Raw genomic sequence first — 117,076 nt, 5'->3', positions numbered from 1 at the left:
CAGAGTAAGAGAGTCTAACAGCATGAAACAGCAATGCCGCTCCAACGGTCACGACTTTCAATGCAGTCTAAACTTTGTGTCTTTATTTTAATATAAACCCCTACTGGGAGCAGCGACAGAAGAGGAGCCTTAGGTCCAATCCTGATTTCACGGAAACCAGCACCAGAGCTGAATCTTTTTAGATGGCAGCAGCTGCCTCGTCTCATTACCGATCTATTCACTTTTATCACTGTGGCACTGGGAACCTCGGTCACAGCTGGGGACTCCGCTGTGCTCCGTGCTGTACAAACACAGAACAAAGGCAATACCCTGCCTTCAGAGAGCTGATAGCTAAATCTGAAATGAAGGCTGGAGGGACAGAAAAGGAGGAGGAATCCCAAGAGAAGAGGCAGCACTATCAGTCAGCATGACTGATACAACCCAACTCGGCCAGCTTTTCTGTAGACACTATTAAAAAGGAGGGCGAGGAAGGACAAGGAAAATAATCAGGTCACACTGCAGATATTTAGAAGAAATCCAGCTCCTGTGCGAGAGGCAACGTGGGACCGAGCACAAAGGAGCTGGTTTGAAAGCTATCAGGCAGGACGGCTGGGACGCAGGGCAGAGCTGCCAGCCCAGCAGCACCCGGGAGCCGGAGGAGCCTGGCAGCACCGCAGGGAGCTGCGCAGTCCCAGCCGCAGCCCTGCAGCACAGTAGGAAGGTCGCAGCCTGAGGAAGCCCTGCAGCCCCTTCCCACCACCCAGAACATGCTGGGCAGGCACGCTGTCTCCCTCAGGAAGAGGTCCCCAGGGCCTGGGGCTAGTGTGTACAGAAACTGTGTTGATGTAGCTTTCCTGCCACAGTCATAGAGTTGTACTCATGACAAAACAATCTGTCTTTCTGGCTTTGTTTTGTTAATCTAAGCTACTTGCTTTGTGAATAATGTGTCATAGATCTGAGGTACCCTGCGGGGCCAGATCAATGCTGTGTCCCATATCTAAGAGGTATCTGGGGCATTTTCTCACCATGCCCTGCAGAATTACCCACCACAACCTTTGACTAGGAGTCAAACAAACTGCAAGGACACCTCCTCTTTTCATTAACCCTAATACCTTGCTTGTCTAATCAAAAATTCATTACTGAACATATGTCCGTCCATGGACTCTCGCTAACTGCTCTTCAGCTTCATTCATACCCCAGGAGAAAGTTTCTTCCACTTTGGTCTGTTTGGTCCTTAGCTGGATGGACTGCAAGGTCCACACGCGTCTGCTGTATCATCAAGGTGTGCATGGGTACCTTCTACTTGCTAACAATAACAGCAGTCCCTTGCTATCCTCATTTTGAAATTGCTTTAACTTCTTTACCTCCCCATTTTGAGTGTACTGCAAGGAAGAGGCAGAGCCCAGTCCTACTTCTTGTGGTTCTGTGACTCTACCTCCTTGGCCTCTAGCACTCAAATTGCTGCACGCACCATCTGACTGTCACTCTTACACTTGATGATAAGAGTACAGTAAGAGCACTAGGGCATCCTTCAGAGGAAGGGAAAAATGCACTTCAAAGACTAGCATACACCATGTAGATGCTTCTCAGTACAGTAGCTCCAAGCCAGCATCCAGACCAAAGCAGAATTACCATCTACAAAGAGAAGCTCCACAACAACCAGGTTTACTTCTGACACAAAACCAGCACAGCAAAATTAACAAGCAATTGCAACTAGTCTGGGAACTGAGAGCACCCCAGCAATGAAGGGAAGGTGTTTTCCTCCAGCCATCCCACAGTACAATTATTACCCAAAACTGGTAGCACCAACTCACGCCCAGAACACATTTGGGAATCCCATCCCACCATCAGCTTCAAGTGCTCGAGCACAATTTGGGTACAAGTGGTGTAGCACTCACAGGTTTGCTTGACTGCTGCTGTTTGTTTCTGGACCAAGGTGGTACCAAGACCTGGGTCAGGACCTACGTCCAGCTCCCAACTGTGCTGCTGGGTGAGATTTTGTGGTTGTAGCCTGGCAAACACTGAGAACAAAGGTACTCAGGAAGTCAGAGCTCTTGTGCCTTATGCTTTTGTCATTCCACAGTGCTCCCTCACTCTGGAGGTGCAATGCCAAGCTGCTTGCTCGCATCTGTACTGTGTATTGTGGTGGTGTTTGCAAAGGAGGAGAGCACATCGCATCCCTTCTCATCAGCAACCCTCTGCAGACACCACCGAGTATGTCAGAGGCCACATCCCATGTTCCAGATGTGTAAACTCTCACAAGCTGGAAGTGCACTGGGGCACACCTGGATGCATGCCAGCATTTAAATCAGCTGGTGACATCTGGCCAGGGCTGCTGAGGAACACAGATAAACAGGCAGAGCGGCACAGAGATGGAGATGCACAAAGCAGCCCGATTAACTCACCAAACTGAACAGAATGGGCTTTTGAAGGGTATTTGGGCAAGTCAGGATGTCAAAAACAGGAATATCATACACAGGCACCAGAATTCCTATGACAACAACCTACACTGTCACTGTACGCAACCCTCACACACTGATCAGAAACCACTTCTCCTCCCATCCCGCCTGACAGGTCATCTCTGTCTGGATTCACCCGGTTTCTCTGCAGAGCCCAGGGAGCACCGATCTATTTATGCACTGCTCAGGAGGATGCAGAGTGGCACGTGTGTGATAGAGCTCCAAGCACCCCCGAGAGCTTGTGAAGGATGTTCCCTAAAAGGCTTGGCGCTCTCCAAGGCCTGGCCAGCCGTAGCGCGCTTGTCTCCTGATGTACAGCAGCTCGTGAGCAGGGTTGTAGGAAAGCCCATCTGGAGCTCCCAAACCATAAAGCTGTGTTCCAACACTGAGTCTGAACTCCAGCAAAACAAAAAGGGAAACTAATGCTGGCTCCCCCGAGAACTTCTTGCCTCTGAAAATCAGAGCTGCCACATTACCGCTCAAGAAGAAAGGATGTTTTGGCCAGACTCCAAATTATTAGAGCTTTATAGGCCAAAAGCAAACACATTAAAAGTTCCTGTAAGCCAGCTGGCAGGCAATTATTTAAGCAGCTTATCACATTCCTCCCTATCTACGGTTTCTGGAAAAAAAAAACCAACCCCAAACCCACAACAAAAAACAAACAACAAAAACCCCCAAGGAAAGTCTAGATAGCTTAATTGCAATTACCTAGCAGAGAGGTGAGAAAGGCCAAGAGCCAGGCCGCTGCACCTCAGAGAAGAGGGCTGAGTGCTCGTCAGACACAACGGGAAGTGTAATGCATTGCCAGGGTGAGAGGCCAGGAACACCCCGGACCTGTGAAGCTCTGAAACAAAGGGTTAACCCAATTTATCACAGCACAGGGCCACAGTTCCTCCCATTTCTATCCCTGAACTGTCTCCAAGACCCCTGTGACTTTGGACTCCAGAAGCCCCCAGCATCAGTCCCCAGGACCACGGCACAGGGGTGGCAAGAGCACAAAAAGAGAGCAAAAGCAGCACAGCAGTGCCAAGCCCATCGGAGCAAGGCCAAAGAAAGGGCCTCTGCCCCCCGTGCTTGCCTCCAGCTAGGGAGCAAGCGAAAACGAGATCCCACAGAAAGAGCTAACTCTGAGGCTTGGAAAATACAAGGGCTTGGCTGTGACCAGGAGCCAAACCCTGCTCTCAGAGGGATGCTATTTCCAAAAGGGACTTCAGTGCAGCCATTAGATACCAGCCAACATTTCCATGCTGCCCTGTCTCCTTCCCATCTGTTCATGCCACTTATTAAACCAACACACACTAAAGACCGTTGACCTTTAGGATGAGGAATTTGATTTCCCAGCACAGTGTCCAGCACTCAGCGCTTCAGTTTCAGACTAAACCTAGTGCCCAGTCGCCTTTAAAGGAGCGTTAACGAAGCCCAGTGACATTTTCATATGCATGTAAATGCACAGACAGCAACAAGGCAATGACTAGGCTGGCAAGGAGACCCAGACGCTGCTTTGGGCTATGTGGGCAAGCAGTGCTCCCCCTTCATGCAAACAGACAATAAACTGAAGCCTAGCAGAACAAGGATCCTGTTGTCCAAGCCCAGCCCAAGCCCTGGGTGAGAACAGGACAGGGTGTTACGTGCAAACATACAAAAATACTGCAAATGCAACACAGCCTTGAGTTTGGGTCTGGATAGGTGCCTGGTGGGGCTTGGACTGAGAGGGGGTGTGGGAGGGTAAGCACAAGCCTAGGTCTCAAGGATTTCAGTGAGAGCTTCAGAGAAGGGGAATGTTTGAATAAGCTTGTCCCCAGCTCCAGGCTATCTTCAGAGAAAAGTATCCATGTGTTCAGACTTGGCTTTAACCCTGGAATCAACCATTTTTTCTGCATGACGCTCGTCACTGACTTTTTGCCATTAACTCATGTTTACAGTGAACATTTTCCCACTTGCAGTAAGACATAGATGGCAATTGTGCCTCCTTGCACAGCCTGTTTACGATGTGAGCACTTGATGTCCAGTTGTACAGCAACGCTCTATCAAGCCATTTTAGCAAGACTTCCAGGCCTTTTTCCAGCACATCCTGTCCTCCAGCCCCCTGGCTTTTTACCTTCCGCTCATCCCATCCCTGCCATATCAAACGGCCGACATGAACGCTGAGTGGCTGCCAAAGTGTTTATGCGCTGCTCGAGTCAAACATTAAGTGCATTAATTAGACAGATGTTTCTCTTTTGAAATAGAGCACTCGAGCACACTGCAATCGTCATTCTCAGTTATGAAGAGCCAGGCAGAGGTTGGAGAGGCCATAAACAGAAGAGAGACCCCCACAAATCATCCTTTGTCGCGTTCAGTAACATTTGGTAAGGAGTTTTAAGACAACCAGCTTTCATTTCCAGTCGGCGTGCTTGAAGACCACACGCACAGCACGCGGGCTTTACTAGCCAACGTGCACTCATCTCCAGAGGAGAGGGAATCGGTGCAAAAGCACTCATGTAGCCTACGTTAAAATAACCCAGAGTAAAGCAAGCTTTGTTGTCTTTGTGGTAACAGACCTGCTAAGCAAGCAGTCGACGGGATAGCACTACCGGTGAGCGACAGGAAGTGGTGCAGTAAAGCTTTGGGCTTGCCTGTTGTGGGGTGGGATTACATCCTAAGGACAACTGGCAGCAAGTAAATTCAGCCACTCGGACTGACCCAGGTCCCATTAAAAACGCTTTTATCCAAAAGAGCTTTTAAATTATCAGCTACACAGAGCATATTCATGCCATTACCAGGCTCAGCATTCGAGGTGCTCCCTTTTCAAACACATCACGCTGAGTCCCATCTCTTCACCCCTCCTACCAGAGCAGCGCTCTGCCCCAGCAGGTCTCCCAGGTAAACCCAGCAAGCGCCAGCCAGCAGAGGCAGGGCTGCGAGGTAGGGCTGCGAGGCAGGCTGGGGACGAGCCGTCAGCCCTCACCTGTGTTTATTTTGCGAGCCCTGAAGAATTACCGCTCCAAGGATGCGCAGCGGCGGCTCCGCGGGGGCTGAGGGTGGGGGACAAGAGGAGGAGGTATCACAGCTCTGCAGCGGCGACCCAAACCCGCCGCTGCAGCGAGGTGCTGGCTCGGGCTCCGCCGCTGCCCCGGCCACGCACACCACACACGCCAACGAGCGGTGACGGGAGGCGCACGGGCTGCGCGCATTTGAAAAGCGAGCCCGGCGCACGTCAGGCTTCGGACAAAGCCAAGGCGGCCGGGCTGGCCGCAGAGCGAGCCTGCATAGTGCCATCACCCTACCGAAGCCTGCAACTGCCAAGCGCTCGCTGCTGGCGCTCTGCGGCGGAGCCGGTCGGGGCGCCGCCAGAGCTGCGGTGGAGGGGGGGGGGGGGGGAACCAGGCTGCGGTAAAGGGAGAGCCGAGACACGGCGCCTCCCCGGGTATAGCCCCCCTGCCCGCGGCGAGGGGGTTTAGAGCCGGAGCTCTCCCCTGGCAGGAGGAGCGGGCGGTATTTCCCCTGCAATGCAGGTCACGGACGCTGCAGGCAGCGCTCCCCAGCCGCTCAGCCCGAGCCCACGGCGGGGGCTGGGAGGAGGGAACGGGCCGCAGCAAACCAGCCTAGAGGTGCCCGCAGGACACCACCTCCGCGCCGCCCGTCCCGCGAAGCGAACGGAACTGCCCGGCGGCGCGGCCGGGCTCCGGGGGCCGCCTGGCGCGGCGGGCAAGGCTCCGGGGACCCCGTCCGGGCGAGGTGGTGGAGCGGCTGCCCCACCGCAGCAAGGGCGGCGGGCGCCCGGCTCGCAGCGGAAGCACCGCAGTGGGCGGACCGCGGCCGAGGCAGGGACGTTGCGGACGGGTGCGGGGTACCCGCAGCGGGGGAAGGGGTCGGGGCAGCCCAGAGGGCGGCCCGTAGCGCGGCGAGGGGCCGGGGCGGCCGCCCCAGGGAGGGGTGTGTGTGCGGGGGGGGGGGGGGGGGGGGAGGGTGCCAGCCCCCGGGGAGCCCCGCTCCTACCTGCCACCGCGCCGCCCGCCGGGCGCCGGTGCTCCCGCCGCCATCTCATACCTGCCGCTCCGCCTCCCCATTGGCCCGCCGCACCACCCCTCCTCGGCCCCGCCCCGCCCGGGACGCGCGCCGCCATTGGCTGCGGCCGGCAGAGCCCCGCCGCTGTTGGTCGATTCGAACGGGCGGCTGCCGATCCGCGCGCACGACAGGGTGACGGGGGGGGGGGGCAGGGAAACGGCTGTGCCGCGCGCGGCACGCTGGGGGCTGTAGGCCGGCGAGAGGGGCCGTGGGGCAGCGCTCTGGGCGGCACAGCCCAGCCCAGCCGGCCTCAGACCCCGGCGTGAGCCGCCCGGCTGGGGCGGCCCCAGCGCTGGCAGGCGAAGGGAGCGAGGCGGCGCGCCTGCCGCTTGCAGCCGCCGCGGCTCCGGGGAGGGGAGAGCAGGGCTGAGGCCCTGGGGCACAGCTGTCCCCCTCTCCCCCCGCCCCGAGCCTTGGCGCTCCGTGGGCAAACGCCAGGCGCGGCCACCGTGTTTGAAAGAAGCCGTGAAACTGTGGCGAGGGGCTGCCCGCTGGAGCCCGGAGCAGCGCGGCTGGCCCGCCGGCCTCAGTCCTGCCTCGGCGGGAACGGGCTCGAACGTTGTCGCCGTCGAGGAGACGCTGTGTCAACAGAGGCACTGGAGAAGCAGCAGCTCTCGTTCTTCCTTCCCTCTGTGTGGCAGCGCCAGCCCTGCTCGCTGGCCGCCCCGGGGCCTGCACGGAGCTGGCAGGGAGCAAACATGGCAAGACAGCTTTTCGGAACACTGAGTGCCGATCAGAGAGCTGAGGGGACGAGGAATCGGTCCTGAAACCCGGAGAGGGACCGTTTGCAGGGCATGGAGGGATAGGACAAGGGGGAATGGCCTTAAACTGAAGGAGGGGAGATTTAGATTAGGTATTAAGAATAAATTCTCCTCAATGAGGGCGGTGAGGCCCTGGCACAGGCTGCCCAGAATGCTGGGGCTGCCCCCTCCCTGGCAGTGTTCAAGGCCAGGCTGGATGGGGCTTTGGGCAACCCGGTGTTGGTTGGGTGTCCCTGCCCATGGCAGGGGGGTGGGACTGGGTGATCTTTAAGGTCCCATCCCACCCAGACCAGCCTGTGACTCTGTGATAATTGATCTGGCATTTTGATCTTGACCAGCTTTCAGCTGGAGTGTGCCCTTAGCATTTCTACCTCAGCACAATTATCGTGGTGCGTGCCAAATCCTGACTGACCTGGGGACCCCTAAAGGCACTGCAACGTGCCCAGAGGAGGTGCTGGCCCAGCTGGATGCTGCATGGGCACAGCCCCACATCTGTCCTGCTCAGCAGCATGCCAGTGAACACAATCCAGGCAGATACCTCTACGATAAGGAAATTACCTATTTCTTCTCCTTCTGACTTTGAGTTTTAAGGCTTAATGTGGCCAGGGCTGGGGACACCATGTTGGACCTGTCACCATGGCCTCAGCTGTGCCTTGTACACCTGCAGCCTGCAACTCAAAGACCTCACCTTTGCAGCCTCTATATGCGAGGTTAAGAGCCCTTTGTGACACATTCCTGCACAAGCAGGGCTGAACATGGGTACGCTGCTGGTGCCCGCTGTAGCTTGTGGGAAGGAGTTGTATGGTTTAATGGCATGCTGGGTGAAGAAATAGCCTTCAGCTACCTCACAGCTTGAGCAGCAAAAGCCAGGCATTGCTCCAGGTCCCTGTCTTGCGCTTCTCTGCAGGTAACTGAAAAATATTTGTGGCTGGTATCTGCAGGAGGCAGCACCCCACATCCCCCCTCACCCTGCTCCGTGGCATAGAGCTGTGCTCAGGTTCCTGCAGGCCCCCGGGACAGCTCTGCTCCCTGCCAGGGACAGCTGCTGGTGGGGAGCAGGCTTGACTCGCAGCCAGCCTCCCTGGGTAGGATGACATCTCCTCTCCAAGGGTTTCTGTTGCATTACATGATTAATTAGCTGATTAACAAGATGTTGTGGCAGAAGAATCTGTTCTCTGGACACCGGCTCAGGCGAACACCATCCTCTGTGCTAATGAAACTCCTCTGTTCCACACAGGCACGCACTAATTTAAGCAACAACATGCAAATGAAGAACAATACAGTGAGTAATCTGCAGCTTTTAAATGAATTAGCTACAGCTTTCTCCAGGCCCTGTCTCCAAGGACAGAAGAGAAAACAGGAAAACAGCTCTGGTGGGCCTGGAGCCATGTTACAGGTGCTGGGGGGCTCAGAAGGTGACTGCTGCAGGTCTCTCCATCCTGCTCTCAGGGGAGAGGGAGGGCATCAGGCCAACGCTGCAGGCAAGCAGAGGAAGATGTGTGCAGCTCCTGCTGACTGAATGTGCTCAGAAGGTGCCGCTGGAGATGCCTGTCCTGTAAACCAAGCTGTGGGCTCTCTTCTGGCAGGACTAGAGCAGCAGCACTTCAACATGGTCCCAGACACTCAAGGGTCCGAGTGAGAACCCTGGCTGGGGAAGTGGGAAGGGACCAGTGCTCCTGACAGGGCAGGACCAGTACCTGTACACGAGCTCCTCCCTCTCCCAGCAAGCTTTTAAAAGGATCTTGGGAAAAAAAAACCACTAAACACTGAGAGCCACAAAACTGGATTTGCAGCCTCTATAAAGAAGCCTACAGTTAAGAGGCTGAACAAGCACAATCCCTTTAGCTTCTTAGAAGACTGAGAAGCGTTGCAGTTCTAGCATGTAACATCCCACTGTGGGAAATAACAAAGGACTAAAGGTGTTTTCACACAGAAGAGGAAGGGAAACCAGCTACATCCACGTTCTGTGAACATCCATGCCCTCAGCTCCACTTGCTTCAGCATCCTTTGGGCTCAGTGCAGGAATAACTGGGCAAAACCAGATGGTGGGATTATTAGTGCTGTTCAGATCTAGCTGTCAGGAGGAGGTCAGAGCAAAGGAAAGGGCTTTTCTCAGTCCTCACAGGTAAGGGAAAGGGCAAAGCACAGAATGTGCAGCAAACTGCTCTGCCCCACCACCAGGTATGGCTGGACAGAGAAAGGCAAGAAGTATGACTGCAACCAGAGGCAGCCAAGGTCACACACTCCCCGCCATGGCACAGATCCCCAGGCTGAGACCACATTCATCCAGGAGATGCTGCCAAGAGGGAATCTGTGTAAGGAAACTGGTTGTAGCAAAGGACTTTTCACTGTTGCTGGTGTCTTTCTTTGGCCAACTCCACACCTGGGCTCTACTGTATGTCCGCCAGGAGGGCACGAGGACAGGCAGCTGTGTACCACAGCATTGCTCCTGGCAGCCCCCAGGCAAGCCCCAAGTTGGGGAGAGGGCTCCAGCCCCAGGGTGATGCAGGTGTGAGCCCAGTGAGGTGCAGGGCAGGAGGCAGAGGAGAGGGGATGCAGTGCACCCAATGCAAGAGAAGAAGAGGAGGAATTTGGGCTAGGTAGGAACAGTGGGGTTTTATCAATATAGAGAAATAATTACAGGTTACACACACACACAGACCTGCACCTGGCAGCCCAGCACCTTCCTCCAGGCACAGGAGGACAGGGCTTGGGCCATCAGTCCGTAACGCGATGGGGGGGCTTCCCAGGGAGTCTCAAACAGATGCAGGCCACCTCCTGCACTCACGAAGTCCCTGGCCCCCAATGTCCAGAAGCCAAGGGGTGGTGTCCATTTTTGGGCAGGTGCAGGCAGAGCCCCCCGAGGCTCCTCACGGGCGCTGGGATTTCAGCCGGTTCCTGCGTCCAGCCTGGGCCCCGCGCTGGGCACCTTTCATCAGCCCCTTGAACTGGCCCTGCATTTTTGCCCGCTTCCTGGTGGGAAGAGGAGGAGCAGGAGGCTGGATTAGTGCAGGCACTGGGCATGCCTAATGCACAGGGATGCTCCAGGATGCAAGGAGCAGCACACAGGCTGGCAGGGAGCTCCCAGAGCCATTAAAACCCCTTAACAACAAAACCCAGGATCAACCCTGGGTTTTGGCCCTGTTCCCAACCCTATGCCCTTCCCAGCTACCCTCACCTTCTGTTGAGTCCAGCTCTGTTCAGGGGGATGTAGGCGTAGGGGTCAAGCTGTCCCTTCTTCTTCACGTCACCTTTACCTTTCTGTGGGAGACAGCGACATGGGAGAAGATGCAGCACAGGGGATATCCATGTGTTCTTTTCTGGTCCATCCCTGCCACCCAGCCTTCCCAAAAGCTGAGCACAAGGCCCTCAGAGCTGATTTCCCACCCACATGATGCTGCAGATGCTCTGAGCAGTGAGCAGCAATCGGCCATGGCAAGGGCAAGACAGGGCCTCCAAGATGGGCTGGAAACACTGACAGCTACTGAGTGTTTGGCAACTCCTCCTGGAGCAGAGATCCTCTCCAACCTTGGTGCTGCTGGACCAGACCTCCAGCAAACAACGGTGCTTCCTGGCCCAGAAAAGCCGCAGAGGCACCCCAAAGCCTGTGACCCTCTAGGTTCCTCACCTTGGATCTGTACTCTGCACCAAAGGATGGCTCCTTGTCCAGCTGCCGGTGTATCCCAGAGCCTCCAGCTGGAAAACAGGGAATGTGTGTTCAAAGGTGGTCCCAGGGCTCCCCCTTCCCAGCTACAAGCTGGGGAGCTGCTCCTGGTTTTGCTTCCAGCTCTTAAGTAAGAGGATAGCAAAGAAAGGTGACCAGTTCCCATGAGCAAAGGGAGCTCCAGCTGAGAGCAAGGTGGTTTCTGGCCCCCTGGGGAGATCCAGACCAGGCACAGGGAGGACTCACCTCTGTACTGAGAGTAGGTCCCGGGCTCAGGTTCCTCATTGTCTGGCTCCTCTCTGAATCGACGCTTCTGGCTTTTCTTCTGCAGAAGAAAGCAGCAGAGACCCTGCAGCTGGTTTGTCCTTACAGTTCTGCCCTCCCACGGACCCCTGACCTCCTGATTGCTCCCATGAGGGCCCAGAGACCTTCTGGACTGCCTGCATACATTCCCTGTCCCCAGCCAGCCTCCCACACCCTCTCCAAGCAACTGACACTTGCCCAGTGTCCCCACTGTCCTCTGGGGCAGAGCTACAGGACTCTGCTATGCCCCCCCACCGCGTCTCCTTGGGACCTCACGCCCCATACTCATACTCACACTGCGGAGACCCACATCTTGCAGCACATCTGCCATCTCCTCGTCCGCTCCTACAGCACAGCACAAGAGGGTCAGCACAGGACATGGTGCAGGGAAGCCCCTGTACTGTGCCAGTCCCCAGAAAGGGCTGTGGCAGCAGGGTGTCCCTGCTGCACCAGCACAGGAGCTGGGCCCCCTCCCCCCGGTGTCAGCGGCACAGAAGAGCTGCTGGGTATGACACGAGGCCACGCCAACCCCTGCCACTTCCACACACACCCCTTCCCAAGCTCCCACATACAACATGGTGGGAAGAAAACCATCTGGAGTAGCAGAGAAAGTCTAGTGTGGCCCCCACCAGCCAAGGCAGTACCTTTAGCTTCATCATTGTCGACCTCGTCCTCCTCTTCGCGGATGATCAGGCGCCCATCCTCAGACACCTGGAAGTCATGGCTCACTCCTCTGGACCGCTTGGGGCCTGGCTCGGTGGCTGCTCACAGAGAGATGGGTCAGGGCCTGGGAAGGACCCGCTCCCAGGGGCAGTGGTACCCCCAGGGCCCCGTCCATCCCACCCCAGCCACATCCCAAGCTCCACTCCTCACCCAGCACTCGCTGGGACACATTGGGGTCCAGGAAGTTGAGGGGCTCATCCTCTTCCCCTTCCTTCAGCCAGGCCTGGCCCTTCTGCCGTGCTTGCTTCCTCCACCCCTTGCTCCGCTGCTGTTTCTCCTCTTCCTCCTCTTCATCCTCTGAATCAGCCAGGATTTCCTCCATGCTGGACAACAGGCAGAGAGGACGATAGAGATGGAACAAGCCCAGGGGTGCAGACTCCAGCTGCCCCACAGATGTCCCCAGCTGAGCAGATCCGATGGGGCTGCTCTCTCTTCACCCTGGCCTGTCCTCACCTGTCTCCCCTGGGCTGTGCCAGCGGTGCCTCCTCTTCATCCGCATCTGCAGCCGCCTGCTTCAGGGAGCGTCGCTTGCGGCTCCGGGCTTCTGCCTTGCGGATGTTCACCAGCACCTTGTGGTACTCCTCTGGGAGGAGCCCCTTCACCAGCTCGAAGCTGAGGAGCACACAGAGAGTGGTCAGTGCCCACCTCCTCCCACACCACTTTCCAGCGAGCTCCTTCGCTGCTCTGGCCCGACCCAGGAGCCCCCAGCTCACCCAAACTTGCGGATGAACTTGATGAAGAGGTTTCGCAGCTTCATACGGAAGTGGCGTCTCATGTCATCTGACAGGTTCCCCACTGCCTCCAGCTGCCAGGATAGAGACCTTGAGACCAAAGCACCCATGCCCTGGGCACCCAGCCTCACACCCTTTCCCTGCACAGGCACCTCACTCTCCCTGCTGCCCATCTTCTCCACACCCACCTCAGGCAGGGCCTTTGGGGAGGTTTCCCTGCTTGTCAGGGCTAGATCGTGGGGCTTCTCTGGCAGGTCCATGCCAACATTTAGGAGAGGGACCTCTTTCCCTGCCTTCCCAGCCACCAAGATCAAGGTTGTGCCCTTGGTTCCCGGGCAGAAGCAGAGGATGGCTAAAGATGCCCCAGCTCTGCCCCACCACCCTCTGCAGGGCACCCCATGCAGGATCTCACCATCGTCTGGACGTGCTTGGCCAGCAGCTTGGTGTCCACCAGCAGCAGTGTGACTTTGAGGAAACCCAGAGCTGCCTTCACCACATCCCGGGTGCGGGAGGCCAGCAGCAGGCAGATGTTCTGCAGAAGCTGCTCCACCACGCTCAGCTCCAGGTGATCTGCAACCGCACCAGGGTTCAACCACTGCCAGCCTCCTCCCAGCACTCACCTTTGCTGGAGGGGTGCTGCTTCATCCCCCTGTGCTGACCCTGTTCCCTACAACTCCCGCTCCTGCTCACCTTTGAACTCGAAGAACAGGCGGGTCAGCGCCAGCACTGTGCAGCTGATCATGGTAACCGAGCCCGTGAGCCCCGCGTAGATCAGGAGCAGGAACCTCTCCATGGCCTCTGGAACAGGGGGTAACTCAGGCCCATTTCAGCAGAGTGCTGGGCACAGGATCCATTTCCCCCCAGAGCAGCCATGGGGCTGAGCAAGCAGAGCAAGAGCTCACCTTGGTGGGTGGGTCCAAAACGTATGAAGGCATGTCCCATCTCCACCAGCAGCACGAAAGCGTTCTTGCGGGCCCCCACCGATACCTCCTTGGTGCACAGGATGACCTGGAGGCACACAAGCATCTCTCAGTGCTGCTGCCACCTCTGCAGCCAGAACCATCCACATTCCCCCAGGGACCCTGCTCACCTCTGGGACCAGGGCGGCGACGAAGGGCTCGTGCTCTGCAGAGAGCTGCTTCACGATGTGCAACAGGCACTTCAGCCGGGGCTGGGGAAGGAAACAGCCCAGCACTGGTACACCCAGGGACACACACCTGGCTGTCCCCACCACCCACCCCATGCCCTCCCCCCAAGCAGCAGCTGAGCTCTGCCACCACAGCCCTTGCTCTCACTCTCTTGGCCGGAGATGCTGCGCTCTTGAGGGAGTCCAGCAGCACTTTCTGCAGATCCCTCAGGTGGGAGCGGATGAAGGCCTGGCAGGGGGGATGGGGAGCAGCACACACTTCCTCCAGCACACGGTACGCCTTCTTCTGCATGCTGCGCTCCTTGCTCTGCAGGGACACCAAACATGCCACCACTGTCAGGGCACTCCCTTGCCAGGGTGTCTGAAGGGACACCTGCAGCTCCCCATGCCACTCAGCAGAGATCCAACCTTATAGCAGCTGCTCAGGCCCCCAGAGCATGGGTCCAAGCTGGCATCAAGCAGACGGTGCCCCACCACAACCCCTGTGCCTGTTGGGAAGCCTACTCACCTGGAGGGAAGGCTGGATGGTGTGGTACAGGGAGTCCAGGGACTGTGTGTCAGCATAAGGCGCCATTGCCACCACCAGGTCTAGTATGGAGAGTCTAAAACAGAGAGAGACAAGCAGGTGGATGACTGCAGGGTCACTAACATCCCCCAGCCAAGCTGGGGCTCTGGAGCTGTGAGTCTCATCGGACGCAGGGGAGCAGCACACCCCTCAGGGCACAGTACCAGTGCCCTAGCACTGTGCACTGGGAGGAAGCCTCCTTAAGGTGTTACCTGGTAAACTCAGAGCTCTCAGGGCTGGTCAGCTTCTCGCTGGCTTTCTGCAGGAACCCACACACCATCTGGGGAGCATGGAACATAATGGGGTCAGAACTGACCAAAAGGAGTTTGCAACCCACCCGGTCCTGCCAACAGGACTTTGTGGAGACCAGAAGCACCAGTGGGTCCAAAAAGAGCTCAATAAATTCCCAAAGGGCTTGTGCACAACGTGCCAGATGTGGCTGCACAACTGGGAAATCTCAGAGGGCCATCTGGGAAGACGTCCCCCCAACAGGGGCAGGGAAGGGCTGCCCTCTGTCCAGCTTCTCTCTTCTTGTCCTCTGCAGTCAGCCACCCACCACAGCCCCATCGAACTGTGTCTGGCTGGGAGATGCTGGCCTAAGCCAGACACAGCCTGCCGCACTGCCCCAGGCCCTCCTCACCTGGGGGTCTGTGATGGTCAGGTAAGCGCGGACAGTGTCCAGCACAGAGCGCCGCTGAGCGCCGCTGCCGCTCCCGTCCTCCTGGGGCTGGCTGTACACGTTGAACAGGATGGGCAGGAAATTTTTGGCAAAGCGACCCACTTCTGCCCGCTCTGCGTCTAGGGAGATGACAGAGAGGGGTACAGATCAGCATCTCCCCCTCTCCAGGGGGCCACTGTAGGGGACACAGGCCCAGCAGGAGAAGCTGTCCTCCCCACCTGTCTCACAGCCCTTGTGGATGAGGGTGCGCAAGGCCTGGCACACGGTGGGCCGCAGGTCCGGGCGCTCGCTGATGGCCATGCCCAGGGTGCGAGCCAGTCCCTTGAAGGCTCCCAGCACGTCTGTGGGGTGGGTGCAGAAGCCAGGGAGCAGGGTCCAGACCTGGAAGGCAAAGGGAGAGGTGGGAGGCCAGTTCCCTTCACCTGGGACACCACCATCCATCCTGGCCTCACAGGTACACCGTGGCAGGGCTCCACCGTGGCGCTCTGTTACCTGCCACTGCAGCGTGTCGTAGATCTTGGCCTCCACGCTCTTCCCAGCCTGGGTAAACTCCAGGGCTGCAGAGGAGAAGGAGATGAGCAGAGCTGCAGAAGTGGCAGAGATCCACTCCACCCCAGGGAAGGGAGGTCTTACAGAGCACCCTGGGGCTTTGGGAAGCACAGGACCGCACCGTGCCATGCTCCTCACCTCTGCTTTTCAGGGTGGCTGCCAAGGGCAAGAAGGAGCTGGTGAAGAAGCCGAGCCGTGCGCCCTGCACGTTGTCTCGCAGCACCGGCAGGAGCCAGCTGCGGGGGAAGTCCAGGGTCTCCCTGGGGAGGGAAGACAAGGGTCAGGGAGAGCAGGAGCTGCTGGCATCAGCCCCTGGGCACAAGGCACCTCCACTTAGCCCCAAATCTGGGCACAGGGAAGCTCAGCAGAGCAAAACACCTCCAGTATCACATGGAGAACAAAGAAACAGCTGCAAAATGCGCACAACCACAGACAAACTGACAGCTGGCTGTCTCCCAGTATGACAGCTGAGAGAAAGCACTCCACTACTGGTTTCTGGAGAGGTTTGAGATGGTGCATGTGAGAAAGTGGCAAGAGGGAAACACTGCTGGGAGCGGGTGCAGGGCCCTCTCCCTCATGGCTGTACTCACTCCTTGCCATCGATCTCCAGGGGCACAGCATCCAGCAGCACCTCAGGGCCCATTGTGCTCACAGCAGCCCCCACCGCCTGGTCCACTTCAGTGGTGTAGGGGAAGTGTGGGGAGAGACGCAGGTCACACAGGGACTGGAGACACTGCAGGGACAAGGCAGAACGGTCACAGAGGAGCCAGAGGCAAGCACAGCACGTGTCACTTGCTGCCCCTGCTCAGGGATGCCAGCTGCCCTGTGTGTCCCCCCGTGCTGTACCCCAGAGCTGCACACACCCTGCCCGTGCACGGGCAGGACACCAGGCACCAGCCAGCCCCACTCTGCAGCCAGAGAGAGCAACACAGACCTGGCAGCGGTGCAGCCACCCCACCTGACACCTCTCTGCCCTCCCAGCCTGGCTCACCTTCCTCATGATGGGGTGGCACTGCTTTCCACATGTCTTGAAGAAGACCTCCAGCACCCGCAGCACCTCGTCCCACGCCGCATGGAAACGGTATGTCAAGCCTTCCTCCACTGACCTGGGGAGGAGAAAGGAGATGGTTATGTGGGCAGGGTCTGACCCAGCACTGAGCAGGGACTGGGCAGAGGCCACTCAGTGCTAGGCCAGGCGTATGGGGACAGCCTCTCCTCACTTGAACATCTTGCAGAGGTAGGCAGCTGGGGCTGGGGCAGATGCAGAGATGGTGCCCAGGTCACCCACGTGGGGAGCGATGCACTCGTTCAGGAGGGTCTGCAAAGGCAGAGAGGAAAAATGGGGTGGCAGCAGACTGCAGATCCTCGAACACAGTAAGGACAGAAGGGGAAACCACACACCCCTGGCAAGCCTCAAACCCCCAGGAAGAGGCCCCCAGAACAACAAGGTGCACATGTGTAGTACCTCCAGGGTCTGCGCTGCTGCTGACACCACCTGGGAGTGTGGTGAGAGGAAGCAGTTCATGGCAGCCGAGAAGAGCCGGGGCAGATGAGCCCAGCACAGGTCCTTCTGCAGCCTGGAGAAGAGAGAAGGGGTGGGTGAGAGACCAAGTGGCTGCCTCTCCCCCTGCCCAGCCGTGGTCCCTGCCCGCACCTGCCCAGGTTGACGTGTGCCCGCTCCATGGTGGACAGCCAGGTCAGCAGTGGCTGCAGGTCACTCGTGTTGGGCACGTAGTCATAGAGGGCCTGGGGAAGCAGAGAGCGAGTGGGTGCCACAGCACTGCCAGCACCATCCCTCCCCATGCTGGCACAACACACTCACGGTGATGATTTGGGCATTGAGCTCGGCGGGCAGGCAGGCCACGCTGGTCTGGGCACTGAAGAGGCTGTGGAAGGCTTGCATGGCACACGCCGTCACCAGCTGCGAAGGAAATGGCATCAGGAGGGGGAGCTCCACGGCAGGAGATACCCCTTTACCCCCTCTGCCCTCCCTACCCCAAACAACGCTTTGCCTGGGGAAGCCCAGTGCTGCTGCAACTGCATCTTTTTCAGCCTCCCGCTCCCACAGCAGTTGGGCCAGCAACACGAGCTGCCTCGGGCTCTTCCACATTTCCATCCTGCATTCCCAGGCTGCCAACCAGCAGCTGAGGGGCAAAGGGGCTGCCCTCACTACCCTGGCACGGGGACACTCACCACGTGGCTGAGAGTCATGACTCGGAGCAAGGTCTCACAGCAGGTCTTCACCACGGCCGCGGGGAAGCAGGGCAGCAGGTCCCGCAGCAGGGCGAGGACGTGCAGGGTGGTGGTTGCCTCCTTGGTGCCTGTGGGAGCAGAGACACGCCTGAGCTCAAGGCACCCCATGGCAAAGCCCCCATGACAGAGCTGAGGCTGACCCATGGAGTTGGGGTGAACACTCCCCTGACTATTAGGAAGGGCAAAGTGACAGACAGATGTTTGAAGACTCCCCAAAACACCTTAGGTGCCCCAGAGGCATTTTATGCCCTTCCCAGAAATCCAGAGTGCTGCACCCTCCCCTCTTCCCTTCAAGTTGTTATCCTCCCATGGCCACAGGGCCCCCCACCCTCAGCTGCAGACCCCTTGCTCCTGCACTCCACACCTCCAGCCTTTTCGATCTCCTGCACGCAGAACTTGGCAGTGGAAGGTGCCGCAGGGTGGTGCTCAGGGGCCGTGTCTCCAAACATGAACTCACTGCCCCTCAGGACGGAGCACACGCCATGCTGCGCTGCTTTCCGCACCTGGGGGAAGGACAGCCCAGGTAGTAGAAGCCACAGAGCCTGAGGGCACAGCCAGCCCTAGGAATGAGCCCCAAAGGCAATGTCATCCCTCTTGAGGGGCACTCGGGAGCTCACCTTGGGCTTGGTGTGAACGCAGAAGCTCAGCAAGCCATGATAGACCTGGAGGGTGACAGGGTAGCTCCAGGCTGCCAAGTCCTGCTTCCGCAGCAGCGTGGCCAGGCAGGAGAGGACCTACACCAGGGGAGGAGCAGGGGCATCAGCATCACCCTACACCTCCCTGTATTGCAACAGCCTCCGGCTGAGCACCCAACACCACCCTACAAGAGCAGCAGCCCCCACCCCAGCCCTCAGCAGAGCTGGCACGGCTGGCTGCCTCTTGGCTACTCACCCATCGCAGGGCAGAGGTGGAGCTGCTGCAGGCCTGTGAGGACACGATACCCATGAAGGCTTTTGAAGCATCTGAGAACTTTTTTATGAGCACAGGGCTCGGGACCCTGTGAGGAGAAAGGGGTGCACCAGCAGTGTGAGGAACAGTGACCGTTTCATAGGGAACTGCATCCCCAGCCCACCCCAGAGTTGGATCAATTCCTCAGCCCAGCAACTGGGACAGCACTGGCCCCTCCTCCACGATGGGGGCCAGGTAGCTCTCCCTGCTCTTTTGTGAGCTGCTTACCGCTTTAGGACAAGGTTGAGCAAATAGGCGACTGCAGCCAGCGACTCTGGGGACTCCACTGCCTCCAGCGTGGTCATCTGGGAACAGAGGAGGGGTAAGCAAGGGGAAGTGGGGGTTCACACCACCCCAACCCTTGGGAGGGGAGCAGAGAAACCAGCAACAGCCCAACAGCATCTCTGCAGAAGGATGCCTAGGGGCCTTGTCTATGAGCACAGCATGTTCCACCACCACCCCCACCCAACAGACGACCCACGCTGCCAACAGCAGCTCCCCTCACACCTCATCACCACTCACCAGCACGGCAAAGTACTCTGTCTCGCTCTCCTTGCCCCCCTGCGAGCGGATCACCTCTGTCACGGCTGCCAGCACGGCACAGATCTACAAAGGGCAAGCGGAGCAGGTCAGTGCTTCAGTCTCACGTCCAGGGGTCCAACCCACCAGACACCCCCTTGGCCCTGCTCCCCCCAGTACCTCTTTGTGAGCGGCAGAGTTGGACTGCCAGAAGCGCTGCACCTTGCTGAAGGTGACGTTGGTGCAGTCGCTCAGCCCGCTCAGGAAGGTGCCCGAGGACTTCTCCGTGGCGGCCTCCCCAGCATCCTCCCCTTCCACAGGGAGCTGGGCACCGTCACTCCGCCGCGCCGACCGCAGGGACCCCGACTGCAGCTCATTGTGCAGCTTCACCGCATCCACCGTCAAGTTGCTTTTCTCTGCCAGGGTGAACAGTGAGGTTACGTTGCCAATCACCCCAAAAACCCCTACACCACTCCCTGCTTCCCCTCCCAGCCAGACCAGCTCGGCTGGAGCTCATTTCCAGTACGCATGACATAGGTGCCACTCCCTCCTGATGGGAGAAAGCACAGTGGTAACAGGCTTTGCATCCCCATAAATCAGACACCAGCGAATGCTGCAAGAAGCGCTGCTTCATCAGCAGGAGGAAGATCTCCTCGGCCAGCAGCAGCCAGGGCTGCGACATGGTGACGCTCTGGGGTTTGTCTTCTCCGTTACGCAGCCTTCTGACCAGAAGCCCCGGCTGTGCTCCCCTGGGTGCCAGGCACCACAGCAGCACCCTCAGGCCCCGCCGGGGGCTTTCGGGAAGCCGAATCACTCCCGCCACGAGCCGCCCGGAGCTCACACGGCCGGGCCCTGTCCTGGCGGCCGCGGGGTCCCCGCGCCGGGCCCGGCGGGGTGACGGGTCCCGTTTCGTTCCCACGGGGCCGGTGACACAGCGCAGGTGGGGAGGACGCGGCCGTTACGCCGCGAGCTCGGTTCTCTTCCCCGGCTTGCCGCCGCCTCCCGCGGCTGCACATCGGGGCTCGGGGGGGCCCCCCGCCCCGCCCTGCCCTGCCCCGCCCCAGCTCCCCCCTGCCCGCGCCGCGCCCCCGCCTCCCCACCCGCCTCCCTGCCCTCACCCGCGGGCCTGCTGCAGAAGCGGCTGCGGGCGGCCAGGCGGTGCTGGCGGGTCTCCGGGTTGCAGTCGCTGCTGTGGCCCTTCCGCCACCGCTTCAGCTTGGCGGCGGCGCCGGAACGGAGCCGCCCGCTCCGCGCCATGCTGGAACCGGCTCCACGTGCCGCCGCGCCGCCCCACGCCCCTTCCCCTTCCGCTTCCGGCGCCAGCCGCCATCTTGAGTGAGGGCATCGTTGCCCTCAGGGCTGGCCGCCACCCGGCGAGGAGTGCGGGGGGGGGGGGAGGGTGTCGGGACAGCTGAGCGGGGTCGCACCCGGCGGCGGGGCTAGAGTGGGGGACCCGAGGGGCACAGGGCCAGCCATGGGCAAGAGAGGCTGCCTGACATCCCTCCGCGGGGGCCGAGCGCGCCGCACCCGCGCCGAACCCCCCGTGCCGCAGGCGCAGCCGGGCCGGCGCCGGCCGCGGGTGCCCAGCCCCGGCGGTGGGCGAGGGCGCGCGCGTGGCGGCGTGGTGACGTCACACCCCTGAAGGTCGCGCCGCCCTTCGCGGCCGCGCCATGCGCTACGTGCGCCTCCGCCCGCCCGCCGCCCTGCGCACGCGCGCCAGCCCGCCCCTGGCCGCGCGGGGGAGGGGCGGGGCATCGCCGGCAGCGTCAGTCGCGCGCGGCGGCAGCGTGAGGAGAAGAGGCAGAGCGCGCGCGCCCCGGCCCCGTCTCGGCTCCGCTCCGCTCCCCCGCCATGGCCGCCTACCGCCTCGTCCTCGTCCGCCACGGCGAGAGCGCCTGGAACCTGGAGAACCGCTTCAGCGGCTGGTACGACGCCGACCTCAGCCCCGCCGGTCAGCAGGAGGCGCGGCGCGGCGGCGAGGCCCTCCGAGGTACGTCTGGCCGGTAAATGGGGGGGGGGGAGGCCGTGAGGCGGGGGCTGCGGCCTAGTGCGCGGCCTCGGGCCTCGCGGGGGTGGGTCTGGGGCCCTCTGGCGCCGGGGGGCGCCTCTGAGCTGGCGGGGGGCAGGGGGGGTGGATCCAGTACTGAGGGGAGAGCCTCAGGTGCCGGGGGTCTCGCCTCTGGTAACGGTCGCTCGAGAGGTTGGGCCGGTGGCCGCGAGGACGCCACCGGTACCGGTGCAGTCAGGCCGCCGCCCTTGGCACTCGCAGGTTGCGTAAGGCCCGGCGCTCAAATCCCTCACGTCCCTGTCCCTCCCCTCCCCCCTTTCCCCGTTTTTTTTTTCTAGATGCCGGCTACGAGTTCGACATTTGCTTCACCTCGGTACAGAAACGGGCCATCCGTACCCTCTGGACAGTCCTGGATGCCATCGATCAGATGTGGTTACCCGTTATCCGAACCTGGCGCCTGAATGAGAGGCACTACGGGGCTCTCACTGGTTTGAACAAGGCTGAGACGGCAGCAAAGCATGGTGAGGCACAGGTGAAGATTTGGAGGCGCTCATATGACATCCCTCCACCTCCCATGCAGTCTGATCATCCCTTCTACAGCACCATCAGCAAGGTAAGACTCCATTGTTCCTACTCTGCCTTGCTTGGAGGCTCTTAAAAGCTACTTTAAGTCCTGCAGTGTGGTCTGGCTTCCACCACAAGGTCTTCTCTGGCTGTCATGCATCGTGCTGGTTAGGGTTGGGATGAGTTTGTCCTCCTCCTTCCCTGGGGAGTTGAATCCCTGGGCACTGCGTGGGCAGATTCAAAGTAGAGGGAACGACACTTCTGTTAATCATTAGTCCCGTGATCCATGCATGGATGTTTGCTCTGGTCTCTGCCCAGAGCAAGCAGTGTGTGGCATTCCCCATGAGGGGCTCACAGCCCCCATCATGGCTGATTGCAGCCTCAGACTTCAAAGGTGCTTCTTTGCTTCCAAGCCCATCTTTATGTACATGTAGCTGGGCCTCAGGTGGAGAATTTTGGAGAGGGACAACCCCTTCCCACCACCTTCCCACACTGCTGGAGGTGTTGGGCTGCTGTGTGAGCATGGCCATTTCCCCAGGACCGTCGCTACGCTGACCTGACAGAGGACCAGCTGCCTACGTGTGAGAGCTTAAAGGACACCATCGCCCGGGCTCTGCCTTTCTGGAATGAGGAAATTGTCCCACAGATCAAAGAGGGCAAGCGAGTCCTTATCGCCGCCCATGGCAATAGCCTGCGTGGGATTGTCAAGCACCTGGAAGGTACGTCAGCTCGGCGGGTGTATCACTGGGGTCATCCCACTGCCCTGCCTGGCGTGAGAACGGGCAATGAGTGATGGTACCTCTGCATTCACAGGCATGTCAGAAGAGGCCATCATGGAGCTGAACCTGCCCACGGGAATCCCCATTGTCTACGAGCTGGACAAGAACCTGAAACCTGTCAAGCCCATGCAGTTCCTGGGGGATGAGGAGACGGTGCGCAAGGCCATGGAGGCTGTCGCGGCTCAGGGCAAGGTCAAGAAGTGAGGGCGGGCAGCAGGCCAGCACGTAGTAGAGCCCCCGCCGTCCCCCCACCCCTCTGTGCACATCCCCACAGCCGTAGGAACTTGGAGCTGCAGAGCTGGAGCAGCTCCCCAGGATTAGGTCCATTCCCTCAGGACCAGGCTCCCCTCTGCAGACAGCCTGGGGGCAAGGGGCTGTGAGTGAAAGGGAGGCCTGCCTCTGCCAAGCAGCAACCACACGCCTCTCTGTGCCGAAATCCCAGCCCTCGGGCCTTGTCTGCAGGGGGACGCGCTGAGCGATCCCTTGTCGTGCCAGGCTCCTCCTCTGCTTTGCTTCCCCAGCAGCTCTCATCACCCAGTTACTGTAGTTCTGTTGCTTTAGTCATCCCGGGAGCAGTGGGGTGGGCGCAGCACAGGCAGAGCTCCCAAGATGGGCACTCCATCCTCTGGTGGGTGTGCGGCATGGGGAGGGGGATGCACAGGTGCTGAATGGGTTGTATTTTGGTGCATGTGGTACAGCACCCAAGGGTGGTACCTGTAACTCTGGACCTCACTCTGCCAGCCCCTGCTTTAACTTATTCCCTTTGGACAAGGGCAAGGGAGGGAGCTTGTTGTCCAGAGGTTTGTCTGCCACATACGCCCCCCAGCCAAACCCCATCCTCGTCCTGCTGGCAAAGCAGGTGCCGTTGTGCCCCATCCCACGTGCACAGCCCTGCTGCTGTGGCCTCCCCCTCTGCCCTGAGCCTGGGCTTGCACGGGGGTCAGTGTAACTGTCCGATAGCAGCTGTCTTGTTCCAGTTCAATAAAAGTTAATGCGCAATAACGAGGTGTTGGTGTCTTCCTGGGGGGCAGAGGGCAGGCTGGGCTCCAGGGAGCAAAGCACAGCTCCGCAATCTGCCGGGGTCAGGCGAGACGGCTGTGTGGCACGCCGGCTGTGTGGCACGCCGGCTGCGTGGCACACCCTTGTCTCAGCAGCACGTGGGGTGTGTGTGCACAGGAGATGCGGTGCCTGGGGGCTGAGCGCAGCCTGCGCCGGGTATCTGGGCAGGCACAGGGGCTGGGTACTGGAGCAGGAACAGGAGCTGCGCCCTGCACTTGATGCAGATGTGGGGAAACAAATAGGTGAGGTGAGCACCCAGCTACAAAGGGAACTCTGCCCTTCACCTCCTTCCCTTCCGTGGCAGCAGGCTGGGACCACGTGCTTCCTCCCTGCTGCAGTGCTTGAGCAGCCATCCCCACAGCAGCGGGGCCTGGAGGCTGGAGGCAGCACCACCCATCCACCCCTCCCTCTCTGGGTGTAACCAAGCAGAGGACAGAGCTCTCAGAAAAAGTGTTTTATTATCCACAGAGTCCGTCCTGTGTGCCTGTGCGGAGGAGGCTGGAGCCCAGGGGCTGCTCTGGCCCCATAGACCCCAGCTGGGCAGCCCCTCGCCCTGCAGGGTCCCCGCAGCTCCTGGGGGCGAGGGGGCTGCTAGGTCTGCAGAAACTGGGGCTGCACACGGGCCACCTTACGGAAGTCCTTGCTGTGTGTCTGTGGGCACTGCATCTCACACCAGCTGATGGGCACCATCTGCGCTCCTAGAGACACCACACATCAGGGCTTTCCCCCTCCCAAAATCACGTTCCTCCATGTGGAAAGCAGGGAGGCCGCATCAGCTGCCCCCTCAGTCAGGGAGGGTGAGGCAGAACTGCCTGGGCCCCGCAGCCCGTCCCTACCTGCCTCACTGTGTGCCACCACCACCCCCAGCTCGTTCTCTGCCGTGCTCAGCAGGTAGTTGGACTGCGCGTCCCCCAGCGAGATCTGGTTAGAGGGGGGTTAAGGGAAAGTCCTCCCCGAGGGGCCTCTGCTGTTCCTTGCACACCCCCCAGCACACAGGGAAAGGATACAACTTTGGCCAGGACTATGTCACCGGGGCGGAAGCTCTTGTACACTTCTACCTGTGCAGGAGAGAGCAGGTAAAACCACACAGTGTGCCCAGGTGCTTATCAGCAGTGGGAAAAGCACCCCCCACCCCCCAACAGAGAGGAGGAGTGGGGGTGGCTGCAGCACAGAGCCACCAGTAGAGCCTCACTGACCTTATCTTTCTCCGTGGCTCGAATATCTTCTCTCCTGAAAAAGGATACGGAGGGATACGAGCACCAGTGAGCAAAGGCGACTCTCCAGCCCGTGGCAGGAGCTGCCCCGGCCTCCCTGGGTGCTCGCCAGGACTTGCTGGACACCTGCCCGGCGCTCAGGGCAGAGTTCCTGCCAGGGCAGCTGGCTGTGCCGCCCAGAAAAGCCTTCCTCCCCCCTTGAGGACGGGGCGCTCTGGGACCCCGTCCCGTGGGCAAGCCAGCCCCCACACTACCGTATTGTCCCCCGGAAAGTGGACTTCAGTGGCGTGGTGCCGACATAGAGGATGTGCACTTTGGCAAAGCGGGAGTTGATGCTGCAAACCTGCCCAGAGGAAAAGGGGAATCACTGCCAGCACTGGGCTGCCTGTGCTCACCCCAGCACACCCCACGCCAGGCAGGGAAAGGGCAGGGTGCAGGCAGGATAGGGCTCTATGCAAGGAGCTCATGTCTCACTCAACCCCCTCCTCCTTGTGACCCAAGAAGTGGTGGCAAAGGTGGGACAGCTGGCAGCGAGCCAGGCGAGGAAGATGATACTTGTGCAACTCAAGACCCACGAGTAAGATCGAGAACCGTGGTGACCCTGCTCCCCCTCCCACCATCAGGGCCATGGGGAAACCAATCCTGGGTCTGTGCCACCCTTCCTTGGAGCTGTCCCAGGCATCTCCCTCCGTGCACCCTCCCCCGGGAAGACTTCTGGAAGGGAGAGTCAACAGAACCCTCCCCTCTGCCCACCTCAGCCTCAGGACAGGCAGCAAGAGCAGGGAACATGTTGAGGCAAGTGCTCCCCATGTTGGTATCTGGCTTTTTGTGAGCAAGGGCCCCAAGGGAGCTACTGGGCTGTCTGCCTTGCTGGGAGCTGCACAGGGGGTGTCACCAGGCCCAGGGGCTCCCCATCCCATCCCATTCCATGCACAAGCAGGAAGAAGGGTCAGCACAGGGTGCCCTACCTTGCACGTCACCACAGCTCCCACGTTGGGCAAGAGCTGGGACTCGGTGTCTCTCACCACTGACACAACAGGCAGCTGCAGAGCCGCAGACAAGAGGGTCAGCTCGGGCACCGCGCAGCACCGGGCCGCGCCAGGTTCCCAGCGCCCCCGCTGGAGCCCAGTTACCGAACCGGGAGGGAAGGAAGGAAGGGGCTGCCCGGCAGGCAGCTCCGGGGCCGGGCTGTGCTCACCCCGCTGTCCTCGCTCCTCTTCTCCAGGCAGCCAGCCAGCGAGGAGAAGATGAAGCCGTGCCGGGTGTAAGTCCCGCTGCCAGCCGTGGCCTCCTCCGTGCTGCACAGCCGCTCGCCTGCGGGACGGGCGCTCAGGACGGGCCCGCTCCGGCCTCCCCAGGCTCCGCAGCGCCGCGAGCACCGGGCCCGCTCCCGGCCGGCCCGGCGCGGCGGGCAGCCCTTCCCGCGCCAGGCGCTCCCTGCAGCCTCCGGGGCAGCCCCCGGCTGCGAGCCGCCCCTTCCCGGGCACCCCCCGGAAGCCCCGTCCCCCGCCCAAGCCCGCTGCCGCCCGCCTCAGCCCGCACTCACCGGGCACGCAGTACCTATCGGGAGGCGCCATGTTCGCCGCCCGCCGTACGTTCTCACAAAGCCCTCGCTCTATTGGCCGGCGGCAGCGAGGCCTCCCTGCAAGCGGCGCAGCTATTGGCTCTCTGCCGCTCGGCGCGGCAGGCGGGCGCGCTGCCCCCTGGAAGCTGTAGTACGACGGCGGCAGCGGCCGCTGCCCGGCGTGCCCCGCGCGCCCGGCGCGCATGTCCAGTACGTGGGGGCGGCGGGCGCTGCCCGCGGGGCCGTGAGGGCGGCCGGGCATGGAGACGGCGGGCGGCGGGGCGCGGGCGGCAGGTGGGCGCTGCCGCTGCGGGGCCGGGCGGCGGTGCGGGGCCGGGAGGCGGTGCTGGGCTGCTGTGGGGCTGGAGGCAGCGGGCGGCGCGGCGGGCGCGGGGAGGCGGGGGGCGCCGGGGGACAGGGTGCCGGGGGGTGCCGGGGGGCGCCGGGGGCTTGGCGGGGCGGGGGCAGCGGGGCTGAGGGCTTCCCGCTGCCGGAACCGGCAGCCTTCGCGTGGGGGCTGCGGGGCTGGGCGCCGCTGGAGGGTGCCACGGGCCCGGGGCTGGGCGGCTGCAGCCCGGCGGGAGCGGGGCCGGGGCCGGGGCCGGGCCGGCTGCCGCGTTGCCTCTGGGCTGGGCGGTGCTGGTGGTTGCTGGCCCGGCCCGGCCCCGTGGGCGCAGTGCCCCGCGGGGGTGTGGAGAGGGCCGTGGGCAGGGTGGGAGCTGCAGGGCGCCCGGCTGGGCCGGGGAGGGTGTGTGGCTCTGCTGGCGTCTCATCCCTCTGGCTGTGGCACCGGCTGCCTGCTCTGGGTGCTCCCTGCTCAGCAAGTGACCAGCTGTCAGGAAGCCTCGGATGGGAGCTGGTCGCTGCGGGGAGGAGGAAGCCGGCTGGGGGGGAGGTGCTGTGTGTTTGGAGGGGAGCCCCAAGGCCTGCTGCTGTCTGTAGCGTTTTGTCTCTCACCATGCTGACAATACGGGCACAGGTGCCACGCAGAGGCTGCAAGGCAGGAAGGTGTTTCTCTGCTTCATACCTGATGTGTTCAAAGAAGAACCCTTGAGTGAAGGGGCAGTATGGAGAAGGGGATGGCACTGGGGTTTGTATATCCCACCTCCCCCTTACCAGGGTACAGGAGGCCTGGGCAGAAGCCATGGGGTGGGTCTGTCTCCTTGTGTCCAGCTCCTGGCTGTGGGGTCAGCCCCATGCCCATCTGGCAGGGCAGAGGTGAGCCCTTGGCTCCTTCAGACAGCTTGTCTGGATGCTGCAGCTCCTGCCCTTACCCTCCCTGCTGCTGACTGGGGCTGTGTGATGGGTGCTGCTCAGTGGGAATGGGAGCACAGGGAGCTGGTCCCTGCTGGAGGGATGCTGTGATGTGGCACCGCTGCCTGGCACTGAGCCAAGGTGAATGCTTGGCCCAGGCTCAGAACGTGCCTTGGCAGGACCTGGGGGCAGCCTCGCTGCTTAATATTGATGGGCACTGCCTGCCTGGAGGCCTGGGGGCCCCAGCCCTGCAGATCATTTTCCCAGTTGCTGGGTCGGCTCGGGTTCCTCCTTGCTCCCACACAGCCCTTTGCCAGGATGAGGGGCTCAGCCGGCATGGGGGAGTGCTGCACAGTATCACTTCAGCCTGGAGCTGCCCCTGGGCCATTCCTTCGCTGTCACACAGCCTTGTCCAGGGTAGATGCAGGCAAAGAGAAGGAGGAAGTGTTGGGACTCTTGGAGATGTGACTCTGAGGTTGGGAAAGGTGCAGGGTGTCCTCTGCAGCTTGGTCCAGAGGATGAGGTGAAGGGAAATAGCATCCAGGCACTGCTTGTTGGGAGTGAGCAGGGGTAATCGTGGCCCAGCTTTTAGATGTGTGTCTTGTGTGGGTTCCCCTGTTGCTGAACCTGTCAGGAAGGGCTGGGTCCGGGATAGTCCCTGGAACTGGCCCAGCATCTTGGATGCTCGTCCCTTCTCTGGTTTCCTCTGAGTCAGACTCTCCGTGTCGCTCCCCCGGCCCCCTCCCCGCTGGGAAAGACGAGATGGGACCAGAGAGTGTCTGAGCCCAGACACTGAGGGGCCTGTGCCCCCCACTCTCCACAGCGAGCGGGCTTGGCAGCAGCGGCCCCACAGCCTCCAGGAGCCTGCGCTGAGCTCCCCCTGCCCTGCATCCCTGCACAGGGCGAAGGGGAGGCCCCGGCCCTGCTGTGCAGACAGGCTTCCAGCAGCACCGGGACCCGAGCGAGCGGCATCGGTGCATCCAGGAGGGGAGACCCCGAGGGGCAGCCAGGCAGCAGGGTGCCCTGCCCACGCTGAGCTGGTTCTTCTCCCCCCCAGGCGTGGCGTGGCAGGGATGAGGAGCCGGCAGCGGATGTTTGCGGCGGTGATGCGCCTGCTCCTCAAGTGCCTGCGGCTGGGCCGGCGGCGGCGGTTTAAGCTGGTGCGGCAGACGGAGCAGCTGTGGCACTACGGGCACCTCTGCCTCCGCTCCCTGCTCTACAACTCCTTCACCAACAGCGACGTGGTGCTTGACTCCCTCTTCGAGCCTGTCTACTGGCTGGTGGACCACGTCACCCGGTGGTTTGGCGTGGTGAGTACCTGGCTCTGGGGGCTGGGGTGAGCGTGCCTCTGGGGCAGCTGAGTCTCGGGGCTGCCTGTGCTCCAGGCAGAAGGGGCCTGAGGATCTCAGCATGTGGTTCAGTCTGATTTCCTGCGGCCATATCCTGCCCATGCCTCTCCCTGGGCAGCAAGGGGCAGGTGCTGCCCATCTGGTGACCCTGTCCCCGTTCCCGTAGGTGTTTGTGGCACTGGTTATCAGTCTGACGAGCTCCATCGTGGCCATTGTCTACATCTGCCTGCTGCCCCTCATCCTCCAGACCTACACACCTGCCTGGATCTGCTGGCACCTCGCTTACGGACACTGGAACCTCATCATGATTGTCTTCCACTACTACATGGCCATCACCACCTCGCCCGGGCACCCGCCGCAGGTGAGGTGCTGACCAGCAGCTGGGCTTTGGGAATAGCTGAAGCAGCCTGAGGCCTCTGGCTCCGGGCAGCTAGGCTTGGTGGTGGGGAGGGGTCATAAGAGAGGTGAGGGGGCAGGGAAGGGGTTGCAGGGATTGGGTGCACAAATCTCTTCTGTGTGCAGGCCAAGGACGATCTCACCGGCGTCTCCATCTGCAGGAAATGCATTGCCCCCAAGCCGGCTCGCACCCACCACTGCAGCATCTGCAACAGGTAGGGCTCCCTCCCCCTGCCCACTGCAACACTTGGGGCAGCCTCTGGGACCCCCTCTCCTTGCCCCCTGTCACACTGCGAGACCCAGGCCCCTTCCCCTCTGCCAGCTTCTTGCCTTGAATTCCGCACAGCATGCAGAGCTGGGGGGCTGCCTGCCCCCTTCCAAACGCGGGGCTTGTGCTGATGCTGACACTGGCACTGCTCTCCTCCCTCCCAGGTGTGTGCTGAAGATGGACCACCACTGCCGTATCCTTCTGCAGTACTAACCCGTGGCACTCTCCCATGGGGGAGCTGTCCCTGCTTCCCCCTTCTCTCCCTGCCCTGCCCCTGAATCAGCCAGCACAGGGAAGGGTGCTGGGGCCCAGAAGAACTGCCCTGGTCCCTGGGGTGCGTTTAGACCCGTCACAGTTACATCTTTAACCCCAGAGGCAGCCTGGCTAAACAACTGCGTGGGACACTTCAACCACCGCTACTTCTTCTCCTTCTGCCTGTTCATGACCATGGGCTGTATCTACTGCAGCATCAGCGGCTGGGAGATGTTCCGGGATGCCTACGCGGCCATTGAGGTGAGCAGGGAAGCCCCAGCTCATGCCCTGCACTGAGGCTGCCTGGGCTCTCCAGGCTGAGCTTGCAGAGTAAGCCTGGCCCAGGCCTGGCCTTGCAAAGACTTTGCTTTCCCTCTCCTTTCCCCTGTGAGGCCCCCAGCTGCCCTTGTCCTGTGGGGTGGGGAGGGTTGAGGAAGAGGGACCCCCCTCCTCTGAGACATGTAACTGGTGCCCTGTTTTCCATCCCCCTAGAGAATGAAACTGCTTGAGAAGGAGAGACTGCCGGTGGCTGCCAACCAGGTGGGACATTCCTGCCCCCACAGCTGCTCCAGGCAGTGCAGAGCAGAGCTGCCATGCAGGCCGGGTCCTGCCTGGGGCCCCGCTCTCAAGGAGCACCCCACAGCCAGAGCCAGTCCCTCTGCTCATCTCATGTGCCAGAGCTGGGGCTGGCCAGGCAGCTCTGCAGCAGGCACTGCCTCCAGCAGCTTGGGGTAGGCTTCCCTGTGCACCCGGCTTCCAGGGGCTTTGGCTGGTGGCAGCTGCTTGGCATGTGCTGCTCAGGCCCCGCTGCTGGGGAAGCTGCGGCAGCGGGTACACATCTCGCCCCCAGCCCCAGCTGAGGCATCCCAAAGCTGCTCCCAGCCCCCTGCCTCTAGCCCCCTGCTGCAACCCGCACGCCAGCGCTCAGGTGTCCGTCTGTCTTGTGGCTGTCCCAGGCTGCCCCCCCCCTCACCCCAGCTGGTGTGTTGGTTCCAGCCATGATCCTTTCTAGCTGTCAGAGCCCTGCCTTGGGGAGGGGTGCAGCAGTCCCCCTGTCTGGCTCTGAGCTGTAGAACAGTTTGGGTAATTGCACCCCCTCGGGTCCTTTTTCAGACATACTACCAGACCCCACCACCCACCTTCTCCTTCCGCCAGCGAGCTTTCCATAAGAGCATCGTCTACCTCTGGGTCCTGTGCAGGTAAGGAGGCCCAGGGCTGGGAGGGAGGGTGCTGGGGGAAGCAGGGGGCAGACCCCTGCCCTGGGACATCATCTGCCTCCTTGGGGCTGGGCTGACTTGCTCTAAGCAGAGATGTCCCTGCGTGGCCAGCTCTTTGGCCACAGAGGAGGAGAGATTTTGGCTCTGTCACAGGGGATTAGGTGAAGTGACCCACCTATGTACCCACGGGGTGGGGGGAGGCAGCAGCAGCTCCCCACAGCCACAGCACCAGGGAGGGAGGGCCTGTGTGTAACTTGTTCCTTGCTGTCCCCAGCTCGGTTGCATTAGCCCTGGGTGCCCTCACGCTGTGGCACGCCGCTCTCATCACTCGTGGGGAAACCAGCATCGAGAGGCACATCAACAAGAAGGAGAGGCAGAGGCTGCAGAAGAAAGGCAAGGTGAGCACAGAGCGTGGAGCGGGAGGGCCGGCCAGGGCAGAGCCAGACATCATGTCCATCTCCCCGGCCTGCAGGTCTTCAGGAACCCCTACAGTTATGGTGGCTGGGATAACTGGAAGGTGTTCCTGGGAGTGGACATGCCAAGGTAAGACCCCAGGAAGGACCCTGCGTGGGAAGGTGGTGGCTCAGGAGCACGTGGGGGTGTGAGGCCACTGGGGCTCTCTCTCCTGGGTGGAACAGGACAGCGAGTGTCCCAGGCTGTGCACTGCCCTGTGACTCCTCAGCCCTGCCCTGGGTCAAGCTCTGCCCTACCCAGCACCCCTTTGTGAAGAGAGCTCAGCCATCGTGGCAGCCTGGGGACTCACAGCCCTCACTGGTGCTGACAGCCCGGCTCAGCTCCGCAGAGCTAAAGGGCACAGAGACTGTCAGCTTTTTGGCGCAGCCCCCCTCCTCTCCCCGCAGGCACTGGCTCACCCGCGTCCTGCTGCCCTCTCCTCACCTACCCCACGGCACAGGCCTGAGCTGGGACCTGCCTCCCTGCGTGACTGAGCAGCGCGCCCCACTCCTGGCCATCTGAGGGCAGCAGCTGCCCCTCCCTGCGGGCAGGGGAGCGCCCAGGGGACCTGCTGTGCCACCGCCAGTCCCTCTGGCCCAGGGGCCTGGCGGAAGGCGGGTGCTGGCACGCATGGTTGGCTGGACCCAGAGCCACGGACACGTCGGACAGTGCCGGTGCTGGGCTGGCTGCCCTCCTGCCTCCTCGGTGGCTGCAGGCAGCCCCCAGGAAATGATGGCAGGGAGCAGCAGCTGAAGGTGCTGCCCTCACCCACACAGGTACAGCCCAGCACGGCTCAGCTCTCCAGCAGGGCTGGGCACAGAGATGGCACTCCCGCCCCCCAGCACGCCCCACAGAACCTTTTTAAGACCACCCAATAAATATTTCCTTTTGTAAGAAGGCCTGGCTCTTTTCCTTTGCAGGGAGCACTGGGCAGGGACAGCCCCCCTTTCCCACTGTGGAAAGAGTCAGGGGCTACAGCCAGCAGCATCTTCAGCTCCTCAAACCAGGGGATGGCAGGGGCTCCTTGCCTGGGCTGCATGGAGACAATGTTACCAAAACAGATATATTTATTCCTCCTGGGTGGGGGCTGCCCCACACTGTATGTGTGTGCAGAGCCTGCCCTTCCCACCCACGCAGGGTCAATCTGTCCGTCTCTGTCCCTGGCTGCAGCTGTGGCTGGGCAAGCCGGGAGCGGCACAGCTGCTTCCCTCCTGTGGGTGCCAGGAAGAGGGGGGGGGGTGCCGGGCAGGTGCCGCAGCAAGGGGTGCTGGCTCCCAGCCCCCAGGCTCCAGCCCCAGCACGCAGGGCAGCACTGGGCTCTGAGGGTCCATGGCAGCGGTTGGATGGCTGGGCAGGTTAGCGGGGGCCCGGTCAGATTGTCGGTCAGTGCAGGGAGAGAAAGCAGGGTGCTCACCTGCCTGGGCTCCCCAGCAGGAACCTGTGGGACAGAGATGGTGTCAGCAGCCACGTCCCCAACACACCAGCACCCCAAGCCACACACACTCACCATTCCCCACGTGCTGCCACCGCCTCTTTCCGCACCAGCCTCTTCTTGTCATCCAAAGGCTTGGCCAGGGCCCGGATAACTCGGGCCTTGTACGGGAGCAGCTGTAGCACAGAAATGGCTCTTAGTGACAGCTGGGTGCTGGCTGCACCCCCGGAGGAGGTTTGGGACCCCCTTGACCCTGGAGCAGCAGACAGCTGCAGGAGCACTTACCACTGTTGTGGGCAGGCTGGTAAGCGCATGGGCACAGCGCAGGGCAGCAATGCGGACAGCCTGGAACAGACAGGGGTCAGGGTGGTGGAAGGGAGAGGGGCAGAGGAGAGGGTGGTGGGGATGGAGGAGGGGTGCACATACCATGGTGGGGCTGGAGGTGAGGCTGAGGAACTTGGTGACCAGTGTGTCGACGTGCAGGCTCATGATCTGAGGAGCTTCGAGGAGCAGCGGCTGGAGGCAGCTCAGCGTGGAGAGCTGCACCACACGGTCCGAGCAGGACAAAGCCTCAAGCAGGAGGGAAAGCAGCTGTGATGGGGAGGACACAGGAGCCATGAGTAACTGCCAGCTGCACACTCCCCACGGCCACATTCCGACCCCACCAAGACTGGCTCTCACCGTAGGCAGTTCTGTCACCAGCACAGGCTTGGGGAGGTGGTTGAGTACATGGGACAGGCCCTTCAGGTAATTGGCCTTCACGTCTGTGGAGAGCAGAGGTGGTTACAGGCAGCCAGGGGAAGGAGGGGACGCTGGCCCAGGTCCCCAGGGTAAGGTGGTGACAGGGTGGCAAAGCTGGGCTGGGGGTGGCCGCTCACCAGGGCCAGCTGCGTGGAAGCCCTGCACCAGCTTGGGGACGTTGTCGGTGAAGAAGCGCTGGCGGAACATGATGCGCACGTCGGCGTGGCAGCCCTTGTGCAGCACGTCCGGAGGCTCGGCCATGAGCAGGGAGAAGCCATCAGCTGCGGCGGGGCCCAGCTCCATGTCACCCAGCAGGTCCAGCAGCTGTGAGGGGAGAGAGACCTGAGATGGGGCTCCCTGCTGCTGGGCATCCCCAGCCAGCCTCAGGAGCAATGGGCAGGCTCCTTGGACATCACCCAGCCTCACTGACACCTACCTTGTCTGTCAGGTGGGTGCTCAGGGGGTGGTAGCGCAGAACCAGGGCTTTGGTAACCTGTGCAGGCAGAGCAGAGTCAGCACCAGGCTGGCTTCTCCACCCAGGCCCCCCAGCCCAGGGCAGGCCTTACCCAGAGCAGCAGCGTGAGCGCCTGTGTTCGGCGGGGCCCCTCCGCAAGGCCGGGCTCCATCCTGTTCACTGCGAGCTGCAGGATCTCGTCCAGCTGCTGCCCTGGGGACACAGAAGGGACAGGCTGAGCCATTCCTCTGCCAGCAGTAAGCAGAGGCCCACAAGGTCCTGCCCAGCTCCCCTACCCGCTGGGTGCTTGTTCACCAGCCCCGCAAAGCACTTGGCAGCTGTGGTGGCTGTGAAGGGGCAGTTGCAGGAGCAGCTCAGTGCCAGCAGCTCCCGGAGCAGCCGTTCCTGCTGAGGAATTGCCACCTGGAAGAGACATGGAGCACAGTACAGCCCAGGGCTACAACAACTGCCTTCCTCTGCCTGTGGAGCTGCTGTAGACCCGGGCAGGAGGGGGCCTTCTCCATCCTACTCCTCACCAACTTACATTGCGAGGTAAAGAGCAGACAAAGGCCATGAGGAGGGCGACCAGGCGTCTCTGTGCCTCCAAGCACTCCCCATCCTGAGGGGAAAGAACAGCACCCGTGTCATCACAGTCCTTGCTGCCAGTGTGTGCCAACATCCTCATTCCTTGCTTGTATTCCAACACACCACTCCCAAGGACCCAACACACCTCAAAGGGCCGGAAGGAGCAGGGAAAACTGTTCTGGGGCAGGAAGGAGACCTCTCCGTCGAGGAAAAGGGGCACTATGTGAGACACACTCTGGGCAGCCAGCCTAGGAGAAAGGAGACATCGCAATGTGCTGCTCTGGGAGGGTCACCAGAGAGCTCCTGGGCACCTCCCAGGAGGTGCAGGGTCTCCGTGTACAGGCAGCAGCAGGGGGAACAGCGCCTGACCCCTCCCCACACTGCAGTTCCTGGCATCCCGCCCCAGCATCACTCACTCGGGGCTCAGGTGAGTGGTGGCAGCACTGATGACAGGGACCATGGCAGCCAGCACCTCTTCCTCTAGTAACGCCTTGCCCAGCAGCGGGTGGGTGCTCTCTGCAGGCAGCGGGAGGAAAGGGACAAGCTGGAGCCCTCTGCCCAGAGAAGGCAGGCAGGCACGGCCCGGCACACACAGGCCGCGGGGCAGGGCTGCTCTGCCTCGGGCAGCGTCCCCGCAGTTCCCGAGGTCGCCGGAGGGCGGCGGCAGCAGCGCTGGCTGCGGGATCAGGGACCCCGGAGAGCCCAGGCAGCTGCCAGCTCTTCCCTGCCCGCCCCAGTCCCGCACCTACCCTGCATGGCAGCTTGCAGGGCCATGGCCAGCAGGCAGGGCACCACTGCCTGGTGGTAGTACCAGCAGCCTTCCGCGTCCTGCTGGCACTGCAGGGCCACACGGTGCAGGCTCTGGCACACAGAGACCACGTCTCGGGCGCTCCTGGCCTCGCTCCCTGCAGGGCACAGTCACTGTCACACGGAGGGGTCTGTGCCGGGACCCCGGGGCCACGCAGCCCTCCCTCCTCACACCACCGCCACCCCCACCCTCTCCCAGCCACCCGTGGTGACAGAGGCAGGTCCTGCCCCGACGCTGCCTGTCACCGGCCGCGCTACCTTTCTGCACCTTCCGGAGGTGCTGCAGCAGGACAGGGACAGTCTCCCTCACGATGCTGGTGTGAGTGGACACGGCTGCCAGGGCCTGCAGGCAGCGCTGCTGCAGGGAGCAGCTCTGTTCCTCCCGCTCTGAAGAGGAAACACACCTCAGAGGGGTGCTGGGGTGACCCCAGACCCCCTCACCCAAGGGCACTCAGGGCCTGAACCCTGCCAGGGTGCGTGGGGTGAAGCAGCACGCCTGGCTCAAGGCTCCCTGCCTGCTCTCTGGCTGGGCAGCTCCTGCACACAAGGGGATCCTGGCCCCACAGGCTGGTTGCCAACCCCGGTACCTGCACTGGGAACCCCCCTATGCTGTATGGCACAGCCCCACTGCCTGGTAGGGGCTGTATGGGGATGGGGTAGGCTTCACCCCAAAACTAGACATCGCTCCATTCCCAAGGCCACCAGCCCTACCTGACCGCAGCTCCTCTTCAAGCCTGGGCACCATGTGTCCAGAGAAAACCTTTGGGTAGGTGGGGGCCAGAGATCCAGCTGCCTCCATTGCTGCTTCGCTGCCAGGGGAAAGAGAGCAGGAGGGATGAGGTGAGCACTGCAAACCCTGAGCTGCTTGTACAGCAGCTGCACAGACCTGGGCCCATTTCTCAGCCATCAGTCCTTTTCACCATACTGGCACCCTCCCCTTCTTTGACAAGCCCATACTTTCTAATCTCCAGCCCATAAATCGTACTGTTTACCCCTTTGCTCCAACACCCACAAAGTCTTTTAGTTCAGATAGTTCCTGTGCCTCCCCTCAGACTACAGCCCCTCTCTGCAGTGGGGCCAGGCTCTGCTCCTCTCCCCAGAGCGTGGGTGACTGCAGTGGCACCAGCACAGCCCTCACCTGCTCTGGGAATCTTCCTCACGCAGAGAAAGATGGATGAGGTGATCCACAACCAGCTCCAGGTCAGAGGGAGACAGGAAGCCTGGAACAAGAGACGTAGGTGAATCCTGCACTCAGCCACAGGTAAAGATGCCAATGTTCTGGCCAGCGTCCTTCCCCCTCACCCAGGCCAGCAGCAACACAGCAGCGTGCCAAACACCAGATACAAGGTGCCCAGTGCAAACAGGCAAGAGAGAGACCAAGTGTCCCTGGAGCTCATGGGCTCCTACCACTGCTCTGGTACACCCAGAACAGGGTGACACCCCCACTCTGCCTCCTCAAGGGAAACAAGGCACGAACCTTGCAGGGAGCCCAGGACAGTCAGCGCCCTGATCCCAACCAGCTGCAGCTGCACACTGGGATCCGACAGTGCCGAGAACACCACAGAGCAAATCGGGGCTTGGAGCGACAGCAGAGAGCTCTCATCTGGAGAGAGGGGAACAGTCACTGGCTGCCACCACACAGCCACCTAACAGGCCCTTTCTAGGGCCCTGCTGGTGGATGCCCAGCCATGCAGGGTCCCTGGGACATGGCAGGGGCTTGCACCCGCCACATCAGAGAGCTTTCCTTCTCTGTCAGCATACAGGGAAGTGAAGACAGAGCCAGAAGCCCCCTGGGACAGGCGCCTCCAGAGGCACCAGCCAGCCTCACCTTCTTCCACATGTCCCCATTTCTGCTGCAACTCCAGGAAGCCCAGCAGCATTTCCAAAATCGTCCTCCTCTGGCTGCTCTGCAGGGACAAAGCGGCGTAACCTCTTCGCTGGGATGCAGCTACACCTCAGCCCAGAGCTGTGCAGCCAGTAGTACCCACAGCCAGGGCAGGACACCCAATTCGACACCCTGCTCCCACCAGTCCCTGCAGAGCCAGAGGGCACACTGAGCCCTGCTGCCTGTGACCACAGAGCCCAGGGTGCCCCTCACCTGCGGGTGCTTGTTGTACTGCTCCAGCAGCAGGGGCAGGACGTTGCGGGTGACACGGTGGTAGGCACGGAGGGAGGCACCTGCTGCTGCCTGCAGGAGTTTGGCACTTGGCCACACCAGCTTCATGTCAGGCTCACACAGATGGTGCCTGCAATCTGAGATAGGCTTGGGCGTCAGCTGCACCGCAGAGATCCTCTGCCTCACGTGTGGGGATGCAGCGGATAGCTGGGCTGGGACGTGCTGCTGGAGCACAGCTCTGAGCTGCAGCACAGCCTCCCTAACAGCTGCTTCGCCCAGCTCCAACCCCACAGCACAGCCTAGGACACCCCAATCCCAACAGAGAGGAAAGCAACTCAATCCAACAGGCATTTCCTACTGCTTCCCCCCCCTCCTCCCTTCCTCCAGCTAGTTGCCTTGGAAAAGCCAACAGTGGCTATGAGAGCTACAAAGAGAAGAAAGCAAGCAGGTTCAAAGAGAGCAGGAGGGCAGGTCTCTGGCTAGGAGCACGCTTGAAGGCTCAGCAGGGTAAGTCTCTTTACTAACCTTGCAGGATGCTGCTGAGGAAGGAGTCCAGCAGGTCCTCGGTATCAGAGCTGAGCACAGAGCGGGAGAGGCAGGCAGACAGGGCGTGCAGTGTGGCCAGGCACTCTGCCTCCACCTTCTCACTCGCTGTCTGAAACACCTGCAGTAGAGGCCAGGGGATGAGCCAAGCTCTGTGCTGTCCCCAAACACAGGCATCACACTCCCAGCCCGGGCTGAAGGGCTCAGGCTCCTGCCTCACTTCCCACGTGCTTCGAACACGCACTGTGGCACATCCACACCCCAGGGACAGGCTGATAGTGCTGACCTGACCCCCACTTTTCATCTGGGGCGGTCCAAGGCCACAGGTGGGGGCCACTGGGAGATACAGGACCTGCTTGATTTGGTTGTGACCTTCTGCTCAGCGGGAGCCCAGCTGTGGCAGAGCATTTGTTAGGGGCCCTGCAGTACTCACCTCCCTGCGCAGGGATGACCAGAGGCTGGGGAGGAACTCCTGCAGCTCCTTCTGCCCATAGATGGCACAGCAAGCAGTCTGCAAGAGGGAGCCAGGAGAAAGCATCAGAGAGAAGCTACTACCGGGAGGACACAGAGCAGGGACACTGTCCACCCTGTCAAGCTCAGGCTGAACTGCTTGAACCAATCAAGGGACAGAAAAAGAGGAAAGTGATTCAGGCCAAATTAGGACCCAGGAAATTTGGGCTCTGCAAGGGTGGCAGGAAGAAGGGCTCAGAGGTAGCTGGTGGCTGCTGCCACAGGCCAGCTGTGGGCCAAAGGGAGTAGAGGATCCCTCCTTACCAGGGTCTGCAGGGAGTCAAGCTTGGCACTTTGCAGGTCTGAGTCCATCTTCTCAATGAGCAGAGGGAGCAGGAACTGCAGAAAGAGGCACTTAGACTCAGCACACCCTTTGCACCACCTTGGCCAGGCCCTGCAGGCACAATCTCTGCCAGGAGAGCAGTGGGGGGATGCCTGCAGCAGGCAGCCCCTTCCCAGAGTGCCAGTGTCAGCACTCACCCTGTGCTCAGACCCAGGAGACAGGGCTGCCCTGGCCCCACGGGTTCCTGACCCATGCAGCCACAGCAGGAGCTGCAGCACTATGAAGCAGCCTGTGCTCAGGGAAGAGTGGAGTGCTCAAGAACCTCAGAGGAGCTTCCTACCTCAGCAAACTGGGGTGTGGAGGCCAGTACAGCCCGGAGGCTGAGGATCAGATCTTCTCTCTGGATGCCGTGAGGGTCGTTGGGGGGCTGGAAGGGAGGTGGAGAGCAAATCAGTAAAAGTCCCAACCCAGTCATCAGCTGGGGCCGTATCACCTCTTCTTCATCAAGGCAGCAGCGATGCCAGTCACTGCAGCCAGCCTGGCACTGTCCTGTTTGCCTGGGTACCACAGCTCAACACGGCCCAGCCAAGAGTCACACCCTCCCTTCTCCTCCCATTCCTTGGAGGGGACCCGACCCCCTGAGAAAGCACCAGAAGGAAAAGGCTGTGGCACAGGACAGACTCACTCACTGGAGAAAAATCAATGGGGAAGTAGCAGGACGTCACTTCAAACAGTTCCTCCACAAAGGGACCTGTGGGGAGAAGAGAGAGAGAGTGAGCAGAAGGCACAAGAGGCACAGTGGTAACACCTAGCACCCACGACAGGCTGGCTCTGCAGCTCCTAAAGCAGGTCAAGGACAACCTCAGCCCTGGCCAGACCCAAGGGCCATGGCTCTAAAAGCTCAAAGAAAAGCAATGTATCACCCCCTCAGTTCTGCAGAGCAGCCACAGGCTCACCTAGGGTGTAGTTCTTGGCAATGAGGTCACGCACAATCTGGAAGGCCACCAGCAGATTGCGGGGATCCTTCTCCCCATCCATCACCTGGATGAAGCCGAAGGTAAAGTCGGCACCCAGGCCCTTCAGCTCTGCAGAAAGAAGGAGTGTGAGCAGGTGCAGGACACCAGACCTCACCAACATAGCAAGAAATCCGGGCCCGGTTTCCCCAACCCCACAGCCCTTTCAGTTCTCCCCATTCAGAGCAACAAAGCCCTCAGAGAAGGTAAAAGTGAGCCATTTTCACTGTCCCCTCACCTTCCTCCCTGGTGCCCATGAAGTTGGTGATGATGCTGTAGACTGTGTGGCGGTCCAGCTGCAGCAGGGACTGGAGAAAAGAGCAGAGGAATCAAAACAGGCCTCTACACGTGACAGCACTGCTGCCCAAGGGCAGGACCCCCAGCTGCTCAGCTGCTGTTTCCTGGCACGTGGATCCCATTTACCACATGCAAAGTGTGTTCATGCCTGTGTGATGGCACCTGAACATGACTGTGCCCATCACAGCCACACCAGGGCCACACATACTGCCCAAGGCTCTGCCAGCATAAACAGTCTTAACCTGGAGAAGAATTTGGGTGCTGAGGTCACATAAACACAGCCTGGAGAACGGAGCGAAGAAAATAACTCCCCCCCAGGGCTGACAAAATAGAGGACAAGGTCCAAGGAGGATCCTCAGCTGCTCTCTGCCTCTCCCTCTGCAGCGAGACACAGCGTCTCAAGGCTCCACAGGGGCACTGCACCGCTGCGGGAGGCTGCGCTACACCGCACTGCTGCATCCAGTCCTTGGGGCCATCCCCAGACACCCAGTGAGCAGGGACAGGAGCATGGGAAATCACATAGCCCACCTGCACATGTACCTCCTGGAAGATGGTTTTGAGCACAGACACCGCTAGCCCTGGGGACAGCACATCACACATGCTCTGGGGACAGGAAAAGAAAAGCAAGAATGAAAAACCCAGACAAGCAGCCATGTAACAGAGCTCTTCCTTCTGTACAGCAGCTACCTGCAGGATCCCCTCCTGCACCAGGGATAGCTCACCACCCCCCAACAGCACAGGGCAGGATGTTTATCACCTGTGCTGCTCCCCAGAGAGGCCAGAGAATCCTTGCCCCAGTACCAGCACAGGGCAGGAAGTCAAGGCAGCGTCCTCTCTCCTGCCCCTCTGCAAGGGGGCACACAGGAACATGGAGAAGACAGGGCAGTGCTGCCAGGCAGGAGCTGCAGAGCATGAGCTCACCAGTGCTCGGAGTCCCTGGAGCACCGAGGGGATCACGAGGTGATGATCCTGCAGCCGATTCTCATAGAACAGGACCAGATGCAGCACTGTCAGAGACAGACACCAATGTGTGTTAGTCCTGGGGAAGCAGTGGCCACATTAATAGCAAGTGTGTCTTGCACTGGTGAACAGGCTGAACTGCCACCGTTGGGTGCACCCGCTTGGCTCCAATGCCTTCACCCCCCCTCCCTGCCCCCCATGAGCAACCCACGTCTGACCACAGCAGGGCAGCACCCACCTCTGGCCGCTGCAGAGGTGCTGCAGCCACCCAAGAGGCATTTGCCCTGGCCTGTCCAGACACGTGGATGCAGACAGCAGCAGCGAACGCCTGCTCAGCCAGCCGAGGCTGGAGGATGTTTGGGGTGGGGTGCAGGGACGGAGCGGGAGCTCCAGCTTCCCTGCGCTGGCTCCACAACACGTTCCTGGCCCCTGAGTCACGGCCATGGGCGCCTGCACACCCCGGCCCTGGGGAGTGGCAGCAGGAAGCAGACTGGAAGAGCCGGCTAGTAGCATCCTGTGCCCACAGCTGCTGCAGAAACTCACCCCCCCAGGAGGCAGCCTGACGCAGCGCTTGAGAAATGAACTGCTGCGTGAGGAGGGACACAAAGGGGGATGGAACCAGCTGGTGGTGTCCCAGCAGCTGCTTGTGCCCCCCTGGGAAGCTGGCTCTGCCCACCCTCCTCCAGAGCTCCCAGTGACGTGGCTCCAACACAGCTGCCTCCTCTCACTGAGCTGCCCTGACTCTGCTCCCCACCCCCAGTGGTCCCTCTGGAGCATCCCAGTCTCTATCACAGTCATCACACCTGACTCCAGCTACACCAGTAGCTGGTCTGTCCATACTCTTTCTGCACAGCTGCTCCAAGCCCTACCTGGCACCAGTCTGAACCTCACAGAGCACCAAATGCCGAGGACTAAGCACTTTTTGCTTCCATCTTTCCCTTACTCCATGTCTCAGTAGCTGGGCCCCCCGGCCTTGCCAGCCTGCTGGCACAAGTTCAGCTACCCATCAGCAAGGCCCCCAGTCCAAGTCAAAGTCTGGCAGCGCTTACTGGTTTCCCCTGCTGCCAGCAGTTGCTACAGAGCATTTAACACAGCCAAACCTTCTCCTTGCCTCCCCACTCTGGCCTTCCACTCTCATCCTTAAGCTGATCTCCCCTCCTCCCCAGGCGCCAGGGTTCCCCCAGAGTTAACCTGGGCAGGCTGAAGTGATGCTGCAGTGTGACTTGCTTCGTGAAGGATGGTTTTCCTCCACTGAATCACCACCCAAGGATTTTGACATACAGATGTGTCCCCAAGGCATCCCACGTGGCACTGAGCACACCTGGGTGTGCAACACCCACACACTGCCAGGGGCACGAGCTGCAGTGCCAGGGCTTTGGTGTAGTAAGGGAGTGACCCAAATTGTGTGGTGAGGCTGGCAAAAAGGCTGCAGCGTGAGGCCCCGTGTTCTCCTTGGACTTTGACTCCTGACAGAGATGCACAAAGTTGTCATGGTGCTAAATCAATCCCTTTTCCAACTGCAGGACAGACACCTGAACGGCACAGGCTTTGCCCCCAACCTGCCAGCAGCCACACAAGGGCCCAGAGCAGCCCTTACCTTCCTTCTCCTGGAGCAGGGAGTAACACTGGAGCAGGACTTGTGACAGCAGCTGGATGCCTCGCCCTCGCGTCCGTGGATCCGTGTTCTCCAGGCAAGACCTAGCCCAAGCAGGGAGAAAGCCCAAGAGGCAGCTGTGAGCAGGGCCACCCCAGCAGGAAGCACACCCTGAGCAGACACATCCAACAAGGGGTGCTGCTCCCTGGGCAGGGGCCTGACTTGCTGGTGGGGTGGGAGCAGACTCCTCTTCCCGTGGCAGCCCTGCACACATGCGCCCGGCCCCAGAGCCGCACAGCAATAGATCCAAGTTCAGCCCAGAGAAACTGCCCTTGCACCAGGCTCTGCACCTGGATTTCAGGCTCCCCCCATCTCAAAGGCTAAAAGACCGAAAAAGGGCAAAGCCCCTCACATGAAGGCAAACCCAGCCCCCAGCCTGGGAGAAACAAGCCTCCCCAAGTCCCAGGCCATGACAGCTGACACAGAGGCAAGAGCCGAGTGTGAGGCAAGAGCTGAGAGTGAGCCAAGTCGTGACAGGGTGATGTGCAGCTGTGTGCTCAGGCACTGACTGGGGACAGTCCCAACTGAGAAGTGCCCTGCGGCTCGCTGCCTGCCACAACTCTCCTCAGCCTTGGGAGAGCATCCAGTGCTGCTCTGGCCTTGCTCTTTCCCAAACAGCTCCCAGGTCCTGGGAGGGAAAGTGCTGCCCAGGCCCTGTGCTGTGAATGGCTGACATCCTTGCAGGCCTGTGTCCTGTGGTGAAGCTAGCTTGTCCTGGATGAGTGTGCACATTTCTATTTGTCACTGTCCATCCTTGCAGGAATCTCCCCTGCAAGGCCCTCACGTGTGTAAGGCTTCTCTTACCCCAGGGCTTCCACAAGCTGCAGCACAGTCCAGCTTCCACCTTTCACCCCTGGAGAAAAGAGGTAGAGAGAGTGAACCAAAGAGACTCCCAAACCATCAGTCAGGCACGGTGCTGGAGCTGGGTGCTGGGAAGGGTCCCAGCACCACACAGGCAAGGCTGGCTGCGCACCAGCACCTCGCTGAGCACCAAAGAAGCCGTGTGCTCTCTGTTGGTGGAGACACCTCCAGGCCTGCCTGCAAACACATCCGAGACCAAGAGCTGCCTTGACCAGACCAAGAGCTGAGAGCAGGCAGCAAAGGGTGAAGTAGCCATCACTTTGCCTCTCCCCTCTCCTCACAGCCTGGCTGCACCCGTGACCAACACATGGCTCCCAAGAGAAGCAGCCTTGCTGTGCTCCATTTTGCTGAGACGCCAAAAACCACTTCTCTAGTGTGAGCAAGCCAAGAGGAGACAGAGGGCAACTCCCCAGGTGATTCCCAAGAGAACATTAGCTGAGCAAACAGCCCAGGCACTACTGATCACCCAGGTTCCCACCTTGGCTCCACCACCTCCACACTGTGCTGGGCAAGACCTGTACAAACTCCCTCCACGATGGAGGGCAGGTAGAAAGGCAGCTTTGTGGTCAGAGGAAGACGAAGCATTGGGTCTCCTGGAGTCTATTTCCAGCTCTGACTCAGACACCCTGTGAGGTTGCTTCACTCACCTGCCTCAATATTCTTGCAACTCAGCTGGGGGAAGAGTCACTCCTCAAGAGGCTTTGGGAAGGACCTGCTGCATCCTACCAGAGCCCTGGCAGGAGGGCAGGTTCTCTACTCCCACCACCCACCACCAACGTGACACCTTCCCAGTAGGAAGGCTCTGTGTGTGTGGGAGGTGAGGGACTGCCTTACCTTTAGCCCTCTAATCTGCAGCTCAGGTGGCAAGGCACACTGCTGGGAAACAAGCAACACCCTTCACTCTAGACCTAAACAAAACAGCTTTATTTCCCTCCAGAAAACCCCTCACCTTCTAGTCACCTAAGTCTTTGCCCTGAGCACTTCTGGGCTCCTCAGAGGGCTCTGATCCCTGCTGAAGTCTTGTCTACACAACTGCCAGGGCACCCACCTCCTCTGAAACGTAATGGCTTAATTCAATACTCTCCCAGGCCCTGTCTCAGCTGGTGTCTCCTGCTGTTGCAAGTGTTTACTGGCTCTTCCTAAGCACTTAATTTCAGCAGTAAGTCCTGCTGTTCATCAGAGAGCAGTCTCTGGGGATGGGAGAAGGGATGACAGTGTTTTCTGACAGCAGGTAGCCCTGAATCCAGAGATAGAGCTTCCAATCCTGCTCGGCACAGCGGAGAAAGGGAGCCTGAACTGAGGGGCAGAACAAATAAGGGGAGCTGAGAGGAAGAGGAGGAGCCCAGCAGGCTGCAGAGTCGACAGGCACAGGTTGAACTCTTTGAGCAGCTGTAAGGTGCCAGCAAAATTTCTTGGAGAACAACAGTGCAACAAGAAGTGGGTGCCATGCACGGGCACAAAGCAGATTGAGCTGCCAGGAGAGCTCACACCCAGCATCCCAACCAACATCCCGCTCCACGAGCTCACAAAAAGCCCTCGTGCCTCTGAACCACCGTGGAGAAGGTCCAAGACAAACACTGTCCCTGCAGCCAAGCACTCTGCCTCTCTGCATCTTCAGAGACCTAAAGCAGCGCAGCCACGGTGCTGCTGGTTTCCTACTCAACAGGAAGGAGCTGCAGTGTAACGATCAACCACAACCAGCTGCTGATGGTCCTCGCGGTCAGCAGCCCCCGAGCTCGCTGGCGGGGAGGGAACTTGTTGTGTTCTCGGGGCCCCGGGGCTGTGACCACCTCTGTCTCGTGTGGAGGGACCACAGCAGCCCCGACAGCAGCCCTGACAGCAGCCCTGACAGCCTGCCCTGCTCACTGCCTCCCACACACAGGCACCCAGCACAGCTACAGCCGGACCCGGCTCACCGGCGCAGTGGTGCGCCTGCCAAACCTCTGCCTCCACATCTGGCAGCGGCACGTCCCCAAGGGTAATTGGGCTCCTTGAACCCCGGCATCCCCCTCGCTGGGAGGGCTCATTCTGGTGTTCCTGTTGTCTGAGAGGCTGAACAGCAGCAAGCCACGCACCCTCTGCGGCACTGTCACTCCGAATGAACCCGCTCCCTTTCCCGACACCTCTTCCCTCCTTCCACACTGTGTCCTAACACATATTAATCACTTCCACACGCTCCCCATTGCTGTCTCCCCCACACCCTCACAACATTAGCACAGCACTCACGGGGAGCGTGTGGCTGATCTTCTGGATCCTTCTTTCCCCATCTTTGATTAGAAACGAGTTTGGTCTCCTTCTGCCACCCACTGACCCAGGCAGCCCAAGCTGCCTGTGATGCCACCACAGCCTGTCTCCCACTTGCCAAGTTACACTCAGCTCAGTGCCCAGCAGCAGACGGGAGAAGCTGAACACATTTCTTCCAACAATTGCACAACGGCCACAAGGTGAGAGAAAAGCCTCTCCCCTCTCACTCAAGGGTATGTGATGCAATTTAATACTTTCTGATGTGTGATTCTGTGCGAGGTCAGAGGGGCCAAAGGACACTTGCTGGCTCCCTCCCTTGTCCAGGTAGGTTTGTCACAGGCAGCACACTGCTGAGGAGCTGGGGCGGCTCCTCTCTTTGCCTGTCTTTGAAGAGACAGAGCTTTCTCCGGGCACTTTTGTAACATGACCACAGATGACAGCAGCAGTTGGAAGGTTATCTTTCCCTCCCTCTATCCCAAACGTGTCAGAGGCTTCGTGCCACTCTTTTGCATCATCTTGAATGTCACATAGTTTAGTGAATTCCTCCAAATTTCCTTGGCATTTCCTTCACTCTGCATTGCACGGACTACTGGGTCGCCTTCCCGTTTTGCCAGCTCACCTCAGCATCAAGATACAACCCATCAGTCTTGGGAAAGGCTATAAGCTACTCCCCTGTGTCGTGTAACCTATGTCATCCTCTACTCTCACAACTCCTTTCCAAAATGCATTAAAGTCACTGCCTAGAAACACAAATGTGCTGCCTTGTCCTCAAAAAGCCACATTCCCGAAGCTGCAAATTCCCTGAAACAACTAAGTCACCAAATTGCTGCTCCAAGTAGAAGGACAAATTATCCAAGGAAACCAAATGCCTCAAGTTCTGCCAGGAAAGGAGAAGAAACCAGAGAGAGGACAGTCAAAGCCTGGGCCCCAGAAGCAGGGGCCAGAGAAGCCAGCACATCAGCCTTCTCCTACAGCATCTCAGCAAGGCCAGGTGCTCCCTTCCCACTGGCTCGCTCTCTGCATCCCAGCCAGAGCCATCCCCCAGCCAGTCATACCCAGTATCACCCACAACAGCTCCCACTGCATCCCAAACCTCCAGTGCCAGGCCTTGCAGCCTCACACATCCCATACTATATCCTTCACCCCAAAGCCCCATTCCCTGCTCCAGGGCACCCCCAGGAGACCCAACACCTTGAATCCCACCCCATGCCCCAGACTGGCCACCTGAAACCCTGACCCCAGCTCCCAACAGCCCTACACCTACCCACATGCACTCCAAGAGCCGCTCACCCCAGCTGCTGCCCCACACCCCCCAGCCCTCATCTCCCCCTTCAATACCCAGCGCACAGCTGCAGGCCCAGCCCATTCCCCCAGGCCTGGCCCCACAGCCATACCCCACACCGACACCTCACGCCCCAGCCCCGCGACACACAGCCACGCTTGGAGCAGCCCTGCCCTGCCCTGCCCCGCCCCACTCGGCATCCCAAGCCCTATCCCACAGCCGTGCCCAGGCCCAGCTCCTGCACCAGCCCCAAACTCAGCCCCAAAGCCCAGCCCAGCCCAGCCCAGCCCAGCCCAGCCCGGCCCGGCCCGGCCCGCACTGCAGCCGTGCCCACGCCCGCCCTCGGCCCAGCCCCGCTGCCGTGCCCACACCCGGCCCCGCCCAGTAGCCGCGCCCGCCCGGTACCTGCCGCCACCTCGGCAGCGTGGCCATCCTGCTGCCCAGCCACAAAGTCCTGGACGAAGGCGGCGAGAGCCTCACCCCCCACCCCGGCCCCGGCCCCGGCCGCCGCCATGACAGCCCACGCCGAGGGCAGCGGCCGCCGGGCCTCCCGCCGTGCGCATGCGCTGGCGCCTCACGCCGCGGGCGCTGACAGAGTGCGCATGCGCACAACGAGGACGCCCACCGCCCCGGGAGGGGGCAACGGGGGGGGCCGAGCGGGGGCGGAGCCAGGGCCGGCGCGGTACGGCGGGGAGGAGGGGTCAAAAGTGCTGCGGGAGCGGGCGCTCGCACGTGGGCGGCGCCGGTGGCGGTGCCGGTGCGGGCGGTCACATGCGTACCTGTGGGGGCGGGGCGCGGCGCCGCGCGGGGTGTCTCCGGCGGCGGGGCGGCCCCGGTGCTCAGAGCCGGCTGGCGCGGCTGCACGGCGCCGGGCCCCGTGGTCGGGCGTAGCGCGGAGCCGGCCCGGCCCCATGCCGAGCGCCGCCGCTGTTGAGCCCCGCCATGGGCGGCTGCGTGGGGCGGCAGCGCCGGGAGCGGCCCGCCGCTGGGAACCCCCGCAAGCGAGCAGGTGAGCGGGGCTGGGCCCGCCGGGGTAGCCCCGGGATCGCGGGTACCGGAGGGGGTTGGGGTGTCCCGTGTAGTCCTGGGAGGGGCGGGCGCGGGGGGAGGGTGGGCGCCGGAGGGGCGCGATTCGCGGCGTCCCGTGCTCGGAGCCGTTCCGTGCCCCCCGGGGGTCCCCGGGCTCCGGGGTTTCCGGTTCGGTGCGCGGCCCCGAGCGCGGTCAAACACCGCGGCTCCGTCCTGCCGCTCCGGCGGACGTCGCAGGGTCTGGGCTGGGGTGCGCGGCGCGTCCTGCCCAGCCCTGCTGCTGCCCGGCTGCTCCCGAGGAGGGGGTGTCCCGGGGGGTGGCGGGGGGGTGTCCCCGGTTTGGACTCGGCGGCGTCCCTCGGCACGCCGCGTCCTGCGAAGTGCCGGGTCCCTGCCCGTACACCGGGCTGCTGGCGACGGGGACACCCTCGTCCCTTCTTCTTGGGGTTTCGGGGTCTGCTGTGGACCCGGTCGCGGGGCGGGTAGGGAACGGCTGCGCCGGTCCGGGCAGCAGCGGCGGGGCGGCTCTAGAGCAGCCGAATACCCGGGTGCTGTGAGACGCTTCCCCGGGATGCTGCCCTGGAGGGTCCCGGGGGCCACGGGGATGGGCACGGCTACCTGCCGGCGGAGGGGACGTGGATCGGCAGGGTGAATCACGCCTGCCTTCCCCTCGCCCGCCTCCCCGGCCGGTGCAATCGCAGCCGGTAATTACTGTGTTTATGGCAAAGCGGTGGTAGGCGGCGGGAGAGGAGGAGCAGGAAGCGTGTGCCCGGGGACGGGGAGCCCCGGCCCCCGCCCGCAGCTGGGGTGCGGGGGGAGGTTTTTCCCGTGGGATGGCTCCGGCAAGGTGTGTGGGGTGCCGTGGCTGCCGGGTCCAGCTGTGCCTGCTGCCCGTGGGGAACCGTCCCCACCGTGCAGGGCCCCAGGAGTGCCAGCCTGCTCCGGGGATGCACTGCTTGCTTGGGGTAGGGTAATGGCCTCCTGGCAGCCCTGCTCCCCCCGGGGCCACAACCCCAACCCCAGCATGCTCTGTCCTCTGGAGGCTCAGGTACCTTCTTGATGGTGTTAGCGAGTCCGGAGTTCACTGAGCTTGATGGGGATGTGGGGCTGCTACCTCATAACTCGGGCTGCTGTGGCTGGGGGGGGGCTGTCAGATCCCAAAGTCTGGCTCTGTGTACTCCCCTCCTGTGCCGGGCAACATCTGCTTACAGGGTCTGTGTCTCCATCACAACTCCTTACTCCTTGATGTGCTCCCCTGGGATGGGTCACAGTTCCCTCCTGCCACCCCTGTGTTCCTGGAAACTGCTGCCACTTCCTTGCGCTGTGTCCATTTGGGGGAGCACAGGGCTGTGCCCAGGCTTGCAGGGTGCCACCAGCCCATGGGAGCCACTCGGCAGGTGGTAGAGAATGAAGCGAGGCTGCAGCTGCCCTTACCCACAGTACTGGGACACTGCCCTGGACTGGCAGGTCCTGGCATGTGAGGACCTGCTGTTGGTGGGAAGGGGTGTTCTGCCTGCCTGCTTCTGCTGCTCAGGGGGGCTGCTAAGCAGCCAGCCTGCCTGCCCAGCTCCTGCTCTGGCTGAGGTTTGCTGTGACCCCCTGGAAGAAGGGTCCTTCCAGGGCTCCTTGCAGCAGGTAGCAGTGTTGTCCTGAGGGTGGCCAGCTTAATGCAGGGCATGCTGGCGGCACACAGCATCCTACCCCTGCCTGGCCCAGGAGGGGACCAGCCAGCACCGCTGGAAGCAGTACCATGTGCCATCTGGCTGCCACCTCCTCTGGGGCCAAGCCAGCCTCCAGGACCCGCTGGCTGGGCCTGCCCAGCTCTCCCTGGGGCGCCAGCCAGGCAGGGAGTGAGTCCTGGGGCAGGGAAGCCTCTGGGGCACAGCCTCCTGCCTGGGGGTCCCTACAATGGGGTGCCGTGGGGCAGGCTAGCCGTAGGCAGGGTGCTGCAGGCACAGGGAAGGAGTCAGGCAGGCTGCTGGCCAGATCCTGTTGGCTCTAGTCCGGGTGCAGCGAGCAGCTGGACCTGTCCTGCGATGCTGCCGCAGCAGGCAGGGGTGAAGGGTTGCACAAGGGGCCAGGAATAGAGCAGCAGGAGGCGATTAGAGTCTGCAGGGCCTGGCTGGGTGGCAGCAATAAATAGACAAGGCTTAGCCTCTGCCTACCTGGGCAAGGCTGCTGGGCACGCCTGCCCACACGGGGCAGCCGCAGTCAGACCCTGCAGCACTGATCCTGCTGCCTCCCCTGGGCCAGCCCTTCCCTTTCCATGAGCAAAACCAGGGGGACAGTGCTGGCCAGGAGTCCCGCTGTGCGTGACAGTCCCAGCTGTAAGGATACGTGCCCCAGTCTGGTGGCTGCAGCAGCGTGGAGACGTGGTCCCAGTCATGTCCTTCAGGCTGTCCATGACCACTGCTCTGCTGCCCACCCGGGGCAGGTGCCGCCTCTGACCTTGCTCTGTCCTGCAGTGCTGCAAATCCCTCCTGCCCAGCACCGTGACTGCTGAATCGGCAGCACTGGCTGCAGCCAGCTGCCCTTACTCCTCCAGGGATGTGGGTGCATGCGGGATGCTGCCCGTCAGGGATGCTCAGCATCCAGCCCTGGGATAGCTGAGCTCCTGTGCCCAGTGGGGACTCTTGGGGTGGGTGCCACATGTTGTGTCCAGCTCCAGGCCAGGTGCTCGCTTGGGAAAGCAGGTGCTGTGCTGGCTCCAGTGGTCTTGGATGGGTGTGACAGGACTGATGCAAAAAACCAAAAATGGAGTGCCCTGTGTCACCACCCCACATGCTTGCTGGGGAAAAGCTGCCTGGGGGAGTGGCTCAGCCCACACGGGGTGTGTGGCATCACCTTGCCTGGCAGGTCCCTGCACAGGCATCCTTCCTGTCTGGCTGGGCCTCCACATCCCCTCTGTCCTGTCCCCGCAGGAAGGGTGCCGGCTGGCTGCCCCAGGGAGAGGGGAGGCAGGAAGGAGCTGTTGTCACTCCCAGCTAAGCAGGAGACAATGCGTGACAACAGCTCCTTCCTGCCCCATGCTTCCGGCCCAGCTGTGGGGCTGATGGGACAGGGCTGTTCCCACAGGGCTACAGGCTGGTCTAGGCAGGGCAGGATGGTTTGGGGCTGGCATGGGAGGACCCCTGCCACTGTGCCCTAGGCGGTGTTGGTCACTGGGGTCCCTGGGGATGTGTTTAGGGGTGTTCCCTGGAGAGCCTTTTCAGTTCAGCCCATTGCTGGGGTGACTGCAGTCCCCTGCCCCAGTGATGCCCTCTGCCCCTGATGTCCTGGATGCTGTGTGCTTGCCATCTTGCCCAGAACTGGTTCCTGCCACCCTGGGGTGGGCAGAGAGGATGGAGAAGTCCTGCCCCTCCCTGTCAGGGTTGCAGCTCAGCCCCCATAATCCCATTCCCATTCCGACTCACCGGCTTATTTCCTGGCTAATTCCCCAAGCTATAAATACTGCTCTGCCCCAAAGAGCCCTGAAGTTTGGCAGCCACCCTGTGGGAGAGGAGCTGGTCCCCCTAGCATGGGAGCGAGGTAGTGTCCCTCCTGGGGACAAAAGCTGTCACTTGGGGGGCCAGCTGCTATGGGGCCAGTGGAACCTTGGGCAGGACAGGTTGAGAACCATCCTGTGCTGCGCAGAGCGGTCTTTTGGACACAGTTGTGCGTGGTGTGAGGGATCCCCACAAGTCCGTGAGGCTGGAGAGATGGGAGGCTTGAGGTCCAAGGGGGAGCCCTGTCTTTCAGATGAGCATCCTCTCCCCACTCCACAGGCCGCAATGAGCCCCTGAAGAAGGAGCGTCCCAAGTGGAAGAGCGACTACCCCATGACAGATGGCCAGCTGCGCAGCAAGCGGGACGAGTTTTGGGACACAGCACCCGCCTTTGAGGGCCGCAAGGAGATCTGGGATGCCTTGAAGGCAGCTGCCTACGCCGTGGAGGCCAACGACCACAGCCTGGCCCAGGCCATCCTTGATGGAGCCAGTATCACGCTGCCCCATGGTGAGGGATGGTACCGGGGCTCTGCGGGTGGGGTGGGTCCTGAGTGTCCCACATCCGAGCGCATTGGAGTCCTGGGCTGGAGGGGAGAGAGGTTCCCAGCTGCCATCCTGGCAGCTCAGGCCAGCCAAGGTGGGGCAAGATGGGTTTTGCCCCACTGCCTAGAGTGACCCCATCCCCACTTAGGGGTTCCATGGGGATGCCTACCCACAACTTCTCACCCTGTTGTCCCCAGGGTCCCTGACGGAGTGCTATGATGAACTGGGCAACCGGTACCAGCTGCCTGTCTACTGCTTGGCACCTCCTGTCAACCTGATCCTGGAGCGAAGTGAGGAGGAGGCTGCAGAGCTGGCCGAGCCCCAGCCCAACACCCGGCGAGAGTTTGCCCTCAAGGTGCGGCTCTCCACCGGCAAGGACCTGCGGCTCAGCGCCAGCATGGGTGACACCATTGGGCAGCTGAAGAAGCAGCTGCAGGCGCAGGAAGGCATTGACCTGGCCTGGCAGCGCTGGTTCTTCTCCGGCAAGCTGCTGACTGACCGCACGCGGCTACAGGAGACCAAGATCCAGAAGGATTTTGTTGTGCAAGTGATCGTCAACCAGCCCCTGCCACCCAGGAACTGAGCCCCGCACTGGTTGCGGGAGCCAGGCAGGGGGTGGGGGACAGTGGCACGTCTGAGGACACACCGGGCTGTGTTGAAGCCCTGACAGAGTGGGAGCAGCCTCTGTTTTCTCCCCCAGGATGCCCCCAACCCATGTCACCCCCCAGGAGGGGCTGTGCAAGGTTGTGCTGCCACAGTGGCTCCTCTCAGCTGGGGACACAGGCACATGCTGTGTTTGCTGCAGGAGGTTTGAGACCAAATGTCTCCAGGGGGGTTGGCATAGGCAGGGCCCCACTGCTGGGCTGTGCTGGCAGGGAGAGGCCATGACCTGCTGGGCTCTGGCTCCCCCCGGCCAGGAGGCCCCTGGGTGCTGGGCTGGGTGGAGATGTCTCGCCTCTGTACATAGTCTATATTTATCAATAAAGCCTTTTCATCCGTCCTCTGGCCCTGTGGCAGGCTGGAGGGGCTATCAATGCATCCCCCTTCCGTGCTGGGATGTGTACAGGGTGGCCAGGGAGAGCCTGGGTGCCACAGCTCTGCTCCCTGGGGCCATCTTGACCCTGTCCCACTAGCCCTGACTCCTTGTGTGCCTGGATCCTTCTCCAATGCTGCTGCCATCATCCCATTGCCACCCCAGTTCTTGCCAGCATGGGGCTACCACCTGTGTCTTCCAGTGCTCCCCTCTGGAGGTTTCAGCCTGTGTCTGCCCCAAGGCCAGGGGGCGGTTGGGGGGATGGAGATGGTCCCAGGACCACCTTTGCAGCCACCATCATCTGTCCTAGTAAAAATGGTGCCTTTCTGCAACTGTTGGTTGTAGCACCCGTAGGACAGGGCACCCAAGGGTGTTCCTGGCAACTGCCTGGGAGGGTGACGGTGACGTGTCCCCATCTGTCCTTCCTCCAGGCCCTGTGCTGGGGGCTGGTGCCCAGCGTATTAACTGTCCCAGCACAAGGAAACATTGGCCTCATCTTACAAAGGGGGAGAGCAAAGCCCAGGGGGACTGAACAATATCCCTGCTGCCGGGAATAGCTGCCGGCTCTGCCTGCTGGCCCCACGTGAGGCCAGCCCCGCTGCCCGTGCGCAGTGGGGGAGCCAGGGCAGCCACCGGGACCCTGGCAAGGCTGCTCGAGACGCTCTGCACCTGAGATCATCTTCCAAAGTGGCTCAGAGGGCCCTTGGCTCCCAGCATCACATGTTGCCTGCTGCTGGCTGGGAGGTTTGAGGAGGGCATTGCCTCCTTTTGCAGTGGGCAGCAGTCCCCATGGGTGCCAGGAAGCCCTGGGAGATGCTGGTGGGTGCTGCAGCAGCTGGTTGCATGTGGATAGGGTGATGGGAGCCACAGGGAGCATCCCTGCCACCCAGGGTGTGTGGTACAGGGCCTGTAGGATGACCCCAGACCATGTCCCTGATCCACTCAGCCTCTTTGGATGGGCAGCTGCGGCCTGTGTGCACCCCAGCTCCCTGTACCCAGCACAGGGGTCCCAGGCAGCCCACGGGGGGCAATGGGTCTCTTTAAGAGGGTGCAGGGCCAGGGAGGTGAGCCAGGGGCACCAGAAAGCAGGAGCGTGAGCTCATGGCAAAGCTGCCCCAGTCATGTGGAGCAGCCACAGCTGTCAGTGCCCTTGGGCTGCGGGACGGAGGGGCCGGCAGCATAAAGCCCCGTGGCCAGCGGAGCTGCCGGCAGCACTGGGAGCCAGAGTTGGGTGCTCCCTGCCCGTGGTGGTGAGAAGGGGAGGCCGCATCCTGCACAGGGCTGTACACCACAGGCAGACATGGAGCTGGACGTGGAACGGGCCAAGGAGCTTATTGAGCAGAAGCTGGCAGAGGAGGAAGAGAAGGTGGGTCTGTAGGGCAGGGACCCACCTTGTGCTGTGTTCATCCTTAGGCACTGGGATGTGAGGATGCTGGCACTAATCCTGCCATCCTGGGGGATACAGCGAGGTGGCCAAGGGCTCTCAGGGCCATCAGGTTCCCAGACGGGGAGCTCTAGCGCATGGGGCAGAGCTGAGCAGCAGGCAGGTGCCCATCTTGCCACGTAGGGCAGGTTGCCACCCCATAGACCTCATCAATGAGCTGTGAGCTATGCCAGAGCCACCTCATCAGTGGGCTGGGGATGGAGGTGGTGGGGCTGCTGTGTGCTCAGCCGGGACCAGGCAGCACCCCCGTGCCCATGCAGCAGCTCAAAGGGAATGATGGCACACGGGAGCCACCGCCGGTGGAGCGCATGAGCACACCCGAGCTGGAGGAGGAGAAACGCCATGGCCCCAGGAACCGGGGCCTCGACGCTGTCAAGGTGAGGGGGTTGGGGCACAGGGGGGGCTGGGGGCTGGCTGGGGGCAGAGAAGACAAAGGGGTGCTGCACGTTCCCCCCAGGGCCAGGAGCGGGTGAGGAAGAGCTCGGTGGACCTGCGACGGGAGATCATTGATGTGGGGAGCATCCAGCGCCTCATCGAGCTCCGCAAGCAGCGCCGGCAGCGCCGGGAGGAGCGGGCAGCCACCCCTGAGCCCCCCCCGCCACCTGAGCCGCTGGAAATTGTATGCTGGGGAGTCGTATGGTGTGGGAGGGGGACTGCTGGGACAGGGGCTGGAGCCCCTATGGGCCAGCTCCTGAGTCATCCTGCCAGTCAGGGACCTACTTGGGGAAGCAGGGCAGGGGCACCCCTTGTTGCCCCTCTCCTGCACCCCTGAAATGCCCCAGCCCTGAGCCCATCCTGCTGCCAGGAAGGTCCTGTGGAGCCAGAAACCTTCCTGCGAGCTGCTGTCCAGGGCAAGATGCCTGTCATCGAGAAGTTTCTGGCAGACGGTGGGCCCCCTGACACCTGTGACGAGGTAGCATCCCCCACAGCCTCTGGCCAGCCCCCACCTGTGTCCTGGTGCCATGCCCCACTGTGCCTGCTGCCAGGGGCTGTGACCCCCAGGACAGGGCTGGGGGTACAGCTGGGCTGGGCTGAGGGGGAATGGATCCACCTGCCAATGTGGCAACTCGTCCCCCCAGTTCCACCGCACAGCCCTGCACCGCTCCTCACTGGAGGGACACATGGACATCCTGCAGAAGCTGCTGGACAGCGGGGCCACCGTTGACTTCAGGGACCGGGTAAGGCTGGATCCTGCCCCTGGCTCCATGCTGGTTTGAGCCTCCCGGTATGGCACAGCCAGAGCAACAGCATGGTTGGTGTCCCTGCAGTGGGACAGCGTTGTCTCTGTCACTGAGGTGGCTGTGAGCAGGGCTCTGCCAGCTCAGCCCAGGCATGGGGACTGGCTGGGCTGGGGGACGGACACAGGGAGGAGGGGTTCCCCACCATGATGTGTCTCTGTGAACCCAGCTGGACTGCACTGCTGTGCACTGGGCCTGTCGGGGTGGGCACCTGGATGCTGTCAAGTTGCTACAGGACCGCGGGGCAGACCTCAATCTGAAGGACAAGGTGTGCAAGGCAGAGGCCAGGGGCACAGGGCAGTGACAAGGGCATGGGCATGCCCTGGAGCACCAGGGCTGGTCCTAGGTTGGGTTAACGGAGGTGCTGGCGATCCTATCTTGTGTCTACCACCTTCCCTCTCAAGCTGCTCAGTACCCCCCTCCACGTGGCGACTCGGACCGGGCACCCTGACATTGTGGAGCACCTCATCCACTGTGGGGTGGACATCAACTCTCCGGATAGGGTGAGTGCTGTATCTGCACAGCCAGCACTGAGGGGGCAACGCTGATCCCCTCCTCCTTTGGCTGACCCCTCTTGGGGCTCCCAGCACCTGCAGAGGGGCACATCCAGACACACATCCCTGCCCTGGCATGCTGACAGCCACAGCTGGGACTTGGGCGGGCACCATCCCCCTTGTCCTCATGGGGAGCTGGGTGTGTGGGGAGCTGGGGAGCAGTGCAGGGGACAGTCAGGTGGTCCTTGTCCCCAGAGCTGGACCACAATCCCCAGCCAGGCTGTGTCTTCCTCAGGAAGGTGATACAGCATTGCATGATGCCACGCGGCTCAGCCGCTACAAGATCATCAAAATGCTGATCCTGCATGGGGCTGACATGATGGCCAAAAACCAGGTGAGGGGGGTTGGCAAGCACCGGGGCCATTTGCTGCCCCACCATGTTGTGCCACCCTGGCCCCAGCCTCTCTCTGCCCACTCGTGCAGGCTGGCAAGACCCCGACGGACCTGGTACAGCAGTGGCAGGTGGACACGCGCCAGGCCCTGGAGACCAAGGAGCAGCCACAGGTGGAGATGGAGGTCCCTGCCTGATGGGACCAGCCAGGGGCCAGGGACTGGCTCAGCTCCAAGGAGCGGGATCCAAAAAAGACTTGTCCATGTCAATAAAATCCAGTGAAGATCAGCGTTTGGCTCCAGGGGGCTGGGCAGCCTGCACTGGGGGTGATGGGGCTGGGGAAGCTGGGTTGTCTGGGGAGCTGGATTATCTGGCAGGACGGACTACGTCCTGGCACAGGGACCTGGAGTGTCTGTGACACCAGTGGGCCAGGACACAAGTGGTTCAAGGGCAGAACTCCTTGCTGTGGGATGCCCTGGTTGCTCGTAGTGCTTCAAAGTCACACCTGGGCAAGCTCAGGGAGGAAAACTACATGGAGGGGAGATCACCCTGGGTCCACACTCTACTGGAGGCTGGGTCGGCACCGCAGAGCAGCAGTCGTGCCCCAGCTGGGCAGGCTGGATGGCTGCTTGGTCTCCTACCTTCCCTGCTGCAGCCACCCCTGAGGTGACACAGCAGCCAGTTTCCAGGCTAGATCACTTCTGCTGGGTGCAGTGCTCGTTGCTCCCTAGCCAGAAATGCTTGTGCTTGCCCATATCCTGGAGACCCTACACCAACACCAGAGCAGGCAACCCCTGCCTGCAGCCCCAGTCTCCCGGCAATGCCTGGTCCCTCCCTGGCCCGCAGCCCGGCCCCGGAGGTTGCAGAGCAATGGCTGCCAGCGCTGGCAAGTGGAAGAGGAAGTGCAGCCAGGGTGGTCTCTGCTCACTGAGAGGGGGGCTGAGCTCCTGCGGCCAGCTCCTGGAGGAGAGCGCCTTGAGCTCATCCGGTACCACCCCCACGTCATCCGCCCAGCTGGGTCGTGGGTCCCTCACGTGCCCCCGTGAAACATTAACAGCTGCTCGGCAGGGCAGGCAGCACGGCAGCACCCATCCACCATGGCGCTCAGCACCCGCCTTGCCTTGCCCCTCCGGCCTGCCCTGGCAGCTCTGCTTAGGGCAGCCCCTGGGCAGCACCGGGAGCTCAGCACCCCCCCAGGACCAGAGCACACACTCGACCTGCGGGGCATCTTCCCACCCCTTGCTACCCCCTTCTCACCCACACAGGAGGTGGACTATGCCCAGCTGGAGGGGAACCTGTGCCGCTACGCCAGCATCCCCTTCCGAGGTAAGTGCTGCCTGCTGCCCCTCTTTGTGCAGGCTCCTGACAGATCCCTGCCCACCACAGGGGTCTAGGGCAGTGTGGAGGCAGCCTGCCAGCTTCCCAAGCTTGCTCAGCCTCCAGCCAGACTTCGTTTTGGGGCTGGCAGCCCCTTGGGTGACCCACCTGGAGCCCTTTGCCCAGCAAGTGCCCAGGCGCTTACATGTGCCTTTGCACACCCCCACCACGCTCTGGTGCACGCTTGCACACATCCTCCACACGTAGCTGCAGGGCTGCACGTACTCTCTGCACGCTGGTGTGCACCCACACAGATTCAGCACCGTGGGATGCACATTTGTGGATTGCCCAGGATGGATGGATGGATGGAGGAGAGGGGCTGGAAGAGGAGGTTGGGCATTGCAGGGATGTGCCCTGGGGTCTCCCCTCTTCTGACAAGGGACAGGAGAGGGCACACTGTGGCCTGCAGAGCCCTGTCTGGGTGCCCAGGAGCAAGGAAGAGAGAGAAGCTGATGGGGACACCCAGCCTTAGAATCATAGAATTGTAGGGGCTGGAAGGGACCTCGAGAGATCATCGGGTCCAACCCCCCTGCCAAAGCAGCTCCCTAGGACATATCACTCAGACAGGCGTCCAGACGGGTCTTGAATATCTCCAGAGATGGAGACTCCACCACCTCCCTGGGCAGCCTGTCCCAGGGCTCTGTCACCCTCACTGTGAAAAAGTTCTTCCGCATGTTGGTGTGGAACTTCCTGTGCTCCAACTTGCAGCCATTGCCCCTTGTCCTGTCTCCACAGACCACTGAAAAGGGGCTGGTTGATTCCCCCTGCATCCCCTGCTTAAGATAATTATAAACTTTAATTAGGTCCCCCCTTAGTCTTCTCTTCTCAAGGCTGAACAGTCCCAACTTACTCAGCCTTTCCTCATAGGGGAGATGCTCCAGGCCCTTAATCATCTTCGTAGCCCTTCCTGGTATCCTGGAGCCCTGGATGCTGAGGCAGAGCCTGGCAGTGCTGGGCTGGAGCTGACCTGTGCCCATGGTGCTGGCAGGGTCCCAAGAAAGGGTTCTGTATGCCCCAGCCAGGGACAGGGTGGCACAGCCTGGCTGCAGGCATCAAGAAATGCCTCGCTAGCAGTGCTGCGTGGAGTGGTTCCTGGGGCTGGAGGAACGCAGATGTTCAGCTCACTGGGTACATGCATGGCACACATGAGGATAAGGGATGGCACGAGCAGTGCTCAGTGCAGTGGAACTGGGCACTACCTCCCAGGGGGCACATACTCACAGGTGCCCTTTGTGGGGGAGCCCAGGGATTTATTTGGCACCTGCGGGAGCCTCCTGCCCCAAGGGGGCTGCCGGGTGCAGGCATCAGGCTGCTCCAAGTGCCTGGCGCCCACTCCGGATTGGGGTGCGGAGAGGCCAGGAACAGCCGCCCCATCGGCACCCTGCTCCTGTGCTTGTGTTTCAGGGCTGGTGGTGCTGGGCTCCAATGGGGAGTACCCCTACCTGGCACCCCGCGAGCGGCTGGACCTGGTGAGCTGTGTGCGCCGGGCTCTGCCCAAGGACCGCTTGCTGCTGGCCGGCTCAGGCTGTGAATGTAAGTGCCTGCATGGGCAGTGCAGGGGCCATGTGTCCCCCCCAGGGTATCCTTCATCCCTCTGCCTCCTCCCCAGCCACCCAAGCCACTATTGAGCTGACCGTCAGCATGGCAGAGGCAGGGGCTGATGTGGCGCTGGTTGTGACACCCTGCTACTACCGGGGAGCCATGACAAGTGCTGCCCTCATCCATCACTACACGGAGGTGAGCCATGCCCAGTGCCCACCGGCAGCCCCAGCTGGGGCAGCAGGATGGGGAGGGCATCCTGTAGGTCTCCGACCCAGCCCAGTTGCTGAGCACTGCCCGACTGCCCGCAGGTCGCCGACGCATCCCCCATCCCTGTGATACTCTACAGCGTCCCTGCCAACACTGGTCTGGACCTGTCCCTGGAGGCTGTCCTCACCCTGGCTCAGCACCCCAACATTGTCGGGATCAAGGACAGCGGTGGGGATGTGAGTGGGGCGAGGCTTTCCTGGGGCTAGCTGGCCACCAAACCCGGCACTGAGCTGGGGATGGGGAACTGGGATTTGTAGCCCTTCCCTGTGCCCAGGGGATGAGCCTCATGGGCCTCACAGGGGGAGAGGGGGTGGTGCCCACCCCAAGACACAGCATGTCTCTCTACCCAGATTACCCGCATGGGGCTGATGGTCCACAAGACACGGCAGGAGGATTTCCATGTGCTGGCAGGATCGGCCGGCTTCCTGCTGGCGAGCTACATGCTGGGTAGGTGCTGCTGCCTCTGTGCAGACGGAGCACAGGGTTCTGCCCTGGGGGCACTGATGGGGACTGGCAGCCAGGTGGGAAGAGGCAGGCAAGGGGCTGCGATGCCCAGGAGATGCTGTCTGGGCATACCGTACAGAGCTGGCTGCCAACATGCTCTCGTGTCCCTAGGTGCCTCTGGGGGCATCTGTGCCCTCGCCAATGTCCTGGGGGGCCCACTGTGCCAGCTGGACCGCCTGTGCCGCGAGGGCCACTGGCAGGAAGCCCGCGACCTGCAGCACCGGCTCATTGAGCCCAATACGGCGGTGAGTGGGGAGCACCCCCAGGGATGCTGCAGGGTGTGGGTCCTGAGCCATGGCAGAGCGGAGGACATGAGGTCCGTGGTGGCAAAGGTCCTTAGGGGTGGTGTGAAGGGGCGGGATGGCACAGCACCCGCCTGGTGAGCTAAGCTGTGCTGGAGGCGGTGGGGTGGGAAATGCCAGCCCTGCCGTGCCAGGAACAGCGTGTCCGCTGGCAGCGTTCACCTGCCCGACCCCCCGTGGGAGCTTTGCTGGTTATTTATAGGCGGTGATGTAGGGAAGAGCTGCTGCTCCCCGGGGCCTCCACCCCACTGCAGGGTACCCTGTCCCTGCTGCAAGGAGCCCACCATACCCCAGCGATACTCCCTGGACAGGCTCTGTGTCCTCAACCCACAGCAGGCTCTTCATGGGGGGCTGCAGCTACCCCACACCCTACCCATCCCTGGAGCCCCACACTAGGGAGGGCAGGCATGATGGCAACCAAGGAGCAGAGTTGGCAGGAACAGGGCCCATGGAGCTGGCCGCCCTGTCCCATGGGAGCCAGCAAGCCCCTGCGCCCTCCCTCCCGCAGGTAACGCGCCGCTTCGGGATCCCAGGACTAAAGCAAGCCATGGAGTGGTTCGGCTACTATGGGGGTCCCTGCCGTGCACCCCTCACCCCGCTGACCCCCCCCCAGATTGAGGAGCTGAGGCGTACCTTCAGTGCCAATGGCTGGTTGTGAGGGATGCACCCCCCGCTTCCCACACCAGGAAGGCTCAGGAGCCAGGGACCCCAGGAGCTGGGATGTGATGGGAACGCTGGGACATGGCCAGGAGAAAGCCACCCATCTCACTCCTTCCTGCTGGACAGGGCTGCCCTGGGCAGAGTGAGTAGGGGGGACATCCAGCAACCCCCGGCCACCCTTACATCCCCATCAGCCCCCGAGGTCCCACTGCCCCACCTGGATCCCCACACTATGAGTTGAGAATAAACCTGCTGCCCTACTTCGTGCCTGTGGTCCTGCTCACATGGACAGCCCCCTGCCCAGTCTCTGGTCACAGCAAAAAGGACACAGCCCGGGCGTTTGGCAACGTGGTTTACTCAGCTGAGGCCAGCACAGGCAGCAGCAGAAGGCAGGGTCACGGCAAGGCACGGGACTGGTGCAGGCAGAGACTGGCAGGGAGGACACAGGCCCTGCGGCCCACCACCAGGCTGTGAGGGCTGCCAGGACCCCCATGCCGCTGCCAACCAGACCACACCAGGGGTGGAAGTGGGTGCACAGGGGGGAGATGAAGGATGTGAGGAGAGGGGGCAAGATGGGGTGCTGCATGCCCCTGCCCACCCCCTCACCACGCCCCTATCCCTGCACGCCCTGCCCAGGCCCCCTGGTTAAGCCCTGGCACCCCACACAGCCCTGCTTGTGCCCCTTGTCCTGGGCTCCAGCTGACCCAGCTCCTTGCTTGCCTGTCGCCCCTACCTTCCCACAGTGTGCAGCAGGCACAGGCCAGGCTGAACTTCCCCTGGTCCCCCTCACTGGGGGTGTTGCTGCAGATGTCCCCAAGGCAGTGGGTGGGCTGGATTGGCATGGAGATGAGAGGGACACAACTCATCATCTGGCCTCAGTAGCAGGCTGGGTCCTGTTGGGGCATGGTGTCACCCTGCCCAGAGCATGCGGGGTGATGGCTAGTCATCCAGAGCTGAGGGCATAGGCCGTGGGGTGCCCAAGGTGCCAACCTTGCTTTGGGGCCAGGGTAGCAAAGCGAGCCAGGAGCTGCCCCTCCATGGGTGCACGGTCCAGCCAGCAGCCCCAGCCACAACACCCTGGCAGTGAGGTCAGGGCCCAGCCCCAGCCCGTACACCCCAGCTCCATCCCCCACAGCAGGCTGGCAGCCCTGGTGGTCCACAGCCTTCCTGAGGGCAGAGGGGCTGGGCCCTGTCTGCCCCATCCCTGCGCTGCTCTGGCAGGTGCCAGGGCTACAGCCAGAGAGAGAAGGCACGACGGCCACCCTGCGGCACTTGGGTGGAGAGCGGGAAGTTAGCAGAGAGGCTTGGTGAGGACCCCTGGCCCTGCCAAGGCTGGGCAGTCGGTGAGCAGAGGGCAGGGGGGCCACCCAGCAGTGCTGCATCCCTGCTCTGGGGACAGTGGGGACAGCCAGTGCCTGGTGGGGGGAGTCCCCATTGCGGCAGGGTCCTCACTGTGGCAGGAGGGGGGTGCGGGGCACTGTCACGCTGTCAGGTTGTGGGCAGACTTGGAAGCACCCTGGGCCCTCTGGATGATGGCTGAGCACTTCTCCCGCCGCAGCAGCTTGTTGTTCTCGAAGAAGCCCTCATTGCGGGGCACCCCGTGGGAGCCATCAGGGAAGGTCAGGAGACCTGGGGGAGGAAGGAAGGGAAGGGGTAGGAGTGACAGGGCAGGGAGCAGCACCCACTGGGGCTGGGGATGGAGCTGGAGGGGCAGAGTGGGAGATGCTGGAGCAGGGGCCATGCAGGGCTGCAGCTGTCTGCACTCACCGAAGCCATACACACGTCCACCTTTGAACTCGCCCTCAAAGGTCATGTTGTCACAGCGGGTGAAGACGCCGACACCATTGAACTTGCCTTGCACAAACTCCCCCTCATACCTGCGTGGGATAAGCTCCTGAGGCAGCAGCCCCCCAGGACAAGCAGGGATTCCTGGGGGCACGCACACAGGGGTGCCACGCTCACCTGGAGCCATCGGGGAAGGTGAGCACACCGCAGCCATGGAAGAGCCCATTCTCAAAGTGTCCCACGTAAGCAGTGCCGTCAGCAAACGTCAGCTGCCCCACACCATGCCTGCGACCTAGGTGGGGGCAGAAACAGGTAGCGGTGGAGAGATGGAGAGCCAGGATCTGCCCCAGCATGGTGCTGGGCAAGAACACAGGGGCTGCTCGGCTCCCAGTGCAGGCAGCACCATCCCCTCCTACCCCATCTCACCTTCCTTCCACTCGCCACGGTACTCCTCCCCGTTGGAGTAGGTGAAGGAGCCTTTGGTGAGGGTCATGGCGACAGCCTCTGGCAGCGCAGGACAAGAGCTGGCAGGGAGAGGCAGGGAGGGTAACTGCTGGGTCGGAGGGAGCAGCCCAGCTCACCCAGAGTCCCTGTGTCCCCTCAGCTTGCAGAGAGGCTTGTGTCTGTCCTGGGGACAGCTCTGCTGGGGCACGCCGCAGACAAGGAGGTGACCCCAGGAGCTCAGCCACCCTGTTCTGACTCTGAAACCCCAGCCTCTGGGTTCAGGTTGCTGCCCACCCCGCTGCAGGGCTCAGGGCGATGTGAGCTCATGGGGGTCACAGCCCCGTGAAACCTGAGTGAGTGGCAGGAAGCAGAGCCTGGCAGGGGTTGGGTGCCTCCCACAAACCTGAGGGGCTGCTGCTGAACAGTGGGCTCAGGCCAGGGAAGAAACAAGCATTTGGAGAGGAGATGCTTGCTGTGTTGTGCTCTGTGCCAGCTCGTGGGGGCAGAGCTTGTGGGGTTTCCAGCTCCAGCGAGGAGGACGGAGGAGGATAGACAGACCCAGCTCAGCCCCCAGGGCTGGAGTGGCCGCCCCTCCTAAGACGGACGGTGGAGGGAGAACCCTGGGACTCCAGGGCCTTGCTCAGCTACTGAGGGTATGCGAACCTGCCTGCTAATAGCAACCAGCCCCCGGAGTCCTGCACACCCCCGGAGCCGCTGCTGCACAGCACAGCTCTGCCCCAGCATGGAGCTGGCCCCACAGACGGGCTGGGTGCTGCCCCTCCGGCGGCTCGCAGCCCCACATCTCGGTGTCTGCGATGGCAAGGGGGTCCCTACTTCACAAAGCGGGTATCCCTGCTCACACCGAGCCGCGCATCCTTGGAGAGGCGGCGGCTGAGCAGAGCCCAGGACCACCGCAAGCAACTTGCAATGGCTTTGTATCCAGAGGAGCAATGGCCCCCGGCACAGCCGGAGAGCGGCTGAACAGTGCTCCCTGCCGACGGCTGACACCGGGAGCTCAGCGCCGGCTCCCCAGCCTGCCCAGCACACCTCCGGGGACGCCTATGGCAGCGCCGGGAGGAGAGGGTGCTGCGGGGGCTGTTAACGCCTCCAGCAGCCCCGCCGCTTCACCCAGGGGGCCGGGCAGCGCTGGCCCCGGCCCCGCGAGCGAGCCCAGCCCGCCCAGCTGGGGACGTACCCCCGGCACAGCCCCGCAAGCGGCGGGGCAGCCGTGCGCGTCTCCGCTCTGCGCGCCCGCGGGCTGCGCCCACGCGCGGGGGCCAGGGGCGGCCGCGCACTGCTGGGCGGCGCGCGCACACCCCCTGCCCGTGCCCCGCACCTGCGGAGGACACGCGCACGCCCCCCCCCCACCCCCGCACCGATGCCCGCCGTGGCCACGCACCCGCAGCTGCCGCACGCGCGCCCCGCCGTGCCCCCGCGCCCACGGGCCGTTCGTGCGCGCCCCACCGGGTCCGCGCATCCCAGGGGCGCTGCACGCACGCCCCGCCGGGACACCCGTGGGGATGCCCGCAGGCCCGGTGCCTGCCGCGGGGCGGGGCGGGCGGGCCGGGCGGCGCAGGGACCCCGGCCCGCGCTCACCTGGCTCCGCGCTCGCCGCCCGCACCGCTCCCCACCGGGGTCCCGCCGAGGGGCGGTGGCACGGCCACCTCCCCTGCCAGCCTCCGCCCCGCCGGGCGGTGCCACGCTGCCAGCGTCCATCCCCGCGCGCCGTTGGCTGTCTCCACGGCAACCGTTAGCAACGCAGCTGCTCATTGGCCAGCTTCGCAGCACGCCCTCGCCAGCCGCCATCTTTGTGTGGGGCAAGGCGGTCTCCTCCCGGGGCGTGTCGGCGGAGGGGCAGCGCCCCCACCCTACCGCCATCTTTGCGAAGGGCAGCAAGGGGCGCCGCTCCTCCCGAGCGGCCATCTTTGTGTGGGGCACTGATGCCGGCCCCCACGACGAGGGTGTGAGGCCAGCGAACCCCCGTGGCCCCCACGCACAAGCGGTGCGAGGCGCGGGGGCTTCCAGGCGCTCGTCGTCACAGCCGCGCCCCCCCCCTCCCGCGGCGGGCACAGCTCCCGCCGCCACGTTCGGTCCGGAACGCGGCGCGGCGGGGGCGGAGCGGCCGATGGGGCGTGGCGGCGCCGTGACGCCAGCGGAAGCGGCGGGCGGCGCGGTGCGGCGGGGCCGGGGCGGGCGCGATGGACGAGACGAGCCCGCTGGTGTCGCCGGAGCGGGCGCAGGCCCCTGACTACGGGCTGCCGGGCGGCGCCGTGCGCGCCCTCCCGACCCCCGTCCCCCCGCCGCCCTCTCCTCCCGGCTCCCCCGGCGGCCGCGACCGCGAGCGGCAGCCGCTGCTGGAGCGCGGGGCCCGGGGCCCGGCGGCAGCCCAGGCCCAGGCGGCGGCGGCGGCGGCGGCAGCGCAGGCCCAGGCGCAGGCGGCAGCGGCGGCGGCTCAGCGGGAGCGTAACGACTTCCCCGAGGACCCCGAGTTCGCCGAGGTGGTGCGGCGGGCCGAGCTGGCCAGCGAGCGCGGCATCTTTCCCGAGCGCATCTCGCAGGGCTCCAGCGGCAGCTACTTCGTCAAGGACCCGCAGGGGGTGAGCAGGCCCCGTGCGCCCGCCCCGGGGGTGGCCGCCCGCCCCTCGCGGCCCCCGAGGCCTGAGCGGCGCCGGCCGGGAGGAGGGCACGCCCGGGGAGACCGGTGATGCCGGCCCGGGGGGGACCCGGCCATGGCGGGGGAGGGCTGGCAGGAGCGGCCGGAGCCGCCCGGGGCTTCCCTGGGGACAAAGTGCGGTGAGACCGGCAGCTAGAGCGGGGAGGACAACCGTGTGCAGGTAGCGCTTCGGCCCCTTCTGTGGCTCTGCCGCCTGGAGAGGAAGGGTCTCCCTCTCCCCCAAGCCTGTGCATCAGCATCTCCGGCTGGACCACGGTGACTCCAGCCCTGGGGCCGTGACTCTTGAGTTCTCGGCCTGTGAGACTGGGGTGAGATATCTGCTCTGTGGCTGCACAGCTGATGTAATCGAGGCAAAGTCCTCGACACATATCCGATCCCCTAAAGAACTGGTCAGCTGCGTGACAGCCGTCTCCATACTACTGACCGGGTGTGTGTGCATCACAGGGAAGCTTGTCTTGTGACCTACAGCGCCCAGCCCAATTACTTAAGCTGTTGCCGCTTCCTGTGACTCTCTTGTGTGTGTGCTGGGATGCTTGCTGGGAAGCAGAACTGGGCTCACTGCTCCAGTGTGCCCTAGTTTTCTTGCTTTGGGTCTGGAGCCTGGCTTCTGGGACCTGTAGCAGGCAGGTCTGAGCTGAGCTGGTGGGCTGTGGGGCAATACATGTTTCCTCTTTCTGCCTCCCGTTGTGCAATGTGTCACTGGAGTGGGCAGCTTGATAAGCTGCCTGTCTGTAGGAGACCCAAGCTTAGCAAGGGCTGGTGGAGGATGTGTGTGAGGAGCCAAAGTCTGTGCACTCCTGGCCATGTCACCTGGCAGGTTCTCTGACCTGTCCTGCTGTCAGCAAATGTGGTATGTGTCTGTTTTCTGTGGCTTGCTGCCCAGGGTCACCAAAGCTTCCCTGTTGCAGCATGGGAGGGAGCACAGTGCACTGCCGTGGTGGACAGGGCAGGGAGTGAGGGCATCAGGGGAAAAAACTTTTGTGCTTGTTTCCCCCTTGGCTGCTGAGAACTGAGCTGTCCCAGCTGGCATGTGCTTTCCCAGCCCGGTGCCTGTGGTTACCCCAAGTGCTGACTGAGCCTCTGGGCTGGCCTGGGTCCCTCTGCCGTGCTGCTAGCACAAGGCAGACCTGTTCTCCCTGCCAGTGCTGCTCCCAGCACAGGTCTGTCTGGATGGGGATGCTGTGCTGCCAGGCCTCTGGCCTCTACTCCTGTGTTGTCCCTGCCTGGATGGTCCTTTCTCAGCTGGACTGGCTCCATGGAGCACAGGGCTCCATGCTGCCAAAGCTCCCAACAAGCCTCTTGTAGGCTCGGATCCAAGGACATGTTGGCAGTTGTGTGCCTTCACGTGGAGCTGATGGGGGGATTACCCTCCTGCCTGCTCAGGGGAAGCAGGTCCTCTGATCTGGGGATGGCTGAAGTACTCCTGTTCCCTTAAACCCTTTCTCTCCGTCTTTCAGGTGGACAAAACTTTGTTCCTGCCAGCCAGATTGCACTGGGGTTCCCACTGAGGTGCTGGGACTCGTGTCCCACTTCCCTAAGTTGAACTTCTGCTGCAATGTGGAAGTGCCACACACTCAGGCCAGGGCCAGCACCAGCTGTGGGGAGGAGTGCTGGCCCTGTGTGCTGCTGAGCCAATGCCAGAGCCGTGGCTACCAGCCTGGAGCCCGCCAAGGCGCCTGGCCTGTGAGGGCAAACGGCCTTGCTCCTGTGCCAGCCCTTATCTCAGCTGTGTGGCTTGGCATTGCTGGCTTGGTGACAGTGCAGCACCTAACACGAGGCTTCTGTGCCCTCTGCAGCAGTGCAGTCCCCATGGTGCTGTCTGGTCAATGTTTGTGAGGCTGGATCAGGGGGCTGGTACCAGCTGGTGGCCAGTTTGGAGCTCCCTGTGCCCTCTTGCCCACAGTGTCCTGAGAGCCAGCCCCTCTGCTGTCTCTGTCTGGTTTCCCCAGCACAGGACTCTGAGTTCCTTGGGCGTTCTCCAGCTGCTTGGCTGTTCCAGTCCCTTCTCCTCTGGTCAGTTCGGGATCAGCTCTGTTCAGTGGATTTTGGGGTCAGGGCAGGGACTGCTATCGCCCTCCCTCTCCTGTGTGGACATAGCAAGCAGCGGTGAGCAGTACCTCTCCCCAGCCATCCAAAGGTCGCTGGAACAGGACTGGGATGTTTACCAGGGAACAACATTATCACTGGCATCTTCTGGGACAAGGACAGTTGTTTTCAGGTGCATCGACCGGGTATGAAGGGTTTTAGGCAGCACCCTGCTCTCGCGGGACTGGGCGCTGGCTGGAGAAGGGTCCCTTCCAGCCCCTGCCTGCCTCCCTCCTGGGAGCTTTGGGATCTGGCTGGTCCCAGGGGCTGGTTATTGCTCTGGTGAGGGGCTGTTTTGGGCCCGTTACTGAGTGTTCCTGCTGCAGGCTGGTTTGGGGGAGAGTGTCCCAACTCTGCCAACAGCCTCAAGCATCCCTCCTCTCTGCTGCACACAGAAAATCATCGGTGTCTTCAAGCCCAAGAACGAGGAGCCGTACGGGCAGCTGAACCCCAAGTGGACCAAGTGGCTGCAGAAGCTGTGCTGCCCCTGCTGCTTTGGGAGAGACTGCCTCGTCCTCAACCAGGGATACCTGTCCGAGGCGGGTGCCAGCCTGGTGGACCAGAAGTTGGAACTCAACATTGTTCCCCGCACAAAGGTGAGGGACAGCTGCCAGGATCTCACCTGGGGAGGCTTTTATTGTGTTTCTGCACAGCTCTGCTTGCACCTTGCCTTGTGGCACTGCTGCCCTTGGAGATGTCGTGTTGAGAGCGCTGGACTGAGACTGCCACGGGGGTTGTTGTGCTGAGCAGGGCCATGGGAAATGCTGTGTTTTGACTTTATCAGCCAGTCCCGTGACCATTGTCGGGTGCCTCTGCTGACATCTGTGCTCCTGTCACCTCCAGGTGGTGTATCTGGCCAGCGAGACCTTTAACTACAGTGCCATCGATAGGGTGAAGTCCCGAGGAAAGAGACTGGCCCTGGAGAAGGTGCCGAAAGTTGGCCAGCGCTTCAACCGCATTGGTCTGCCGCCCAAGGTAAGGCCTCCAGCCTCTGAGCCTCCTTGATGCTTCTCCATCCCCTGCGGCCTCCTGCAACGCAGCCTCTCCTTGCTCCAGGTGGGATCCTTCCAGCTCTTTGTGGAAGGCTACAAGGATGCTGACTACTGGCTGCGGCGGTTTGAAGCTGAGCCGCTCCCAGAGAACACCAACCGGCAGCTGCTGCTGCAGTTTGAGCGGCTGGTGGTGCTGGACTACATCATCAGGAACACAGGTAGGGCTGGCTGCCTGGCAGTTTTGGGCCTAAAACTGGTCTGTCTTTCACTTCTGGGTCAGAGGATGAGTAATCCTCTGCCCAACGTGATGCAGGCAGGCCGTGGCGCTGACACAGCTGGTTTATCTCCCTGCAGATCGGGGCAATGACAACTGGCTCATCAAGTATGACTGTCCCCTGGACAGCGCGGGCGTGCGGGTGAGCAGCTCTTCCTGGGCAGGGGCTCCGTAGGGGTTCTGCTCCTGCAGGCCGTCTGCCTGGCAGGTGGGATGGGCATTTTCCACCTGGGATGGGCTTCTGAGCATGTGGGGGCCTGATCGTGTCTCCTGGGCCTTTCATTGCCCTCTGCATCGGTGGTGGTGTGTGGCTTAGTGGAACTTCTTGAGGATGCAGCTGGGCTCTGTGGGGAAGACTGGAGTTGCCAGGCTTGCACATCCTTGGGGTGAGGCCTGGGGCAGGGGGGAAGAAGCTTTATCCCCCTCTCACCCAAAGCAGGTGATGTTTCCCTGTGGGCGAGGGGCCATGCTGCAGGTGAGAGGCTGCTGTGCCTGTGTAGTAGCCACAGCAGAGATCCTGGCAGTGGGGCTGCAGGGAGTGGGAGACAGACTGTTCCTGTAGGGAGGGTGCTCCTTGTGACATGCTCTGCTTCCTTCCAGGACAGTGACTGGGTGGTGGTGAAGGAGCCCATCATCAAGCTGGCTGCTATAGACAACGGTTTGGCCTTTCCCTTGAAACATCCAGATTCCTGGAGAGCATGTGAGTCCCTCAGACTGTGCCAAGACACCCTGGCAAGCCATATAACTCTTTGCTCAGGCATCCTCCTTAAGGGCTGGAGGGGAGAGGGCTGTCCCTCTGCAAACCTGGTTTCAAAACACCTCAGCCTCAGCAGAGGCTGTAGGAAGAGGATGTTGGACACTGTGTCCCAGACATGGTTGGTCTGGCATCCAGGGGCATGTGGAACCATCCTTGTCTTTCCCAGCTCTAATGTCTCCTGCTTCCTCCCACAGATCCATTCTACTGGGCATGGCTGCCCCAGGCCAAAATCCCCTTTTCACAGGAGATTAAGGACTTGATTCTTCCCAAGATCTCAGACCCCAACTTTGTCAAGGACCTGGAGGAAGATCTGTATGAGCTCTTCAAGGTGGGTGAGGATGGCTTGGGAGGAAGAAGTGCGGGGCTCTGGGAGAGCTCCCTGGCAAGGGTGCAGGAAACCCATGGGACAGAAGAGAGGCTTGCTTGGGAAATGGCATCTCTTGCACAGTGTGGGCAGCAGGTGGATCCCACTGTGTTCTCTGCTTGTTCTTTTGCAGAAAGACCCTGGCTTTGACAGGGGACAGTTTCACAAGCAGATTGCGGTCATGAGAGGTCAGGTAAGCTGTAGGTGGGGGAGGCAGATGGTTGAGGCGCAGAGCCTTGTCCTGCCTGCGTGGCAGGAAGGGTGCTGGGGTGGGTGCTCTGTGTTGCTCCAGCGGGGCAGCTCAGACTGTGCCGTGTTGTGCCGTACAGATCCTGAACCTGACTCAGGCGCTGAAGGATGGGAAGAGCCCCCTGCACCTGGTTCAGATGCCGCCTGTGATTGTGGAAACGGCGCGTTCCCACCAGCGCACCTCCAGCGAGTCCTACACGCAGAGCTTCCAGAGCAGGAAGCCTTTCTTCTCCTGGTGGTAGCTGTGGGAGTTGCGGGCAGGGCTTGGCCACCTTGGACTAGCACTGCAAGAGGAGCCGGGCCACTGCCGGCTCCTGTGGCTGGGACTCGACCTTCTGGGTAGAGCGAGCAGGTACGGCTGGAGGAACCTGCAGCTGAACTGGAGGAGCCAGGCAGGTCAGGCATGGTCCCTCTCCAGCTCCATCGGAGCTCAGTGCCCTGCCTGGGGCAGAGCCCAGGGGGAGGTGTGGGAATCTGCCAGGAGCCATGGCGTGGCTGGGACCCTTCCCTTGCCTCCTTTCCTTGGCCTGCATGCGGTTCTGAGCACCCCTGCTTGGGGCTGGGATGAGCAGGCTGCCCGGGCCAGGATCCGTCCAGCCCTTTACACCAGCCACTGGCCCTTTTCTTTCCCACCATGCCAGCTGCAGGGCTGTGAAGGCCGGTATGAGCGGTTATACCCCCTCCCTGTTCCTGAGGGTGTGCTGTACTCCTCTGCTGCCCCTCCTCTGCCCCAACCCTGTGCACGCTGCTTTCCTCAGGGGGAGTTCCTGCTGCCCACTGGTGCAGCGGGGACCATAATGAACGGCTGTTCTCTGGCTGGGGGCTTGAGGAGGGGACATTTGAGGGACAACTCATGGGGCTGGCTTGGGTGCAGTTAGACACTAAGGGGAAAGAGGTTCTTGCTCATCCTTGTGAAGAGCAGGTGGCTCTGGGAGGGGCTGTAGCTTGGTGCCCCTCCTGCCTGTAAGAACCCTCCTTCCCCACCTTGAGAGGGCTGAGGGTTGGTGTGACCACCCTCTCCCCCCTCTGCTGCCCCAGTCCACCCCTCCTGCCAGGTCTCCACAACTGCTCTTGCTTGGCTTTTGCCCCTGCTCCCAGCAAGCTCCCTGGCTGCTGTGCAGCCAGTGTGGTGCCAGCCTTGTCTGTGCCTAGTGTCTTGTACCTACGAGGGGCAGGGGGCTGCTGGGGAAGGGCCAGCAGAGCTCTTCTGCTACATGGGTGGGAGGTGTGATGGGAGCACAGGGGGGCCAGCATGGGCTCCTGGCTGCCCCGGTGCTGACAATCTCACAGGCCTGTTGCGGGTGGGTGAGGCAGCGAGTCCTCCTCTCCCCAAAAGCTGCTGAGCTTGTGTTGTGTAAACAGTACCAGGGCTGCTGCCTGCATCTGCTTGTCTTGAGCTGCAGCTTCTCCTGCTGCTGGGGGAAGTTGGTTTTGGGTCTCGCTGTCCTGTTAGCACATTTTGGGGGGTCTGGGAGGAGAGAAGGCAGGTTGGGGCTCTGCTGCTTGAGCCTGGGCAGGAAGAGCAGGTCCCTTGTCTCCCACATGGGGAAGGAGGGGGCTCAGCACTGGCTGTACAAGCACAGGGTGGGCAGCAGCAAGACCCCAGTTCCCTGGCCAGGCTCAGCTGCATCTCTGACTGACCCAAAATGTATTGTTCTAATGCACTGTAGAAATGTATGTAATGTATTTAAACCATGCAACTGTCTGAATAACAGAGCTGCCGTTGAGCTGGCTGCCTTTGTGTCTCTGCAGCACCCTGGAGCAGGTCCCAGCTGGTCCCCTTACACCAGGCTCAGTGCAACAGCCAGGACCAGGGTCCTGTTCTCCTGGGGGAAGGCTGGGGGTGTGGCAGGATCCAGCCAGAGCCTCACACTGCCACCACAGTCCACCTTTTATTAACCATTTCCCCTGTCCAGTACATGTAGTGTTCTCGGAGAGCCTGGCTGGCCCAGCACCGGCTGTCCCACGGCCACACTCCTCCCCAGCCCGTCATCTCAGAGCTGCTGCGTGGGCCCCGAGGGCACCTCGGCCCCACAGCCGCTCTCGAGCTCCTTTTCCGTGATCCTGCCGGGAAAGGTGGGGGGGGTTAGTGGGCGGCCCGGCTGCTCTTCCCCTGTCCTCCCGCTGCCCCCTCCGCCGCCCCGTCCCGCACCTACCGCAGCCGGCCAAAGCGCCGCAGCGCTGCCATCCCGCCGCCGGGCCGGGCCGAGCGCCGCCGCCGCCGGAGCCGCCGCAGGGCCCGCGCCATGCGCCGCTGGCCCGCGTACCGCCAGACGAGACGGGCGCGCTCCTCGGCCCGCTCGGCCCCGCCGCTCTGGAACAGGCTCCGCAGCTCCGGCAGCCCCACGCCCTGGAAGATGTTGGCCGAGGCCCGCTTGCGGCCGCGGGCTGCGGGCGCCGCTCGCCCCGGAGGGTCGCTCACTACCGAGGCTGGCGTGCCCATGGCCCCGGCCGCTGCGGGCACCGGATAGACGGCGTCAGGCTCCGCTCCCGCCTCCCCCGGGATCCGGGGAGGAAGGGCGGGCGGCGGGGGGGGGGGGAAGGACGCGCCGCGGCCGCAGGGAGAGGGCGGGCCGGGGCGCCGGGCAGGGGGCCAGCAGCGCGGGCGGGGCCGCCCGGGATCGCGGGAAGCGACCGGCTCGGGCCGGCGCACGCAGGTCCGGTCCCGCCCCGCCGGTGCCCGCGGCCTCGCCGTGACCCACTTTCCCTCCGCCCCGCGCCCGCCGGCGCCCCGCACGGACCTGGCGGCGACAGACCGGCACGGGGCCGTCGTGCGCCCGCTGCGCTCCCGGGGCCGCTCCGCGCCGCCGCCGCCACACCGGGGTCCCTCCGGTGCCCGCGCCGCGTTCATTCACCCGCCCCGCCGCCCACCCGCGCCGCCTCCCGCTGCCGAGGCCAATCGCGGCGGGGGGGGGCGCGGCCGCACCGCCTCTCGGATGAGGGACACGTGGCGCATGTGACGTAATAGGCGGCGGGCCCGGTGGGCGGAGCCCCGGCGGGCGTCACACAGAAAGGGAATCCCCGGTGACGTCGAGGGTAGTCTGGGCGCGCCGCCCACCGGCCGCCGTGCGGGGTCCCTGTGCGCTGCCCGCCGCCACCGGCCGCGTCTCGCCGCCGCCTCATCCCGCGGCGGGACCGCTCCTGCAGCGGCGGGACCGGACGGGAGGGGCGGGGGGGCCCCCGCCCGACGGCGGCGGCGGGAGGCGGCTGTGGGTGTCCGGGGGTGGCAGCGGGAGGCGCGGAGGCGGGGCGGGAGGGGAGGAGAGGAGAGGAGCCGAGCGAGAGGGGCCCCGCGCGGGGAGGGCTCTCAAGCGCCAGATGTTTGGCAGCGGTCGGGGAGGAAGTCGCGGCCGGGGCCCCGAGCCCCGCCCGAGCCGCGCCGGAGCAGGCAGGGCCCCGCCATGGCCCGCTCGGCTCCCCCGGCAATGCCGCCGCCCCCGGGGCCGCCGGCCCGCGGCTCCCTCAGCCTCCACCGTGCCTACCTGCGGAGCCCGCTGGGCCTGCTGCGCCTGGGGCAGCTGGCGCTGGGCGCTGCCTTCTGGGTGACGGTGGCAGCTCACAAGTACGAGGGAGCAGCTCACTTCGCCCTCTTCGCCGCTGTCCTGGTGTGGCTCCTCACCTTGGCCCTCTTCGGGCTGAGCCTGCTGGGGCGCTGGGCGCTGGTGCCCTGGCTGGGCTCCCGTTGGCTCCTTACCAATCTGGTGCATGACCTGGCACTGGGTGTGGGGCTCTATGCGGCCGCCACCGGCATCATGGGCTACAAGGCTCGGCAGAAGAGCTATTGCAACCTGCCGGGCTACAGCCAGCACTGCCTCTACAGTGCCTACCTGAGCGCCTCCATCTGCGGGGGCATCGCTGCCTGCCTGTACCTCTTCTCTGGGCTCTACTGCCTGTCGCGGCGCTGCCGGGACGAGCGCGACATCATCTGAGACCCCGTGGCACTCAGCTCCCCTTCTTCTCACCCGTGGATGGAGCACAGTTCCCCTTCAGGACGAAGTGACCCTGCCACCCCATCCCCTCCTGGCTGACTGCACCGTGCTTCCTCCAGAGACTCCTGCGCAGATGGATGGACAGAGAGAGGCCTTCCCCAAGCACGGCTTCTTCTGCGTCTCGCCAAGACAACATGGACACCCAGCGGCTGCACAGGCCTCTCTCCTGCCCCTGAACAGATGTAGGCTATTGCAAGTGGAAGGACCCAAGCGAAGAGCCCCTAGAAGGGACCCCGTTTTTTGAGAGCCCCCAGGGCTCCTGCCCAACTGCCCTGTCCCCAGCCTTGCAGATGCTGCGTGCTCAGGTGGGTGCTGACCTGTCCCCAGGGTGTAGAGGGACTGGCCTGGGGGAGCTGAACAGGGAGCAGTGGTGCGTAGTGGGCTTGGGTGGGCATAAACAACCCCCCCCACCAACCCGATGGCATCTGCCTCCTGCCATTCCCAGCTGCACAGTGCCTCCACAGTTCCCTAACGGAGGCTCTGATCTCGGCTTCCCCATCCCGGGCCCCTCCTGCCTGGCCTGAACATGTCTGCCGTTTTGCCGGAGGGCTGCGGGGCTCAGGCCTTCCCTACTCCGTGCTCTGGGTGTGTGAGGGCACCCAGGTCCCGCACAGCCTGAGCCAGCACTGGCCTGGGACACACTGTCCTGTTTGGGGGCTGAGCGCACACAGGTCAGCAAAGCCTCCATCGCTGTGGAGTGAGGGGAAGGGCCAGGGGGGACACAGCCTCGTCCTGTGTCTCCAGGCAGCGGGTAAATTCCTCCAGCCTTGGGCTTTGTACTGCTCTGGGGTGGGCCCAGGTGCCCCTGGGGTTGAAAGGAGTGGGGCACTGGGTTGTCATCTCCCCCCCGCACTCCTGCACCAAGTTTCACGGCTCCAAAGCACCCAGAGCCACAGAGCCTGCCCTGGGGCCCAGCTGCTCGGATAGGGAGAGGCGCAGCCTCGCCGGAGGCGCTGGAGACTACCCCCAGCCCTGCCTGGCCCTGCGGCGCCTCGTCTGTCGTCCTGGAAAACTTTTGTATCTGGAGTCTCTGTCTCCATCTTGGGCCCCTGCACTGCCTGGAGACTCCGGTGAGGTGGAGGGAAGGGTGAGCACAGCAGCATGGTGGTGCTGGGCTGCTGCTGTGACTGCGGGGGAGCTGGGACCAGGCATTGCAGTGACACAGCCTGTCTTGGGGAACAGAAGAGGATGCTGGCAGCGGGGCCAGCCCAGCCCTGGATCAGCCTGCACAGCCCACTGGCTGCGAAGCCCTGCGGAGGCTGTGTAGGGCTGACTGGAGCAACAGGCAGCCCGGAGACTGGGAGTTTTTGGAGAAGCACTGTGCCCTGCCGCAAGCCCTCCTCACCCTGCCTGGAGGCAACCCCTCTCTGGTGTGAGGGAGGGGCTGCCCCAGTCTCTGTGTGGACTTGGATCAGCAGGACTGGTGTCCCCAGCAGCTGGCTGCAGGCTCTGGCTGTTGCCTGGGGTTCTCTGGTGCCTTTTCTGAGGAGGAGAAGAGCAGATGTGATTCCCCCTGGGGCTTGGACGAGTCAGGGGGTGGCACTGGGTCACTGCTTCCATCATGAGATGCTGTCCCAGCTAATATCCCCTCATGCTCAAGGGCCATGCCAGCTCCTGGACCACCTACCCCTCCCCTGGGCAGGATGTGCTGTCCCTACCCTGTGTCAGGGCTGGTCCCCGCCATCTCCTGCCCCTGCCTGCTCTGGTGCAGCCCCTGTCACAGGCTGCCTGAGATGCCCAGGGGGGCTTCTGCCACCACAAGTGCCTTTCCTTGGCTTTCTGAAGCCCTACCTGCTGCACTAGCTCTGTCCCCCTCCAGTCCACTCCCCGGTGCCTATGGATTCACCTTCCAAATAAAGTAATATTGACGCTCACTGGGTGTCTGGGGTTTTGTGCCAGGGCTGCGACCTGATGGGGATGGGGCAGGAGCTGAGATCACACCCTACAGCCCTGTGACATGGGGCCTGGAGCATCTGGCCATGATCCCAAAGTCCTGGTGTGCTCCGGGGTCACTCCTGGTGGTAGAGAGGCTTAAACCTCTGTCCTTGGGGACAGGGTCTGTCCCCAGCTCGCTGTCCCCTCCAGAGACAGGGCACAGCCTGGTGCTCATGTTGGTGCTGGGTGTAGGCAGCTCCTGCTGCCCAGCAGTGCGGAAGGGGGCCAAGTCAGGACAGGATGCAGCTGCATTCCTATGGGCTTCATCACGCCTGCTGAAAGAGCTCTGTGTCTCTGGGCATGTTGTTGTGCCCATGCTCCTCATCCCCTGAGAGCTGGGGGTAGCCAGCATCTCCTGGGGCTGGCTCTGGTCCTGGGCTGTACTCCTGGGACAGGGATCAGCCTTGGACCTCTACTCGCAGCTGGGATGTCCCCAGCACCCCCAGCCCTCTGCCCATGGGACACATGCCCTGCTCACCACAGGCCGTGGAAGCTGTGGGCAGCAATGTAGCTGCACTGAGCCCTGCGCTGCCCTCATAGCCTGAGTGTCAGCACAGGGTTAACAAAGCCGCATGGCGTATTATGGGATGGTATCCCCCCCTTTTGGCACGAGGTGCAGCCCAGGGTCCCCAGAGCATCTCTGGGAGCCAGCAGCCCTGCCCCACAGCCAGCCCCTGTCCGGACAGCCCGCGGTGCCCCGGGCGGTGGGAGCGGGCCTGCAGACTGCTGTGCGGGGCACAGCCAGGGCTGGGCAGCTCTGGGGCGTGGAGGGGCAGCGAGTGAGCTGCCAGCCACACTCAGGGGCCTGGGGGAACTCCCGCTCTCTCCCAGGGATCCCTGTGCGGGGCTGGTCTCTGGTCTCTCCCCGCGGCGAGGAGCCCCGCAATGGAGCCCGCAGCACCGCACCCCCAGGGCGGGGACGCACCATGCCGAGCCCCGGAAAGGGGCTCAGCCCTGGGCCGGGACGGGGGATGGAGCCCCAGGCCGGGGTCAGTGCCCAGCCTAGGACCGGGACCGCGTCCCGGACCGGGCCAGACCCGGCTGGGCACTGATCCCGGCCTGAGTACCGCCGGTCACGCCCGAGCCCCGCACCCGGACCGGACCCGCCTCGGCCCCGAGCGCCCCGCCCAGGCCCTTCGCACGCCCCAGAGCACACCCACGGAGCCCGGCCCCGCCCGGCCCCGCCCGGCCCGCGGGGCCCACCGACGGCGGGTGGGGCGGGGCGGGGCGGGTCCGGGCCTCCGGCGCTTCCGGGGCCGAGGCCTCTTCCGCCCCTTTGCCCGCGCGGGGGCGGTGCTTCTGGCCGTGTTTGCCGGCCCGGCTCCCCTGATTGGCTGCGTGCCGATGTTGCGGGTGACGTCATGCCGCAGCTGGTCGCTTCGCGGAAGCGGCGCGCTGCGCACCGTTGAGTCCGGCGGTGGCGGGTCCGGCCCCGGCCCGGTCAGTCCCGTCCCCCCGGCCCGGCCCGACATGCAGGCGGCGGAGCGGGACGGGGCGTCAGGCGGCCCCGAAGGGGCGGCGGGGGCCGTCGAGGCCCCTTCGGAGCCGTCGCCGCCTAAGGCCGCGGCCGCTTTTGACCTGCTGGAGCTGGTGCGGAGCTACCGCCGGCTGGAGCTCTACCTGGAGCCGCTGCGGGACGCGGCCGAGCTCGTCCGCTCCCTCCTCCGGTAGGTGCGGGCTGGGCCGGGGCCGGGGCCGTTCCCGGGGCGCCGCGGCACTCACCCTCCCTCCCTCCTCCTCGCAGGTGGCAGCGGCCCGTGTGCTCCCTCCTCGTCTGCCTCGGCCTCAACTTCCTCCTGCTCACCCTCGGGCAAGGTGCGTGTGGGGCGTGCGGGCCCGGTGCCTTCCCCGGGCACCCGGGGCTGACGCTGTCCCGCCTCTTCCAGCCGCCTGGTACTCGGTGCTGGCCTTGTTAGTCGTGGTGCCGGCCCTGCTGGGCTACCTGCAGGAGACGTGCCGGGTCCGGCCCTCGGAGCTGGAGCTGGTGCGCAGGAGGTACCACAGCGTCCGTCGGGAGGACCTGCGCAGGGTGCAGCTCTCGCGGCAGGAGGCCATCGCCCAGGTCAAGAGCTTGTGAGTCGCTGGAGCCCTCTGGGGTGTGGGGCTCCTGGGGCCTCTGCAGCCGGGGAAGCTCCTCAGTGGCCGAGGGAGGGGCGGGGTTCATGCCAGCCTGGTTACTGTAAAACATGTGAGGGTGGCAGCCAGGGGGTGTGTGTGGGGGGCCTTTTTGTCACTGTGAGGTCTCGTTCGCAGCCTGATCCAGCTGGAGGGGTTCCTGAGCGGGATGTGCTGCAGCTGTGACACAGCGTACCGTGTGCTCTACTGGGAGAATCCCACTGTGTCTTCCCAGTGAGTAGTACTGGGTCAGGTGTCCTGTGGTGGGCTCGGGGGGAGAGCAGTGCTGACAGCATGTGGAGCTGTGTTTGATGCATGTGGTGCTTGGAGAGAGCAAGTGAAGGACCATTTAAAGAAGAGGGGCTCATGCTGTGGTGTGAGTTGCTCTGTTTTGACTGCAGTGTCCTGCTGCTCCTTCTCAGGTTTTATGGGGCGCTGCTGGGCTCTGTCTGCATCCTTTACCTGCTGCCCCTCTGCTGGGTCCTGGCCATCCTCAACAGCACCCTCTTTCTGGGCAACACCCAGTTCTACCAAGGTAAGAGACCTCCCTGGAAGTGGCCAATGTGGGATGGGTTAGGGAAGGGCCCTCTGAAGCCAGGGGTCCTACCCTGGGCCTCTCCCTGCACCCTCATGTGAACCCAACATCCTGTGTTGGACTTTGCAATGTGATCTGACCCACCCACCCCCTTCCTGGGGGCAGTGATGTACTAAGGGCAGTGCCCAGCAGCCCAGTTTGGGTAATGGGGCTCAGCTGTGAGAGATGAGAGTCTCTCCTCATGCGTGTCCTGGTCTGGGTATTGCTTCCTGCTCTCCACTGCAGTGTGACAAACTGGGGCCTGGCAACACAGCCCATGTATGAATGTCACCACCCTTCTTGGTCCCTGATCCTGCTCTGCAAGGCTTGAAATGTTCTTGGTGCATGTAGCAGTGTGTAATGAAGGCTTGAAAACGTGCTGTTGGGAGGTGGGGGGAGAAGAGCTGGAGGTACTCCTTGTTCTCTGGGATGTGCTGGAGGAGAGTTGGATGAGGCCTGTGTGGCTGAGCAGTGACCAAGGCCCCTGCTGTTCCCTGTGCTGGGGCAGGTGGTGGGGGTGTTCCTTGCTGCTCTGACTTTGTGTGAGCAGAGGGAGGTTGTATGTCACTGTCCCATGTTGAGCCTTGGAGACTGGATCTTGTAGCTGGGTTTTGCGTAGTGGGGCTGGGAGAAGGGAAGTGCCACTCCGTTCCTGCCATGTCCCCCCTCTTACCAGTGATAATGGACCTCAAGGCCTCGATCGAGCAGCGTGTGGGCAACAAACCTCTTGAGAGTCCTCCAGAGCCTGCTGAACCCCTGCCAGCAGCTGCCCCCCTGGATCGGACCCCCACACCCACCAGTACAGAGGTGAGATAGGGACAGGGTGGGCAGTTGGGTGGGAGCTGCAGGGTCAGTGCTTTGGTCTGACTGCACCTGTGTCCCTCTACCCACAAACTCCTTTCTGCTGCCAGCTTGCTGGAAGCTCGTGAGCCCCTCCTGAGTTACTGGTGGGCTGCCCTGCTGTGCTGGGGGGCTTGACTTAGTCCTTTTGCTGCTTTCTAAGGGTGCAGACTAGAGGGTCAGGGGCTCACCTCACCTTCTGGGACTCGTGTCTTCTCATGGGCCTGCTGAGGGCCTGGTTCTTTGTCTTGGAACCTGCCATGGAAGTGTGGACCCGCTTTTGGACAGGGATGGGGGTATAGCAGGACCAGCTCTCTGAATCTCTTGCAGGACCTTACCCCTGGCAGCGTGGAGGAGGCAGAGGAGGCAGAACCTGATGAAGAGTTCAAAGACGCTATCGAGGTTTGAGGCTGGTGGGGGTGTGCTGTGCCTGCAGGGCAGCTGAGAAGGGGAAGGGGCGAGGAGGGCCTTGGTGGGCAAGCTGGGTGCTTGGGGGAGGGTGGCTGTGGGGCTGGATACCGCTGACTCCATCTGTACTGCCTGTCCTCTCTGTCCCATGCTGCGGGAGAAGGAGAACCAGCTGCTGGTCATGGTGAGTACTGCCATGCAGAGGTGTGCAAGAGGGGCATCTCCAAGCTGGAGCTGGCAGCCTGTGCCTGGTTTGCCGGTGGCTTGTGGTGGTGCTGGGTGGAGCATCCTGCTTGTTGGGTGGTTATTTCTGGGGTGGGCTGCCCTGCAGCCCTCAAATGTGCCCCCGGCCACCCCTCTGTGCTCAGCTGGCTCTGCTTTCTGCAGGAGGATGATGAGAGCTCTCAGTGCTCAGCAGACTTTGACCTCAGTCTTCCAGACAATGGTTTTATGAGCAAAAACGAGGTGATCCGCAGCAAGGTGTCCCGCCTGACCGAGCGGCTGCGCAAGCGCTACCCCAGCAACAACTTCGGTAAGGCGGGGGGGAGCCCTGCCTGGGGGGCTCAGCAGGGCAGGGTCTGCCCTGCGCCCAGAGGTGACCGCTGGCACTGGTACCTGCTAGGGCTGTGCCCACACCTCCTGTGACCTCCCTCCTCCTCCATGAGGTGGATGTTCCCAGCCCTCCAAGGAAGGGCAGGGATGGAGAGGTGAGGTGATGTTGTCTCTGAGCTGAGCCTTTACAAACAGCCATGGGTGTTCCTTACCCCTCTCAGGCCTTGGCCCCAGAGCCCTACCTGACCTCTGCTCTCTTTCTTCCAGGGAGCTGCACGGGCTGTGCAGCCACCTTCTCTGTGCTCAAGAAGAGGGTGAGTTGTCAGCTTCTGTCCCAGCTTACTGCCCGTGTCTAGGACAGAGATGTTGCACATGTCTGGCTTGCCTCGGTCACAGCCTTGCAACAAATGACCTCAGCTAAGTGCTGGGTGTTGTCACATGCCTAATGGTGCCAGGGATCCCTTGTGCTTTTGAGCCTTTGTTTGCCCTTTTGGAAGCTTCTTCAGGCCAAACCTGCATGTGCTGGTGTAGAAGGCACCTGCTGTGTGCCCTGGTTTAACCCAGTTGCTGTGGCCTGAGAGCTTTCTGGGGAAAGGTGTCCCTGCCCATGGCAGGGGGGTTGGAACTTGATGATCTTTGAGGTGCCTTCCAACCCAAACCATTCTATGATTCTATGAAGCAGAGCGTGGGTCTTGTGAGAACTAGAGGAGCAAAGGCCACCCCTCTTGCCTCTTTTAACCCCCACGTGTGACGTTTGGTGCCTGGGCAGTTCTGGGAAGGGTGCATCTCTCTCCCCTTCCTACACTCGCGTTGCAGACCCCACCCCTTGCTCCTGGGTTAGTGTGATACACGCCTGGGACTCTCTGGAGCTTGCTTCCCTCCAGAGTTACAGTGTGATACAAGTGTCACTAAACCTCCTGGAGCCTGCGCTCCCCATGTTTGTCAGGCTGGGTGCAGGCTGCAGGTGCTCCCGTGAATGCAGATCCAGCGTTGAGCCTGGGCAGTTTGTCCAGGGGTGTTGGCAGATGTCCCCTCTGCTGTTGTTGTCAGGACTCAAGGCTTGCACCCTCCTCCCCTTTAGCAGGGAGTGCTGTTACCAGGGCTCTGGCACTGGAGTTTGCTGGGGAGGGCTGGGAGTGGGCCCAGCGTGGTGTCTCACATCCATTTCTCTCCACAGCGGAGCTGCAGTAACTGTGGGAACAGCTTCTGCTCCAGGTGTTGTTCCTTCAAAGTCCCCAAAGCTGTGATGGGAGCCACGGGTGAGTGGGAAGGGGGAGGAGGGCAGAGTTCCTTGCCCATCGTGGGGAAGGGGAGCATCTCTGACGCCTGCTTTCCTTTCCAGCCCCGGAGGCTCAGAGGGAGACGGTGTTCGTGTGCGCTCTGTGCAACCAGGTGCTCATCAAGTGACTGAAACGGGCCCAGCCAGCTCCTGGGTCCTGCACTGCCTGACACCTGGGACAGTGGGCACCCCAGCAGCCAGCCTGGACCACTCAGTTCCCAGCGTGGTGTCACCCTGCCAGAGGATGCTTGTGCCTGCTGTTCCTCCTGCCAGTGCCGGGCTGGGGGCAGAGCAGCCCTCTTCGCCACGCAGCAGTTCCTGCACCAGCTGGGTCCCTGTGGTGGAGCGTTGCCCACATCCCTGGAGCGGTCCCCGGTAGCTGCTCTGAGCCCTGGGTGCTCCCTGGCGCTTGCTGCACCCTGCCATGTACTCACCCAGGTGCTGTGGCATGGCTCAGTGATGGACGAGCCATCCTTCCCACTTGTGGTCCTACCTCCACCTCCTGGTTGGGACAGAACAACCTCAGGCCTCTGTCCCTACCTTTCCCAGCACTCTGCTGGGTGACTGTGTTTTTGGGATCAAGTCAGGGCCCCGCATTCCCAGGAGATGTGGTCTTTGGTCCTGGCTCAGCTGAGACCCTGCTACTCCCTCCTGTGCTCCTAGGCCTCGCTGCCTGCAGGTTTAGTCTTTCCCCCCTATATTTGGCTGTAGGGCAGAGGAGGCAAGAGGGTAAGTTTGGGCTGTGTCGCTGGGTCTCCAGCTGTAGCGTGAGAAGGAGGTGGGAGTTGGTGCTGCTCTATGCACTTAGTGACTGCTGCTTTCTACTACAGATTAATATATAATGTACATAGGGAGTCACCAATAAATCTCTTGCCCTCAGCTGGCTCTTGTCTTGCTCTGGTGAAAGCTGTCCTAGTTTGCCCCAGCACCTCTCTGGCCTTGGCTCCAGTGTCCTGCTCTGGTGGTCACTGGGAAAAGGTGCATCTGCCTCCAGCTCTCATCACTTCCTGGGGTTTCCATCTCCTGTGGCCTTGCTTGCCCTGGTCCAGGCTGTGTGCAGCTGCCTCATCCGTGCCTGTGCCAGGGCTGCATCCTGCTCAGCTCTGGCAGGAGCTGCTGGGAGTTCTGTGCCTCCTGGGGCTGTGCCTTGCCCTGCCCAGGCAGTGGTCCCGGCAGCTGCCTCTGAGCACAAGGGTGACCTTTCCCTGCATGAACAGCAAAGCTCCCAGCTATCCCAGGAATGTGACCCTGACTGCTGTGCAGCTGGGAATGGCCATGGCCTGTGTCCCTGCCAGCCAGCTGCAGCTCTCCACCCCCCTGCCTGGGATGCTCTGAACTTGTTGTCACTGCCCAGTGCCCACCAGCCTGTGCTGGTGCTGGGGGCCCAGATCTCACTGCTGACTGTGCAACTTACTGGTGGGGGAGCTTGTGTGGGGCAGCCTGAGCCCTCCTCTTGGCCCTGGGCTCACAAGCCCCTCCCTCAGGCTGTGCCCCATGGAGAAGTGGTGTGAATCTGGCCTCAGCAGTGGAGATGAGGCCTCCTGAGCTGTGCTGGCTGCTCTCCAAGGTGGGGGGTGGGCTGGTATGCAGAGGGTTCAGCAGTTACTGGGGGCACCAGAGCAGCTGTAACAGTGGGTAGGGGGCTGCGTGGTACCCCAAGAGCTGTGGGATCATGTGTGTGAGTGTATCTGCAAGGGTGCCCCCCAGCTGGGGGGCTGGAGCTGTGGGGGGCTGGAGCTGTAGGACTCAGCCAGCCCACGGGTGGGAGTCAGAGAGAAGTTCCTTGTCTTTCTCAAGAAAACAGTGGAGGGATGAGCGCCATGGCCATGTATGTCTAAACACTCCCTGGAAAGATGCTAATGACGCAAAATACAGAGGGCTACAGACAAACTGGGGCTGTGGGAAGTGGGGTTTTGTTTGTGCACTTTAAGCTTCGCAGTGGAATGACATAATTGATGATGTTTATTCTGAGGGCAGCGCGCTCAGCAGCCTCCCTCAGAACATACCTTCTAACAACGTTTCAGTCTTTTTTTCCACAGTTTTTTTTTTCCCCTTGGGCCAGGGTGAGGGGCAGCGACCGCCTGCCCCTCGTGTGAGGCTGGGGCAAGGGCTGGCCTGGCCTGCCTGGCTGTGTGGGGGGTGGGCAGTGGGGCTGAGGCCGTGTTGAGGGGGATCACCCTGGTGTGAGGCAGGTGCCCGGGGCCTGGTCAGCTGGGAGGGTGGGCACGGGTGTCCCGAGGCCTCAATTCCCCTCTTGTCCCGGGAGGCTCCTCTGCGTCAGGGCCGCTCCGGTGAGAAGCCGCAGTGTGAGGCGGCCAGGCGCTGGGTAAATATCCCGGCAGCTGCCTCCGTGCCTCCCTCACCCGGCGGGACGGCTGGACGCAAGAATGCGCTGGGTAAACAGGGCTGGAGTGGGAATGGGGTGGGTGGGCTGTGCCCCGCGCCTGCTGGGGTAGAGGCAGCCCCTGTTTGGGGCTAGGGGAGCTCAGCCGGGGGGCAGCATTGTGCTGCCATCGGAGGGGCCAGGTAGGGGCTGTCCTGGTGCTGCTGGGGAGGGGGAGGTTGCCGGCTGGTGCAGGTGGGTGGCCCCAGGGAACGTTTAGGGAGGCGGTAGGTCTGGCAGCCGAGCAGGGCTGGCTGGGAGCTGCAGACAGGGCTTTCAGGTGCTGTGGAGGTGGGGTGCCTGGGGGTGGAAACTGTCTGGTCCTGGGTCTGCCCCCTTCTCAGCTCTGTGTGCCTCCAACTCCCAGCCTGTGGATGTGTCCCCCAGGGATGATCGAAAGAGAAATCTCTCTGGCAAACACCCTCAGACCCAGCTGAGGGGCTCCAGCAGCAGTGATACCCCTTTCCCCACCATCTCACCACCCTCCAGGCTCCCTGAAGTGGCAGGGATGCCCAAGTTTCCAGTGATGCCCATGACCACTGGGACCCTCATCCCCCAGCTTGGCTGGCCTGCTCGGGCTCTGGGGATGGCACCTTGAGCAGGAGCAGAGCTGGAGCCCAGGGTGACCTGCTCCCTCAGGCTCCCCTACTCAGCAGGCAAGATCTGGAGCCCCCTCCCATCTTTCTGGGGTCCCTGAGGGAGCCCCAAGGGGCAGTTTCCCATGAACCACAGGGAGCCAGACACAGGTTTCACCGAGACAGAATAATTTACTGTGGTGTGGATGAGCAAGGGCTGTCTTGGCTGGGTCTTGATGGGGGTGTGCGTGAGGGATGAAGCAGGGCTGGTCTGGGTGCCTTGGAGGTGGACACCCCCCACACACCCAGCCATGTGGGATGTGAAGAGTGGGGGAGCCCAGGAAGGGACTGCACTGCTCTGAGCACTTGGTCTGTGGGGACAGCAGGGCAGGAGGGACCTGCCTTGGCTGGGGTGGGCACCTGTGAAGGTGGGATAATCCAGGGCTGGGGTGTGAGCTTGAGGAGAGGACATGGGGTGCTTTGGTGGACTAGAGTAGGGATTTGGGTCGTGGAGGTGAGGTTCTGGGATATGTCATCAGGGAGCTGGGCAGGGGACACAGAGGTCAGGGTGGGTGTCTCAGGTGCAGCCATGGGCTACCATGAGGGCCAAACAGGGATCCTATGTGCAGGCAAAGGTCCCCTGGGGTGCTGGGCAGGAGACTTGGGCATAGCCAAGGATCTCTGGGGCAGACCAGGGCTCACAAGCATGCAGAGCAAGGGTTCAGGGTGCACCTGGATGCAGTCTATGCCTCTGGGTGTGGGCAAGTGTCCTAGGGGTGTAGAGCAGGGCTCTCAGCAGGGGTCATGGGACCTGGCTGTGCATCAAGGCTCCCATAAATGCAGCTTGGGAATCCTGGGGGTGCAGAGCAGGGTCCTGGGCTGCAGCATCAGGCCAGTGCAGGAGTCCTGGGCAGGGTGAGCAGAGCCCTAGTGCTGCCCAGCCCCATAGAGCAGGGGGTGATAGAGGGGGCAAGGGTAGGAGAACATGAACTTGACTGCAAACTTCATCTCCTTGTTGTGCTTCTGCCAGGGGTAGACAGCCAGGAGGAGCAGGCGGCCACCCACCTTGCGGCCCATCACCAGGAAGCTGCCGCTGAGGCTGTCGAGCTGGGGGCAGGGGCAGCTGCCTGCGTTCCTCATGTGCAGCACCATCTTCTTGGTGTCCTTGCGCTTGAGCGGGCCCAGCTTCAGCACCTTCTTCTTCTGGGCGGCCACCAGCCGACGCTCCCCGTTCTCCTCTGTCATCTCCTTGATGCGCATCTTCACCACTGTGTAGGGCAGCCATGGGGTATGGTTGTGGGGGGAAACTGCCATGGAGCACTGCTGGGGTGCTGCTGGGGGGATCTGGGACAGGCACCTGTGCAGAACAGGGTGCAGCCCACCCCTGGGGCAGGACCCAGAAGATGGGTCTCTGGGGAAGTTACTGGGCGGAGAGGGAAAGGGGCTGGTGGGTGGGTGCGTGGGAGCTCAGCAGTGGCCTCTAGTGACGCTCTCAAATGCCCCACCCTGCCTATCCCCCCACCTCTGCCTTCTGTGATACATCCATCCCATGCACACAGGGTCTGAGGGAATGGGTCTCCCATGGGGCTGTCCCTGTACAACTGTGTCCCCTGGCCAACATTTGCCAGGGCTATCAGAGTATCCCTGGGAGCCAGCCCCTTGTCCAGAGAGGTCCAAATGCACCCCAGCACTTACCGAAGTCACTGGAGCACATCTGCTCCATCATGCCATCCGCCTTGTGCTCCATCTCACACTGGGTGCAGATCTTGGACACTGTGGTGAGAAACCAGCCACTGTCACAGCTGCCTTCAGTTGATGCCTGTCACCCGGGCCAGCTCAGCAGGGAAACGCTGGGAGACCCCCAGCAGCTCCTCTGCTCCATGGGCAGCTGTGCCAGAGTGCTGCAGGGGCCACAGTGCACCTCACTGGCCAATGTATGCCTTCCCAAGAGATGCTGACATTTTGGGGTACAGCAGCAGCAGCAGGGAGGGAAGCCCCAGCCTGAGGGTTGTAACAGCCCTGATCCTGACCCTGTGCTGCATTGGGTGATGACCCCTGCCCTGCCTGAGAGGACAGCCACCCTGTGACAGCAGTGTGGGGCCAAGACCCACAGGTGCAGAGTGCAGGATGCTCTTTGCTGCTGGGATGGGACCTGGTGGGAGAAGAGGGACACAACTCTGTGGCCGGTCCCCCCATGGCTCCCACCTCATCCCATGTCCATTCCCAGCACTGCTCCCATGGCCGCTGTGCTCTGTCCTGCCCTGGGGCAGCTCTGTGCTTGGCTCCCCTGGGCACCAAGCTGTACAAAGCCAAAGCAGCTGATGCTGCTGGTGCTGTGCCCACTTGTGCCTGGCTGCAGGCAGAGGGTCCTTGGTCAGCGCCCCAGGCTCCGCATTGAGGGGTGCAAGGAACCTGCAGGGTGACCCTGCATGCAGCTCCCGGGCTGCCCCACATACATCCCCATCCCACCGAGGTGCCCTTACCACTTACCTGGTGGCGGGGTGGCCTTGCTGTTCCCAAACTGGATGGCAATGCAGAGCTCGTGGTCGGAGGGGAACTTGCCGCAGTGCAGCATCTCGGGCCAGGGGAAGCCGTAGGACTCCATGACGGGGGCACAGGAGTCGCGCACCACCTCGCAGAGGGAGCGGCAGGGGTAGACGGGCCGGTCGAGACACACGGGGGCGAAGAGGGAGCAGAGGAAGAGCTGGGTGTCGGTGTGGCACTGCTTGGCGAGCAGGGGCACCCAGCTGCTGGCCTGCTGCTTGGCCTCGGCCATGGTCTCATGCTCCAGCAGGTTGGGCAGCCGCATGCGCTTGTAGCCCACGTCGCGGCAGAGCTGCATGTCGGGCGGGATGTCGAGGCACTGCGGCTCCCGCCCGTAGAAGCGCCCGTGGGGCAGGCTCTCGGGCTGCCAGCCGTAGTAGTCGTAGTGCTGCCCGCCGCCCCGGCACCCGGCCAGCGCCAGCACCAGCGCCAGCAGCGCCGTGCCCCGGCCCCCCGGGGGGCTGCCCGCCCGTGGCATCGCCGCTGCCCGCCTTACCGCCGCCGGCCGTGCCTCCCGAGCGGGACGGGACGGGAGCGCGGCCGGGCGCGCTGCCTGCCTCCCTTAGCGCCTCCCACGCCGGCCGCCCTTTCTAAGGAGCCCGGGGAGGCCGCGCCGGCAGCCAATCTGCTCCGGCTGCCGGGCCCCCCCCGGGGCCGGCCCCGGCCCCCTGCCAGCCTGCCCCGACGGCCACCCCGCCGCCGCAGCCCTCTCTCCCTCCCTCCTCGGGCGGGCAGGTGGGGGTGTGACACTGCGTGCCCCTTGCCCTCCCATGGAGCCCCCTTAGCCCACCCTGGCTCCCCGTGCGCCTGCCCCATGAGGGTGTGCTGCGGGCGCAAGTTACCCCCGTTATCCACCAGCCCCTCTGCCACCCTCCTGCCTGGCACCCCAGAGGCAAGCCCTGGCATCAGGGAGGGGACCCTGGTTCCTACCCTGTACTCCCACCCCAGCTCTCCCATGCCCTGTGGGAGAGGGGTTAGGGGATGCTTGGGGTGCAGGGGGTCAGGACACCCCAGAGGCTTTGTGTTGCAGCACTGGGACCAGCTGGGCTACCCATGTGCCAGGTGCCACGTGCGGCATCAATGCCAAAGGGATGCCATGGCCACAGGGTCCTTATTCCTCATGGATGGCCCTGAGAGCAGGCACCTTGTTGGGTCTGGTGCAGCCAGGGTTACACTTCCCAGCAAAAGGCTTGCACCCAGGCTCTGCCAGTGCCAGGACCATGGGCACAGCTGGAGCCCGAGTGAGGGAGCGAGCGGGGTGAGGGTCCTGCCAGGGCCACATTCCTGCATCCCCCTGGAGATAGGCTGGGCCAGGGGGAGCAAGGCTCAGCACCCCATTAGAAACCCATTTGTCTGCAGGGGTTATCAGGGGCACACCTTCCCCTTCTCGCGATCAATGCCCCTGCCAGGCCAATGGGCTCTGGGCCGCTTCTGGCCTCTGTCTGCTGGATAAGGTGCCTCTGTTAATGGGCGACAGAGCAAACAGCCAGGAGCAGGTAGTGATAGCAGCTGCCCTTTGCCCTGGGCTGGGGGCAGGGACTGTCCTGCCAGCTTTGGTGGGATCCATCTGCTTTAGGGCCATGCTGAGAACCTCATCTGCATGACCTGCAGCCTGCCTGCCCTGCCCATGCCCTCCACGCTGGGCACAGTGCCCGTCACCGCACTGCCCAGTGATGCTTGCTGCTGGCCCGAGGGTGGGCTGAGCTCATCCCACCCTGGCCAATTCCTGGGGATGGCACCATTAATGTGTAACTGCCAGGGAGCACGATAAGATAGAGCAGCCCTTTATCAGGGCTGCCCGGTAGCGGGAGGGAGGGTGCTGGAGGCAGAGGGCTGTCACAGCAGGAGTGAGATAGCTGGAGATAAATGCTGATAGAAAATAGCTAATCCATGATGGATGGGCCAGGGCAGGGCATAATTGCCATGGGAGCTGTGCTAGGAAGGGGCTAGCGAGGTTCTGGAGCAGGAGTGGAGGCAGAGAGAGCCTGTGTGCATGGGATGGAGCTGCCATCGTGTTGGATGTGGAGCACACCTAGCCATGTGGGTGTGCGGTGTCCCAGGGCTGTCCCTGCACCACTGCCAGTGCTGGTGCTGTCCTGCTCTGGGTCATGGACCAGTTCCTGGCTCTCAGCTAACCTTGTTCCCCAAGTCACCCCACCCCTCAGCACCCACAGTCCCTCCTAGGAAGATGCTGGGGGTGCTGAGCACCCCCTGCCAGCTGGCACCCCACCAAATGAAGGTGAGAAGGTTGGCAGGGCTGGGGTGTGGGGGGGAGCAAGGGATTTCCTCAGCTGTCTTTGTTCCCCTGTCCAGCAGGGTGCCTTCATTAGAGATACTGAGCAACCTCCCAGCAAATGGCCACACTGCAGGGAGCAGGGCTGGCCCCAGGAGAGGGGTGTCCATCCCTCCTCCCACCCTGGCAGGTGTCTTGGCAGCCTTGTCCCCAAGCTGAGACTGTGCCTGTGCTGCACTCCATTGCTTCCTTAACTCTTTCTCACCTGTGATGTCCCAGTAGATAGATCTGGGCTGTACCCTGGGGACGGGAATAGCCCCAGGACAGCCACAGCCAGAACTCCTCCCCGTGTCCTGTGCGTGCAGGCTGTGTCCCTGCCCACATCCCCATCCTGGACCCGCACAGCCATCTGGGGGACTGACACTTGTGCCTGTCACTCTGGGAAGCTGGCTGTGCCACCGCTTCTGTCACCTTGCAGAGCAGCGAGACTGCAAGTGGAACCATGGGGGCTGCCTCCTCCATGGTGGGGACCTCGGGAATGGCCAGCCAGGGTGGCATGGTAAGAGGACATCCCCCGGGGTGCCCCCTCGTCGCGCTGAGCCTTCCCTGGGACCCGTGCCTGGTTATAGCACAGAGCAGATCTGAACCAGGGGAGAAGGAGGCGCCTGGGAAATGAGATGCTGAGCAGGCTCCTGGCCACCTCTTTCTGTCCTCCCCCATCATGTCCCCACTCCTGCCACAGCTTTGGGTGATACCAACCTTGTTTCTGTGGTCAGAGGCGCATCCCCCTGGGCTTGGGTGGGCTGGGTGGGCTTTCTGCCATCCCCCTGTCACCCTCATCTCATCCTCCCTGTCCCAGCTCCATCCCAGGCTTCTGGGACCCCTGACTCCTCAGCTGCATCAGTGCCAGGCACGGGCTGCACCCACCACAGAGCAGGGACCCCTGGGAGGGGGCAGCATGCCAGGGCTGCTGGCTGTGTGGGGACACCCGTCCCGGGGTGTCTGGCAGCTCCAGGGAGACAGAACCCTGGCATGGGGGGAATGTGGGGCTGGCAGCGTGGCTCACAGGGGTGGCCTTGCCTGGGGGTGGCCGAAGAAGGTTGGGGCACGGCTGGAGGCATCATGGGGCTGAGCTGGCATGGGGACATGGGACTGGCAGGGCGGGCAGTGGGCAGGGCAGCAGTGGCCATGCACTTGCCCTGCGCCCACACACACTCCTGCTTACCCGGCAGCCCCAGGAATGTGGCTGGCAGTGCTCCCGGCCCATCTGCAGGGCCGAGGCTGCCTTGGCACCCTCCCAGCCCCCCCGGCAGCTCCTGGCCCTGCCCAGCTCCTGTCAGCCGGCACACAGACCCCCTGTTCGATGTCAGTCTACCTGGCCCTGGCCCCCAGCTCCCTTCTGCAGGGCAGGGAGGGGGCAGGTCCTGTGTGGGAACCCCTCTGGGAAGAGCCCCTTTGCCTCGCAGCGTGGCACTGTGTATGGGGACCGTCTCTGCAGTGCTGCTCGCCCCTCTGCCTCACTGGGGAGGTGGGAAAAGCCATCTCTCTGTTCCCAGCACAGCCCCATTCTGGCACGGGGGCAATCCTCACACGTTCCCAGATCCCAGCTGGCACCTTTGCCAAGTGTGGACCTTGGCACCTTGCTCTGAAGCTGCAGCCCCTCTGCTTGTGTGGTTGCAGGAAGATGCTCCATGTCCCCCCACGCACTCCTGTGGGGGGTGTTGGAGGGTTGGCCCCCACCTTCTCAGGGGCTGACAGTGCAGTGGGGTCCTGGCACCACCCACTGGGTGTGGGCGTGCTGCAGGCATCACAGAGGGGTTCCCATCCTCAGTGTGCCTAGGCTGTAGGGCCGGTGCACCCCAGTTTGGGGCAATCTCCATGTCCTGTGTGAAGCAGCAGGCTGGGGTACTTGGAGCTGTTTTCCAGTGGCTCCCAGCACGGGGGATGTGCTCCCCTCCCCCGCCCCCCATCCTCCTGCCATTCTGGTGCACACCTGGTGTCTCCCAGGAAAGGTTATCAGCTAATCACCCTGCTTACTGTCTCTGTGTGCCTCCCAAATGTCACTGTTGTCTCTGCTGGGGTGGTGAGCTCATGCTTCCCCCCCATTAATGAGACACCCCCCCCCCAGCGCTGTGTGAAGCAGCTGCCAGAGCCTGGCCCTGCCATGGCCCCTTTGAAGCAGAGCTGGAGCTGCTGACAGCCCTGACAGGCTGGGTAGGGGGTTCAACGTGCAGCAGGTGCAGGAAGGGGCTGCAGGGGTTGGTCCCAGGCTGGCTGCAGGGCTCTATCTCTCCTCCATGTCACGATACTGGGACTGCAGGGAGGGTCGGGGTCCCAGGATGTGGTGCGGTGCTGTGCACCTGTGGACATATTAGGGACACCCCCAGGTTGTGACCTGGGAGCCAAACACAGGGGCTGAGCCAGGGGGTACTGTCAGGGCACGGGTGTCCCGCTGATGGGCACTGGCACACTCGCTGCACCCGGCTGGCCGTAAGACCCCAGACACGCCCCACACCTGTGCTGCGGGGCCAGGGGCAGGGGCTCTGGGTGGCTGGGGGGAAGGGGAGATCTGTGGGGTCTGTCTGCAGGACAGGAGAGAGCCCCCTTGCTCCACGCACAGGGCAGTAAAGGCAGCACTGGCGGCAGACAGGCATGTGGTGTCCACCCCCGCTGTCAGGCAGCCTAAAAATAGCCCCTCAGGGCTCAGCAGATGGAGCAGAAGGGCCAGAGTCCTGTTGCTGTAGGCATCCTTCCAGTACCCAGCAGGGCCATGAAGCATTTTGGGGCTGCCCTGAACCCCCCCCTACCCTGTTCCTACTGCTTGGCATCCTGTCAGCTATGCCAGCCCTGCTCTACCTCTGCCCTGCCCCGCTGGGAGCCATGGCATAATGTGGCATGGCATGGTGTGGCATGGCATGGCATGGCATGGCATGGCATGGCATGGCATGGCAGCAGCCTGTCCCCTCTGCATGGAAACCGGCAGGGTCTGTCCCTGCTCTGGTTAAAACTGGAAAATCTATGGTTGTGTACCTTGTGTGGTGGTCTGGCAGGCCCTGGTAGGCTCTGGAGATGCTGGGGGCTGCAGACACTACAAGGCAGGGCCAGGGACTGTGTTGGGATGGGGAGCACTGTGGGGCAGATCCACTGTGGGGCTGTCTGTGTCCTGCCTGCCACTGGGTAGTATGGCAGAAGGTGGATCCCCATGATGGTGTTGAGATGTCCCACCAAAGGACACTCCCTGTCACATGCCCTGGTCCTGCAGACAAGTCCGTGGCTTGTGAGGCAAGCAGATCCCAGGATTGAGGGTCCACTGCCTAGTCTGGGTTGGTGCAGCTGGAGAAGAGACATCCCTTTGGCAGCACCATGGGGTGTAGGGAGATGGGCAGAGCCTGGGGCAGCAGGGACAGCGTGGTCCACGTGGCTTTCGGTCCTTCTCAGTGGCGTGGGAGAGCAAACTTCCATCTCCTGGCAGGCGCAGCATCACCATGGCAACTGGCAGGGCGCTGCCAGGCGGGCAGGCGAGCCCTGACGTGGTGGTGACACACAGCATGGGAAAGAGCTGGGACACAGGGCCTGGCTTTGGGGGCATCCGGGGACATGCTTGGGTGTGTGAGTGTGTGCATGTGTGCCTGGCTGCACGTCTGGATGTGCACGGAGGTGCGGGCAGGTGTGGGCACACATGGGAGAGTTCAGCCTCCTCCTCCCCACCCCGAGGGGAGTCCTTTGGCTCTGTGGCTCTGTCTGGGTAGGGTGTACCCCATTACTCTGGGATGTGGGCTGGCAGGGCAGCTCTAAGCAGTGGGAGTGGCAGGTTCACCCTGAAAACTGTGGGATCCACAGCTTTCTGTTTGTGTGGGAGTCTGGTCCCTGTCTGTGTGTGTGTCCTCTGATCCCTTAGTCCCAAACCCTGGTCCCTTGGTCCCAAACCCTGCCACACTACAGGGCTGCTCGCCAGCCACCCCTGGGCTGGTACTCGGTGGAGTGAGATGGGGCTGCCCCTGTTTCACCAGGCGCCCAGTGCGGCAGGCAGTGCTGTGTTAGCAGCCCGAGCAGCCGTGCTGGCAGGGCCCTGTGCTGCCTTCAGCATCGCCCAGGTGTTGCAGGAAGGGCTGGCTGCTCTCCTGCCTGACCAGGGCCCTGTGCCCAGCCATCACATCCCTCCTGCCTCTCCGTGGCCCAGCTGTGAGCACCCTCTCCTTTGCCTCTGTCCCCCCCCAGTTTGGCATTTCTCTGGCTCTAATTGAGCTGTCAATGGGCAGAGATAACAGGGAGTTCGTTAGCTCTTCTCTTTGATGTCTGTCCACTCTGTGATTGCAGCACCGGTTCCAGAGAGCAGTGCCAGCTGCAAACCCTTCGCAAACAAGCAGCTTCAGACGAGGCCCCTTGGCACAACAAGCTGCCAGCCCCACGATAGGCTCCCCCCCCCAAATCCCCCCACCGGGCCAGCCCCACAGCCGCCCAGGCCCCCGGTTATCTCCAGCAGCAGCCCCTCGGCAGCCAGTTCCCCCCAGGGACCAACAGCCGCATTCCCTCGGCAGCTGGCCCCCGGTACCCGCAGCGCCGGCCGGGACCCCGGGACTTACAGCTGAACCCCTCCCCCCGATGCCTCCCCGCTGGGGCTATCCCCGGGGCAGCCGGTCCTTCAGGGACTCCGTGCCGGTGGCGGCGGGCGCCCATCCCCGCAGCCTCGGGGCGGGCCGTAGCGGGCCGGGCGGCTGCGCACACGGGGCGACCGGGCCCGCCTCCGCCGCTCGGCACAGCAGCACCGCGGACAGCGCCGGTCCACCCGCGCGGCGAGGCACGGCCCCGGTGACAGCGCCGGTTCCCCCCTCCCCGGCACAGCCCAGCCCCGCCCGGCCCGGCCCGGGCGCACGCCGCGCCATGGCCACGGAGGTGGGTGCGCGGCGGCACGGCGAGGGCCGCCCTGGCAGCGGGCACCTCCCGGCGCCGGGCTGCGGCGGAGCATCCCCCGCTCTGCCCTCCCCGGCCCGCCGCCATCGGCCGGCTGGGCGCGGGGGGAAGGGGTCCGCCTGGGGTGCGCCGGTGCGGGAGGGCAGCGTGGGGCAGGGTCCGCCTGGGGTGGACCGGGGAGAGGGTCCGTATGGGGCTGGGAGGGGTGCGCGGGCTGTGTGTGCGTACACAGAAAGGACCGTGGGTATATGGGGTGCTTGGAGGAGTGGGGGGTGTGGGGAGGGTGCGGGGTGCCCTTATTGGGGGGAGCAGCGTGGGTCTGGGGTGGGGTACCCCGGGAGGAGGGGTGGCTGTGGAGCTGAGAGTCCTGTTCCCCGGTGCCGTGGGTTGGACATGGGATGGGGGCACACAGCAGGAGGTGGCCCCGTGTCACCCAAAGGGAAGCGCCAGGGAGGGGTCTGACACCCGTCCTTGGCACAACCCGGCATCTCCACCCTCCTCGCCAGCCCCCCATGGCCCACCCCGTACCCGCGGTGGGTGCCGGGGCCGGGCCGAGCGCCTGCCCCCGAGGCTTGCCAGCCGTTCCGTGCAGCCGCCCCGCCGCAGCCTGGCCGCCCGCTGCGCTGCCGCTGCGGATCCGCCGCCCGGCCGCTGCTCGGCTCCTTCCTCCTCCCGCCCGGCCGCTCCTGGGGCGGCTGCGTGCTGGGGCGCTGCTGGGGACAGGGGCTGTCGCGACCCCGGGCCGCGGTCCACCGGGCACACACACCCGAGCATGCGGCGAGGCTGGACCGCAGCCGGAGGCGGGAAGCACGCAAACTCGCTCACGCTGCCGCGGCATCCTCCCCTGGCCACCAATCCTCCCCTCACCCTTGTCCTCGCAGCTCCTGCGCTGAGCTGTGCTCACTGCATGACACAGCCCGTGCCGAGAGCCCCCTGCCTCGGGGTGCGTGTGCCTGCATCACTCGTGCCCTGATGCCGGGGGAACGGCGTTGCTCCCAGGGTCCCCAGCCCCCAGCAGGGATGCCCATCATCACCCCATGGCTGTGGACCCCCAGCTCACCCCACCACTCTCCAGGTGCACAGCCTGCAGGAGCTGCGGCGCAGCGCATCCCTGGCCACCAAAGTCTTCGTGCAGCGGGATTACAGTGATGGGACCACGTGCCAGTTCCAGACAAAGTTCCCCCCTGAGCTGGAGAGCCGGGTAGGGAGCCTGGATGGGATGTGTGTGGGCGTGTGTGCATTGTGTTGGTGCCCCATGGGGGCTCAGGGGGGAGAGGGGGCTGAAAGCATGGAGCCCCTGCAGGGTTCTGTATGGACCTGGGCCATCTGATGCTGCTGGGTGGATGCAATCACGGCCACCTCACCCACTGTGGAAGTTCCTGGTTCCTCCTGGGGACCAGGAGACTCTGGTGATGGGCTGCAGGCTCAGCTTGGGTGGGTGGTGAGGGATCAGCTGGTTGGGGAAGAGAGGGTTAATGGTCCTGGAGTCACTCCAGGGATAGGGACTGGGTGGTGTAGGGGGTCCAGACTCGCATTCACCTCAGTTTCTGCTCTAGATCGAGCGGCATCTCTTTGAGGAAACTGTGAAAACCCTTAATGGATTCTACGCAGAGGCAGAGAAGATTGGGGGCAGCTCATACCTGGAGGGATGCCTGGCCTGCACCACTGCCTACTTCATCTTCCTCTGCATGGAGACACACTACGAGAAGGTGCTGAGGGCCCAGGGAGGATGGGAGCTGGAGGCCAGAGCAGGCATCCAGAGCAGGCATCCCTGGGCTGGCAGTGGGGGGACACCAATGCTGGCAAGCCCTGAATGTCTTTCCGTGTGCTGGCAGGTCCTGAAGAAGATCTCCAAGTATATCCAGGAGCAGAATGAGAAGATCTATGCACCACGGGGGCTGCTGCTCACCGACCCCCTGGAGCGTGGCATGAGAGTCGTATCCTCTAGCCAGTGGGGTGTTGGGGGGCAGAACAAGGGTGAAGGGTCATGGGGAGGACACACCCTTGGGTGTGGGTGTTGGGAAAGGGCTGGGCTTGTGGCTGACATCTCTGATGATCCTTAGCAGGGCCCAGATCGAGATCTCCATCTACGAGGATCGGTGCAGCAGCGGCAGCTCCAGCAGTGGCAGCTCCAGCAGCAGCAGCGGTGGGGGGGGTGGCGGGGTGGGGGGCCGGTGACTGGCAGAGAGTCCCTGCAGGGACTCGTACTGCCGGGACAGTGGCCTCTCCGAGCTCCGCAGGCTGCACTACCAGAGCACCCGCTTCTGAGCCCAGGGTGGGTGGGAGGGGGAGGCTGGGGACTGCCCAGCAGGGCTGCCTGCCCCCCTCCGCTCTGTGGCCCCTGCAGTGACTCTGCCCCTGATCAGACCCACTGTGGGCAGGGGCTGGTGCTGGGGCCCCCCCCAGGTGCTTCCCACTGTGCCAAACTGGCGCCAAGGGGCTCCTGCAGCCCTCTGGGTGCTCGGTGCTGCTGCCCCTGCCACAAAGGAAGGCGCTCGCCCTGCTGCAGGCAGCCCCAGCTGGCAGTGCCCTGCATGCCATGCATCGGGGAGCAGCAGGACAGGCAGTGCTAAGGGACACATTGCCATGCCCATGGGCACTGCCAGCCCTTGCTGTGCTTCCTCCCTGGGGTTCCTCACTCTTGGTGCTGCGGGGTGGGCTCAGCCGCTGTGTGCCCACTGCCCAGGGTCTCTAGCCAAGCCCTGGTGCCGCTTCATCTGCATGATGGTGCCACCCATTCACCCCAGCCCTGCCCAAAGTGTAGTGGGCCACTACCCTTTGCTGGTCCCCACACCTGGCCAGACACCGTCACCCATCTGGCAGCTGCATTCCCACCAGTAGCATCCTGCAGCACTACCCGCAACACTGGGCACTTATATCTGCTCCCTGCCTGACCTGGTGCCACCCCCAATCGGACCTAGAAAGCTCCCCAGCCTCAAGCCCTGTGCCCAGGGCAGGGAGATGCAGCGCTGGGCAGGGTCCTGCCCTTGTGCTGCATGTCCCAGGCTCATGCATGGCCTAGCACAGTGGAGGCTGAGCTGTGCCATGGGTGAGCCGGGCTCTGTACCCAGCCACAGAAAAGCCTGCCTGCACCTGGCTGTTGGCAGCCACCTACCTGCTCTGCCCCATGACCTGCTTCAATGCACAGAGGGTGCCCAGTGGAGTAGCTCCACCAGGCCCCTTTCCCCTCCCGCTGCTGAGCTCTCCCCTGCTCACACATCCTGCATGCATCTGCCACCAGCACCCTGATTCCAGCCTGGCCTGTGGCGAGGACCCCAAGGGGCATCTGTGCCCAGCTGCAAGGTGTGGGGGTTCATGGGCCAGCATCCAATGGGAGGGAATAGTAGGGTCCCTGTGACATCCAGCTCCCCGAGGAGAAGAGTCCCTGCCTGGGTGCAGGGGCGAATGGAGCCAGCGTTACTCTCCCTGAGGTCCTGGAGGAAGGACCCTGCGCCAGGGGACTCCCTTTGGCTCAGTGATGGCATGTGTGTGGGGTGACCCTGGCTCTGCTGTTCCCGCTGGGGACCCCCTGCATGGAAACCTTCCTCAATAAACCCTATGCTTCATCCCCCACCACCTGCCCTGTGTCCTCTTGCATCAGAGGGGCGAGTGGGACAATGTTGGGGGGCACAGAGTCAGACTGGGCTTGGTATCCCCCAGCACACCAGTGTGCATGGAGTCCCACAAAGAAAAGCCTGGGGGAAATAAGGGGGAGGGATGAAGGGGTTCATGGGGATACAGGGGCAGACCCATGTAGTAGGGACCCATGGGTAAATCCATGCAGGAAAGGGTTTATTCAGTTAGCTCAGGGCGTGGCCAGCATGGGGCTGGGGGTGAACAGGGGGGAGCTGGCTGTGCCAGGGCACACTAGTTGCGCCAGCAGCGCCCACCCGTGCCCAGGGAGAAGCCATGGTGGCAGTGGCAATGGAAGGAGCCAGGAGTGTTGTGACAGATATGGTCGCAGGGGCCAGGCTGTGCCTGGCACTCATCTACGTCTGGAAAAGAAGGGGAGAGTGTCAGAACTGCACCAATGGTATGGGTAGGGGAGGGAGGGGGCAGCTTAATGCCCACAGACACACAGCTCTGGTCCTGCCCCTGCTTGTCCCCACCGCTGCCACCTCTCTCCCACTCCTGCAGAGCCACACTCTGTCCATCCTCGCCCCTGTTTGGGGTGGGCCAGGACCAGGGCTGTGAACACAACAGGGCACCTCAGGAAACAGCATCCCTGCTCCCAGGGCAGCACAGCTGCCAGCCCTGCTGCCTGCAGGTACTCACCCAGACACCGGCTGGCAGCAGAATCAAGGGGGCGGAAGCCTGGGCGGCAGTGACAGTCATGGGCCCCAGGGGTGTTGGTGCAGAGCTGGCTGCAGTTGTGCAAGCCCTGGGCACACTCGTCAATGTCTGGTGGTGGGGAAGAGAGCGAACAATGTGGGGTTACAGCACGCAGCGGGCAAGCAGCGCAGCCCTGTTGCTGTGTGCAGGGCTGCTGGCTGCCCCCTATGCCCTCCAGTGCTGCACATCTGGCTGTGCCCAAGGGCAGGGAGCAGGGATGGGTAGAACTGCCCAGGGCCACTGTGCACCCTCCAAACTAGCTCCAGTCCAGGGGCAGGGAGATCTGGGGGCTGCTCCCCATTCCTGAGCCCCTTTCCCATACAGTCCCAGGGCAGGGGTGGCAGAAGCAGGGGCTCAGCCCTCTTCCACAGAGCTCAGGAGTCTGGGCTTATAGACAGGTTATAGTTTATTGGGGAGTTCTCTGGGAGAGGGGCTGGAAGACTGAGCGGGGTCTGACTCCAAACAGTGGGGTCAATACGTTAAAAAACAGACCAGAAGGGTCCTTCCCCCACAGGACCAGGGCTGGGGAGGGGGATCCCCAAGGTGGGCACAGGCAAAGCACACACGTCGCAGGCCAAACCAGCAGGCACATGGTACGGTATCGAGGTGAGGAACAAGCAACCGGGTTGGGGAGGTGCCGGTGAAGGGGCGCAGCCCCGGGGCTGCTTTCCCAGACACGGTGCAAGGGGTGAGCCCCCCCAAGGCCAGGCAGCCAGGCTGCGTGCCCATCCCACTGCAGACCACCCCAGCAGGGCACAGCCAGCACTCCCAGGGTTGTTCAACATAGAGAGAAAGAGGAGGAGAGAGAGAGAGAGAGACAGGGAGGGGCCGGCCGGTCCTTCCACCAAGGCTGCTCTGGCGTGGTACAGGCAGGGGTTAAAGTGCATAGAGGCAAAGGCAGAGTCCGAGGACTAGAGGGAAGAGGGCACTGTGGGGGGGCCCGGGCCAGCTCCCAGTGGAGGGGTATCCCCCAAAAAAGGCCACTTGAGCTGCACAAAGAAGGAGCAAGACAAAACCAAAAACCAAAACAAAAAAAAACCAACAAAAAAAAAAGAAAAAGAAAAAGAAAAAGAAAAAAGAAAAGAAGAAGAAAAAGAGAGAGAGAGAGAGAGAAGGGGAGTTAGTGGGGACTCAGTGGCAGGCACAGGATGAACAAATACAGATACCCGGGGTGCAAGGGGGTCGGCAGCAGCGTGGCAGCTTGCAAGATGGGGCGAGGCCTGTGTCAAGGGTGTAACATCATCCCAAGGTGGTGCTTTGGGGCTGCACGAGGCCAGGGCATCCCCACCATCACTCACCCACGCAAGCTGTGCCATCCTCATTGGGCTCGAAGCCCCGGCTGCAGCGCTTGTTGCTGCGGCAGCGGTACCCGCCGTAGGTGTTGATGCAGACAGGCTTGTCCCGGGGGCAGACAAAGGGAAATGCAGTGCACTCATTCATGTCTGCAAGCAGAGAGGCCTCAGTGGAATGGCTGGGCTGGGATCTTGGGGCTCCCGACCATGACCCCTCCAGTTTCCCCTGTACATGCAGGATGACCCACCCAGAGGTAGCCATGCACAAGCCATGCCTCTGCCTTCAAGGCTCATGGCACGGCCACAGCCACCCTCCCATGCCCCCATTGCCCCTCCATCATTGGTGGCTCTAGCACAATGACTGCCACATGCCATGGCCCCCACCCCCAGCATGGGTGCCCTACAAAGCCATGCCACTGTCCCCCCTTCCCACACCCCATGCCAGGCAGGCAGCCATACCCTGCGCAGACCTACGTAGCAGCACTGCCTGCACAGCCAGCCGCTTTCCTGGCTGCTGCCTGCCTGTAGCAGGGTGCTGCCCTCATGCACCCGCTGTACCGCTGCTGCAGCATCCCTGGTGCAGGCACACCTGTGCCCCAGCAGCCACTCACCTACACAGCGTCCGTTCTCGTGCTGGGAGAATCCCTGCCCACACTGCATTTGGGGAGAAGCGGAGAGCACGAGGATGGGGACGAATCAGCCCAGGGCAGCCACCGAGCCAGCAGAGCTCAGTCCCTCATTTCTGCCCCCAAAGCCTCCCTGAACCCACAACCTGATCCTCACCTCCAGCGGTGCAGGCATGAGTGGCTCCTCCACGTCCAGGGGGTAGGGGACCTCCAGGACAGAGTTGATCTCGCTGCTGGCCACAGCTCGCGTCATGACGCGGCCATCCGGCCAGGTCACCTCCAGGCTGCTGGCTTCGTCATGCCCTGCGGGCGGGCAGCTGGTCAGAGGTGGGGTCTCCGGGGCGGGCAGGGGCTGAAAGGAGGCCAGGGGGTGGTAGGGATGGAGGGACAAAGCCTTCCCTCGCTGCCTGAGCTGGTCCCCAGGTGTCCATGCCAACAGCCCATCCGCAGGGATGCGGACCAAGGGGTGCATGGGGGGGTCAATGGGCTGCCCTGCGAGCAGGCAGGGACACCCTGGCAGGTTTGGCTACCAGCTGTCCTGAGCCAGGGAGGGTTAACAGGCAGGGAGAGCCCCAGTGCCTGGGCAAAGCAGCAGGCAGGGGGTGGGGAAGCAGGCAGCTGCAGTGGCTGGGGCACCCTGCCTGCAGCCTACCCCGGAGTCCATCTATGCCCATTGCGCTGGGCATGGTGACTATTGTGCTGCTGGGCACCAGGGCAGCAGAGGTGGCCCCTGCTCAGGGATGTACCAGGGAAGGCTGGGGATGGAGGCAGCCCCTTGCCCCTGCAGCTCACCCAGTCCGAAGTGTGCCACAGGCTCCATCTCACAGAGGTACCCCGATCCGCCGTCAATGATGCGCAGGTGGGCACCGCTGCGCCGCGTGAACAGCACCACTTTGGCCCCCCGTGCAAAGGCCCCGAAGCGGGTGCGGGGGATGACACGCAGCCAGTTGTTGCTGGTGCCCTGTAAGGGAGGAAGGAACAGGGAGACTAAGGAAGGAGAGGCATAAGGGGTGGGGACAATTGACTCACCTGGGTGCCCTTGAAGATAGAGATTGGCTGTGCCATGGACTCCCCATGGGACAGGATGAGGTCCAGCATCCCATCGCCATCAAAATCTGTCACTGCCCCCCCTGCAAGGGCAGAATTGTAGTGGTTGGAAGGGACCTTGAGAGGTCATCGGGTCCAACCCCCCTGCCAGAGCAGCTCCCTAGCTCATATTGCACAGATAGGCATCCAGATGGGTCTTGAATATCTCCAGAGAAGGAGACTCCATGACCTCCCTGGGCAGCCTGTCCCAGGGCTCTGTCACCCTCACTGTGAAAAAGTTCTTCCGCATGTTGGTGTGGAACTTCCAGGATCAGGTCATGCCTGGGGCACTGCTCCACGTCTCCCAGCACTACACCCTGCTGGCAGTGTGAACTCTCACAGGCAGCAGCTGCACTCCTGGCAATGCAGGGGCAATAGGGAAGATGGGGTGCAGGAGTAAAGGTCCCTGTATGGATGGTACCCTGCAATCAGGTGGGTTAACTCCATGGGCAGCAGAGGGGACAGGCAGCGCAAGGGAGGCTGTGGGACAGAGCAGGCTGCATTTGGGGGGGGGCCTGGCAGAGGTTGGCTTTGAACAGTGGGCACCCAGGAAGAAGTGCCCTAAGAGTGAAGCCCTGGGGAGCAACTGGAGATGGCACTGTTAGCTGGATATGGGTGAAAGGAGAAAACATGGGGTCACTCCTGGGTGATGGGGGCTTCAGGATACTGGTGAGGAGTGGGCAGGCAACTCAGCCAGATGCGTGGCATCTCCAGGCACTGAGGGTGCCAGGTGTTGCTGTGGGACACCCCTGGCATGGGCCCCAACTGTGAGGGCTGGAGGGTCCCACCTGTGCCCCGTCCCTCAGGCTCCAGTGCATCCCCTGGATTCAGCTCTTCCAGGATGGGGTCTGAGTGCTCCCTGCGGATGAGCCTGTCGAGCATACACAGGGGGTTAGTGCCAGCCCCTGCAGTCCCCAGCATCTTCCTCAGAAGTGCTTTTTCCCTCCTGCAGCAGCACGGTGGAGAGGTGACAACTCCAGTGGCTATGCAGGAGAGATTGGGGCAGGGGGTGGTGGGACTGTTAGCCCCACTCCATGTAGGGGTGTCAAGGGATGTCATGATACCCTGGCTCTTATAGGTCTGAACTGTGGAGCAGCAGTGCCATTTACAAACACTGCTGCATGGCTATGGTACTGAAGACCCTCTCTGAGAGGGTCCCCGCTGTATCACTGCCCTCCACCCACCCATGGGTGCACCAGGTGGACAAACAGTTCCCACCACCCCACACACCAAGCGAGGAGGTGTCACACACCGATTATGAGGAATTGACCCCAACAATTAACAGGAGCCATGATCAAGCATCCATGTGGCTGCTAATCAGCGGTGCAGGGGACCCCAGGGGCTGCTGCAGGCACGATCACAGCGGCTGGTAATGACGCCAGGAAAGGCTCAGTCACGGCGCCTCTTATTAGCTGAGTCTGAGTAGTGACACTGCTGGAGAGGAGCCCTGCGAGCCTGGCTACACCGCGAGGGCTGCTCAGTGCCCCAGAGAGGGGTGTGGGCTGTCCTGGTCCCCAGTACCCACCGGGCTCCTACCGGAAGAGGCGGTTGGCGGACGAGCCGCGGTAGGCGATGTTGTTGAAGAAAACCTCCAGCTCCTGGTCGTTGTCAAAGTCGGCTGCGATGACGGTGCGGACAGGGGATGGCATGGAGAACTTGGGGGTGGCAATGTCCTGTGTGAGGGATGGGAGTCCGGTGACAATGGGCACAGAGAGCAGGACAGTGAGTCCTGCTTTGGGTCCCCTCCTTGCTGGGAACTGGGGCACAAAGCCAGATCAGGGTAAAGCCAGCCCCCCGCCCCAGTCAAGGAGGGTCAGTGGTGAAGCTGGCAGCGGACTGGTCCCAGTCCCAGCCCTCACCCGGAATCGGATGCGCCCAGGGACTCCACTCTGCAGGTAGAGGCGGTGAGGCCCATTCCAGTTGCCATAGACGATGTCCACCCGGCCGTCGCGGTTGAAGTCAGCCAGAGCCACGCCACGTCCGTGCTGGTAGGGGTCATCCAGCCCTGGGGAGCCGCCAGGGGACAGGGGTGGGGAAACAGGACCCTCTCCCTGCCTCCATCTCCTCGGGATGCCTCCCAGGATGCGTCCCATGATCCCCAGACGGGTTCTCCCCACGCAGGGCTGTATCCCTGCTCCCTACAGTTCCCCTACTCACCCACGGCAGCTGCCACGTCCCGGTACGTCCCATCCCCACGGTTTTGGAAGAGGAAATTGGGGCTGTTCTCATTACCACAGAATATGTCGGAGGCGCTGTCACTCAGGATAGGGCCCACGGCCACCCCACGGCCCCCTGGGGACAGCAGTCCAGAGGTGAAGAGGCAGAGAGCATCCTGCCCTATAGGGGTAACGTACCCCCCATACCCCCCTCAGTGCTGCCCACCCGGTGCTCCCAGGCCCCTCAGTGCTCCCTCCTCACCCGCCTCCCTCCTTCAATCCCTCTCATCAGAAGCTAATTGGGCCTGGCAGCCGCTTGTGTCACTCCCAACCCTAATCACTGCCATCGCCATGGTGACAATGCTCCTAATTAGTGACAATTTACCGCTGGGGAGACAGGGCACGGCAGCGGTCCCCGCAGCGGTGGGGCAGCACGGGGCGCAGCCAGGCAGGTCCCCCTCCGGAGCCCCAGTGCCCACCTCCCCGTGCCACGCCGCCGGCCCTGCGGATGCTGCGGGCTCCGGAGGGGCCGGCGCGGAGGTCCAGCCGGGCGGGCATCCCGCGGCCGTGGTCCCTCCCGTGGGCCGTGGGGCTGCCACTAGATGGGGCAGTGAGGCAGCCTAACGCGTGGTACGGGCTACTGCCTGCCTGCCTTCCCTCCCTCCCTCCCTGCCCGCAGCGGGGTCCCGCACCCGCCGTGCCCAGCAGCGCCCCGTCCCCGCCGCGGGGCCGCAGCCGCCGGTACCTGTGTACTTGCTGACGCCGGCCTGGGCGGCCACGTCCACCAGCACCACGATGCCCCGGGCAGGGTCACTGGCAGCCACGTCCATCTCGATCAGGGCATGGGGGCCCACATTGCCGCTGGCGTAGTTGGCGATGTAGATGGAGTACCGGCCGGAGCCCTGCGGCCGGCAGCACCTCCTCAGCACCCACCCGCCCAAAACCCCGGGGACTGCAGGATCCCCCCTGCTGTGGGGCTGGATGCTCTCAGGGCTGCCCAGGACCAGGCATGGCTACCAAGCGCTGAGCAAGAGCTCTGCAAAGCCCACTGTGAAAAGCACCCCAGGAGTGGAGATGTGTCCCGATGCCTCCAGGAGCTTTGTGGTACCCAGGCTCACAGTGCCAGCACCGGGCACTCTGTCCCTCTAGCATCCCCAGTGTGCCAAGTCCCCCACCCATCCCCACCACCCCCCTTGTCCCATGTAGCAGCTGGACCCTGATTTAGTGATAATCATTTGGAAACAAACCGCTGGGGGAGGAGGAAGAAGAAAGAGTAGGTGACAGGAACATAAATCACCTCGACAGGTACGTTTATCAGCTGGCAGCAACCGTGTGGACAGGCGCCCGCAGTCCCCACGGCTGGGAGGACTGCCAGCCCTGACAGACACGAACTGCTGGGGGGGGGACCCCCAGCCCCAGTGGGGATGGGATAGGGCTGGTACCTAGGCAAGGGGAGAGGTCCCCCCCAGGACCCCACAGGAGAGGGCTGGAGGAGCACAGGCAGGTGTGAAGGGAGTGGAGATGCTCCCTGCCTGCCGTGCTCTGCCTGCTCACCGTCCGGTCCACGCAGGCGACGGAGCGCCCGGCAAAGCGGCTGGCCACATCCCGGTTCACCTCATCGCTCAGCAGGTCCTCCCAGCGCCCATTGCGGAGCTTGAAGAGCTTGTCCGTGTAGGTGGCCATGCCTGGGGGGGGCACGGGTCAGCAGGCTGCAGCATCCCGCCTCCACCCGAGGAGGGTGCCCTGCAGCAAGGGGAGGCTGTGGAAGAGGTACCCATTTCCCAAAGCATCCCAAACCTGTCCCCTGCAACCTCAAGCAGCACCACAGGGCCAAGCTGCCACTGCAAGAGCCCCTGTGACCCTTAAGGGCTGCCCAGAGACACACAGAAGAATCAACTCATTAAGCTAAAATGTGTCCCAACCAGGCACAGCCCTGTAGATCATCCCCAGGAAGGTAAAAAATTGATGTGGTGCCAGGCACAGGCAGCGAGCCGCACTGCCTGTGACAGCACCAATGGCAGCACCTGATTTAGGTATAGGTGTGCCGGCAGCCACCGCCAGCCTGGGTAATGAGGAGTGTCAGAGACACAGATCCATTGTATGGAGGACAGGGTGGGAGGAGAGGGACAAGGAGCAGCACCAGGCTGGAGCACTGACCCATGGAGCTCCAGGGATGCTCCATGCCAGGCTGGCTCCCCTCCCTAGGACAGTCACACCAAGACCTGGGACATCACTGGCAGGACAGGATGAGACCCATCTTGGTCCAGTGGGCACAGGGGAGCCATAGTGCAGAGGGACATGGGTGCTGCAGGGCACAGCTGGGATATGCAGTGTAGGGTCGTGTGGCCGGGCAGCCTTAGGGGTGCTGAAGAAGCTGCCGTCCCATCAGGATGCCGCAGGGAGGGCAGTGGGCAGCTGGAAGTGCTGACTCGGCGGCTGGCTGGGCTCAGCGTCCCACCCATGCTGCCATCAATCAATGGAGCCACTCAACTGAGAAATTAACTCCAGCCCGCACACATCCCTCATATGCCGAAGGTCGCAGGCGGCCGTGCCGGGAGCTCCCCCCACGCCTGGGACTCGGGGCACGGCCAGGGCTCACCAGAGAAGGCGTTGTTGGTGTTGAGGAAGTAGATCTCCTCGCGGCCGTCCCCATCAATGTCGCAGGCCGTCACTCCGATGGCATTGCCTTGCCGGTCCCGGAGCGCATAGTACGGGGAGCCTCTCTCATCCTCTGCCAAGTTCACCAGGCGCCCTCGAGCCTTGTCATACTTGAGCACCAGGTTGGGGCCATTGTACCTGCGGGCACCAGCAGGGATGATGGCTCCCCAAGGTATGGTGACAGGATGAAAGCCCCTCCCATCAAAATCCTTGGTGTACACCAGGTGTTACAGCAGGATTTTCCACATGATGGGCACAGCAGAGACCCGTATGGTCCATGAAGTCAGGGACCCTGGGTGGCCCTTAACAACTGAACATGGAGCTGGCTCCTAGTTGTCCATGAGGAGGGCTCAGCCAGGACCTGTTTCAGCCTGTATTGGGCAGCCTGTATCTACCTGGCCTGGGTACCCCAGGGCAATGCCAGGGCAGGGGTGGGGTCCAGGCAGCCAGAGGGGCAGGATGGGATACAGGTCCCTGCTTGCAGCCTATTCCCAGAGCAGGGAAACCAGAACACAAGGCAAATCCTCTTGGCACACCATGTCCTTCCAGCTCCCTGCCCGCTCCTGCCCAGTGTGCCAGTAAACAAGTTATACAACGGGCATCACCACTGCTTACAAAACCCCGCGTGGCTGCTCAGCTCAGCCCAGCTGGGAGCGGTGACCCAGGCCCCTCAGGATCCTCAGTGGGGCCTGTGGCTTGCTGTCTCAGGGTGATGCTTGGAGCAGTGGCAAGGCCAGACTCTGCCTGCCACCACAGTGCACCCAGCTCCCATAGCCCTGCCATTGGTATCCGTGAGGGTGAAGGACTCCCCCCAGGTGCAAGCTTCCCTCAGGGGTGAGCACAGAGGTTTGTACACAGATGTGCACCAGTGGCTCACAGCCATGCCAGCACATGCATGCAGAGCCCATGACATGGTCCCAACATCCCCGGCCAGGGGTGGACCTGCCAGCAGCAGCTGCTCTGTGTCCAGCCCCATTCAGGTACTGGCAGTGCAGTGTATGGCTCCCTGCCTCCCCGGCTCCTGCCAGCCCTTCCGAGCCTTCACTCCAATAAAGGGCTATAAAAAGCCTCCAGCCAATTAACCGAATCTCCAGAGAGCGCTGAGTCCTGTCAGTGGAGCCGAGACAGCTTAGGGACACTCTGGCTGTGCACTGCAGGGTGGACCCCAGCTGCTGAGCAGCTGCCACTGCCCTGCAGAGCGGGGACTTTGCCCAGGGATGGGGCACCCAGCTCACACCAACACCCTATGGGGGTGTACACATACACACATGAGTGGGAGCATGCAGAGTCCCACCCCGCCACCCTTGTGCACAACCCCATAGTTAGCCACATGCCCATGGAGGAGCAAGGATCTCCTGGCCCTTCAGGGCCACCAGATCCCACTGTCATCAAACTGCTGGGTGCACCACTCACCCTGCCACCACAATCTCAAAGTCACCATCAGCATCCAGGTCGGTGATGGCCACACCGTAGTTGAGCTGTGTGGGGTTGCTGTCGTAATCCGGTGGGAGGAGGCGGTGGGTGACGGCTGCAAACATGGGCTCACTGCGCTGGGAGCCCTCGCTGAGCCAGGCCAGGGACAGCAGGGACAGTGCCAGCATCCTGGGCACCTGGGAGAGACCTGCAGCACATCAGCTCCGGGAGGAGACCTCACTCCACCATGCCTGAGCATCCCTACCACCCTTGCAAGGGAGACACTCTCTTTCAACCCCTTGTTACCCACCCCAGCCTATGCCTCCCCACCAGTCCCACAAACCTTGGCCCCACCACAGCTCCAGCATCCTCATGCACTGGACCCCCTTCCCCCAGGTGCAGCTCACCCTCAGGGCTTCCTTGGGACAAGACTGCACTAGTGAGCTGGGGCTGTGCAGGAACAGGACCTCGGGAGCATGTCCCATGGGAGTGACTGGGAAGGCAGCAGGAGGGCTATGGGTGTTGACAAAGTTGGGCTCAGCCCCAGCTCACCCTGCCCCAAGGTGCCGCTGGCACCCAAGATCCTGGCAAGTCATAGCGCTAATCACTGCTCCTTTGTCAGGGCCAGAAGTAGCAGCCAACCTCCAAGCTGGGGAGCGATTCCCCTGTCCATCTGGTCTTCCAGAGCTGGGGAAAGCCACAGGGAGTACACGGGGATATTCTACTGGGTGACCCCTGTGTGCCTGAGTTTCCCCAGTTGGCTGACACTGCTCCTCTCAGGGTCTGTCAGGCAAGTTCCCCCCATGCTAACTAGGAAAGGTTTCCTCTGCACAGGGATGTACCCATGGAAAGGGGATGCTGGGAGGAACAGGAGACTGGGAAGAGAGGCTCAATTAACCTGGACTGCGGAGGACAGTGTCTGCCAGCACTGCTGACAAGGCTGCAGAGATTTTGGAGCTGGCTCTGACCTGGCTGGAGCACAGGTAGTGAGCAAGGTGGCACTTAGGATGGCCAGCCCTCACCTCAAGCCAGACAATCCCCTCCAGAGGGGAAAAGCTCAGCACTGGTCACTGCATTCCCCAAGCTGAGAGAATGACCCCACGTGTAACCACCACCACTCCGACTGGGAGCAAAGCCAGGCTGCCCTGCTCTCACAGGCTGGAGGGGTGGCTGGAGCAAGTGGCCACCACGACAGGGGAGACTGCTCCATGTGACTGTGCCATCCTCCTGGGCAGGGCTGCCCCCTGCCCCAGCCAGGACAGCTCCCCCAGCACTACCAGGGTGAATGGCCCCACTGCCAGCTGGTTCCCATGCCAAAGGAAGCTGTGGCAGCTGCACGATTCTACATGAGTCTGTCTTGGAAGAGGGAAGGCGCCCGAGGCTTGGATCCTGGCAGACCCACTGGGCTGCAAGGAGCAGCCTGCTACTGCCTCCCCTGGAACAGAAATGGTCCCAAGGGTCTTTGGGAGGGCAGGATTCCCCCGCCACCACCAAATAGCTTCCAGACCCACCTGGCTGGGCAGTAAGGGGCTGTCCTCCAGCTGCAGAGGAAGCCTTGAGCCCCACCATCTAGCACACCCAAAGCTCTGCATCCCACTGCACTCTCTCAGTGCTCCTCTTCCCTCCTCAATGCCATCCGCTCCCCAGTCCCAGCTGCAAGGGCAGATGTGGGTGTCCAGCTCTGCCATTCCAGCCTGACCCACATCCTCCCACAGACCCAGGCACAGGTAGACTCCCCTAGCACTGTGCTCTCCACCACCCAGCTAGACTTAGCACACTGTGCCCATCACCCCACCATCCTGTCTGGAATAGCTCTCCAGGGGCAGGAGCCTTGGTGCCCCATGCAAGACCTGTGATAGGGATGCCCTTTCATTGGGCTGCAAAGAGATGGAACAGTCCTGGGTGTCACTCCACAGTGCCAGGCTGCTTGCCACAGCCCCATGCACTGGGCTCACCAAAAAGCATGGGTTAGAGGCAACCATATGTGGACATATGGGTGGCAGAGGCTGCCAGATGAGCCCTCTGTCAATGCAGTGGTGACCCTACACCCCTGGCCACAGCCAAGCAATGGGTGGCTGTCCCCAGGCAGGGCTCTTCCTGCTCTGCTCCCCGCAGCTTGGCCCATTCCCCAGGTGGCCCCCCCCACCCCATCCAGCTGCAGCCAAAATCTCTTCAGGATGGATGGAGCCTTTCCAGGAGGAAACAATGTTCCTGATTGGAGACAAAAGGCTTTTCCCAGCAGATCCGGTGCTTGGTGCCATGGGGAAAGGATGCAAGGCCCAGAGCCAGGCTATATGGGGAAGGGGGAGGAAGGGGGACACAGCCTGTACATGGTAGATGAAAACACCTCATGGTTCCCAACATGCTGCTGATAGAACCAAGGCCCCAGTGTGAAGTTCCACCTGAGGTTTGAGGCTACAGAACCCTACTTGCATGCAGGGCAGAGCTTAGCCCATGTCCCAGCAGAGCCATGCCCTGGCTTGGTTGTGGCATCTGGCAGCAAGGTCATCCCAGGAGCTGCAATCACCCCAGGATGCCTGCTCAGTATGGCTAAGTCTAGTGACAAGGCCAAGGTGCCAGGCAGGGGTACAGGAAGCAGGGAGATGGGAGCCAGGCTGGAAGTGCCACAGGCACCCACGCAGGGCACAGCCAGACAGCACAGGGTACTGGGCCTATGGCAGGGATGCAGCACGTAGGGCTCATCTGTCCCCGTGCACTGCTGTGGCTGACAGCGCCAAGGTGGAATGGGACTGGGAGGGGAACAATGGGGCAGGCAGGGGGCTATGCCCCAGACCCCTCAGCACAGGTGGGGAGATGCTGTCCCCAGAACTCCTCACATGCACATCGCCAGCCCTTCGCTCACATCACGGAGAGAGTGGGAGCTGCTCTGTGCAGCAAACCCGTCCTGCATGCCTCCATGACATTGCTGTCCACCAAACCATGCCTCCTAGTGATATCATACTCCACCACTGCAGCAGCTTCCCATTCTGGGCCACAGCCACCTCCAGCACAACTACAACGTTGCATGACATTGCACAGGGACCTTATTACACTCCAAAGGCACCCCAGACCAGTGACAACACAGTGACATCACAGATGCTCATGACATCATGCTGCATGTGCTCCAGTAACATCATATTCCTCTTCCTGCCATTCGCAGGCTGCCATAGCTGTACCCACCAGAGGAGAAGACAGGCAGGAAGCATCCCGCATAGCCAGCGGCCCTCTCCCACAGCAGCAATGTTATCTAGGGGTGTGAGCAGTAGCCTGTCCACAGCACCTCATCCCCAAGCAGCCCAGCCTGCAGTGCTTCTTCTCCAATCAAAGCCTGTGAGCTTTGGTCCTGCTGCCCAGGCCACCCACTTCTGCTGTGGGCTCATCACTGCTTCCTCCCACACCCCTCCTGCAGACCCTGGCCTGTGTATGCATCCTATCATAGATGCTTCTGATGGGCACAAAGCCCCCAGCTGCTGGCTGTCCCATCCCTCTCCCCTCCCACACAGGACTCCTCAGCACTGGACCTAGTATGCTGGGGCTCAGCCAGCAGCAGCTAATGCAGTGTGGAGATGAGCAGTCACCTTAGCCTCTGAGCTCAGCCCAAAGGGACATCAGGTCCTTGGGGGGGCTTGGCTGCAGCTGCCTGCTCCTAGACACACCTACACACAACCAGCCCCTTCCCACACAGGTAAAGGTACAGACAGACCCCTCTGTCTGCAGCCCCTAGCCCCTCCACAGTCTCAGGCACAACCAAGCACGAATACCCCTAGAAGAGGAGCTGCTAGTTCCTCCCTCTGTCCCTTGTCTCTTGCCACCTTGATGCTCTCCCTCAGCCCCAGCCCACACCCCCATCACCTCTCCATCCTCCTAAGCGCAGTTTCCCCCAACCCAGCAACCTTCCATCCCCATCCCATCCTCCATCCCCCTTCCTCCCACCTCACCACCCCGCATCCCCCGCACGCTGCTGGGGCAGGCTGCGCACCCGACCCCTCTCCACCCGCCACCAACTTCTCTCCGGGCCGGTCACCGTACGGAAGTTGAAAGCCACCCCCTCCCCACACCCGAGTCCCCAGGAAACTTCACGGAGCGGCAAACCGTCCCCTACTCACGGGCCAGGGGGGCTGCCCGGCGCCCCCGCGGCGGCGGGAGCGCATCCCGCACCGCCCGCCTCACCGCTCCGCTCCGCTCGGCTCCCGCTCCGGCTCTGCCGCTCTCCGGCTTCCGACGGGGCCGGCCCGGCCGAGCGGCGCCTTATGTAGTGCCGGGCGGCGGCGGCAGCGCCAATGAGCGGGGTGAGGGGCGCCGCTGCCAATGGAGAGCGCGGAGGTGGGGCTGCGCTGCGCTGATTTACTGTCCCCATCGCAGCGGCAGCGCCGGCTGGGATGCTGCGGGGGAACCCGCCGGGGAGCATCGCCCTGGGCACCGAGCCCTCCGGGGCTGGAAGTGGCGGTGGGGCTCCGGGATGAGCGTGGCGTCTCTTCCCGAGCAGACGGAGCAGCGGCGGGGGAGCTGGTTGACCGCGGTCGGGGGGTACCCGGTTCGCGGGAGAGAAGCCGTACTCACGCGGTCACCCCGAGGGTGCTGGGGAGTGGGTGGCACTCGGAGCACGGCTGCCCACCTTCTGTAAGGGTAGGCGGGGCCATGGGGCGAGTAGAGCCGGGGCCCTGCTCCCGACGGGGTGCAGAGGGGGTCTGCCCCGCACAGCAGCTCAACTGCGGGCACGGGAGGGGGAAAGAGAGTGCAGCTGGGCAGCTCCCGTGGTACAACGCCTGGGCGCACCCCGAGGGCTTAGCATCCTCCCTGTGCTATCACCCATCTGTCTCTTCAAGGGCCCTGGAGCGGCTGTGCCCTGGCAGCTGGGCCAAATGGTGACAAGGACCCATCTCGGGCCGTGTGAGGCACTGACCTGCCCCAAATCTCTGAGCCAGTGGGTACTTGAGGCAGAATGGCACCTACCCTGCAAACCTGCCTTCCCTGATGTGTCTTTCCCCTGCGTGGCCATTGCAGGGCTGGGCACAGAGCCCTCCGTGTGTCTCTGGACAGCACAGGCAGGGCATGAGGCTGCCAGGTCACCCCAGGGGAGCATGTTTGCCCGAGGCTGTGGGCACCAGGAGAGACAGCAGGAGACAGTAGGAGAGACATGCTGGGAAACAGCAGGAGCCCAGGCTGTTTGGGCTCCTTTGAGTGGCTAATCACCTGACCTGTTAAAACCCTTATTTCTCATTTGAATGTATCTGCCTTCAGCTTCTGCCTGTTGCTCCCAGTTCTCTTCCTGCTGGATTCGAGAGCTCTTCAGTCCCAGTCCCACATTTTGGTCTCCCACAAATGTGCTTCCATGTGGCCATCAAGTACACCTTGATTTCACTTCTGACAACCCATTCTCTCAGGGTGCCTGGCTCGCCACTGGGGCTGCTGCCTGCTGCAGGGTCCTCCCGGCCAGCATCAGTGTCTGGGCACAAGGAACCTCCTGTGTGGCACTGCCACGAGGCAGGAACCACCCCTGCCTTCTGCATTTGCCATCAGGAGGTCAGGTTGCCGAGCAAAGTCACTGGGGCTGGGAGGCTGGTGAGACCATCACAGGTGTGCAGTGGTGCACACACATGTCCTTGTGCACCCCAGAGCTGCGGGTGTGCACTGCCGGCTCACAGCCCTGGCGCCGGGCTGCAGGGTTGCAGGCGCATGTGTGGTCAGGGCAAGCACCCCCTCTGCCGCGTCGTTAGCGCATCCCAGATTAGTAATCACCTGGGTAATTATTAGCACAAACTCTGCAAGCCGGCTCCCGACGCCCTCCCTGCAACCAGCAGGAACAGAGCACAAACGCCAGCAGGAAGCCAGCTCGAGCATGCCGAGACTGTGAATGGTGCTGGGCGCACCGGCTCCCTGGGGCGGCAAACCCAGCCTGCCAGCACACCAGGGCTCAGCCCTGGCCCCGGGCGTGTGCACACCCACGGGCAGACACAGGCAGGCCTGCTGGCATGCCAGCACGCCACACGTGCACCTGTACATGCGTGTGCACGCACAACGTGCACAGTGAGACACACAGCGTGGTGTGCACACACGAGGCGCTGCAGGGAAACACGCTGTCTCAGCAGGGACGTGCCTGCACCATGTGGTGCTGTGGGTACACCTATGCTGCGTGCATGCAGGGCACACGTGCTGAGAGGGCCTTGCATGCTGCTGCCCTCAGCTCATGCTACCAGCACCCAGCAGGGTGATTTTCCACTTGTGGGGCTGCACGGTGCTCCCCAGTACCCGCTGTTGGAGCCCCTCACTGACTTTCCCATGGATGCTGCCACCCCGATGGGATGGGACATTTCTCTGGGGAGGACGAACAGCCATCAGACACCTATAGATAACAACTGCCATGGCTGTAATCCACAGCCCTGCATCAGTTCCTGTGCCGGTCCAGCCTGGCCCAGCTCTCTCTGTCCTACACCTCTGCTTGCAGAGTGGGCAGGCACCTTGAGGTGGGACATGGGTCTCTGCAAGAGCTGAGGACAGGGGCACAGAGCACCAGTGAATTGAGCTGGGATGTATGTAGGGATGTTCACAGGGCAGTGAGGCTGGATGTGGGCACTGGGGTGCAGATAGCCTGGCTGTGCAGCACATGGAAGGGGGGGATGCGTGGAGGATGATGGCTGCAGTGGTGGGGACAATACACAGGAAATTAGACTGAGCAGCAGCCAGACACGCAGCGGGGGGAAGGGAGCTGCTGCGCTCCACCAAGGGCTGCATGCAGGCAGGGGGAGGCTCTTCTGCTGAGCTGGGGCCAGTGTGAACATCAGCCACATCCTTGCACACCCGGGACCAACCTTTCCCATCACCAGAGCAGAGGTCTCCCAGGTTTCCCCAGCCCTTGTTCCTGGGGTGCTTGTTCCATCCGTGCTGACCTAGGCCCCGAGAGTGGGGACCTTCTTGCAGCCAGCAGCCTTGACATCCTGTGTCCCTGTGCCTGGTGACTTGTCTGGCACCAGGTTCTCCCTGGGTAGAAGGGAGCAGGATGCTGGGGACCTGTCTGCCCCTTGCTTGCACTGCAATGGGCAGAGGGGAGGCACAGGGCTGCTAGCTGGCAGTGCCAAGTGCTCCAGCCTTTCAGGGTGAACCTGTGGGGTGGCAATTCCAGGTGACACCCATGTGCCAGCACTGTCCTGGGACCTGGGGGACCCTCAGCAAGACAGGAATCCCCCTAGGATCAGAGGGCTTTATGAAGCACCCGGTCTGTCCCATCCAGCAAATTCCAGATGGTACAACACAAACTGGGTGCAGGTGAGCAGAGCAGTGCTGACTCAAGACATTAAAATCCAGAATACTTCACCAGGGCTGTCATTCCTCTTTCTAGAGCATCATGAAGGCCGAGACACCTGCACACAGCCTGGTGGGTGCACAGCGTGCACACACACTGCCAGGACACTCACATGCACACACACACACACACACACACACACACACACACACACATGCAACAGCCTGTACACAGCCACCTGCACACAGGCTGTGTGCACTGCACAGTGTGCAACCCATGCACACACACACACACCTGCCCTCACACGTGCACGCAGCGATGTGCACACACCCCACTGTGCACACTGCCCTGTGCACTGGCACTCGCTGCAGCCATCAGCACAGCTGGGCAGGCTCCACCAGCCACCCTTGATGCTTTTTGACACTAGAAGAGGGGACAGGCTGCCACTGCGGCATGCTGCGGGACCCCTCAGCCACCAAGCCAACCCTGGCTCCTGCCTGGCACTGCTTCTTTCCCT

At 62.5% G+C, this 117,076-nt stretch overlaps 17 protein-coding genes across 23 annotated transcripts in view; 9 read left to right on the top strand and 8 right to left on the bottom strand.

Annotated features, from left to right (window-relative positions):
- The window catches only part of ARHGAP19 (Rho GTPase activating protein 19), a gene marked incomplete at both ends in the record, with an annotated part of 22,787 nt that extends 16,300 nt beyond the window's left edge, over positions 1-6,487 (bottom strand). Inside the window, one exon of the mRNA XM_084264836.1 lies at positions 6,417-6,487. Within this exon, the coding sequence (XP_084120962.1) occupies positions 6,417-6,487 (71 nt within the window). The remainder of the gene's footprint in view (positions 1-6,416) is intronic.
- Positions 6,488-9,843: 3,356 nt separating this feature from the next.
- RRP12 (ribosomal RNA processing 12 homolog) lies at positions 9,844-20,599 on the bottom strand. The gene is made up of 34 exons (XM_084264470.1): positions 20,446-20,599; positions 19,508-19,743; positions 19,331-19,414; positions 19,037-19,113; positions 18,752-18,857; positions 18,478-18,594; positions 18,225-18,363; positions 17,801-17,928; positions 17,430-17,528; positions 17,262-17,353; positions 17,073-17,184; positions 16,828-16,925; positions 16,599-16,713; positions 16,198-16,340; positions 15,746-15,867; positions 15,551-15,615; positions 15,277-15,439; positions 15,020-15,177; positions 14,592-14,659; positions 14,323-14,416; positions 13,963-14,121; positions 13,758-13,838; positions 13,570-13,675; positions 13,358-13,465; positions 13,080-13,237; positions 12,650-12,741; positions 12,390-12,548; positions 12,087-12,259; positions 11,858-11,974; positions 11,509-11,558; positions 11,157-11,235; positions 10,875-10,942; positions 10,425-10,507; positions 9,844-10,219 (listed from the first exon to the last, which is right to left on the bottom strand). Exons 1-34 carry the CDS (start codon positions 20,582-20,584, stop codon positions 10,117-10,119), a joined length of 3,891 nt encoding a protein of 1,296 aa, XP_084120596.1. The 5' UTR covers positions 20,585-20,599; the 3' UTR covers positions 9,844-10,116.
- A 486-nt stretch (positions 20,600-21,085) lies between these two features.
- PGAM1 (phosphoglycerate mutase 1) lies at positions 21,086-23,680 on the top strand. Its single transcript, XM_084265331.1, has 4 exons — positions 21,086-21,317; positions 21,674-21,948; positions 22,438-22,618; positions 22,713-23,680. Exons 1-4 carry the CDS (start codon positions 21,179-21,181, stop codon positions 22,880-22,882), a joined length of 765 nt encoding a protein of 254 aa, XP_084121457.1. The 5' UTR covers positions 21,086-21,178; the 3' UTR covers positions 22,883-23,680.
- A 496-nt stretch (positions 23,681-24,176) lies between these two features.
- On the bottom strand, positions 24,177-26,538 carry EXOSC1 (exosome component 1; the record flags this gene model as incomplete). Of its 2 annotated transcripts, XM_084265159.1 has the most annotated exons (8): positions 26,498-26,538; positions 26,150-26,265; positions 25,920-25,994; positions 25,206-25,294; positions 24,934-24,967; positions 24,745-24,795; positions 24,574-24,658; positions 24,177-24,435 (listed from the first exon to the last, which is right to left on the bottom strand). In XM_084265159.1, exons 1-8 carry the CDS (start codon positions 26,526-26,528, stop codon positions 24,329-24,331), a joined length of 588 nt encoding a protein of 195 aa, XP_084121285.1. In that variant the 5' UTR covers positions 26,529-26,538. The 2 variants fall into 2 exon arrangements, with proteins under 2 accessions (XP_084121285.1, XP_084121284.1); XM_084265158.1 differs by lacking the exon at positions 24,177-24,435 and having other exon boundaries at positions 24,452-24,658.
- An 862-nt stretch (positions 26,539-27,400) lies between these two features.
- On the top strand, positions 27,401-32,571 carry ZDHHC16 (zDHHC palmitoyltransferase 16). 3 transcript variants are annotated; one of them, XM_084264690.1, is made up of 11 exons: positions 27,401-27,605; positions 28,827-29,079; positions 29,285-29,479; positions 29,641-29,729; positions 29,947-29,975; positions 30,162-30,295; positions 30,527-30,574; positions 31,148-31,233; positions 31,526-31,644; positions 31,724-31,794; positions 32,112-32,571. In XM_084264690.1, exons 1-10 carry the CDS (start codon positions 27,583-27,585, stop codon positions 31,759-31,761), a joined length of 1,014 nt encoding a protein of 337 aa, XP_084120816.1. In that variant the 5' UTR covers positions 27,401-27,582; the 3' UTR covers positions 31,762-31,794; positions 32,112-32,571. The 3 variants fall into 3 exon arrangements, with proteins under 3 accessions (XP_084120816.1, XP_084120815.1, XP_084120814.1); XM_084264688.1 differs by having other exon boundaries at positions 27,407-27,605; positions 31,526-31,649; XM_084264689.1 differs by lacking the exon at positions 30,527-30,574 and having other exon boundaries at positions 27,404-27,605; positions 31,526-31,649.
- A 400-nt stretch (positions 32,572-32,971) lies between these two features.
- On the bottom strand, positions 32,972-48,000 carry MMS19 (MMS19 homolog, cytosolic iron-sulfur assembly component; the record flags this gene model as incomplete). Its single annotated transcript, XM_084264631.1, has 31 exons — positions 32,972-33,142; positions 33,212-33,312; positions 33,422-33,481; positions 33,563-33,727; positions 33,818-33,900; positions 34,015-34,201; positions 34,314-34,370; positions 34,444-34,544; positions 34,628-34,754; positions 34,876-34,950; positions 35,062-35,164; positions 35,333-35,432; positions 35,666-35,821; positions 35,982-36,110; positions 36,435-36,532; positions 36,862-36,943; positions 37,201-37,326; positions 37,552-37,630; positions 37,822-37,976; positions 38,365-38,503; positions 38,816-38,893; positions 39,157-39,231; positions 39,516-39,602; positions 39,865-39,926; positions 40,132-40,260; positions 40,427-40,496; positions 41,014-41,088; positions 41,407-41,492; positions 43,043-43,143; positions 43,904-43,952; positions 47,892-48,000. 31 exons carry the CDS (start codon positions 47,998-48,000, stop codon positions 33,115-33,117), a joined length of 3,072 nt encoding a protein of 1,023 aa, XP_084120757.1. The 3' UTR covers positions 32,972-33,114.
- A 258-nt stretch (positions 48,001-48,258) lies between these two features.
- UBTD1 (ubiquitin domain containing 1) lies at positions 48,259-53,536 on the top strand. The gene is made up of 3 exons (XM_084265290.1): positions 48,259-48,495; positions 52,280-52,507; positions 52,740-53,536. Exons 1-3 carry the CDS (start codon positions 48,429-48,431, stop codon positions 53,123-53,125), a joined length of 681 nt encoding a protein of 226 aa, XP_084121416.1. The 5' UTR covers positions 48,259-48,428; the 3' UTR covers positions 53,126-53,536.
- Positions 53,537-54,797: 1,261 nt separating this feature from the next.
- ANKRD2 (ankyrin repeat domain 2) lies at positions 54,798-57,417 on the top strand. The gene is made up of 9 exons (XM_084264880.1): positions 54,798-54,941; positions 55,280-55,396; positions 55,477-55,638; positions 55,825-55,932; positions 56,099-56,197; positions 56,427-56,525; positions 56,662-56,760; positions 57,047-57,145; positions 57,235-57,417. Exons 1-9 carry the CDS (start codon positions 54,876-54,878, stop codon positions 57,337-57,339), a joined length of 954 nt encoding a protein of 317 aa, XP_084121006.1. The 5' UTR covers positions 54,798-54,875; the 3' UTR covers positions 57,340-57,417.
- Positions 57,418-58,239: 822 nt separating this feature from the next.
- Positions 58,240-62,041, top strand: HOGA1 (4-hydroxy-2-oxoglutarate aldolase 1; the record flags this gene model as incomplete). The annotated part of the gene is made up of 7 exons (XM_084264406.1): positions 58,240-58,468; positions 59,924-60,052; positions 60,129-60,256; positions 60,370-60,504; positions 60,679-60,775; positions 60,944-61,077; positions 61,643-62,041. 7 exons carry the CDS (start codon positions 58,240-58,242, stop codon positions 61,790-61,792), a joined length of 1,002 nt encoding a protein of 333 aa, XP_084120532.1. The 3' UTR covers positions 61,793-62,041.
- A 94-nt stretch (positions 62,042-62,135) lies between these two features.
- MORN4 (MORN repeat containing 4) lies at positions 62,136-65,658 on the bottom strand. Of its 2 annotated transcripts, none has more exons than XM_084265455.1 (5): positions 65,620-65,658; positions 64,006-64,103; positions 63,757-63,871; positions 63,562-63,671; positions 62,136-63,423 (listed from the first exon to the last, which is right to left on the bottom strand). In XM_084265455.1, the coding sequence occupies exons 2-5, from the start codon at positions 64,070-64,072 to the stop codon at positions 63,275-63,277; spliced, it is 441 nt and encodes a 146-aa protein (XP_084121581.1). In that variant the 5' UTR covers positions 64,073-64,103; positions 65,620-65,658; the 3' UTR covers positions 62,136-63,274. The 2 variants fall into 2 exon arrangements, with proteins under 2 accessions (XP_084121581.1, XP_084121582.1); XM_084265456.1 differs by lacking the exon at positions 65,620-65,658 and adding an exon at positions 65,423-65,462.
- Positions 65,659-66,221: 563 nt separating this feature from the next.
- Positions 66,222-73,151, top strand: PI4K2A (phosphatidylinositol 4-kinase type 2 alpha; the record flags this gene model as incomplete). Its single annotated transcript, XM_084264660.1, has 9 exons — positions 66,222-66,620; positions 69,178-69,378; positions 69,626-69,757; positions 69,839-69,992; positions 70,129-70,190; positions 70,649-70,748; positions 71,000-71,133; positions 71,303-71,362; positions 71,499-73,151. The coding sequence occupies 9 exons, from the start codon at positions 66,222-66,224 to the stop codon at positions 71,658-71,660; spliced, it is 1,404 nt and encodes a 467-aa protein (XP_084120786.1). The 3' UTR covers positions 71,661-73,151.
- Positions 73,152-73,303: 152 nt separating this feature from the next.
- On the bottom strand, positions 73,304-75,008 carry AVPI1 (arginine vasopressin induced 1). 3 transcript variants are annotated; one of them, XM_084264663.1, is made up of 3 exons: positions 74,901-75,008; positions 73,575-73,872; positions 73,304-73,482 (listed from the first exon to the last, which is right to left on the bottom strand). In XM_084264663.1, the coding sequence occupies exons 2-3, from the start codon at positions 73,859-73,861 to the stop codon at positions 73,413-73,415; spliced, it is 357 nt and encodes a 118-aa protein (XP_084120789.1). In that variant the 5' UTR covers positions 73,862-73,872; positions 74,901-75,008; the 3' UTR covers positions 73,304-73,412. The 3 variants fall into 3 exon arrangements, with proteins under 3 accessions (XP_084120789.1, XP_084120788.1, XP_084120790.1); XM_084264662.1 differs by lacking the exon at positions 74,901-75,008 and adding an exon at positions 74,160-74,265; XM_084264664.1 differs by lacking the exon at positions 74,901-75,008 and having other exon boundaries at positions 73,575-74,116.
- On the top strand, positions 74,820-75,347 carry MARVELD1 (MARVEL domain containing 1; the record flags this gene model as incomplete). Its single annotated transcript, XM_084264661.1, has 1 exon — positions 74,820-75,347. The coding sequence occupies one exon, from the start codon at positions 74,820-74,822 to the stop codon at positions 75,345-75,347; it is 528 nt and encodes a 175-aa protein (XP_084120787.1).
- Positions 75,348-78,812: 3,465 nt separating this feature from the next.
- Positions 78,813-83,601, top strand: ZFYVE27 (zinc finger FYVE-type containing 27; the record flags this gene model as incomplete). Its single annotated transcript, XM_084265403.1, has 11 exons — positions 78,813-79,009; positions 79,087-79,157; positions 79,229-79,415; positions 79,596-79,691; positions 79,880-79,992; positions 80,708-80,838; positions 81,202-81,273; positions 81,667-81,811; positions 82,099-82,145; positions 83,009-83,090; positions 83,174-83,601. The coding sequence occupies 11 exons, from the start codon at positions 78,813-78,815 to the stop codon at positions 83,236-83,238; spliced, it is 1,206 nt and encodes a 401-aa protein (XP_084121529.1). The 3' UTR covers positions 83,239-83,601.
- Positions 83,602-86,800: 3,199 nt separating this feature from the next.
- SFRP5 (secreted frizzled related protein 5) lies at positions 86,801-89,090 on the bottom strand (the record flags this gene model as incomplete). Its single annotated transcript, XM_084264525.1, has 3 exons — positions 86,801-87,336; positions 87,764-87,841; positions 88,559-89,090. The coding sequence occupies 3 exons, from the start codon at positions 89,088-89,090 to the stop codon at positions 86,996-86,998; spliced, it is 951 nt and encodes a 316-aa protein (XP_084120651.1). The 3' UTR covers positions 86,801-86,995.
- Positions 89,091-91,347: 2,257 nt separating this feature from the next.
- Positions 91,348-97,934, top strand: GOLGA7B (golgin A7 family member B; the record flags this gene model as incomplete). Its single annotated transcript, XM_084264859.1, has 5 exons — positions 91,348-91,404; positions 96,832-96,957; positions 97,313-97,465; positions 97,592-97,693; positions 97,830-97,934. The coding sequence occupies 5 exons, from the start codon at positions 91,348-91,350 to the stop codon at positions 97,932-97,934; spliced, it is 543 nt and encodes a 180-aa protein (XP_084120985.1).
- A 3,030-nt stretch (positions 97,935-100,964) lies between these two features.
- Positions 100,965-113,470, bottom strand: CRTAC1 (cartilage acidic protein 1; the record flags this gene model as incomplete). Its single annotated transcript, XM_084264858.1, has 15 exons — positions 100,965-101,077; positions 101,387-101,530; positions 101,992-102,034; positions 102,164-102,309; positions 102,799-102,967; positions 103,036-103,136; positions 103,881-103,963; positions 104,629-104,765; positions 104,952-105,097; positions 105,250-105,384; positions 105,994-106,150; positions 106,803-106,933; positions 107,848-108,044; positions 109,320-109,516; positions 113,426-113,470. 15 exons carry the CDS (start codon positions 113,468-113,470, stop codon positions 100,965-100,967), a joined length of 1,944 nt encoding a protein of 647 aa, XP_084120984.1.
- Positions 113,471-117,076: the final 3,606 nt, after the last annotated feature.

This window comes from Gallinula chloropus (genome assembly GCF_964237585.1).
Source record: "Gallinula chloropus genome assembly, chromosome: 5".
Classification (NCBI taxonomy): Eukaryota; Metazoa; Chordata; class Aves; order Gruiformes; family Rallidae; genus Gallinula; species Gallinula chloropus.
The sequence above is the reverse complement of the archived record's forward strand: the minus strand, read 5'-3'. Positions and strand labels throughout refer to the sequence as shown.

What these genes read in the sequence shown, in the direction of transcription:
- RRP12 (XM_084264470.1), bottom strand. Translation starts at nt 20,584, where the DNA reads ATGGCGCGGAGCGGGCGGCTCCGTTCCGGCGCCGCCGCCAAGCTGAAG. An exon ending in CAGCATCTCCGGCCAAGAGA is followed by an intron (nt 13,839 to 13,962) that starts GTGAGAGCAAGG and finishes TTCCTTCCCCAG; the next exon opens with CCCCGGCTGAAGTGCCTGTT. An exon ending in AGAGCTGGACTCAACAGAAG is followed by an intron (nt 10,220 to 10,424) that starts GTGAGGGTAGCT and finishes TCTTCCCACCAG; the next exon opens with GAAGCGGGCAAAAATGCAGG.
- ZDHHC16 (XM_084264688.1), top strand. Translation starts at nt 27,583, where the DNA reads ATGGAGAAGGGGATGGCACTGGG. An exon ending in TCACCCGGTGGTTTGGCGTG is followed by an intron (nt 29,080 to 29,284) that starts GTGAGTACCTGG and finishes CCGTTCCCGTAG; the next exon opens with GTGTTTGTGGCACTGGTTAT. An exon ending in ATGCCTACGCGGCCATTGAG is followed by an intron (nt 30,296 to 30,526) that starts GTGAGCAGGGAA and finishes CCATCCCCCTAG; the next exon opens with AGAATGAAACTGCTTGAGAA.
- ANKRD2 (XM_084264880.1), top strand. Translation starts at nt 54,876, where the DNA reads ATGGAGCTGGACGTGGAACGGGCCAAGGAGCTTATTGAGCAGAAGCTG. An exon ending in TGGCAGAGGAGGAAGAGAAG is followed by an intron (nt 54,942 to 55,279) that starts GTGGGTCTGTAG and finishes GTGCCCATGCAG; the next exon opens with CAGCTCAAAGGGAATGATGG. An exon ending in CCGTTGACTTCAGGGACCGG is followed by an intron (nt 56,198 to 56,426) that starts GTAAGGCTGGAT and finishes CTGTGAACCCAG; the next exon opens with CTGGACTGCACTGCTGTGCA.
- PGAM1 (XM_084265331.1), top strand. Translation starts at nt 21,179, where the DNA reads ATGGCCGCCTACCGCCTCGTCCTCGTCCGCCACGGCGAGAGCGCCTGG. An exon ending in CGGCGGCGAGGCCCTCCGAG is followed by an intron (nt 21,318 to 21,673) that starts GTACGTCTGGCC and finishes TTTTTTTTCTAG; the next exon opens with ATGCCGGCTACGAGTTCGAC. An exon ending in TCTACAGCACCATCAGCAAG is followed by an intron (nt 21,949 to 22,437) that starts GTAAGACTCCAT and finishes CCATTTCCCCAG; the next exon opens with GACCGTCGCTACGCTGACCT.
- UBTD1 (XM_084265290.1), top strand. Translation starts at nt 48,429, where the DNA reads ATGGGCGGCTGCGTGGGGCGGCAGCGCCGGGAGCGGCCCGCCGCTGGG. An exon ending in GAACCCCCGCAAGCGAGCAG is followed by an intron (nt 48,496 to 52,279) that starts GTGAGCGGGGCT and finishes CCCACTCCACAG; the next exon opens with GCCGCAATGAGCCCCTGAAG. An exon ending in CAGTATCACGCTGCCCCATG is followed by an intron (nt 52,508 to 52,739) that starts GTGAGGGATGGT and finishes TGTTGTCCCCAG; the next exon opens with GGTCCCTGACGGAGTGCTAT.
- AVPI1 (XM_084264663.1), bottom strand. Translation starts at nt 73,861, where the DNA reads ATGGGCACGCCAGCCTCGGTAGTGAGCGACCCTCCGGGGCGAGCGGCG. An exon ending in CGGCGCTTTGGCCGGCTGCG is followed by an intron (nt 73,483 to 73,574) that starts GTAGGTGCGGGA and finishes CTTTCCCGGCAG; the next exon opens with GATCACGGAAAAGGAGCTCG.
- MORN4 (XM_084265455.1), bottom strand. Translation starts at nt 64,072, where the DNA reads ATGACCCTCACCAAAGGCTCCTTCACCTACTCCAACGGGGAGGAGTAC. An exon ending in ACCTTCCCCGATGGCTCCAG is followed by an intron (nt 63,672 to 63,756) that starts GTGAGCGTGGCA and finishes TATCCCACGCAG; the next exon opens with GTATGAGGGGGAGTTTGTGC. An exon ending in TGGACGTGTGTATGGCTTCG is followed by an intron (nt 63,424 to 63,561) that starts GTGAGTGCAGAC and finishes TTCCTCCCCCAG; the next exon opens with GTCTCCTGACCTTCCCTGAT.